This window comes from Gopherus flavomarginatus, chromosome 25 (genome assembly GCF_025201925.1).
Source record: "Gopherus flavomarginatus isolate rGopFla2 chromosome 25, rGopFla2.mat.asm, whole genome shotgun sequence".
In the NCBI taxonomy this organism is placed as follows: Eukaryota; Metazoa; Chordata; order Testudines; family Testudinidae; genus Gopherus; species Gopherus flavomarginatus.
In genome coordinates this window covers 8180892-8321516 of record NC_066641.1, presented here as the reverse complement: position 1 = coordinate 8321516, position 140625 = coordinate 8180892, and the positions used below count along the sequence as shown (strand labels likewise).

General features: G+C 58.0%; 3 protein-coding genes across 6 annotated transcripts in view; 1 reads left to right on the top strand and 2 right to left on the bottom strand.

Moving 5' to 3' along the window:
- Positions 1-33210: 33210 nt before the first annotated feature.
- MPP2 (MAGUK p55 scaffold protein 2) lies at positions 33211-76209 on the bottom strand. Of its 3 annotated transcripts, XM_050934713.1 has the most exons (13): positions 76124-76209; positions 69605-69712; positions 58003-58121; positions 55939-56091; positions 54356-54505; positions 53353-53580; positions 44827-44958; positions 44193-44298; positions 43779-43847; positions 43452-43613; positions 41537-41739; positions 40877-41005; positions 33211-39413 (listed from the first exon to the last, which is right to left on the bottom strand). In XM_050934713.1, exons 2-13 carry the CDS (start codon positions 69633-69635, stop codon positions 39237-39239), a joined length of 1659 nt encoding a protein of 552 aa, XP_050790670.1. In that variant the 5' UTR covers positions 69636-69712; positions 76124-76209; the 3' UTR covers positions 33211-39236. The 3 variants fall into 3 exon arrangements, with proteins under 3 accessions (XP_050790670.1, XP_050790668.1, XP_050790669.1); XM_050934711.1 differs by lacking the exons at positions 69605-69712; positions 76124-76209 and adding an exon at positions 64355-64684; XM_050934712.1 differs by lacking the exons at positions 69605-69712; positions 76124-76209 and adding an exon at positions 64355-64681 and having other exon boundaries at positions 58021-58121.
- A 12368-nt stretch (positions 76210-88577) lies between these two features.
- Positions 88578-93755, bottom strand: LOC127040510 (peptide YY-like). The gene is made up of 4 exons (XM_050934751.1): positions 93670-93755; positions 90380-90567; positions 89269-89349; positions 88578-88657 (listed from the first exon to the last, which is right to left on the bottom strand). Exons 2-4 carry the CDS (start codon positions 90565-90567, stop codon positions 88633-88635), a joined length of 294 nt encoding a protein of 97 aa, XP_050790708.1. The 5' UTR covers positions 93670-93755; the 3' UTR covers positions 88578-88632.
- Positions 93756-135901: 42146 nt separating this feature from the next.
- Positions 135902-140625, top strand: part of NAGS (N-acetylglutamate synthase) — a 7306-nt gene continuing 2582 nt past the window's right edge. The window contains exons 1-3 of one of the 2 annotated variants that reach the window (XM_050934744.1): positions 135902-135972; positions 139615-139889; positions 139968-140172. In XM_050934744.1, the coding sequence (XP_050790701.1) occupies positions 139687-139889; positions 139968-140172 (408 nt within the window). In that variant the 5' untranslated portion in view covers positions 135902-135972; positions 139615-139686. Of the gene's footprint in view, positions 135973-139614; positions 140173-140625 lie in introns of both variants that reach the window. The other variant, XM_050934743.1, reaches the window with a different exon arrangement.

Below are 140625 nucleotides of genomic sequence, written 5' to 3'. Positions count from 1 at the left end.
GCCAAACCTGTGCAGGGGGGAGGCAGGGCTGGGGCGCAGGACAGGCAAGGCTTGGGTGAGCAGTGTCGCCAGCCCCGTCCGGGGAGAAGGGACCAGGACTCGGTCGAGCGGCTTGGGCCAGCCACACACACTGTCTCGTTTTCCCTTTGGACCCAACCTATAAATAACACAGGGCCGGGCTCTGGAAGGCCTGGGGCCATTCACCTTCACCCCCCCACCCCACCCCTTGCTCTGGATCCCCCCGGCTCCGGCGAAGGGGCAGAGAGCCCAGCTCCCCTTAGCGAGGGGCCCCGCGGGGTGGGGTGAGGCAGCGGAGGGGACGTTACGCGTTTTCCCTTTAACTCCAGCCTGTCAGGAAGGGGCAGAGAAAGGAGCTCTTGGGGGCGGGGTGGGGGACGCTGGGAGATTTGCTTTCACCCTCCCTCTCTTCTTTCTCCTTCTCTCCATCCTCTGCCCTGTGTTTTGTTTTTTTCTTTTCTCTCTCTCTCTTCCCTTCCACCCCCCACTGAAATACTTAATGCTCCTCCCAGCTGGATGTGTCTGTCTCTCCCCTCCCACCTCTCCTCTCTCTGCCTAGGCCCTTCTCTCTCCTTGCCCCACATTCGCTCGCTCCCCAGGAAATTCCCCTCTTTCCCAGTCTCTCCTTTCCCCCTGCCCCCTCTCCCATCCTGGGTCTCTTCCTTCCCTGCCCCGTGTCGCTTTCCCCAGCTTTTCACTTTCCTCAAGCTCCATCTCCTGGCACAGCAGAGCCCTGGGTCGGCCAGCCCCAGCCCACAGGCCTTTGACGTGGTTCACCCCCCATGTGCCAAAGCAAACAGGCAAGACGCTCTGGCCCATCTGGAGGCCGGAGATGGAGTCACTGGGGCTGCGGGTCCCTGGCTCCCGCAAGAATAATCTGATACCTGGGGGGCATGATGCTCCTCTGGCTCCTTTCATTTCAGGGGGCCTCCACATTGCAGCTGCACGGGGGCAGCGCACATACTGAAGTGCAGCCACCTCTGGGGCGGAACACGTCAGTTCCCTAACAGCCCACAGCATGCCAGGGAAGGGAGGAGGTGAAGGTTTCTGCAGTGCAGGTCAGGGCTGGGTGGTGGGGGCCCCATTGGGTGGTGGGGGCGGGGACCTGGGGAGTATTTGGAGACTGGACATACAAGAGGGAAGGTTCCCTCTTTGGGGGCTTTCGGCAGAGCAGTGATGGGGGGATCCATTAGGGCTGGCTGGCTGGTGAGCCGTGGAAGGAAGTTTCCTCTAGCAGGATTGGGCACCCTGTTGCCCCAGCACAAATGACCCCTAGTGGTCCCTGGGGGGGCTAGGAAGGCTGGTCTTGTGGCAGGGGCACTGGGCTGGCATGCAGGAGATCTGCGTCTCCCAGCTCTGCCAGTTCTCCTAGGCAGCACTTTCTCAAAGGGGAGCCGAGTTCTTTGAAAAAATTTGGCCCATAACCTCTCTGGGCTTCAGTTCCCCATTGGTCAACCAAGATGACATCGGGCTCCTTCCCTGCTCCGTCTTGTCTAGCTGGGACCTCCAGCTGCTCCAGCTACTGACCAATGCCCCTTTCCCCCAGGAGCGGGTGGCCCACCCAGCATGAACCTGCAAGCAAACAAGAAGCCCCCAGCTTTGCCGTGTGTCCAGAGGAACCAGCCTCAAGCCCCGGCCGGCATTAAAGCGGCGTTTAAACCCTGAACTACAGAGTGGAGCAGGCAGCTGTCAGTGGCTCCCCCCATTTCAAATCCCCCATCCTTAAAGCGCAGCTTGCTTCTCATTGTTGTTCAGTTCCTGAACCAGTGCAGATTCCAGGCTGAGTCACCCAAACATCTGGAATCACTGAGGCACCGCGCCAGACCCCAAAGCCTCTCCGCATTCTTGCCTGCGTTCCTATTGGAGAGGCCCACGGGCCCCAGCTCCCCGCACTGCGCCCCCTCCCATCTGCATCATCCTACCCCATCCCTGGTTTGGTGCAATGGGTCCCTTGCTCCTCCCCTTTGGGCCTCGGCGTCGGCATTTCATTGGCCAGAGAGGTAGCCCCGCCTCCCCCCACACACACCCTGCACCACCACCACCAATGGCAAAAAAGCAGCAACGTAAGGCTAAAAACCATATATGGGCAAATGAAGGAAAGGTACCGGAGCCAGGCCTCTGCCAAGTGGCATCTTGGAGGCAAGTCTAGAACAGTTCTAGCAGGGTCCACTAGGATCCCACCGGCAATGGAGGAGGGTGAGTCACCCTTGATTTGGGAGCCTCTGGAGCTCCCGAAAACCAGCCTTGATCTGGATCAAAACCATCTGCCCCGTTTTGTTTTGGCTAAAACCCCCTCGGGATGGGAGGAGGGGGAGACTGTCCCCTTCCCCAAGGGAGCTGCAGCCGGGCATTTCTTTGCAAAGGAAACTCAGTTTTGCAGCTTGCTTCGATGTGCAAGAGCCCCGGACTTAGGGTGACCAGATTTCCTCCAGGGCAGATTGGCAGAGGCCCTGGAGGGGGTTTCACCTTCCTCTGCAGCATGGGGCACGGGTCACTTGCTGGAAAATTCTCTGCACCTTGAAGTCTTTAAACCATGATTTGAGGACTTCAGTGGCTCAGACACAGGTTTGATACAGGAGTGGGTGGGTGAGATTCTGTGGCCTGCGTTGTGCAGGAGGTCAGACTAGATGATCATAATGGTCCCTGCTGACCTTAAAGTCTGTGATTCTATGTCCCAATTTTATAGGGACAGTTCTGATTTTGGGGTCTTTTTCTTATATAGGCTCCTATTGCTCCCTACCCCTTCTCGATTTTTTCACATTTGCTGTCTGGTCACCCTAGCCCCGGTCTGGGAGCCCTCCGGATGCTCGGCAAGGCCCACTGGCTCCCTGAGGCTCCGGAGATGGCTGTACTGACAGCAATCCCCTTGGAGCTACTTGGAGATTTGAAATAAACCCATCAGTAAAATCAATCCTGCAAAAAGGCAAATGGAAAAACTAACGGCCCGCCCAGCCTCGCCTCCCCTCCCCTCCCTGGCATAAGCGTGTGCAGCTCCATGGTGGCAATACGTTTATACCACACTCACCGGGCCGGGCCAAGAAAAGTATGAGAGAAAATGTTTGCCCAGGTTGATTTAGCTGCTTAACAGCGAGTGCTGGCAATTTACCCTGGCCGCGATTCCACCTGGGCAGAGACGAAAAGGATCCTTTGCAGCATGTCGTGCTGCAGCAATAGGGAGGGAAAAGCACCCCTCTTTTGGAAACTTGAGAGAACCGGGGAGTTTTCCCACATCCTGGGGGGGTCACTGACCCTCCCCAGGCCACCCCTTGACCCAGAGGATCGGTTTGGATGAAATGTTTAGGGGGCATCTTGTCCACCACTCCCAAACAAAACTGTGAAAAAAGGAGGGGACAGAAAGGAGGGTGAGGGATCTAGGTAGAGCAGTTTGTTCTTAGGGACCGGACAGGTGCCTGGCACAACCACTTCTAGCAGCCCCTGTTGCAATTAGCGAGGACGAGGAGGTGAGGCGGGCGATGGGTGGAATCTAAGGTTGGAGGAGCTGGCAGGAGCCTGAAAAATCTGACAAAGCATCGGAAAACAAAAACTGGAATGAAAGAGGCTGCAGCGCTGCTGGGCCAGGAGCCATCTCGCCCTGCGACTCCTAGCGCGTGAAACGAGGGATCTGGGTGGCTATGAATAGGAGGTGGAAACGGCCCCTGGTGCTACCCTGGAGGGGAAGGTGCTGGGAATTTAGAGAAGGAGGTGGAGGGGGCAGAGAATCCATTTGAAGCTTGGAGCGACTAAAGGAAAATCAGAGCAGCGATCGCTAGAGGAGAGGGCTGGGGTTTCCAGCCTGGAATCGCTCTCACTGCCACATCAGCAGGAAGGGAGCCCAGCTCACAAAAATCACAGCAGGGGGAGAGGAGCCAAGGCCCCCGCAGCTGGGAGCCAGATGATGTGGAAAAAAAAACCCTGAAAAAGTCCAAAAGAAGAAGTTGATTTGTTGGGTTGTGGGGGGAGGGGGGCTCTTCCCTTCTGGTGGCGCATTTTCTCCTGGCCGTGGCAAGAGGTGCCCCACGCAATGGGGCTGGAGCTGGCTCTTCCCCATCATCGCTGGGAAAAGGCAAAATTCATTGGCCCAGTTGTTCTGTCTTGGGCTGCTGCCGTGCTCTGTCACCCAAAGCGAGCCCCCTCCCCAGCCCTGCCTGGGCCACGTGCTCTGCTCGGCTGTGAGAAGGGACTCAGCTTCCCCCGTTCCCGTCTGTCAATGCACCGCTAACCTGCCCTGGACGCATCACCCGCTCCTGTGCTCAGAGAGGAATGTGGGTTCTTCCGTCATCCCCTGCCCTGGAAGCACCCCCTTTTCCTCAGCCCCCAGAGGCTCCGTGGTCACTGAATCCAGGCCTTCCTCCAGCAGTGTCCCCCAGCTCCGTCCATGTGCCAACCCCCTGCCCTGGGCTAGCAGAGGGAAGTCCGGCTGCACTGCCTTGCCTCCCCTGCCCCCTTTTCCCGCTTGCTCAGTGGGTCTCTCTCCTGCCACTTCCCACCCAGCCCAAGGCCTGGGCACCACCGAAGGGCTACGTAGGCCTGTGGGACATCAGTGGCAGCTGCCCTTGTCCGGACCTTCTGCAAAGGAGCGGGTCCCTGGGCTGTGTTCCCAGCTGGGGGGGAAAGTCCCTTCACCTCTCAGCCTCCGTGTGTCTTGTCCATCTGCAGGGCAGTGACCGTCCCTGGGGGGGGTGGCTAAATTCTCTAGTGTGTGAGGCACTCGAATGCGACAGTGAGACGACGCAGGAGTCCTGATGCCCACGCATGACCAGCTTGCATGGGGAGTTTACTCTGCACACAGAAAGACCCTGGGGTTGATTTAAGGCCATAATCCCTCCCCTGGGACTTTCCCCAGAGAGGTCCAGCTGCAAGGCGGCCCACGCAATAGGACTGCGGACACTGGGCTAGCTGATGGCTGGCCCTCTCCTGCCCTGGTCGACTCATCACACCAGCAGAGGGGAGCCCAGGTCTCTTCTCAGCCACGTGTTCTGCGCCATTTGGTAGTGGGGCAGAAGAGTTCCTGGTGTGAGGCACGGAGAAGGGGAAAGCGGCTGACCTAAGGGTGCAGAGGAAGGACTAGACCCCAAGGCCGTGTGAGCAGCAAGGCAGTGGTCTGGCGGCTGCGCCCTTCAAGCTCTGCTGGAGAGCGCTCCTGTGTGAATCTTTCACTCATGTCCAGGCATACTCCAGACAAGCCCAAGGCCTGATTCGGAGCCAGCACAACGAGAGCCACAGAATCAGAACTCCCCCAAGCTGTGGGCTGCTGGGAGCTTTGGACACACCCCCCGCCTGTTTCCAGGTGGAAATTGGTGATGTTCAGTATCCGTCTGCAGGGTTTCAATGAACTCCATCCAGAGTCGGGTTTAGGGGCAGGTGAGTCTAGCACGCAAATGTAGCGTCTTCTAGGACAGGGCTAAATCATGCATGCAAATCGTTCCTCAAAGTCACAAAATGGCTACAAATGCAGTAAAAATTCAGGCATTCAAGTGTTTACCAATGGAGGCAGGGGCTGAAGGTGCTTCTGGCCTGGGGTGCCATTTGGCTTAGGACCAGCCCTGACTCCATCAAGGGGGGCTGACCCCAAACTGGGTCCCTAGTTGCTGCTCAGTGTCCCCCAACTCAGGGCTATGTAGAATCACAGGGTTGGAAGGGACCTCAGGAGATCATCTAGTCCAACCCCTGCTCAAAGCAGGGCCAATCCCCCATTAAATCATCCTACCAATTTTTGCCCCATATCCCTAAATGTCCCCTGTAAGGATTGAACTCACAACCCAGGGTTTAGCAGGCTAATGCTCAAACCACTGAGCTATCCCCCGAGAAAAGAAGAGGAGACCCCACACGCCTGCCTTCTGGAGACACCATAAGGTCCTGCTGTCAGGATGTCATAATCAGCTAGGCAGCAAAGCCGCTGCTGCTATTTCAAGGCACAAAAGTTCCCTGGGACAGGAGAGGTGGGTTGTGAGGGAGGAGTGGGGGATTCGTTCCTTTATCTGCCTCCAACAATTGCCGGGCCTGCCCCAGCCAGGCAGCCGCAAACCAGTTGTGGCCTTTTCCCTGAGGTGCTGATCACCGGAAAGCACTCGTCAGCAGCAGCTGGTTAATGGTACGTAGGGCTGGCTGTGAAGTTTAGAGCTGGGTTCCAGATACCCCGCGTTTCAGGGGAGTGGCTGAGCCTGGGGGGATTGGTGCCGGCTGAGATTTGGTATCATTTGAGTTATGGTCCAGGAGTGTCTAAAAGTCCTTCCCTGGCGGCAGGTGCTGTGTGCACCCCTAGAAAGGGGCAGTCCCACCCAAAAGGGGTCACAGTGTGAATAGGCAAGAGATGGGAAGGGTCATACAGCAAGACCGGACTCTCCTGATGGCCAGGCCAGGAAATGCTTTGGGATCACTCGAGGGTTCGGCTTGCCTGGCACCCTCGTCCATTCAGCGGGCTACAGCCGCGTTTGCTTTTGAGAGCTGACCAGCCCTCGCCCCAGGCTCCACAGAGCAAGGAAGGGTGCGGAATTCGAGGTCCCTCTTCGAGGTATCAGGAACCAGGCAGAAGGGTTGGGAAGTGGTGTCACGGGGCCATGACCCCCATGCTTATCCCATGTTGCCGAGTGGGAAGGGTTCTTGTCCAGGTGGGAGGAGGGTCCCACGCTGAGTAGAATGAGACCCACCAATGCCGGGAACAGGGCCAGATTAACCTTTTGTGGGCCTTTGTAGTTGGGTGGTCACCCCACTCATGCCCTGAAGGGCTGGGCTGGGGCAGAGCGAAAGCTGGGCTGATTGGGGGAAGCAGCCACAGATGGGGCCACGCCCCAATCAGGCCATGGTTGGCCCTATAAGAGGGCTGAGGGCCAGAGACTGGAAGACACACTATCTCTCTAGCTTTTTGGAGCAAGAAGGGCCTGGCTGCCTGGGAGCTGAGGCGGGTACCTAGGGTGGAGCAGCGCTGGGGAAGGGCAGAGGGAGCTGGGGAGCTCCAGTCTATCAAAGGCCCAGGCTGCAGGCCAAGTTAAAGGCCTACAAAAGGGTACTGGGGCTGCAGAGGGGCAGCCCAGAGAGAGGCAGAGGCAGCAGGTCCTAACCCCCTTGCCGATGATGAATGATTTACAGGCTGCAGTTTGCCCCGGGTGGGTGTGGGGAGGGTTAGATGACGACTGGCAGCAGCCACTGAGGCAAGGTGGGTTTAGAGGGTTGGGGGTTCCCCTGGGAGGGGAGACCCAGAGATGGTGGGTTGCTGCTGGGGGCAGAACCCTGAAGTAGACGGGCACCGGGCTCCAGGAGGGACACGGGGGCCAGTGGCAGGCGAGACACTGGCTTGCAGAGGGCATGCAGGGCTGGAAAGAGCTAATTCCCAAGGTGACCAGCAGGAGGCGCCACTGCAGTGAGTCTTCGCACCGCCACAGCCCCCATGGAGGCAATGGAGCATGGCGGGGGGAGGTCAGTCCCCAGAGTGAGGGGCTGGCCAGGGTGGGGCATGGCAGGGGCGGCCCTGCTCCACCCAGCCCAGTGCAAGGGCACTAGTTACACACCAGCAGCTGCCTGCCCAGCCCTGTGCTGCCAACCTGTCTCTTCCCCTCAGGGGTGGGCCCATGTCGCACCACACCCCACCACCCCCCACCCAACACAAAAATCCTTGGACCCCCTATGCCCAGCACCTAACCTGACCCCCTCCATAAATGCACAGCACCCTGCACACCACCACCCCTGCCCAGCGCTTGCTGTCTACAGCCCCACTGCAACTGCCCAGCATCCTATACACAACCCCCACTCCCTAGTGCCCCAACACAGAGATTTTCCTCACCCCTTTACAGCCCAGCACCCCCCACCCCTAGATGCTCCAGAGACCCACTTCCCCACACCCTGCCTCCTGTCCGCACTCACCGGCCCTCTGGGAGGTGACTGTCTGATGGGCTGAGCAGCCCGTGCAGTTAGGGCTGGTCCGGGGGTGGAAAATTGCTCCGGCCACTCAGGAGTGGTGCCATCAGCCAGGCCAGGGCTTGCCCCAGGCAGGCTCCTTGAGGCCCCACTTGCCTGGAGGGGCCCAGCCAAGCCCCCCTCACTATTCCGCCCCCGCAGTCCCAGGCGGCTCAGCTCCCGGGGGACAGGTGGGGCCCCGCAGGTGGTGGGAAGCAGAAATGACACAGAGCCAGAGGTGCACTGGGGTCCGGCCAGGGGGCAGAGAGGAGCCAGCAGGTGGGGCCAGGGGGTGGAGAGGAGCAGGGGGGTCTGGCCGGGGGGGCAGAGAGGAGCAGAGGGATGGGGCCAGGGGGTGGAGAGGAGCCCTCAGCCAGCAGTTGGGCAGGCCAAGAGGAGCAGGTGGTGTGCGGGGGTGGGGGGCAGCGGGCTGGTGGGGTCTCCGGGCACAATGCAAGCGGACCAGGCCAGGGCCCTTTATGAGCATGGGCCTGGCTCCACGGCGCCCTTGTAAACCCGGCACTGCCCGGGATCACCCCTGCAGCCCAGCCCAGGGGCCTCTCCTGGCCCATCTCTGGTTCCTTTGGCATGCGGGGCAGGGGGGCAGCTCCTAAATAGGGGAGCTGCCACCTTCCTGCCCTGCCCACCACCTGCCGTTTTTGGGAACTGGGAGAGCTGGGTGGTTTTCACGGCTCCCTGCTCCCCCTGCAGCCTCCCTGGGACAGCGGCAAGGAGCAGCCTGGACTAGGGCTGAGAAAAAAACCCTTTGGAGACTCCAGGGAAACACGGGGCAGCAAATGCTTTCTGCTCAAAGAGGGGAGGGCGAGAGTCGCTGGGGGATCCTGGCTTAGGGTCCTGGGCGCAGGTCAGCACCAGGCCCGGCCTCGGTGCTAGCTGGGGTGAAGGCCCTTACGTTAGTGATGAGCGGGATTTGAAAGGCTCAAAGGTGAGCGGCCGTAATGGGCTATGCTTCGAGGGGGCAGCAGAGCCCAGTGGCTAGCGCGCTGCCCCAGAGGACAGGGCTTCTGTTCTTGGCTCAGAGACTGGCCTGCTGGGTGACCATGGGCAAGTCACTTCCCCGTCCCATGCCTCAGTTTCCCTAGTGTAACAGGGGGCTTGTGATACTAACTGCCTGTATCAAGCGTGTGGAGATTTGCAGATGACAACTGCCACATAAGAGCAGGGCAATTTTAGCCACAGCTTAGATGCTGGGCTCCGAGTCCTCTCCTTTAAGGCTCTGTAGGAACTACCCCAGCCTGCACCTCTGGTCCCGCTCCCTCCTAGCGCACCTCGCAATCGCTCTCGGTTTCGTTACTATTTGCAGGAGAATAGCTCCTGGGAGGCCCAAGTGAGATGTGTGCCACACGGTGCTGGACAGCCCGGCTGGGAAAGCCGGACCCGCCCTGCAGAGAATAGCCACCAGAAGGACAAGGGAGGCAACAGACGAATCAGTAGCTCTATTTTACAGGTGAGAAATAGAGATGTGCCCAAGGCCAGGCAAGGAGACGGTAGCAGAGCCAACAATGGGACCAGCTGCTGAGTCCCAACCGAGCCCTTGACCCCCAGCCACCCCTTGGCAGAGCCCAGGCTGACAGAGGTGGTAGCAATGGCTGTATTAATTATCAGCTGGAGCTCTGGGCCTGCCCCACACAGACCCGCTCCATGCCCACTGAATCAATTTGCAGGGGACCAGGGAAAGCCCGTTCCCGGGTGGTCCCAACAAAATCCAGTTTGGGTTTTGCCCCCTTCTTCCAAGTGGATTCATCCCAATTCTACCTGCCCCACATCCCCGCGGAGAGACAGGAAAATCCTGGACTGGACTTCGATTCCTGACAGGCACGGATTCAAAGAGGCAGGAGTCTCCTGGCGTGGCCAAGGGCGGAGTCGCTAAAGGGAAGGGAGAGAGAAAGGCGTGACCATGGGCCGTGCCAAACTGGGATGTACCAGCCTAGGCACAATCTCTCCCCCTCCTCCTGCCCAGCCCCTCCGCCCAAAAAGTGCTGTGCTTCCTCCATGGGAGTGGGAGAGGGAAGACCTGTATTCGAATCCCGGCCCTGCCACTCACCTGTCTCATCACCTTGAGCACCCCGTTCCCTGAAGGTGGCATTAAAGGATACCCATTCCCCATGCCCCACAAGGGTGATCTCCTCGGGGCATGGGCTTGCTTTCTGCTCAGCGTTTGTGCAGCACCTTGCATGCTGGGAGGACCAGGCCGTGACTGGAGCTCCTAGGAGCTACCGCAAGGCACCTAACGACAAGGAACCGAAGGAAGCATCAGCCCGAGCCAGCAGGGCTGCTGAGCGGCTCTTACGCGGGTCTGCCCCGCTGGGAGGCTCTACCACGGCCGATGAAGCTTTAGGGTGCGTCTGTGCTGCAAGTTGAGATGTGATGGCAATAGGGGTGCTACCCGAGCAAGCTCCAGGACCCCTAATCAGGGTGCCCAGCATGCTGCTGCGCTTTGCCGCTGTGGAGTGAGTGAGATCAAAGCCGGCTCGGGTGTGTCTCAACCTGCTGCGCTTACCCCTCCCGTCGCAGCACAGACAGACCCTCCGGGCAGGATCTGGAGCAGGCGAGAGGCCTGGGAACCAGGCGGTCTCCTGCTGTTTCCTGTCCGCCTGCACCCTGAGAGAGACAGGCCAGGCTCGCTGCAGCTGGCCCACAGCTTCCCACCAGGGCAGATTTTGGTTACGTAAAACGACGAACTGTCTTTGTATGTTGCTGTTGTTTTGGATAAAGGGGAAAAAAACCTCAGCCTCGGGCGCTGAACCCATCTGACCTGCAGGAACCCTGGATCCCATTCCCAAAGGGACTGTCCCAGCCTCTCGCCTGCATTGCTTATCTCACTAGCCAGGGACGCCCAGCCACAGGGGACATGCAGGGTGCACTAAGGAGGTGGGGAGGAGGGTCTCTGTTGGCTTTGACAGAGACCATCCAAAACTCATTGCGCTGGTGGGCTGGGGCCAGCTGAGCCCTCCTCTCTGCATACTCTCTGGGGCCCCCGGTTTGACTTGTGGGGCATTAGCCCAGCAGCAGAGAGAGGTCCTAAGCCTGCCCGGTGCTGCCAACCCAGGGCCTGATCCAAACCCCCTAGTGACTGTGAGGCAGGTTTGGTGCAGGGAGCGGTCGCTTTCGCTGCCCCATGGAGGGGCTGCGGGGCCTGGGCCAGGCTCACATCAGGCTGGGGCTGCCCCACCTTGCACTCTTCCTTCATTGGCCCCTATGGGGCTTTGCATGGGTGCAGAAAAGCCAGGGTGCAGGTCCACCCTGGCCATGCTCTCTTTCCCTTGTGCTACCCACTCGGCCTCGGCTCCATCCTGGAACTTCCCAGAACCCAGGCCTGCTGGTACAGCCACTTGCCCTAGTACCCCTGGGTCCTAGCCTGGAGGGAGCAAAGGGGGCGCTGGGCAGTGAGGATCTGGCCTCTTTGCTGGGAGCAGAAAACGCTCAGCTTCTCCCCAGGATCGGGCCCCTGGAGATGCAGAGGGAGAACTCACTTTGCTTGGCAAACGGGCCGCAGGGCGGTGTCTCCAAGTGAGAGGGGCCCTGACCATGACTCTGGCCCCTCGGAGGACGGGTGTTAATGTTCAGCCTCAGGACATTTCCATAGTGCCAGGAAATTACTTCTTTTCCCCGATGCACACGAAATCCCTGTTGAAATGTCCGACTGCGGGGAGAGTAAGCCGGCTGGAGGGCGGCGGGGGCTTCACACCGAGAATGAGCCCTTCCCAGTCTCCCTGCATCCCTCGCCGCAGGCCAAGTTCAGAGCGTTCAGCTGCCCGGCTTCAGTTCAGGCTCACTGGCAGGTTTCAGGGATGAAACTGGAACCCCAAGTTTTCCAAACCGGTGAGTTGGGCCCTGCCCCCGCTAAAAATCACGAGATTGGCTTTAAAATCACGAGATTTTTCGACACTGGCCAATGTTGGGTTCTTTGTATTTGCTTCTGGGCTCTGGCCCTTTAGGGGCCTGTCACGTTTTTATGGCTTTTTGCCCCAGTTAGGAGGGCTAGAAACTTATTTTTCTATTTTAACGAACGCTGAGAGACGCGCGCCTCCGGGAGCTGGGGCTTTCAGCGCACCTCGTATCATGAGAGTCACCAACACCGTGTAACACGGGCAACGCACACTTCGTGCTCCTCTACTGGCTGGGCCTCTAGAGCAGGGGTGGGCAAACGTTTTGGCCCGAGGGCCACATCGGGGTTGTGAAACTGTGTGGAGGGGCGGGTAGGGAAGGCTGTGCCCCCTCCCACTTCCCACCCCCTGACTGCCCCTCTCAGAACTCCTGACCCATCCAACCCCTCCTGCTCCTTGTCCCCTGCCTGACCTCCTGGGACCCCACCCCTTATCTAACCCCCCTGCTCTCTGTCCCCTGACTGACCTCCCAGGACCCCACCCCCATCCAGCCCCCCTGCTCCCTGCCCCCTTACCATGCTGCTCAGAGCCGCTGCACTGCCCAGGAGGAGCAGCAGGCCAGAGCGCTGGCAGAGAGGCAAGAGGAGGCTGTGGGGGGGACAGCAGGGGAGGGGCCAGGGGCTAGCATCCCCGGCCGGGAGCTCTGGGGCCAGGCAGGACAGTCCCGTGGGCCATAGTTTGCCCACCTCGCCTCTAGAGGATAGCAGCCTATTGCTGCTGCACGCTGAGGGAGATGCCCTTTTAGGCACGTGGTAGAGCTTGAAGTTGTGGTACTGGAAATCCCGGGTTCTAATCCCGCTGCTGACCCTTGCCAGAGTTATTAGAAAAAGGTCATCTAGTGTCACCCCTTCAAACTGCCCCAACCACAGGGGCCTGGCTAGGGCAATACAAATCATTCACGAGTTGCTGCCTGTGAGCGCCGGATGGGCTCTTAGGTGGGGCTTCATTGGTACTTCAGTCTTGGATTAAAAAGGGGGCAATTGGCCACATTTCCGCTATCCCCATCCGCCCAAGGGGGTAAGGAGCCCGCCCGCCTTTGGCGACGCACTGCAGGAGAACCGGGGATTTGTTCCTTGATTCATTCTCCCCCCTGGTTTTCTACCCACTGGGCTCACTGCCCTTCAGCGTCGTCTTCCCACCATCCTCTGCCCCCCGCAACTCCTCACCCCCCAGGAGCTGGGCGGCGAGTGCCCGAGTGGTGAGCTGCACCAGAGGCACATTGCGATCCAAACACGACCAGGCCCGGAGCACCAATGCCCCCGGTGACTGAGCAGACACCTAGCCACCGTGAACAGGGCCCGGGGTGCAGACGGGGAGCTGGGATGGCAGGTTACAATGGCAGATCCTGAGCAGGCTGCCTGGGGGGGGGATGGCAGGGCGCCTAATCCCCCTACTCTTGGGAGTTTCCTTCCAACCACCACCCAAATAATAGGACTTTGGGAGCCCCCCAGCCAGCCTGGGGGTGGGTAAGGGAGCGAGGCCTGGAGCACCAGCCTCGGCTGACATTCTGGAGACCCCCGCCCCAGCCCCCGACTGAGGGCAGTCCCCACGCAGTGCGCAGCCTCCTCTGTCCCAGCCCAGCACATTCCGATCAGCTGAGTGATGGAACAGGAGAGTCACAGGCCCATAAATCAGGGGGGCTGCTGGCCAACGAAATGTGCCGGCTTCCTCCCCGGCCCCCTTCGCGCACACCCCTCTCCTTCCTTCCTCGCTCTAGCACTCGTTCAGCTTTCCGTCTTTTCCTGCCTCTCTCTCTCCCTCCTCCCCTCCCTTTCTGTGCCTCTCTCTTTCTCTCTAGCTAGGCATTTTCCCTATCACCCTGGTACCTTTCCTTCTTTCCTTTCCTTCCTCTCTCTTTGCTATTTTCCCCCCTCTCTCCCCCCACCAGAGAACTCCCAGCGGAGCCCCATCCCTTCCCCTGTCACTGACATCCCTTTGGAATCTGGGGTGAGTGACAGATTCCCACAGAGCACAAAAAAAACCCTAAGGCCACCACTAAGGAATCAGTTGCAAAAACCATCAGCCACCGCTGAGCCAGCCCCAGCGTTCGTTCACGTGGCAGTCGCAAATAATGATGTATAAGTAGAAGCGTTGCCAGCAGATCCAGGGAAGTGATGGTTCACCTCTATTTGGCACTGGTGAGGCCTCATCTGGAGGACTGTGGCCAGTTTTGGGCCACACACTACAAGAAGGATGTGGAAAAATTGGAGAGAGTCCAGCGGAGGGCAACAAAAATGATTAGGGGGCTGGAGCACATGACTTACGAGGAAAGGCTGAGGGAACTGGGATTATTTAGTCTGCAGAAGAGAAGAATGAGGGGGGATTTGATAGCTGCTTTCAACTACCCGAAAAGGAGGTTCCAAAGAGGATGGATCTAGACTGTTCTCAGTGGTGGCAGATGACAGAACAAGGAGCAATGGTCTCAAGTTGCAGTGGGGGAGGTCTAGGTTGGATATTAGGAAACATTATTTCTCTAGGAGGGTGGTGAAGCACTGGAATGGGTTCCCTAGGGAGGTGGTGGAATCTCCATCCTTAGAGGTTTTTAAGGCCCGGCTTGACAAAGCCCTGGCTGGGATGATTTAGTTGGGGTTGGGCCTGCTGTGAGCAGGGAGTTGGACTAGATGACCTCCTGAGGTCCCCTCCAACCCTGATATTCTATTATTTGATGCTATGATGTCTGCTAATGACAAGTCAACAGAGATTTGAGGATCTGCAGGATTTCAGGGAAGGGATATATTACTCAGCATGGGGTTAAGTGACGCAGAATGTGATTTTTTTCACTTTCACCCAAAGACAGAAAGAAATGATAGGTGCTCATCGAAAACAAAAGGGAAAGTTTCCTCTTAATGAGTCAGACATTGGCTGTGGCTGAAAACGGTATGAGGCGCTGAGCTTTTTCCTAACTGCAGAAATATTTTTGGTCTGGTATTTTGAAAAACACTGAAAATACATAGCAGAAGCTGTGCCACTTCTGCATTTTCTCCATATGTCACCAAAGGGCAACTCATCCAGCAAAACCAAAGAGCTGGTTGGAGATTGGTGAGGGTTTTTTTCCCCCAAAAGAAGAAAATTTGAAAATGTTTTCATGCGAAAATAGGTGGTCCAAATTTTGAATTTTGCAGAAAATTTCAACCAGTTCTAATGCCCGAAGGGTGGCTTGGGAGCCCATCAGGGGGAGGCGGGGTCATGGTAATCTAAATTGGGACTCACCACTAGGAACAAATTGAAAATTTAAACAAAAGTTTTGCACCAAAAAATCATGAAAAGGTTGCTTCATTTTTTTCCATTGAAATTCAAAATGTTCACCAAAAATGTCATCCGAATTTCAAATTTTGCAATTTTTTTTCACAAAGCTTGAAAAACTAAACCCAGCGTTTGCCAAAAATAAAAAATAAAACATCTGAGGGATTTGATTGACATTCAAAATTTCAGCAAAAAAATGTGAAATTTTCCAGCTCGATCTGCTCCCAACTCCCCTCTGTCTATAACTTCCAACTGCAAACAGAGCTATTCTTTTGAGGACTCACATTGCTGGTGATTTCTGGGCACTGAGCGACAAAGGCACAAATCTGAGCCAAAATTATCACTAGGCTGTTTATACTTGATTTTCTTGGTTGAAGAATGCATGTTTATCTAGTGGGATCCCGCAGTGGCTAGGCCTGTGTCTGATACGAGTCAATCCTTTCATTAATGACTTGGATAACAGAGTGGAGAGGATGCTTATAAAATTTGCAGATGACACCACACTGGGAGGGGGTGCTTGCTCTTTGGAGGGCAGGATTCAAATGCAAAAACCACCTGGACAAATTTGAGAATTGGTCTGAAAACAAGAAGATGCAAGTTAATGAAGACAAGTGCAAAGTACTTTGTTTACTGTCACGGACTCACAGATCGTGCCCACTCTTGGCCCTGTGCGGGCCATGGAGGGTGCCCCTTTCAGTGAGACAGCTCTTCTCGGGGGTCCACTCTCTCTCGGGGTTAGGCTCCGCACCTCTCTGAGCCTTAGCACGTCTGTTTCTCACCGTGGTCCCCCTCAGGGAGTCCCCTCGCTCTGGTCCCCCCGGGCCTCCTCACCCCTGAAGGGGTTGATGCCCCCTGTTCTCTAGACTGGAGTGACTCTCAGCCAGCATAAAACAGGAGGGTTTATTGAGAGTTGAACCCAGCACAGGAAACTCTCAGGGTCTCAGGCCTGGCCTCCCTCAGCCCAGCACATCCCAGTCCCCCTGCACCCAGGTGGGCTCTGTCTGCTCCCTCTCTCCTGCCCAGCGCTCCCCTGCTTTCCAGCTGGGCCTCGATATCCCCGGCCCCAAACCCTGCCTCTGTCCATTGTCTTCTCTCCAGGTAAACAGGGTTGTAAACAGGATGGCCTGGGTCTCCTCTCCTCTCTGCCCTCCTCTGGCCCCTCTGGCTGATCAGGTCACGGGGTCCTCTCTCTGCAGCCCTTTGTCCTCCCACTGGCCGGAACCGGCTGTGTCTCCTGAGCCGGGTCTCCAGGTCACCAGTAGCTGGGGTATCCGTCCTCCAGGCCATCAGCCGGGGTCCTGAGTCCCTCTCCGGTCCTGTGTACCAACAAACTCCCTCTCCCCTCACCTCGTTAAACCAGTAACACCCCGGGACACTGAGTCCCTCCCACCCCCTGTGCATGCAAACCAGGGGAAAACACAGAAAACCCCAAGAAACCCCCCCACTTTGTCACATCTACAAAGGAAAAAATCAAATGCACAACTACAAAATGGGGAATGATTAGCTCTGTGTAGCACTGCTGAAAAGGATCAAGGGGTTATAGTGGAGCACAAATTGAATACATGTCACCAATGTGCTGCAGTTGTGCAAAAGGCAAATATCGTTCCAGGCTGTATTAACAGCAGTGTCGTATGTAAGCCAGGGGAGGTAATTGTCCCACTCTCCTCGGCACTGGTGAGGTCTCAGATGGAGTATTGTGTCCAGTTCTGTAGGAAAGATGGGGACAAACTGGAGACAGTCCAGAGGAGAGCAACAAAAATGCTCGAAGGTTTAGAAAACTTGACCTGTGAGGAAAGGTTAAAAAAATACAGCACGTTTAGTCTTGAGAAAAAAAAGACTGACCAGGGACCTGAGCCGTCTTCACGTATGTTACGAAGAGGACTGTGATCGATTTATCTCGCTGTGCACTGGGATATTAGCAAAACCTTTCTAACTCTTGGGTAACTGAGCTCTAGGACTGGTAGTTTTTAAGAACAGGTTGGGCAGCCCCCTCTCGGGGGTGCTCTAGGATTATTTGGTCCTGCCTCAGCGCAGGTGGCTGGACAAAGTCCTTTGCAGTGCTGTGTTTCTGATTCTGCGTCGGGCCAGGTATTGACGAGTCAGTTCCCATACCAGCAGCAAACAGCTCCCCCTGGGAGCACTGGGTGAAAACGGGGGCAGGTTAAAAAAAATCTTCACTAGAAGAGATTTCCATTGAAAGATGCCATTGTGTGGAAACCAAAACAGTTCACGGGAATGTGTCAATGTCCATGGAAATGTCCACGGGATAGTGTCTCCAAATGGTTTGACTTTATCAAGTTGATCAACGCTGGGTTTCGACGTTGGCAGCCCGTTCCGATGGGAATGTGATGAGGATTATCTCACGTGCTGGGCTGGCTGTAACATGCCAGCTTCACGCCTGAGAGACAACAGGCCAAAGGAAAGGCATTGAAAGTGCTCGGTCGAAGTGAAACATGTCGATGGTCCCGGATCAAAACTTTTCAGACTTTTTGTTTTGTGGAAAATTTTTTGCTTTTTGTTCCGATGGGGAACGAACTTTTTTCTTCGAGACGTTGGAATTTCCCAGGGTGAGGAGTTCCGCTTCCTGACCAGCTCTGGCGAAGACGAACATTTCGGAGCTTCAACCGTGACTCATAAAGCATTTATGAACGTGCTCAACTTTCAACCCGGGGGCAGCCCCAGTCAATCCACTGCTGGGGCCTGGTGGGAGGTGGCCATGCTTCAGATTGCAGGATCGTGGCCTGTAAGCACTGCTGGGGACAGCTTAGTCCCCAGATGGCACTGCCATGTCTGGTGTTACTAAATCGCCAACTCCCACACCACCCTGAGTCAGAAGCGTGTGGGGCACTGGGGACCCAGCCCCGCGTGTAAGGAGAGCTGAGGAGTTCTGCATGTGGCCCCAGCACATCCCCCCACCTCCCCTTGTGGTGCTGCGCCTACTGGAGCCTGTGGGAGCTATGCCCCTGCTCGAGCAGGTGAGACCATTCGAGGGAGGCCCGGACCTGCTGCCCCTTTGGATGCCACGTGGTTTTCCTTTCTCGGCAATCTGGTTTCCCTCCTTGCTGGCCCAGACGCTCCTCAGAGCCCTTCTGGCATCTCCTGCCCATGCTTCCAGCTTCCCCGCCAGCCCAGGCTGGGGGCTGCAGCCGAAGTAGCAGCGTGAGCTTCCCCTCGGCAGTGCCCAGCCTGGGCCCCAGCAGCATGAGCTTCTCCCAGCTCCAACCCAGGAGTTCCCCCTCCCCATATCCTAGGCAGCCCCCAATAGGGAGATGCCGGGATACTGAGGCCTGTGGAGGGAGCCCACTCCATGCACCCAGGCTTCCAGGCCACCTCCAGCCCAGGCCCCTGCCCCTGCCACCCAGCTAACACGTGGGCGTCTGGAGATGCTCCAGTGTCCCTGCCTCTATGGGGCGCCACCAAAGCTGCTGCAGCCACAGACCCAGGAAGGGCAGAGCAAAGTACGGTTGGGGAAACCTTGGCACTTAAGGAGCAGCTGTGGGGGGCTAGACCCAGGCCCTCCATCTACCATGATCTTGTGGCATTTCCGGCCCAGCCAGAGGCACCAGGAATCTCACCTCGGGAGGGAGCTGATCCCTGGGAGATCTGCAGAGCCCAGCGGGGCCTGCAGCGTTGTGGCAGCTCTGTCGTCTCTGATTGTGATACCAGGGGGTGTGACCCACTGCTCTCTAGACTCCTAGAGTCTAGAGTCTAGGTTATCCCGGCCACGGAGATCTCAAGGTGTCACTCCACAGCAGCGCCTGGCCCGGGGAGAGGTGTTTTCACTCGGGCACCTAATGGATGAGGCAACACACTCAGGAGGGGCCGGCTGCATGCACGGCCTGGTGGGAGCGGTCACAGCAAAGGCTGGGCTGATGGCGCCACCGGTTCTTGGATTTCCAGGGCCCCTTGGGAACCGAGATGAGACCCCTGCCTGGCTCTCGCAGTGATCAGCGGGTGAAAGAAACAGCGGCTCCCCCCACACACACCCCACACCATGTGTGTGCAGTGAACTCCAGCTCCCTTGAGAGCAAAGGGCTGAGGACACCCACAACCCTCCTCCACCCCCGGCTAGTCCAGCTGTGGGATCCCTTCCACTCAGAACTCTGCCAATGCACCTCACTCCGGCCCCACAGCCCCCCGATATCCCAGTCCTGGGGCCTCACACACACTGAGCTCTGCCGATGCCGCTCAGTCTGGCCCCACAGCCCCCCGATATCCCAGTCCTAGGGGCTCACACACACTGATCTCTGCCGATGCCGCTCAGTCTGGCCCCACAGCCCCCCGATATCCCAGTCCTGGGGGCTCACACACACTGATCTCTGCTGATGCCCCTCAGTCCGGCCCCACAGCCCCCTGCTATCCCAGTCCTGGGGGCTCACACACACTGATCTCTGCTGATGCCCCTCAGTCCGGCCCCACAGCCCCCCGATATCCCAGTCCTGAGGGCTCACACACACTGATCTCTGCTGATGCCCCTCAGTCTGGCCCCACAGCCCCCCGATATCCCAGTCCTGGGGGCTCACACACACTGATCTCTGCTGATGCCTCTCAGTCCGGCCCCACAGCCCCCTGCTATCCCAGTCCTGGGGGCTCACACACACTGATCTGTGCTGATGCCCCTCAGTGCGGCCCCACAGCCCCCTGCTATCCCTGTCCTGGGGGCTCACGCACACTGATCTCTGCTGATGCCCCTCAGTCCGGCCCCACAGCCCCCCGATATCCCAGTCCTGGGGGCTCACGCACACTGATCTCTGCTGATGCCCCTCAGTCCGGTCCCACAGCCCCCTGCTATCCCAGTCCTGGGGGCTCACGCACACTGATCTCTGCTGATGCCCCTCAGTCCAGCCTCACAGCCCCCTGCTATCCCAGTCCCGGGGGCTCACTCTCACCCTTCAGACCCCCTGCTGTCACTCTATCCTGCCCAGACACTGCCCCCTTCCACACCCCCCGCTTGTGGATCCTTTCCCCCTTAGGCAGCCCTGCTGGACAGGCAGCCTGTGCCAGGCTAGGTCGCATGATCCCTGTATCGCTTTCTCTCCTTCAGAGCCCGGGAGCCCCCCAAAGTTCTGGCTCTGACTCCTGCAGGGGCAGCCCAGGGTCCCACTCACACCCCGGAATCAAGGCTTCCCAGCTGGCCCTGGCCCAGGCACCAGCTCAGCTCAGGCTTAGGGGAGTCCAGCTCCTTTGCCCTGAGGGTGAACCCCCCGTCCCAGCGTGGGCACAGGGACCCCGCCAGCCCTGCCTCCCACTGCCAGGCCAACGCTGACACCTTGTGGGGAGCCCCTGGAACTGCCACACATCTAGGGTCAGAGCGCAGCCTGCGGCACTGCTGGGGTGTTCCCAGCACCTAGAGGAGCCAGGGCTGGCTCTGCTCACAGATCCCTGCTGGGGGCGGGGCGTGGGGGGGGGTCTCTGACCCTTGGCTTGAACCCGAGCACTCAGCTTGAATTGTACAGGAACCCCCCACTCTGGATCCCCCACTCCAGATCCACGGTGAGAACAAACCGGGCTGGCGGAGGAAGCAGAGAGGCTGCACACTGGGGCAACCAAAGGGACCAGGGAGATAGACCATGCAAGGAAGAGGCCTTTTGCGTGTCTGGCAGAGCAAGATCAGCAGCTGGTTCATGCTGGAGGCCCCCACGCGCTCTGCCAAAGCGCCTCAGCCCTGCCCCGGACAGAGCCCCCGCCAGCAAAGAGGGCAGCTCTGCCCCCAAGACCCATCAGGCCTCAGCTGAGCCCACCTGAGAGGAGCTGCTTGCTCCCCGTGCCGCAGCGGCTGGTTGTTTTCCTTCACTGCCGTTCCTCCCCCGCTGCCGAGATGCCACGGGGAGTTTGGGAGCCGGGCCAGGCTGGGAGCCTTGCGAAATGTGTTTGTGTAAACACAGCTGGTCGGTCCGGGCTGTTTAATAACAAGGGATCAGTGAGCAGTGGTGGGGCTGGGGGATAAGGCACCGGGCCAGGACTCAGAAGAACTGCAGTCACTTCCCTGCTCTGCCACAGACTTGCTGTGTGACCTTGGTCAAGTCACTTACTTTCAATGGCAATTGGGTTTTGCTGCGCTCTTTGGCAAGCTCAGCCTTGATCTCCCCTGGTCCTTTTATTTGTATAACTAGAGCCCCCAGGAAGCCCCGTCCTGGCCCAGGCCTCTGTGATGTTAGGTGCTGTACAAAGGCAACACAAAAAGATGATCCCTGCTCTATCATAAGTTCTTTAGGCTCTTGGTCAGCTCCTGCTCCATTTATGGCCCCTGGTGCACCGGGGCCCTGGCCTCTAGGTGCAGGAGCTTGCCGGGGATGTTTCACTGAAACATGTTTTCAGTCAAAAAATTCTGATTCATTGCAACCAAAACAGGGTTGGTTCCACCCCAGAACCCTACTGGAAATAAAGCTTTGAAATGAAAAATAGGGGGTTCCTGGTTTGGCAGCGCGTTTCAGTTTGAATGTTTAGGCTAAGGAGGCCAAACACAGGTTTGAACCCAAAGGCCAACGCGAACAAAGTGGTTCAGTATGAGCCCAGCGAAGCCCTTCATCGGCCCAAACCGAAACAATCGGTTTGGTTTTCTCCAGTTTGCAAAAATTGTTGCAATTTGAACTTTTCGGCCTGATTCGCTGTGTCTCCCGGAACGTCCACCCAGTGCCCCGCGCGACAGAGCCGGATCTCACCCAGGCCTGCTAGGTGCTGCCGGCAGAGAAATGGGGACACTGCGGCTGAGCCTGCTGATGGGGTGGGGGCGGGGACAGCTTGAGAGCAGGCGATGGGCAGACACACTGCCCCAGGCCTTTGCTAGGACGTAGTAACCCCAACCCTCCTGCTGCCCCCACAGCCAGGGGCCTGGAAGGCTCTTGAGTCACTCCCAGCCCCCTTTTGGGGCCAGATTCTCTGCTGGTGGAAATGAAGCTGCTTCATGGACGTCAGTGGAGTTGCTCCTATTTACATCTGCAAGGAATTTGTCCCATTCACATCACGTGAGAGATTTTTTCATCACCTGTCTAAAAAATACCCCCAGGTGTCCCCAGCGCAGGAGACTCAGTTACCCAGTCCTCACCTGGCCCCCAGGCCAGCTAAGTTTGCCCAGTGCCTGGGTTACTGTGGCTTTAAGAGTATTGCTCTGCACCCAAGCACGGGGGGGGGGTGCGGTAGCAAACCCTGCCCGGCTGACGTATTGCCAGGGCCCTGAGCTTTGCTGGGTGTTGAATGAAGTGGGGATTCGACCCATCCCCAGAGCAAAGGTTGCAGAGGAGCGAACGCAGCGGCTGTGCCTGAGCGGGCTGGGTCCGGTCGCCTCACTTTGGGAAGGATGCCCCCGCCCTGGAGACCCCCAGCCCACCTGCTCCTGGTTTGCCTCTTTACCAGTTTCCAGCAGGTAAGAGGGCGGCAGGGGTGGCTGGCGAGAGATCGCAGCATGGGGTATCCTGCTCGCTTCTGCACCTGAGACTAGGGCATCTCCAGACGTAGCCTGGGGCTCGAGGGTTTAGTGCCGTCTTCACCCCAGCTTTGTTATAGCCTTGAGAAGGAGTGTTGTCTAGTGGTTAGAGTGAGGAGGGTTATGGGCATCAGGACTCCTGGGTTCTATTTCCAGCTCTGGGGAGGAAGTAGAGTGAGAGTGAGGGTGGGGGTGGGGGACAGGGGGGAGCTGGACTCCTGGGTTCTATGTCCCGCTCCAGTGAGGATGTCGTGTGGTGATTGGGGTGGGGGACAAGGGGAATCAGGGTTCTACTCTCGGTTCTGCCCCTGATTTGCTCTGGGATGTAGATCTGGTGACAGTTTCTCTGTGGCTCTGTTTCCTCCCCAGTGATTAGCAGCCCCCAAACTGCACAGGGCTTCCCAAATGCAGCCGGGCCCCAGAGATCTCCCTGCCCGTGGCCTGCTGGGAGCAGCCTCTGCCTGATTTCGATTCTGTCTCACAGTGTGGCACATGGTCAGAGAGATGACGGCTGAGCTGTCGCCGCCCCCCCCCCCACCTCTGCCCCCCAAGCGCCGGCCGCCCATCGCCAGCTCCTTGCTCACTCAGAGCGATCCAGGGGAAAGCCCAGAGCAGTTCCTGGAGCGTAGCTCTGCCGCCCCGGCTACTCCATGCTAGCTCCCCAAGGGAGCGCTCTTGTGCGTCTACACTGCCTCTGGGGCTGGGAAGGGCAATGGATGCAGACGGGCCCGCTCTAGCTGTGCTCGGCGAGCTTGCTATGGCCTGCTCCACACCAGAGTTAGGTCCTCGCTTGCTGCCTTAATAACACCATCACCCCCCGGTAGCGAGGTCACCACAGTGTCAGTGGAGACGCTGCGTTTCTGACCCTAACGGTCACCGGCTGTCACAAGCTGCCCCACGCTGACAGCACAATCGGTGAGGACGCGGCCTGCCACCCACAGAGCAAAGCGTGTCTGCGAACACATGCTAGCAAAGTCCTGCTCCTTGGGACAACGACATCAGCACGAGCAGGGCTTTGCCAGTCCACCTGCTAACCCAGTGCTAGCCCAAAGGCGCTGATCTGGGCCCTGTCAGGGGGTTCACAACATACAATGCAGTCAGCCTCCCAGCCAGTGCACTTATCCCCATTGTACATGAGGGGAAACTGAGGCACAGAGCGACTTGAGTGAGTTGCCCAAGGTCACCCAGGATAGCTGTGGCATAGCCTAGCTAATGCCCTAACCCCGGGCTACCCTCCCTCTGCCCAGGCATTTCCAGCACTTGGCAACTGAGCAGATGTGGCCTCAGTGAGGGGGACTCAACAGGGCCCCTTTATCCCCTGATTTCTGGGGGTGCCCTCCACCATTACAGGTTAGCAGTAGGGGGTCTGCAGCTGGTTCGTTGCCAGCCCATTTGCAGAGCAAATATCCTGCACCCCGTAGTGTCTCAGGCTCCGGGGCACGGGTAGCTTGAAGTCCATGGCTTGAGTCATCCTCCAGTCCAACCCCTGACACCCCCTGCTAATGCTCGGCGTGGGTCTGTTCCCAGTTCCAGCCTAGGCCCGCGGAGAGGCCAGGCGTCCATCACGGGATTCCTGCACCCCAGCACCCTGCGGTACGTGATGCGGGGAGGGGGATAAACTCTGCCACTCACCACCAGCCAAAGTGCAGGGACTCAGTCGAGGCCAGTGACTCATTTACGACGCTTCACGTTCTTCCGGGACAGCGCTCATGCCCTGATGGCGAAGCCCAGGGGCCATTTCAGCCCAAGAGCGCCCTCATCCCAGGACGGGCAGGGTCTTGGCAGAGAGAGGTTCGTGCTCTTCGCATCTGCTTCATCAGGAAGGGTTCCAGAGTGATGCACAAACCCTGTATCTGGGGATCGCTCCCAGCACTGAAATGCAGCCACTGCTGGGCTGGATCACAGCAACACTTTAACAACCTGCCGCTACACAGTTAAGGCCGGAAAAGCAAGGAGGACTTAGAGGCGCTAGAAGGGAATTACCCATGTTGGAATTTGGCCAAGACACCAGGATTTGTGCTCTTATTCACATGAGACGTGCTGGAGAGCTGTAATGGCCAGCAGCACTACAACCTCCACAGTACGGCTCATATCAAATTCGTCCGATCACATCAGGGTTATGTGGGGGCCAAATGGTAAAATTGGCTCCAAAATTAATAATAACCAAATAATCCAGCCTCAGTCTTTGTGACGAACTAGGAATGTTCTTAATGTTTCTCTGAATACTGTGTTGGTGCCTCAGTGTCCCCATGGCAGTTCTTAAGTATCTGGCAGAGCAAAGGGCCAGTGCACCTAAATGCCTGACACTCTGTCTCCTAGTAACTGATGGCCTGGGCCCCTCCTCTGCAAAGGTGCCAGCTGAAGGTGTTGGAGACAAAGAGATCAGGTGACCTCCTGGCCCGGGAAAGGGGCTGAGCAGAGAGGAGGGGCTGGGGGGGTTGTGAGTCTGGAGCTGGCTGGGGTCAAGGGTGGAGGGCAGACCTGGGGGTCTGGCTCACTGGCCCCCAGAATGGACCCGGCTGAGGGGTCCGGTTCGCTGTATCTACAAGCTCTGTTTTAGACCCTGTTCCTGTCATCGAATAAACCTCTGTTTTACTGGCTGGCTAAGAGTCACGTCTGACTGCAAAGTGGGGGTGCAGGACCCGGTGGCTTTCCCAGGACCCCGCTGGGGTGGACTCGCTGTGGGAAGCGCACGGAGGGGCAGAGGATGCTGAATGCTCCAAGGAGAGACCCAGGAGGTGAAGACGTGTGAGCTTCTTGCCCTGAACAAGTCTGCTCCAAGGGAGAGGAGGCTCCCCAAAGTCCTGCCTGGCTTGGTGGGGAGCAGTTCCAGAGCATCACCCGGTGATTCCATGACAACTGTCAGGCATTTAGGTGCACTGTCCCTTTGCTCTGCCAGATACTTAAGAACTGCCATAGGGACACTGAGGCACCAACACAGTATTCAGAGAAACATTAAGAACATTCCTAGTTCGTCACAGTCTTAACTTGGCCTCCTCCTCTGAGGCTCTCAAAGCATTTTCTAAGTGGAGGGGGGCCTTACTGCCATTGCACAGATGGGGAAACTGAGGCACAGAGGGCCTGCCTGGCCTGCGCTCACTGACACTTTCTCTCCCTCTGCAGGTCTCGGCAAAGACTTTTCTCCTCTGTGGGATTTCCTTGTAAGTGCTATGTGTCCTGGACCCGCCGCTCGGCCCCGTCCCCACCAGCTGGCACTGCCTCACCTCATTACTGCCCCCGCCTACTGGGCATTATCCTCCCCAGGCTGTATCACTGTGCCCAGCTCTCACACCACTCGCAGTTCTCCCCCCTACCCTCTCAGCCACCACGCCACAGTCACAGCCCTGCCCCCGTGGGGCCTCCAGAGCCATTAGCCATAGCCCGGGTGGCTAGCGATCCAGGCTGCTGAGTCCCCGTTCTACTCAGATGCAGGGAAGTGAAAGGGGGCAGAAATTCTCATCAGGATTTCCCCCTCCGCAGGCCCCTCCCAGGTGCGTGGTGCTGTTACCCACACAAAATTCCCTGTTACTCACACTCTAGCGACACTCACCCTTCCCCTGTTCCTAGGGCTCGGGGCGTACTCCTCTGCGGGTTTGCAGGGTCTTTTACCAGCGAAAGAGCCTTACACAGAAATAGCCGACTTAACCTCTATTGAGTAACAAGCACCAAAACCAGACTGCGCACGCTACACAGACAGGGCTCCCCACTCCCAGTAAGGCTTTTCTTGATGGCCAGTCAAGATCAGGTCCACCTGAGGGCCTCCAGTTTCTGCCTGGTGTTGTTGGCCGAGTGTTGGGATCTGGAGCTCTGGTCTTGGAGTTTGTTCCCAAAGAATTTCCTTTCAGACCCCAGTTTATACAGTGAAACTTGAGTCCGACTTAGCTCTACCTGAATCAGTCCTTTTACTACCCAATCCTAACCAAAGTCTCTACCCACTCCTACCCCACCTAGGGCCGGTGCAACCATTTTGGCAACCTAGGCAGTTGTCTAGGGTGCTAGGTTTTGGAGGACACCATTTTCTTCAGCAGCGACCGCAGCGGCCGGATCTTCGGCCGTCCCAGTCACCACCGGCATTTAGGCGGAGGGAGCTGGGGCAGGGGAGCACAGGGAGGGCCGCCTGCAGCAAGTAAAGCGGGGGTGGCACGCAGGGGAACTCCCTGCCCCAGCTCACTCCTGCCCCGCCTCCTCCCCGAGCACGTGGCTGCTTCACTTCTCCCACGTCCCAGGCTTGCGGCGCCAATCAGCTTAGGCGCCGCACGCCTGGGAGGCGGGAGAAGGGAAGCGGCGGCGGCGTGCTCGGGGTGGAGGCAGAGCAGGGGGGTGCTGCAGGGCGGAGGGCGGGGAGCTGCCACGAGGTGGGGGGCACCTCAGGGAGGGGAACGGGGGAGGGCACAAGGTGGAAGTTTCGCCTAGGGCGCGAATCATCCTTGCACCGGCCCTGACCCCACCACCTTAAATTATTTACGCCTCGCAAAATGAATTATGGACTAGGAACAATCAACGAACCAGCCAGATCATACAGACAAACAACAGGGAAGTGGGGACCCTAATGACAAAACAGTAAAGAAAGGAGGAGTTCACACCCACCGCTATAGCTAAGTGATTCCTTGCCAGACAGGACGTTATCAACCTGGGTGTTTTTTTAACCAGCTTAAACTCTGTTTTTTTTTCTGGTCATAGTGAGTGCCTTTAGGACCGGGGGGGTGGGGGGTCGCCTTCATAACAGCCCGATGTTACAGTGTTTTAATGTAATTTAGATGGAATGTGAGGCTGTCACTTCCTGCTTAATTGCTGCTGCTCATCTAATCTGGCTGCAGACAAAAGTCTTAGGTTTTAGGCCTTCCAATCTGGCTATGGGAAAAGGCCTTACCCTTACAGTGGGAGGGCGCTACATCCAGCCACTGGCGCATGTCGCTTCCCAGGCCAATGGGACAATGACCAGGAGTTACAGCAGCCTCGGGGCTGCTCTAAACTACACCTGGGACCGGACCGCACCTTGCTCGGCCCTAGAATAGGGAGAATGCAGAGTGGGCATAAAGCTAGTGCTTCCTCTGGCGCTGCCACTGGGAATCAGCCTTGGCCCCCTCTCTCTCTGCTAGGTGTTTGGGAGAGCGCTGCTGCGATGGTCAGTGCTGTAGCCTACGCCCAGGATTCCAGGAGGAGACGAATAACCCATTGGGGTAAGAGTTAGAGGAGACCACGTCCCTCAATCCGCATCGACTCCGGGCCCCCCAGCCCCAGGAACGGCAGGTGCGCGGGGCGGGCGGGGACGCTACCCCGCACAGGGGTGCTGTGAGCAGAGATGAGGCTGAGTGTATGGATGGCCTGGGGGAGGGCAGGGGCTGCTGGGTCACTTGGGCCTGGCGCTATGTCCAAGCAGGGCCTGAGGGGTGACTCTGTCCTCCAGAGGGGGGCGGGTTAGGGGCCAGAACCAAAGCTCCTGGATGCTAGTGACATCAGTGGCCATGGAAACACCAAGGGAGAGACTGGCCCACACGGCAGCGGAGGCCCAGCTGGGCAGGAATCTGGGTGCCCTTTGTGGGAGGGCACCTCTGGGCAGGAGGAAGGCTGTTGCTATGGCAATGTAGCGATGATGGCAGTGCCCGGTGGCCCTGATGAACCCTGTGTGAGAGAAAGACCCTGAAGTATGGTGGGGGGAGTGTTGTGGGGCATGACTAGGGACATGGAGTGGGGTACACGGCACTTGGTGACGGCGGCAGAGCCATGGCGGCGGCCGATGGGCCAGGATTCTGGAGCAACCAGCTCCCTCCAGGCGCCAGTGGCTGTCTCGCCCCCCACTCCCAGCACCATCCCCCCCAGCCCGTGACCGCACCTGGCCCTGTCCTCTGCAGTGTCTCTCCCCCCGCAGACTCTTCTTTGTCCTCATTGGCATGATGATCGGGCTCACGTGCCTCTTCGCCATATGCAAGTGCATCAAGGACAGTGCCACGCTGCATGAGACGGCGGGCGTCGAACCGACACAGCCCCAGGTCCCGCCTGCCCCCAGGACAGCGCCTCCCGGGTCCCCCTCCCAGCAGCCTCAGGAGGATCCCCCGCCCTACAGCGAGGTGGGTTCCATCTGTCTGCCCGTGGAGCAGAGGGCACAGTCCATTTGCCACACCCGTTGCCAGCCCCCTGCCAGCTGGTGCAGAGCTGAGTGCCTTAGGGCCCTGCCCTCTGCCCAGCCCGCCGTGCCCCAGCCAGGACTGGCATGGCTCCTCCTGGATCTCTATGGCTCGGAGCCCATCAGTGCCTGCTGGCCGGTGGGGGTGTGAGCCCAGGCTAGCGTCATGGGAGATGGGGGAGCAGAGCTCGGATGGCAGCGTTGGCCGCTAGCTGGTGCATTGCTGGCTCCCCTATGCAGCTCCGAGCAAGCCAGCTTGATTGGCTCTGTCTCCAAATTAGTTCGTTCTCCTCTAGCACCTTCCCTCACTGGATCCTGCTCTGCCCGGCCCCCTGCTCCGATCCCTGGCCCGAACTCCCCTTCCCGAGCTGGGGATGGAATCCAGGACTCCCAGTCCCCCCGCTCCGCTCTACCCACTAGACCACACTTCCTCCCCGGTGACCCCAAATGTCTCTTGGCTGAGGGCTCGACGGGTGCCTTGCAGAGCTGTCTGACACCCTTCCGTTCCTAGGTGGCGTCAAAGCCGTTCCTGTACCCGCTCCCTGCCATCCCGCCGCCCTGTTACAGCAACGTCGTCATGGCAGACCCTCCGGCAACAGGCATTAACCACCAGACTACGCTCTAGGGGGTACCACGGAGCTCGCCGCCTGCTGGCGTCACCTTGGGGCGGTGGCCATTAACAACCCCCACCGCCAATTGCTTTCCAACAGCTGCCATGATAAGCCACCCCCTGCCATGGGGGCACCAGCCAGGAAGGGGCAAGGGCACCCTGGCAGGAGATTCCCCCAGCAGAAACCACTCCCCACGGACTCCACCCTGTGCTGCGGACCCCAGTAGGGTGGGGGTGGGGATGAGGTTGGGGGCTGCCAGGGCTGGGCTGGGGGTAGTCCTTTGATGCAGTATTGCAGGGGACAGCGGTCAGGCTTCCCCCTCTGGTTGAAATACGGGCTCAAAGACGACGCTGGGCCTGCTTTGAGTGGCATTTTGAGCCCACGTGCCAGGGCCAAACACCATTCAAATATGGCCCGGCTGCCCCTCCGTCAGACACGCCCCTCAAATATGGCCCAGCCGCCTGTTTGATGAAGGGGCAGGCGGGCCAAATTTGAATGATGTTGCTGGAACCTGGCACATAGGGTAGCAACGCTGCTCAAATCTGACCCCCGGTGCCCCTCTGACATGCACAGCCATTTGTTTTTAAAGACAATGTTGGCAACCCTAGTTCAACCCCACAACTTGGCACCATCAATCATGTGTGGTTTGCGAGGGGGAGAGCAGGGCGGGCACTGTGAACTCACAAGTTCTTCTGAGCCCTACGCAATGGGTCTTTTGCATCGTGGAAGACCAGGGGCAGCAGAGCTCTGTGATCAGTGCTGAATGCTTCAGAGGGCTGAATGCCACCCCCAGTGTATTGTATTGTGCAGCAGGTGGGGAGATTCCTTCCTGACCCCCAGCAGGGGCTCAGCCTAGGCCTTGAAGCATGGGGATCACTGGTCCTCATCTTCACAAGAATCACTAGGGCGGTTGCGCGTCACAAGATTATCACCTGGTGATTCAAGAGAGGCGCCCCAAAATGGCCATCAGCATCTGCAACTTCAGCCAGTGAGAGGTCAGGGGTGAGGTTGGCGCTTCCCCAGGACTGCCTCCTGCGGGGGTCTTGCATCTTCCTCAGATGGTCCTGCACCCCCCACCCCCTCACCCCCATGGCCAGAAACAGGGGCCCGAGCCAACCTTACCTTGGCACTGGCTGACTTTTTTTTGCATGGCCCTCTTGACTCACCAGGCGATAATCTTGATACTCAAGCCGTGGGGTTGACCCTCATCGTCTTTCACTAATGTGGTCTGTGCATGACAGAGGGGCACCAGGGCCAGACATGAGCCACGCTGCAACCCTGCATGCCAGGTTGTAACATCCTTCAAATTGGGCCCGGCTGCATCAAAAGGGCAGAGGGGCCAAATTGGAGGGGTGCTGGGGCCTGGGCCACGGGGAGGTGTTCCGAATCCCGCTCACCTTGGGCCCCTCCCTGTATGTGAAATGGGCTGTTAGCCCTGGCGGCTGCTGCCTCAGGCTGTTGGCTTGTTCAGCTGCTTGCCCTGTGTCGTTAGCCAATGGGCCAAACCGAGCTGCTTTTATTTATACATCAAAAACCTGCCTGCATCTTGTTTGCTGTGTACGTGCGAGGGCCTGGTCCCACGAGGACTCAAATCAGTCCACGTGAACTGCTGGCCTGCATGGAGGCTGCAGAGGGCGCCAGCGAGCTGAGGCTTGGTTCCCCCACAGGAGTGGGGGGGGCTGTGAAGGGGCAATGGGGGGGGAGGTATAACTGGTCTTATTGGAAACCCAGGGGTGGGCGGGCACGAGCCTGCCCACTTCTAAAGGCCCCTCCCTCAGCCTAGCGAGAGGGACCACTGGACCCAGGGACCAAATGAACATGGGGAACAACAAATGAGAAAAACAGAACTTGAGGTGAAGGTCATAGGTTCAAAACGAGGGTAGCGGCTGGGGACACCGAGAGAGAACCCCAGACAGCACCCACTGCTCCTCAAAGGCATCAAGGGAGCCAGCGGACGCTGCCCAGTGGAGCTCTGCCCAGATGTGTCAAACTGGGGAGGAAGGGAAATAGGCCCCACAGTCGCAGAGCCCCTCATTCCAGCATCCTCCTCCTGGTAGTGTAGATGGAGCATTTGGCCAGGGTCGGGAGGAGGCTGACCAGGAGTCACGCGACTTCGTGGGGCCACGGATGGGGTGTGCAAAAAGGAACAGGTGCAGGGAAAAGTGCAGCCACACCCTCAACAAGAGGTTCTGGAGGAGCCGGAATAGGGGCTGCAAGCTGGTGCATTCAGGATAGGCGTGCGCCAGGTTCTCCCTCATGCGGTAAAAGGGGCAGGCCTCGGGCACGGGTGCGAAACGCACCAGCTACACGCCCGTGCTCACGGCTCCGTGAAGGAGCCGCCAACCAATGTCTCCGGTGGGCTGTGGGACCAAGGTGGAATAAAGGCTGGCCCACTGGGGCTCCTCACCCTCTGTAGGTGGAAGATAGTCCCGCCATTTGGTGTCGGGGCGGGACGCGAGGATGAGTGGGGCTGAACCTTCCCACAGGGGAGCTGGGCAGTGGAGGGGTGGGGAGTGGGAGGCAGCAGAGCTGGGGGCTGGAGGACAGATCAGAGGCTTGGGTAGGGGGAGATCAAGCTGGAGGAGAGAGCTCCCAGCTGAGCTGGCAGGGTGGGGTCAGTGGGGCAGGGAGCGGAGTGGGGACACTGGGAGAAGACAGGTGCCCACTGCGCCAATAGGAGACAAGGTGCCCGGGGAGGGGGCCGCTGTCCTTTGGCCCCAGCATTTGCCCCACCCCGGGCCGGTCCAGAGAGCAAGCAGGGGGGCAATAAAAGCGGCTCCCGCCCCAGGCAATCACGTGGCGAGTTGCTACACTCTGGACTTTGCTAAGTTCTGCAGGACTGGATATGCAGACAGGCACCGCCCCCTCCGATTCAGGCATCAAACCAAGCATTGCAGCATCCGGACCAACTGCCCGGCCCAAACAGGGCCGGCTTTAGGCCTATTCCACCAATTGACCCAAATCGGGCCCCGCGCCTAAGAGGGCCCCGCGCCCAGTGAGAATCCCTTCCCTGGCTAGAGGCGCCTTTATAATTTTAACTCACTTGGCGGCACTTTGAGTCTTCGGCGGCAGGTCCTTCACTGTCTCCGAGTGTTCAACGGCACTTCAGCGGCGGGTCCTTCGCTTACTCTGGGTCTTCGGCGACAATTCGGCAGCGGGTCCTTCAGTGCTGCTGAAGACCTGGAGCCAGTGAAGGATCCACCACCGAAGTGCCTCCAAAGACTCAGAGCACTGCCCGGTGAGTACAACCCCACGTGGTTTTTTACATGTGATTTTTTTTAAGACATCCCTGCCAGGGCACCATCGAAACTATTTGAATTAGGCTCCAAACTTCCTAAAGCCAGCTCTGCACTTAGAAACCCTAACCCTAGGGCACCAGGGTTCCCCACATCAGCCCGGGGGCAGTGGTTTGCACCTGTCTACAGGTGCCACTGGCTCTTGGCACCTGCTCAGCTCCATGCAGCTGACATGCGTCAGCATCAGGAATGAGACCAATGCCCTAGAGTGTAGCCAAGGCCACGTTCACACACACCCAGCTCCCTCCGCACCTACTGATTCACGCACACAGCAAGCCCATGTGCACCCCCCCACACACACACACACCCCTCACCTCCATTCATTCAATTCCATCCAATGGCACTCACTCTTCCACACGTATGCACAGTCATCAGGTACTCACTAGCAAATGGCTCTGCGCAATAACCTGCCCCTCTCCGGTGCCTTCCCACTGTAGCTCTTCAGGCCTTTTACAGACACAAATATCCATTCGAACCCTTTCCAGTCTCACCTCCCCAGGAGATCAGCCCGTATAATTAACACCTCTCATACCAATTTTACGGCAGTGTAACTCACTTGGCTTCCTTGGAGGATGCCCCTGAAATGGCTGTGCCAAGGAGGACAAGATGAAAACAACACAGCCATCACACGTGAGGGTTTTCTGTTTGTTTTTTTTTTAATTTAATAAAAGTAACTGAAAAGTAACAAAAGGAGTTGCTCACTGACAGGTACATTGGATCAGCTCACATGACCGTAAAAGAAATGTGCAGCTTCCGGGCTCTGAGCATCTAGCAACACAGCTCAGAAAGTAACTAGGAATAGAAAAGTCAGTACAAAAGTCGTTGTCATTCATTCAATCGGACAAGAAGGGGCAGACAGATAGGGGAGGCCGTGGGGACATAACATTTTAAATTAGGGGCCAGCTCCTCCCCTGGTGTAAAACGCCATTGCTGGGAAAGCCCATCACAGCCCACGGCTACAGGGAACAAGTGGTGCCCGGCCTTTCCACGAGGCGCAGCCTGGCAGAAAGCTCCATGGGGCCATGCCCGCCCCGGAGAGAAACATATTTCCACGAAGGCATCCATACCCAAGACAGGGCCCTCGGCCGGCCTGGGCTGGAGGCATTGGGGCGGAGGGGCACCTGTGTAACTTCCCCTCCTGCCCTCACCCCATAGCCCTGAAAATGGTCCTTTGGGGCAGCAATCAGGCCTGATGTCATATGCCTCATGGACGGGTCGCCCCCCTCTCATACCAAACCAGCCACCCTGGCATGGCACCCCCACCAGAAGGGACATTTCAGACCAATGACCCCTCCCTGTGCCAGGGACCAAAGCTGCCAGAGGCTAAGCCCCTCTCGCCAGCCCCCCTCAACCCCATGGAGAGGAAAGCGCCTCCCACCCGCAGCTCCCAGGATCGGGCCCTTTGACCTGCCGGGTGGGAGAGTTTGTGGGTCCTGCTGCAAAAGGAGGCTGCCTGGCCAAGCGCAGGTCCAGAATCGTCACACGCCCCTTGGGTCAGGGTCACAGAGGGGACCAGGCCGCAGGGAGGGATGGCAGGGACCCCCACAGGTTCAGAGATTCCACCCTAAAACACGACGTGGTGTAAACACGGCACGAACCATCCAAATTCGCCGGCTTCTAACACACATGCATGAACAGCAATGCCGACCCGACACGGACATCACACCGCTGAGCTCTCTAACAAACACGAGTCTAAGAAATGGACAATTCCAGGGAGGCGAAGGGTAATTACCACCACTCACCAAAAACAAAGAGAAGAGGGAAAAAATCTTCCCACCTTGCCACTGCTCAGTGTTTACATCGAATCATTATGAACGCGCATGTGTTTCAAGGAGTCTAATGGAGACGCTCAGAGCCAGGAGCAGACTAGGAAATTGGAGATCGAACACATCCATTTCTCTTGTGGGTGGGGGCAGCGCAGGATCATTCACTATAGTGGATTTTAGTGACACATCCATATTATACATCGTCTTAAAATCCAGTTACTCCCACCCTTCAATAGGAAACAGAGCTTGGGACAGAAAAGGGGTTAGGGTAAAAACTGTTATTCGCCATCCCTGGCAGAGCAAATGTAAAATTAACACGGAGTGAGTCATCATCAGAAGTGACATTCACATGCATTAGTGCCCATTTGCCTGCACATGTACTCATGCATGAGCACATACGGAGGGGGAGGAGAGGGTCTCAGTGTCGACAACCTCAACTATTCAAAAATCATCAGTCCAGCCCCTCCCCAAAAAAATCAGGAGATTGGCTTTAAAGTCATGAGATTTTAACAACAATCGTTTTTAGTTGCCAAAAGAGGTCGGGGCCTTTCAGGGTTGTGTTTCCCCACAAACATGAGGGATAGACACTTACTTGAAAAAAAGCTAAGAGTCTTGTAGAATCACCTGACTCCGGGAGCTGGGGATTTGATTAATAAACAGTGTGAAAAGTGATAAAATGGTGAGAATTGGCAATTGTTTGACAGACACACATGCACATACACAACCACATCCCCGTGGGTACAGAGACAGAGACACAAACTCACAGGGACAGACACACACACACAGGGAAAGAAACTTATCCCCCACAGCCCCATTCTCTCATATAACCCCCAAGTCACCTACAGATGCAAAACAGTCCCTGGGGCAAAAAGTCCCACTGATTCACCCCAAACAAACCAGAACTTTCTGGACCAAATCAACCGAATTGCCAGGTTTCTGCTGGGTGCTGAGTCCTTTGGATAATCTAACAACCAGGCTGTAAAGCCTTCAAGCAAAACATTAAAAACCAACCAAAAATAACCCCAAAACGCTCCGATTTCAGAGCCTGGTGTTTTCTTTTCTTTACATAGATGGCGGTTTTTTAAACACGGGACATAAATCCTCTCCTCCGTGTTATCGCTACTATCTTACAACGGAAATGCACCCTGTGGACCGGGTTCTTGGCAAGAGACCTGGGGATCACTCCCCCAATGGAGGTGGGAACAGAAAGGGGGGGTACCGCTCAGAGGGGCATTTTAATAGCAAGGAAGCACGGTCCATTGAGCTGGAGTAGGGACAGTTTGGAGAGCACCCTCCCAAAGGCGGTCTGCATTGGAATTTGGGGGGGTAATCACCCCTTCCCAATAGGTGTCTCTCCCTGGCTCCCTCGGCCCCCCCACACCATGATGGCCAGCCGGGGAGACCCTAGCCACAGCTGCTTTTAAAGGGGAACTCCAGCCATTTGAGAAACAAGAACTTAAGGCCCAAATTTTTACAAGGGGCCCCACATTTGAGATGCCTGACTTGCAATCAATACACTAAGTCTGGGGAACCAGAGTAATGGGGGCCACGGACAGATCAGGGGGAGGGGAGGTCAGTGAATGCACCACACCCGTGGAAACCAGGCTCCAGTCATCCCAAGTCGGGCACCCAAAACTGGAGGCATCCCAGCTCCATGGGCGGCCATGGGGCCTGTGCATGGACTCCCCTGGTCTGGGTTGCCAGGGGCACACTGCAGCCAGGCCGGTTAGAAACAGTTTTGCCTTAAGATAAAACACTCAGCACATAAAGCCGTTTGGGAACAACCGCAAACAGCCCCTTCTTCGTTTAGGTGCCCGAGACTAGGCCAGGGCTCCCTTTGCCCTGCTGCAGCTGAGGCATGAGGTAGTTGTGGAGACCCAGAAACCTGCACTCCAGAGCAGAGGGAAGGACTTGTGGGCAGGGGCCGCGGGGATGGGAGTCAGAAGGCCCAGCCGCCACTGAAGCCAAGAGGAGACAGCATGGCCCACTGGACCAGGGATCCAGAGATTCTACCCCCAGCACTCCCTGAGTCACTTCCTCGCCCCTTTGTGCCTCAGTTTCCCCTCCTGCCACTTGTATATTGAGAGCGGAAGCCCTTCAGGGCAGGAACTCTCTGTGTATATACAGCAACTCGCACAACGGGGCCCTGATCTCACTCGAGGCCTCTAACGGCTTCAGAAATAATAACGATGTTGTGAGATTCCCAGGGACTGCGGAGATGTACTAGCCAGCTGTTAGCTGGCTCTTTGCACCGGTCAATCTCAAAGCGCTTGACCAAGGAGGGCAACATTGTCACCATTATCGCAAGAGGAAACTGAGGCCAGGGGCTAAAATCGCCTGTGGCAGGTAAGTCAAAGGAGGGCGGGACCAGCTAGCTTTAACATTTGATGAAGTCAGTTAAGTCTGTGTGGGGATTCGGCTAAAGAAATATGCAAGACCAAAGTCATTACCAAGAAAATAAATAAATAACTTCCCACCCCTCGCCGGGTTACTAACAAACCCGTCTGGTGATCAGATCAGCCCTTCCCGCCTCGGCTCTCACACCCATGCAGGCAGACAAGGCTGTGCACTGTCCACGCACAACCCCTGCCCTCCTCCTGGTTTTACTGATCTTTTTTCTAAGGCTGTTTGAGCAACAAACCCGATCCTAAACCGCAGAGCCAGCTGGCCCCCCGTTTTCAGGATTATCACCTCCCCTCCCCCTGCATTTTGCTGACTGTCTCGGTGGCACCATTTCAGAAAAATCCCAGGAGCAGGGCAAAGCTGCACTAGCATATAGAACCTCAGATGTGATCATTTCTCTCCGGCAAAGCTGGGACAAGGGGCAAAAAGTGGAGCCTATGGACCTATGAAAAGTTGGGGTGGGCAAACCAAGGTCATGGGGTGGCAATTACTCCCCTTACCCGCTAGCTTGTGATGCCCCCGGCTGGCTCCGCCTATCCAGTCATCATGGTCTTTATTTAATGCCATAAGTATTTTGCTGTCACTTTATAAATCCTAAAACCTACAGCTGGGGGTCTATGGTCCAGAATCTGAAAAGTATTTATGTTACTTACCTCTCTAGGTTCCACCACATCCCCAAAGTATCTGAGAGCCTCACCTACATTAACAGCTGTATTCTCAGCCCGCTCGCGTGGGGGAGTATTAACTTTAGCTCATTGGACAGGTGGGGAAACTGAGGCACTGAGGAATTAAGTGACTTGCCCAGGAGGCTGGAGCAGAGCCAGGAATCAAACCCAGACATCCTGTGTCCTACATCAGGGATGTAACAAGAAGATGCTCCTCAAGGGTTCCTCCTTCAACCATTTGGACCTTAAAGCTATTGATTTTCAGAGATGCTGCAATTCCCCTTCAATAGCCCCACAATCACATCCTCTAAGCTGGGGGCAGGAGGGAGAGACAGGGCGGCATTTCGGACCGTCGCTGGGACATTTGCAAACGTTCAGATTGGGAGGGGGGATAGTCCATCCGGCTCGGAGCCAGGAGCCGGGGGCTTGGTCTGTAAAGTGAGCTGAATTGTTGGCAGTGATTTAGCTGTGCAGTTGTTTGGTGCAGATCTCCCCAGAAGATTCCTTCTGCGCTTCTGCCCCGGGGCTCTGGGTCCCATTTCGGACAAATCCATCACGAGTTTTCTGCAGGAGCAGGTGAGGCAGGGCATGTGGTGGCTTCGTCTCTTTCAGATAGGGCATCGGAGCCCTGCTGATTTTTGTACCGTGCTCCGGCTGTCCTGGAATGGGACTGCTCCCCCGCGGCACCAAACTGGTCAGTCTTTTCCTCAGAAATTCTCCCCACCCCGGCCAGCCAGCCCCGAAGTAACAAGTCAGTCTTTGCTGGGGAGTAGCTGCGGATTCACGGCGGGGAATTAGTGAGTTAGCCTCTAAGGTTTATCCAAGAAGCCTATTGCGCCCACCAAGCTCATTTCCCTGGTGGACACGCCTCCTGCCCCGAACTCCCGAGATGGGTTAAGGGAGAATCTGATGCTCTAGCCCAGGGAGGTGATGGGCTCCAAACCCCCCCACACCCTCTCCACTGCATCCTCATCCCCACCCCGCTGGCCCAGTGGGGAACGATGAAGAAAGATGGCCAGGAATGCCTCTTTCCTGAGCTGGTTGGTCCATATTGAGATTTCCCCTGGCCTTGGCCAGTGCAGAGAGACGCCCTGAGCTGCCTCCAAGCTGCAAAGGGGTCTTGCAGGGGGCAGCTGGAGGTGGTGGCAGGCACCTCTCAGCTCAGGCTGGACCAGGAAGGTGGATGCAGCCAGGGCATGGAGCGGGCGGCTGGGTGAGGAAGAGAGAAACGCGCAGGGATGGAGGGAAATGCCAGCTGGCATCCCCAGATCTGTGCACCTCCTGCAGCATGCTTCACGCTGCCCTCCTCATACCTACCTCCCTCTGCTGGCTGCCAGGATCTGGCCCCAGGCACAGCCCTGGGGCTGGCTTGAAGGGGGACCCGGTGCCCACTCTGAGCACTAAAGTGGCTGTACTTGGTATCCTGGGCACTGCCCTGCCTTAGGCTGCTCTCTCAACCCTCCCCATGGCCACCCTAACCCTTCCTGGGAGGAAATGGGGGGTCACTGCCCCCCAGCCATGTGTCCAGGGCAGAGAAGCATCCTTCACTAGGGGTGCCCCTTGGGAATGCCCACAAGAAACTCTCTAACTCTGGCAAAGTTGGTTAAAACTCTGGGGGAGGGGATATTCAACAAGCACCCAGTCTCCTGCCTCGCTGCCCCTTACTGGCAGCTGCAGCTAGCGCCTGCCCTTGGAGGGACAAGACCTGTCTCGGGCCGCAGCTCCCCCAAAGACAGGCCTGGGACGCAGGCAGGGGATCTGGGTTCCTTGGCTTTGAGACGTCGTGGTTTGTGCAAGAGGGAAGGCCAAGGGGAGGTGGGTTGGCAGTGCCCTCTGCGTGGGGGAAGGGTGGGGAGGCCTTCGCTCCCAGCATGCCATCCCCCGTCATCCTAGTAAACCCAGCTGACCGGGACCCACTGGGGCTCTGCCCGCAGCCTCTCCAGGGCCTCCTGCAGCTGCTGGAATGTCCACTCCAGGTTGTCGTTGACCAGGCTGAGGTCGAAGTAGTGGCCGTAGCCACGCTGGATGCGGCAGCTCTCATCCACCGTCCGCTTCAGATCCACCTCCTGCCCAGACACAAGCCAGGATGCCGCCCGTTAGCCTTGCCCCAGAGCTCTGGGCATAGGGGAGGCTGGGTAATGAGCACCCGGCTCCATGGAGCTCGGGGTCCCAAAAGAGCTTTGCAAAGGTAAGCAGAGGTGCAAACGAGGCAGGGATCCCAGCAGAAAGAGGCATCTACCTCTGAGGTGGAGCGTGGCAGCCTTTTATACAGAAATTCTAGAGCTGAAATGCAGCTGCCTGTGGGAAGGGGTATGGCAGCCTTTTGAACGGCCACCCAGAAATGCTACGCAGCCCTTTGGGACAGGACGTGAAGACGGATCCTGTACTCAACCGAAGACAGATGGGGGACTGAGGGAGGCCGAATATGATGAATTATAAGCCAGGAAATATTCTTGGGGCAGGGACAGCGCCAGGCACACATGCAGAAAGCATCCATGGCAGGGGTCCCCAACGCAGTGCCCACGGGCGCCATGGTGCCCACGGGGGCATCTAAATGTGCCCGCATCCTGATCGGCGGTCGAGCATCCACCGAAATGCCACCAAAATATGGCAGCATTTTGGTGGTGACGCCTCTCTATGACGCCGCTTGCTGCTGACAAGCGGTGTCATCGAGAGGCGTCACTACCAAAATTCGGCAGCATTTCGGTGGATGCTCAACCGCCGCCACGGCAGCCTTTTAAACGGGAAGCGCTGAGCACCTGCCTCTAAAGGGGCCATGAGGGTCACCAGGAAGAACCAGCGGGGAGGAGCAAGCCCCGATCCCAGTGCATGTCGCACACGTGCTTGTGGACAGAGCCACCTGAATACCTGGGCACGCCCCGTGGAACTCAAGCCTGCCCCAGCTCAGCCATCCTGGGTCATGTGGGCCAAGGACAGAGGCGAAAGTAAGCTGGTCCGGTCCAGTGCAGCGTACCAGCAAGAATCAGTACACAGCCGACCATACCGGCAGGGGGCAGCTTCCTCAGGCCAGCGAGTTAAAGGGCCCGGGGCTCCCAGGAGCAGCCTTTAAATCATGGCCAGAGCCCTGCTGCCAGAGCCCAGGGGTAACAGCGAGGGCCGGGAGCCCCAGGCCCTTTCAATCCCCGCCCGAGCCCCGGGGCTCCCGGGCACCGCTGCAACTACTGCTACCATGGGGCCCCGGCAGTGATTTAAAGGGCCCAGGGCTCCCAGCCACCACTACCCCAGCCAGAGCCCCGGGCCCTTTAAAGCTCGATTTAAAGGGCCCAGGATTTAAAGGCCCCGCCTCTTCTGGTTGAGGCCCCACCCCCTTCTGATTGAGGCCCCGGCCCCCTGCTCAGGGGCATACCGGGGAGTCCTTTAAGTTACTTTCACCCCTGGCCAAGGACATGGCGTGGGCCAGGTGATCAGGGAAGGCCCTGCGATTCCAATGTCTCATGGCACCACGTGAGGGAAGGGGAGCTGGACCCCCTGCTCTCATGGCACCGTGTGGGGGCTGGCGTGGCCTCACCGTGAGCTGCTTTGTGGCCACGCCGCTCTCCAGCGCTGCCTTGTTCATGGCTCGGAGCGTCTCGTAGTCCGGGGCTTCGATGAAGACCACGTAGGGGACGAATTCGGCCGTTCTCAGCACCTTCACCGCCTGGATAAGACAGAGCCAGGCTGTCAGTGCAGATCTAGGACCAGGGGACGGGCGTGAAGGGGGACCGTGCAGCGGAAGGGGGCCGGGAATGGGACCCAGAGCATTTTCCCACTGCTCAGAGCCCTGGTGGGTAGCAACCCAATAGCTATTCCAGCTATGGCCACGGGGAGACAGTGTTTCCTGATGGTTACGGCACTAGGCTGGGAATCAGGAGACCTGGGTTCTACCCCTGGATCTATCACTGACCTGCTCTCTGCCTCAGTTTCCCCACCCACCGTTTGTCTTGCTAGCTGCATTTTAGGGCAGGGACCCTTCCCCTGCTGGTGGGCACCGCCCACTAGGTGTGTGACCAGGCTCAGCAGAGAGGCCGGGTACTCAGTGGGTCCCGGACCGCGCTCCCCTCCCAGTCAGGCCTGGGACAGGTGGCTGGGATGGGTACAGGGGAAGCCTGCCTCGCCTTAGCCCGAGCCCTAACTTCCCCTCCAGTATAACGAGGGGCTTCCCAGCGGGGCCTGTCCCCGCAGCGCAAACCTGCGGGTTCACATCCAGGATGCACATCTTGCCGGACTCCACCACCTCGTGGATGGAGTCGATCTTGGTGCCGTAGAGGTTCCCCTCATACTCCCCGTGCTCCAGGTAGCGGCCAGCCTTGATGTCCGCTTCCATCTCCCCCCGCGACACGAAGCAGTAGACCTGGCCGTTCCTCTCGTGGTCCTTGGGCTTCCGCGAAGTGTCTGCCAAGGAGCACGGGAATAACATGGCACGTCCGCTGTAAGCGCGAGTTACTGAATGACCGGAGAGGGGACCGCACTGGAACTTCCGACCCAAACACCCCCCAACTCCGGGAACCCAGAGAGCCAGTGCCATGCTCTGGGACCTTCCCTGTAATGAGCAGAACCAGAAGCCCAGGTCCAGACACCCCCCAACTCTGGGATCAAGCTGGGGGATCAGCTTGAATCAAAACTTTGGGAACCAGTCCCCAGCCCTCGCCGTGCGGCTGGCCCGTCTCCCTACACTGGGCTGAGCCAGAACCTCAAGCCCAAACACTCACAACCTTTGGGAAACAGCAGCTCTAGCTGTCACCTGGCTGAATGGCGTGTCGGTGTCGGAAGCCACTAAGTCCTGCCTTGCGAGCTCAGGGACAGCTCGCTTGATTTCAAAGCGCTTACAGGGAGATTGGAGCGGCCCGTCCCACTGCACCCCTCTGGGGGTTCTTTGTTGGCTGCAGCCCATCTGGCAGCAGCAGGATCCTGAAATTCAAGGGGCGACGCACCCCACATTCCACAAGTGGAGGATTCATGGCAAAGGGGCCTGCTTGCAACGGGGGAAGTATCATGCCTCCAGCCCTACAATGACACAACAGGCAAGGGGTTTGGAGATCGGGTGAGCAGCCTGCTGAGTATCTGGCTGCTTCCTGGATCCCCCTGAGCCTCTTGGATCTGGCAAAGCTGGCCAGCCTCATTTGCAGAGTCTCAGCACAGGCTGCTTCCCTTGTTCAGCCTGGGACTGGCACCAGAGCCGGCCCACTCAGAGACTCCGTTCCAGGGGCCACATGGGGGCTGGGAGGACACGGTGGGGGGGTAATTAACCAACCAGATCTCTCAACAGTTCAGTGTTCGGGATCAGATTCGATCTGACTCTGGATCCATCCTTATTTATCACCCACACACCCTGGCTCAATTACATCTCCCCTCACAAAGCCCCCTAGCACAGACCCCCTCCCCTCCCTCCTGCCACTGCCGCAGGAACGTGGATGGAAGGCAGACGAGCTGCAGGGTGGACTTTTCCTCACCAGAGAGTGCTGCTCCATTACAAACAGGCCTACCTGTGCCCTCACCTCCCCGTCAATTACAGTCCCAAGCGACTCCCCATAGGACCCCCATGCGCCATGAGGCCTCTGGGTCCCCCCATGCTCATCACACCCATAAGCAGCAGCACAGCGGCCAGCCAGTTCCGATGAGCCTGGAGGGCTGGAAAGACCTTGCTGTGCAGGACATGCTGCCCTGGCTCCTAGCCAGACCCCGGGCCAGCGTCAGTCTGCCTGGCTGGCTCTCCAGACCCTGTGCTGAAGGACAGGGCAGGGGCTTTTCCTCCCCAGGATCTGACAGCTGCCCTGCCCGGTGCTCCAGGCACCTTCATTCCAAACCTCTGAGTGCGTTCCCCAAGGGCCAGCCGTGCGTGAGGCAGGGATGCCCACGCCAGCCAGCCGCAGGACACGCTAGAGGGGACCCAGCGCCATCCAGAGGCACAAGTCACATGAGGCCAGGCCATGTGTCACAGTCAGCACCACACCAGCCCCCTTCGGAGCAGGGGGCAGATTAGGGAAAAGAGATCAGGGTGCAGATTGGGCTTAGCACTGGCCCCAGGAGGCAGCGCACCCCCTCTGGAGCCCCTCCCCTGCTCCCAGAAGGGCTGGGCAGGGGTGGGGGAGGCAGTCTTTACTCACATGGGATGGTGGTCCCGTAGCGCGCCTGGTCCGACATGATGAGTTTGTTCTTGAGGCTGCGCCGCCCGACGCCCTGGGCCCCGATCAGCACCAGGGTTTTCCTGCGGAACGGAGGCATGCGGGCCACCTCCTCGTAGATCAGCAGCTCGTGCCGGTCAAACTCTGGGCAGGATGGAGAGGGGACAACAGTCAGCGCCGGTCGGGGAACGGGGCAGCACGCAGTGGAAGGGGGAAGGATAATTTTGGGATTCGGGACAAGATCCGGACTAGGAGGCAGGAGGAGGAGAGGGATGCCCACCCAGGGCGTGGGCAGCCTGGGGCACTCACCTGCATTTTTCGTGGTCAGGTACATCATCCTCTTCTTCCTCTTCCCGCTGAGGCTGCCGCACAGGGCACCTGCCGAGAGCAGAACGGACTCATTCAGCCGTGGGCAAGCCGAGCGGGAATCTGATGCTGCCACAGGCAACCCCAGCAGGGATCGGGGTGCTGGCCTGGCTGGAGATATTCCTCAGGGTGTGGGGTGTTAGGGCAGTGCCACTGCAAACCCCTAGGACACAGCCAGGGTTTGTGGGGGCCCATCACCCCCTTGTGGGCACTGGCCACCAGGCGGGGCGCTGGCCTGGCTTGCCGTAGGGGGCAGGGGGGGTTGGGCAGCAGGGCTCCCCTGCTGTGCTTTGGGGATGGGGAGCAGGGCCCTGCATGCACTGGGGCCGGCCTGGGGCATCCGTGGGCGCCTCCTACCAGATGTGGGGGGGACTTCCAGGTCACGCTTCACAAACGCCTTCCGCTTCTCCTCCAGCAGCTGGCTCGGGATGAGGCCGGCGCTGCCGCCCTCCACGTGGCAGGCCTGAAACAGCACCCGGGCACGGTGAGCCAGCCAGGGTCCCCACAGCCACTGCCTGTCTTACAGGGGCCCTTACGGCCCCCACTCCCAGAGCCCCACACCTGGGGCCCACCAGAGCCTCCACCCTCTGGAGCACCCCTCACAGCCCCATTTTCAACCCTCTCCAAGGGCGACCCACAACCCCATCACTACAGCCCCCTTCCCCCACCCTGGGGACACCCACAGCGCCCCCACCCTGGGGCCACCCACAGCTCCCTTCCAGGGAGCCCCCTCCACCCACAGCCCCCATCCCCAGACCCTCACCCCACAGCCAGCTGCCGTTGAGCTCCATGGCTGCCGTCAGCGCCATCCCTCGATCCCACCAGCAGTGACCATGGGATCCCCTCGCCAGCCCCTTCATGCCTTGGGGGTGGGGGGTGTTCCATGTGGCATGACCCTCCCACCTCGGTAACCCATCCCTCCCATCCAAGCCATCCCAGGCCTGGGTCATGCCAAGCGGTGGGGGATTTGGGACCACCCAGCTGTCCTCACCTGCCACCAGTTGGGGTCGTCCTGGTTGACGATCTGCAGCAGGTCCCCGGCCGTGAATTTTAACCCTGCCTCCTTGCAGGGGATGAGGTTATCGCTGGCCGGGTCGTAGTCAAAGTGGGACTTCACGAACACCTACGGGGAGAGCGGGGGGGTCAGCCCCAGGCAGGGAGAGCAGAGGGGCCAAGCTCTTTGGAAAATCCAGGCCCCGCTGGGCAGTGCCGAGCACCTGGAAATCCAACCATGCTTGTGAAAAGCCAGGGAAAGCGTGTGACAGAGACCAGCGGGTCTCAGACAGTGGGTTGGTGCCCCATTGTAATGAGGTCACCAGGGCTGCTGTTAAACTTGCTGGGGGGCCGGGGCTGAAGCCAACATCCAAGCCCCATCGCCCAGGGCTGAAGCCATAGACTCCGGCTTTCCATCTGCCGGGTGGGTGCTTGTGCTCGACACCCCCTGCCCCTGGCCCTGCCTCTTCCCGCCCCACCCCCATTCCACTCCTTCCCCAAAGTCCTCTCCCCACCCCGCTCCACCCCCTTCCACCAAGTTCCCGCCCCGCCCTGCCTCTTCTCCGCCTCCTCCCCTGAGCGCGCCACGTCCCTTCTCCTCCCCCTCCCTCCCGGAAAGTCCTAAGCGCTGCTAAACAGCTGTTGGGCAGCGGGGGGGCAGGAAGCGCTGGGAGGGAGGGGCAGGGCTGCCCAGAGGATTCAGGGGGCCTGGGGCAAAGTGGGGAGCTGCGGCGTTTGTACTCACCCGGCAGCGGTCCGGGTCTTTGGCAGTATTTCGGCAGCACGGGGCCCCTCAGTCGCTCCACGTCTTCGGCAGCACTGAAGGGCCCCCCGCTGCCGAAAGGCCGCCGAAGACCTGGACCGCTGCCAGGCCAGGGCTTGTGGGGCCTCTGCAGGGCCTGGGGCAAATTGCCCCACTTGCCCCCTCTGGGCAGCCCTGGGAAGAGGGAGAAGGAGGCGGCAAGGCGGTGGGGGGAGCTTGGCTGCTGGTGGATGCAGAGCACCTGCTAATTTTTCCCCCCAGGTGCTCCAGCCTCAGAGCACCCATGGAGTTGGCGCCTATGGCTGAAACCCTCAAGCTTTGGGGGCCCCCCAAGGCAGGAGGCTCAGGCTTCAGTCCCCCTTCCTGGAGTCTTGTAGTAATATTGGTTGTCAGGAGGGGGCCTGCGGTGCAATGAAGTTTGAGAACCCTCCCCCAGCCCAAGGAACAGAGCTGGGAGAGACACACTGACTTAGGTTGGATGAAACAGCCTCCGGCTCTCACTCAACGACGGGGTCATAGTTATGCCTGGTACACAAGAGGAGCCGAGGACCAGAAATCAATGAACCAAAATCGGGGTGTCGGATATTAGGCCTAATTGGTGGACCCAATAATGAGGGGGTGAGATAGTCCACCCACCGCTCCCTCTCTCATAAGAGATTGGTTTGCTGGCCAAGACTGATCAGAGAGACGCCATGAAAAGCAATGCCCTGAACAGCCCCATATTGCTACAAGCGTGCCAGACCTCTGAGCGCCTGACCAGGCCTCACGCTGGACCCGTTCTTCTCCGGTCACGAGGTTGCAAGTGAAGTTGACACCACAGAGAGAAGCTGCATTTTCCAGCTTTGCTGTGCTTTCCTCTCTCTGTTTGTGTTTGTCTTGTGAGAAAGGGGAGCGGATTGTATCCAGCCCATCCCCGCCAACTTCTCCCATTGGCCCCGGACGGGACAGTCATCACCATCCTGAACACCATCCAGGAGACTGTCCGACCGGGGCCTTGGCCTCTGGAAACTGCCCCCAGCTCAAGGGAACGCGGGAGGTTGTAACAATGAAAGCCTGACTTCAAACCTTACTCTTCAAATGCTTCTTTTCTGTACCTTTACCAAAGGGCGCCCAGGGTTTCCAGTGGGGGGTTGCCCTGGGACTAGCCAGCTGACGTCTCGGGACACCAAACCCTGACCTGAGTCGGACGCTGTTTAATATTGGGCAGTGACTGGGTTACAGAAACACCTTGGGCCCACAGAGTCCATCTAGATAACTAGGACAGACCTCAGGGCAAAGCCTCCGTCAACTCCCCATGTGCAGGCCATGGGGTGCTTGCTGGGGGGCACAGCCAGGACCCTCCATCGCTCCCCAGACTCTCAGCTATTAATAACAAAGAGTCTGAGTCTAGCTGTTATGGCTGCAAAGAAAACCTTGGATGGGAGAGAGCCGAGCATAACTGATGCCTGGGCTTGCCCCGCCGGGAGCAGGGGCCAAGGGGGGGCCCCCACAGGGAGCAAATGTGAAGGGGGATCGGGGGACCCCCATCAGGAGTAGGTGTGGAGGGGCAGGCATGGGTGAAGAGAGTGGCTGGGGGGCCCCTGCTTGGATTAGGGTGAGGGGGGCCGGGGGAGCCTCTCTGGGATCAGGGGTGAAGCGGAGAACCCCACAGGGAGCAAATGTGAAGGGGGACTGGGGGAGCCCCATCAGGAGTAGGGGTGGAGGGCATGGCTGGGGGGTGCCCTGCCTTGATCAGGGGTGAAGGGGGGGGCCCCACAGGGAGATGTAAAGGGGGACCGGGGGAGTCCCATTGGGAGTAGGGGTGGAGGGAGTGGCTGGGGGGGGCCCACTGGGATCAGGAGTCAAGGGGTGGCCGGAGGAGCCCCGCCAGATCAGGGGTGAAAGGAGGCCCCCACAGGGAGATGTGGAGGGGGACCGGGGGAGTCCCATTGGGAGTAGGGGTGGAGGTGATGGTTGGGAAGGCCCCGCCTGGAGCAGGGCTGGAGTGGGTGGCTGCGGGGGGCCCTGCTGGAGTCAGGACGGGCTGGGGAAGATGCAGGGGGACTCTGCCTGCTCCCCGCTCTGAGGTAACAAGCCGAGACAAGCTCCAAATAGCACATGGAGACACAGGGGCCAGAGCTCAGCCTATCTCCTGCTTGCCTCTCGCTGCCAGGCGCCTTTCAGTGCCCGGGCCCTGCGGCGCATGATGCTGAGGGAGCAGATGCCAGGGCCGGCTGACAGGTCCCGCTTTGTGCTCAGCCGGGGTGGAGGGGAGGAGGGGAGAAACGTGTCCAGAGAGTCAAAGGCAGGTGTCGTGTGCTCCTGTCTGCATCGAGCAGCTCTGCCCTCATGCCCTCCACCCCAGCTCCGTTCCTGCCAGGCATCGGCTGGCAGGAGCCAGGCGAACAGGCTGGAGCAGGGTGGGGCAGGCAGTGCTGGGACAACGTCTTGGATACAGGCTAGAAGGGAAGATGAGTTGCCTGGAGGAACAGGCCCTGATCCCCCTAAATTTCTCCCCCCCCCATATTGTGCCTTCCCCAGCCAACCCCAAATTCAACCCCCTGCCATGCCCGCTCTGCCCACCCCTTAAATGTATTGCCTCCCACCACGCCTTCCTCAGCAACCCCTTAAATTCCTCCCCTGCTGTGCCGATAACAGCTGGGCTCTATTCCCAGGCCTGCCATCGACTCCTGGTGTGACTCTAAGCAAGTATCACACACACATGCATGTGCCTCAGTTTCCCCCACCTGGAGAGCACTTCCTGCAGCCACCACCTAGGCAAGGCCAGTCAGCCTGTGCAATGGGAGCAGGGGGTGCTCAGCGCCTCTGAAGCCCTTTCAGTGACACGTTGGGTCCAGCCCTGCCCAGACATATGCCACCGGTCTGCCCGAGCTGGGGATCGCCCCTCCCAGCTGCTGGGTAGACAGACCCTCAGCAACTGCTCCAGTTTACCCCTGCCAGGGCTGCAACACTCCTCCTGGAAGCTGAGAGCCAAGCTGGCTTTTTTCGGGGTCATGCGTCAACAGCAGCGATTATTACAATAGCATCTATCCATGACCAGGCTCCCAGGCACAATGGTAATACAAACCATTAATAATAATAACCCAGCTTGACTCCCAGATCCCAAGGAGTGTTTGCAGGGTGAGGGGGCACGGGGGCTGCTTTATTTGTAAATAGAGTCAATAACATTAACCCCATTACGCCCCTTAGAAGCCCTTTGCAGAGCAGAATCACATTTCAAGTAACCCTTGACAGACACCCCTGCATTAATAATCTCCAGGGGCCCAACCTGCCACCTCTGGATCTAAAAAACACATGTTTCTGCAGCTTCAGCTAAAGCACCAGCTGTGGTACCTTGGAGCCAGGCATCGACTCCACCCTCTAAATCCAGCCCAGCTACTAGAAGGGAGAAAAAGTCGCATTTGGCCAGCTTGATTCGTCAACCACAATGGCTAAAAAAAATTGTTTTGTTTTTTTTTAAACAAAAGCCAAGATCCTCACATAATCCCCTGACTCCAGGAGCTGGAGCTTTGAGGAAATAAAACACCAAATACTGCAGCTGGCAATACTGCTGCTGATCTCAGCTGGGATCCCTAAGTGCTGCTGTCAGAGAAATAATATTTTTTGAGTCGTGTGTGCAGCCCAAAATCCCAGCGGGTATGCAATGGGCACCTCAATGCCAATGAATGCTTATCCTGGTGCAGCAGAGAACTCGGGCTCAGCTCCACAACTGGCTGCCAGTGTCAGCCACAAGCCCCTGCCCGGCTATGTTTCATGCACCTCCCTCCCTGTTTCTATTTACTGGACATCCTTTTTAATATTTATTGCTGAGAGATAATCCTCTTTCATTCCACAAAGGGAATGCTTATCCATCCCTTTTCCCCCACCTCCCAGCCAGCAATCGCCGTACCAGCCCATCAGAAGTGCCCTCTTTCTCTTCACACACTTGTCCACCCACTAACTTCCTGTCTATCTATTTTGTTAAGATTTTGGTTGCACTTTTCCCTTCACCTCCTTATCTATGCAGTCCCTATCCATGGCCCCACAAGGTCACGGGACCTCCTGGTCAACCTCCTCCTGGATCCTGGCTAAAATGGTGATCTATAAACCAGGGAGAAGAGGTTGGCCGATGGGGTCTCCTGTGACTGTGGGCAGGGCCGGCTTTAGGCCAATTCCACCAATTCCCCCGAATGGGGCCCCGCGCCTAAGAGGGCCCCATGCCAGTGAGAATCCCTTCCCTGGCTAGAGGCGCCTGTTTAATTTTTACTCACCTGGCGGCGCTCTGGATCTTCAGTGGCACTTCGGTGGTGGGTCTTTCGCTTGCTCTGGGTCTTCGGCAGCGGGTCCTTCAGTGCTGCCGAGGATCTGGAGCGAGTGAAGGACCTGTTGCCGAAGTGCCGCCGAAGACTCGGAGCACTCTCCAGTGAGTACAAGCCCCACATGTTTTTTTACATGTTTTTTTTTTAAGTCATCCCTGCCGGGGGCCCGTCGAAACTGTTTGAATTGGGCCCCGCACTTCCTAAAGCCGGCCATGATTGCGGGACCCATTTCTGATCCTCCATCCGCTCACGCATCCGGGCAGAGTTCCTCTGGACGGCGTCCACTGGCTCCCTTGACACCTTCGAGGAGCAGCGAGTGCCGACCGGGGTTCTCCGCTCGGTGTCCCCGTCAGGTTCCCTTTTTTTGACCCTTTGATCTCACTCCCGCCCCTGTTATCTCATTAGTTGTCCCCGAGAATTATCTGGTTTCCAGGCCCTGTGGCTCCGCCCCTTAGGCTGGGGGGAGGGTCCTTTAGCAGTAGGCAGGACTTCCTGGTTCCCAATAGGCACTTCCTGTCTGTCTGTCTGAGCTTTTATCACAACCCCAGTCCCTGCAGTGTCCCCAGCACCTCCCAGATCCAGCAGCCCGGCCCACACTAAGAAAATGGGGGGTTAGCGCCTCTGGGAGCTCAACGGTGTTAACTGTTAAATCGAACCAGTGCAGAGAGGGGTTTAAAACTCATCTTGGCTGGTCATGGTTAACCCCAAGAGCTTGTCCACACTGGGAAAAGGGGGGGCTTGCTAATATGCTGCACTTTGTCTTGGGATGGGAAAACCGACAGAGCCGACCCTGAAGTCGCCCCCTAGCCTACGCTGATGGGAGATTTTCTGTTCACCTCTCTGAACGTCAGCTGAGCGGAGAGAACCACTCTGTGTTTTGTCTACACTAGGGATTTCTGCCAGCACAATGGTACCGGTCAGGGATCACACTTCTTCCTGCCTCTGAGTGACACTGCTATGCCAGCAGAAGCCTGAAGTGTAGACAGGGCCCTGGTGCTGAGTGAAGGCAGCTGTAGTTTGAACAGGTGTGAGCTGGCCTACGTCAGTGGTTCTCACTGTCATCCGTGGAGTTTGATCCCAGCACCAGCCAAACCCCGCCCCGGGCCCTGTGGCTGCCACAAGGGCAAAGCCCACAGCCCACCTTGGCAGGAGCATGGCCAGGAAGGGAGGGGTTATCGAAACTGCTGAGACAAGGAAATTCTCCTGGGGGTGTGGGGAGAGCTGGGGGATTAGAGAGGTAAACACGCACCCCACCCTCGCCACTGATGGGATTATCTGCCACCGAATCCAGCACAGACAGACGGGGAACGGCAACAACCAGCAAGGAAACAGGCGCCTTCATATATACTCCACAGCTACACACAAAACCACGTACAGGCCTGCATATTACACTCACATACACACCTTCATATATACTACACAGCTACACACACAGGCCTGCGTATAACACACACCCACAGAGCTCACATATATACCACACAGCTGCACACATGGCCCCCTATACATACACAGATACACACACACGCACCTGCATATGTACTACACAACTACACACATGCACACACACAGGCCCACATCTACACTACACACACAGGCCTATCTATATACCACACACACACACACCTGCACATGCATCGTCATCTCCCTGTTACACATGGTGAAACTGAGGCACACAGTGGGGGAGGGGCTGTCCCAGGTCACATAGCCAGCATGTACCTAGACTTGTGAGCCAACAGGCAAACACACGTGCCGGGGGAGCACACCCCAAACACACTAGCAATCACACCCCTGCACACCTATCCACCCCACCTCCCGGAGGCAGAGATAAGCCCACAGCACCTGAGAGGCCTGGGATGGAGGGAGCAGGTGATGGGAAGACTTGGCTCAGACAGGCCAGTACACTGGGGCCGGAGCTGTCACTGAGGTGTCACCGAGCACCCCCATTCCCTGAAAGAGAGCCCAGCCCCCACCCCAAAGAGAATCCAGACGGCTGTTGGACCCTCCCCTGGGTTTATTCAGAGGCCCCTGCAGCTGGGGAAGGCAGGAGAGGCCGGTGCCGGGGCCACACTTGGTTCAGTTCTATTACGCCGCTGAGCACATTTGAGCTGACAGCTGCTTATTAAATTCTTCCAGTTCCCTGCCCAAGGCATCCCCACACAAATTCCCTGCTGGCCTTCTGACGGAACACTCCCCGACTGGGGGCAGACCGGGGTGAGGAGGGTAAGCACATGGAGATTTATAATGAGGTGCAGCAGCACATGTTTCTCAGCAGCCTGAGGAGGGGTAATAAACAGGGGATGCCATGCATGTGCCCCATGTTCCCAGGGGTGGTATAAAGAGGGGGTGCAGTGTACATATACCTGAAGGGTGGTATAAAGAGGGGGTACAATGCATAAACCCCGTTACAGCCTGCATCCCATGTTCACCCCTTTCATAGGACTATGCTAAATGTTGTACGAAGTATACTTTGTCATTTGAAAACTCATAATCCGCTGAACATTATTGCGCTGGTAAACTGTGTGAATCAACATTGCAGGCAAAGTTATAAGATTCTACTGTATAACATTACTCTGACATGCTCTAAGTTAAAGGAAAGCAGATTCAGACCAGTTTTTCAGAGACAAAAGCCCCTCGCTATTACCTACTCAAGCAGCCATTCTCCAGCGGGGTGGAGAGGTAAACAAGAAATTCACATTCAATCATAGGGACGGTTTAAACATCACGTCCACAACAGACTGCACGTCACCATGAGTCAGCCAGGATGTTTCTAGCACATGAAATTGAATTATAGAAAAGGGAGGAAAACACCTGACTTAATTCCTCTTCTTACCATCTCTCTGCTGATGCCATCAAGAATATGCTGAACTAAGTGGGCAGAGTCCCGCCAGCACAGGCTCCTGTAAGCGTTGGGTGAGAAAAACCCTTTTGCTTTTAAGCTCATTTCACTTGCTAAGCTTAGACGTTAGGTGGCATTGTTCTCTCTTTATTTTGCTTTGTAACCGATTCTGACTTTTAAGCCTCATGACTTGCAATCACTTAAAATCTTTCTTTCTATAGTTAATCGATTCGTTTCACTGTTTTATCGAAACCAGCATCTTAAGGGGGATGATAACAAGATGTGTGGATATTGTTTTCCTTTGACAAAATGATGGACTTTATCTGAGCTTGTTCTGCACAGCGAGCGGACCGGGCAGTAGAGAACGCACATTTCTCAGGGCAAGGCTGGGGCTGGGACTCTGCTGGTGTTCTGCAGTGCAATGCATGCGTGGCTGGCTGATAGCACTCTGTACTGTTTAGCAGGGAGCAGGTCACATACTGGAGGCCGTGTGGTCACGAGCCAGGAGTGGCTGCTCACCAGCCAAGCAGCGTAAAAGGCATCGCAGTTCGGAGAACCACTACTCTGCAGCCCAGATCGCACCCTGGGGAACGTCACACCCCCACATACCCGAGCGGGGGGCCCTACCTGCCGGGGCGGGGGAGGCTCCTGATAACTGGGTAGGATCTTGAGGACCACGCTGCCGGTGGCGCTCTTCAGCATCTCCTGCAGCACCTTGGGGTCATTGCCCACTTCCTTGCCGTTCACCTCCTTGATGACGTCGCCCACGTGCAGCAGGCCCTGCTGGTCGATCATGCCACCGTGCAGGATTCGGGCGACCACCAGCTCGCCCCGCTCCACCCGGAAGGTCACGCCCTGCAGGCAGAGGGGGGGCACACACCTCAGCACCTGGCCCTGTGATGGCCAGACCCCCGGAGAATCATCCCCACACACCCCTATCCTCACACCTCCTCCCCTCAGACTCAGCTTCCCCACACATCTCCTCCCCTCACACTCACACACCCACATCCCATCCTCACACTCACAGCCCCCACCCAGCTTTCCCCACACATCTCCTCCCCTCACACTCACACACCCCATGCTCCCACATATCCCATCCCTCCACTTGCACATCTCCCCTCACACAAGCAGCCCAACACCTCCGTCCCCACACAATCCCTCCCCCACACACACTCCCATCCTCGCACACCTCCTCCCCCTCACTCCCATCTCTACACCCCATTTCCCCTACTCAGACACACACACCCTCCTTCACATACACACACACACACACACACACACACCCTGCAGCCTCCTCCCCCCTAAACAAACACACCCTCCCCTTCCCCTCCCTGCAGCGATGCTGAGCTCCGGTGCCTCGCCAAGCATGGGACAGACTGATTAATAGAGCAGCACTGATGCCCTGCTGGGTGTGGGGAGCTCTGGATGGCAGCCAGCGCTGTGGGGGAAGGGACTGTGGCTGGACCCTGGAGGGACCTCCCCAGCCTGCTGTACAGACAGAGCTGGGGGGAACGGGGTACTAGAGAGCTGGTAATGCTCAGGACCAGCCTTCCTGTGGGACGTGCACGCCCCTGCCAGGCTCCCCGTGGGCACCCGGCTGGCTGACGGGAGCCCCCCACTCCAGGCTCACCAGGTGCTCTGCGGCCGTCTTGCGGATCCCCACCATGCGCACGGCATCCGGTGGCACCGGCTGGTTGTTGAACATGGGGTCCAGGAGGGGGCTGGGTGGGGGCGTCTCGTAGCTCTTGGAGGCCACTGAATCGTGGGTTTCCAGGAGAGACTGAGACCCCAGTGCAAGGGGGGACAAAGGGAGGGATGTTAGCAGGGGAGAAGGGGCTTTGTCCACTGCAAACAGAGTGCAGACAAGAAACAGACTGGATCTCTCCCGGATCCCAACCCACCCGGCACGGACCAGCTCCCAGCCTGTGTGATAAAGACCAGATCCCAGCCTGCGAAGCACAGACCAGATCCCAGCTGGATCCAAGCCTCTGTGGCACAGACCAGATCCCAGCTGGATCCAAGCCTCTGTGGCACAGACCAGACCCCAGCCAGCTCCCAGCCTGTGTGGCACAGACCAGATCCCAGCCAGTGTGGCACAGACCAGATCCCAGATGGATCCAAGCCCACATAACACAGACCAGATCCCAGCCTGACCCCAGCCTGCATGGCACAGACCAGATCACAGCCTGTGTGGCACAGACCAGATCCCTGACAGATCTCAGCCAAACTCTAGCTGATGAGGCTGGAACCAGCTCCCTGCCAGATCCGATCTCCACCCTGCGGCTGCTTTGCTCTCACTGTCTGTGCTGTTCACTCCCCACCTTCTCTGTGTATCCAGCTGCGGACTAGTGTCTAAATCCCAGACCAGGAGCTCCCAGGGGCAGGGGCAGGGGCAGGGGCAGGGGCGGGGGCTGGTTCTGGGGAGCTATTTGCCCAATTGGCCCCTGAGCCCAGGAGCGGGTCCACCTTCCAGAGGATAAAGCACTGAAAGCAACATCGTCTGGACTATGGCATGACCCAGATCCCAGCTAGAGCCCCCCCCCCCGTACACAGCCAGAGAGGCGTGACCCTGACCAGCCCCCACCCCCACCCCCACCCCCAAGATCCCAGCTAGAGCCCCCACCACTCCACCCTGTACACAGCCAGAGCGGCGTGACCCTGACCAGCCCCCACCCCAACCCCCCCAGATCCCAGCTAGAGCCCCCCCCCCCCATCCCACCCTGTACACAGCCAGAGCGGCGTGATCCTGACCAGCCCCCACCCCCACAGGTCCCAGCCGGACCCCCCGCCCCACACATGCAGCCAGAGGGGCGTGATCCTGGCCAGCCCACACACCCCCAGGTCCCAGCCGGACCCCCCTGCCCCACACATGCAGCCAGAGGGGCGTGACCCTGGCCAGCCCTCCCACCCCCTAGATCCCAGCCGGGCCTCCACCACACACACACAGCCAGAGAAGCGTGAACCTGGCCAGCCCTCCCACCCCCCAGATCCCCACCAGATCCCCGTCACACACATACAGCCAGAAGGGCATGACCCTGACCAGCCCCCACCCCCCAGGTCCCAGCCAGACCCCTCTGCCCCACATATACAGCCAGAGGGGCATGACCCTGGCCAGCCCCCCCGCCCCTCAGATTCCAGCCAGACCCCCCTGCCCCCACACACACGCAGCCAGAGGGGAATGCTCAGCCCCCCCCCAGCGCCCCACAGCAGCACCTGGAAGTGGGGCTCCTGCAGGATGCGTGCCAGCTCGGCGGCCGCGCTGTTGCTCCCAGAGACGTGGGCGATGTCCTGCAGGATCTCCTGCACCAGCTCCACGTTATTGTCCCTCACGGCCTCCAGCTTGGTCTCCTCCAGGCGCTCGTGAGCCTGCGAAGGGGAATGAGAGAGCACAAACAAACCCCCATTAACCTTGGCTGCCTGGAGCCCCCGGCCGGTGAGACCTAGACGCCAAGCCCTGCGCGAAAAGAAGGAGACAGGGGGGCTTGTGAGGCCGAACCAGGCCCCCCGCTCCGCCCTGTGACACAGACATCCGATCACATGGTGCTTAATACCCCAGCATCTGCTCCCAGGCAACAACAGGATGGTAGGGGGCAAGGGGCCCGTCCGGCTGCACGGTAGGTGCCCGTCTGTGAGGCCAGCCCCACCCAGCCCAGCAAAATGGGGCCGGGGGGTGGGAATCCCCCGAGACTCAGCCAGGCCAGCTGTCACAGCAGCTGATCAGGTCTCCTGGTATCTTGCATGCACCACCCCTCCCCCCGTATTCCTTCCTCGCCCTATAGTGCTGGGTATGCGCGCACACACACACACACACACACACACACACACACACACACACACACACAGTGCTGGTATGCACACACAGTGCTGGCAAGCACACGTACACACACACAGTGCTGGTATGCGTGCGCACACACACACACAGAATGCTGGTATGCGCACGCACACACAGTGCTGGTATGCGTGCACGCGCACACACACACACAAGCCATCATCCAGGCTGGCACACGTGGACACACACACACACACACACACACAGAGTGCTGGTATGCACACACACACACACACACACAAGCAAGCATCCAGGCAGGTACACACACCTCCTCCAGCCACTACTCCTCCGGGAGAGGCAGGGGGTGGTCTAGGCAGAGGAGTGGTGAGAAGAGTGGAGGCGTTTCTAGGGAGCAGAAATCTCCCTCTCCTGAGTGCCCCCAACCCCTTGGCGTGTGCCTCCAGCACTGCGTCGCCAGCCCCCTGCCACACTCAGCATCCAGCCCCCAGCAGGACCCCGGCAGCCCAAGCCCGGGAGCAGCCCAGCAATCTTTAGCCTGCTTGAATGGGTGCCTATCCTCTCCCGCTCTGTCGGTGCATGTGACGGGGGCTGGCAGGGTGGGAGGTTGCTGCCTGGGCACCCAGGGGAGCGATGCACAGATGGGTACTAAAAATAATATTGTCACACATAGACTCACACCCACACACTGGAGCCAGCACACGGGCGCGTGCACAAACACACACACTGGAGCCAGCACACAGGCGGGCACCCGTCTGCATACACACACATGCACACACACACACACACAGGGGCCAATGTAGAGGCAGGTGCAAGTGCACACCCACCCACGTAACTAGTATGCACCAAAGCGTAAGCAGTCGGCACGCACACACACACACACACACACACAGGGGCCAACATAGAGACAGGTGCGAGTGCACACTCACCCACCCACGTAACTAGTATGCACCAAAGTGTAACCAGTCGGCGCACACACACACACACACCTCCTCCCAGAGTCTCCCAACCACCTCCTCCCAGTTACACACACGTCACCCCACACGATCAACTTGTATGCTGACACGCTACATGTTCGCACACGCCTTGCACACGCATCCACGCTCATGACCCCCGGCTCCAGACCTGTGCACTTTGGAGCTGGATGAGATTGGCCAAGGGGCCTGGGGGAGCCCAGCTGCAGTCCAAGGACACAGGAGGTGGTGACCCTCTATACCAGTGCAGGGGCGGTAATACTACAGCTGGGGCCAGGCGAGACATCAGCTGCTCCCGTATTCCCAGGCACACTCATCAGAGCCTGGCCTGGTAGCAGCTAGGCTACCATGGAAATGGGGGTGCCAGGCAGGGAACACCAGGGAGAGCCAGGGACGACTTTATAACACAGGCACCTGCAGCAGGAAGCTGTGGGACAGGGGACGCTGCTCTTGATCCGGAAAAGCAGGTTTAAACTCAGCCGCCGCCCCTTCCCCGGCCACCCCGTGCGACTGTACCTTAGCCAAGGATCTTACTATTGGACTCTCCATGATGCCTCGGAGGAAGATGAGATCCAGGTCAGCCGCCCCAGTGGAGTTGGGCAGGTCACTCAGGTTGTCCAGGACCTGCTGCATGGCTGGGGGAAGAAAGGGGGGTGGGGGGAGAAGAGGGCAGGGTGAAAGCAAGAGAATCCCAGCACAAGGAAGAGGGGCAGAGATGGAGGGAGGAGGAGAAGAAAAAGAGGCCGTAACCAGCGTTCAAACGGACAGGTGACCTCTGTTGCCCCTGACCCGATCCCATCACATAAACCCCCCCAGGGTCCGCTCTTCCCCCAGCCCACAGAATCCCTCCCTGCGGACGAGATTAGGAATGGATCCTCCCCTACCCCTGCCTCTGCCAGGGCACAGAGTTGACCCAGACCCTACCAGCAGGATTCACTCATCCACAGCCTGGCACACTCCATCCCAAACTGTGACCACCTTTAGAGAAGAATCAGCCACATAGCTGCCCAGAATCAGCTGCTGGGGCAGGGCGCTGGCAAACGGACGGGGGATAGGGAGGTCTCAGTGGCAGTCCCCCACACAAACTCCCTCTCCCCCACCACCCCGGGTCCCTGTCCTTCTGAGACACCCTCGGGCCAATGAGGAGTATGTCGTTTCAGGCCAGAAAGGATCATTAGCTCATCTTGTCCGACCTCCTGTAAGGTACAGGCCATTGTCACCCAGATAGATGTCCTGAGCCCAATGACTTGAGGCAGACTAAACTGTTGTGAGCCCCAGGCACAGAACGGGAGAGACCGCAGGGCCACCGGAGCCCGAGCCCCCTGCAACCGCAGGGAATTGACTAGGTGAGAGACGCCCAGATGAACCTAGCAAGCGACCCACTCCCCAGTCTGAAGGCAAAAAACTCCGAGGTCCCAGCCAATCTGCCTGTGGGGAAAATTCCTTCCTCACACCAAATCTGGCAATCAGTGTGACCCCGAGATCGGTCAGAGTAAAGTCATTCTGCTTTTGGACCCCTGGGAGAAAGGCCCCTTTCTAACCCCCTAAAATGCGGCCACTTCATCACCACTGCCCCCTGCCCTGCCCCCTCTCTAGGCAAATGGCTGATCACCCAGTCAGCCATGAGATCCCCCGACTCTTCCACCACCACCCTAACTGGTAACTGGCGACGGTGCATTTTCCCCTTAAAGAAACAAACACCCGAGAATGTCCCAGCACCACCCAAGAGGACGGGAGGCGGATGTAGCTGTAGGAACGGGTTAGGGTGGAGACTCCGGATGGGGAGGGCGAGCAAGCCGCAGGCTCTGCCATCTGCAACTCAGCTGGCCTCCTGCCCTGTCCCACTTGCTCGGCTCACTCCCGGGTTGCTGAGAAGTGACCCTAATCGAGGAACAGATGCTGCCACCCCCAGGATCCTGTCCCTTTAAGGGTATTGACACTGGTTCCAGGGCTCTGAAAGGGGCAGGCGGTCTCAGATTGGAGCAGAAAGGAGGCAGGTCCAGGGGGATTCGAGTGAGGCCCATCTCCACTGATGGCCCAGTGGTTAAGGCGCTGGCTTGGGTACTTGCTCTGACACAAACTCCCTGCATGACCTTGGGGAGGTCAACTAGGGTGCGTCTACACTGCAATTACTCACCCGCCGCTGGCCCATGCCAGCCGACTCGGGCTCGCACGGTTCGTGCTAAGGGATTGCGGTGTGGGTGTTCCAGCTCAGACTGAAGCCCAAGCGATCTCCCAGCTGAACAGCCCCTTACCCTGGCCCCCACGAGCCCAAGTCGGCCAGCACGAGCCAGCCGCGACGTCTAATGACAGCGTAGACGTCCCCTTGGTCTCTCTGGGCCTCGGTTCTCCATCCGTAACCCAGGGATCACAGCACTGCCCTGGTTCATAGGGACGTGATGAGGGTAAATATACTGAAGATTGGGAGGAACTTGATGCCAGGGTAATGTAGGAAGCTGCACGGCCCCTGATGGACCAGGGCAGGACTCACCCTTGACTCCAAGCACACGTCACCCACCCTCCTGGGGTGAGCTCCCCGCCCTAGGTGATAGCCCCACTGGGGAAGGAGCAGCCCCAACAATCTACTTGGACTCTGCCCAGCAACGATCTCCTTCGGGGGAGCCGGGGAGTTAAATATTAAACACACTGGAATATTTATAGCAACTTTTTTGTGAAGAGCGGGGGTAGGGGGGAAATCAGTGGCTCAGGAGGTGGTCGGGAAAGGAAATATGATGCTTGGGCAGAACCTAGGAGGGGTACAAGTGAGCGGGTGGGGTGAGGGGCAATCCTGGATTTGGGGGGACCCCATTAGGAGTTGGGGGTGCTCTGAGGAGAAAGCCCAGATTTGGTAGATCCCTTTACGGGGTGAGGTGGGGAATCCAGGGTTCAGGTGGATCCACCTCAGGGGTTGGAATGGGAGGTATTATGGGAGAAACCCTGGATTTGGGGATCACTGGTAGGACCGCAGCCTGGACCAGCCAGCTCACTGGAAAACGCCTCGCAATGCCCCTCGACTGCTCAGGAACAAATCAGCCCTCCCCCTCCACCACCAAAAAAAGACATGTGCCCAAACCACAAACAAGCCACCGAGGCAGCAAGTGACGAGTGTCTGTCCCCAAATGCCCCATCCACCGAGCTCATTAATAAGTGAACCGACGCAGAGATTTGGCTCCGAGCCACCAAGCGCAGCAGTCGATCATCGTTGGGTGGGAGGGAGCAGCCAGGCTGGAGGCTGTCTACTGCTCTGTGCTGCCCACATTCCAGGGGGGTGATGCTTAGCAGATCAGACCCTTGTCCTGGGCTCCTGCTGTGGGGGGTGGCCGAGTCAGGGTGGCAGCACGAGCCAGCTCCTCTTTACAGACCCTGCAGGGGCCAGGGGAACGGAGCTGCTGGCAGAGGCAAGCTGTGCCCGGGCCCAGGAGACAGGGCGTGCAGAAAAAGGAGAGAGGGCACCAGCCACCGCACCTGCAGCCAAGGGCTGTAGTGGAGACAGGGAGCAGGGGTAAGGGGAAGATTTGCATGAGGATGGAGCAGGACACTCAGAGCATCCCATGAACATTCCCTCTGTGGATGATTGTATTCATCATGGCAACCCCACTCTGGTTAGCAGAGCCTGGGGGCAGACAGACGGCTGTGAACAGAAGCAGCGTTGTTCAGCAGGTAGAGCACCGGACTGCCTTCTATTCCCGGCGAGCTTGGGCGAGTCACATTCCCTTGCTGTGCCTCAGTTTCCCCTTGACACTGTAAGCTCTTTGGGGGAGGGACATCACCCCACTGGGCCTGCCCATCTCAGTTGCTATGGTAATCTGAATAAAAATAATGTTTTTGGAGGCTGGGGGGAAATAAACACATCTGTGTGTAAGCCAATGCGGTGACGGAACACACGCGGCATCAGAGATGGACAGTACAGGTCTGTGAGTCGAAGCATGTGCGAAGGCATACACATGCACCAAGTGCCTTGGAGCAGGTAGTGACTTTGTTCTGGGTTAGTATAGCACCTTGCACAATGGGGTGCTGGTGCACGACCAGGGTCTCAAGGTGCCAATGAGCGGATGTAGGTGTGCGAGTGCACACACACGTAGCTGCACATGCAAATGTGCTTTTGAGTCTGGGCAGAGATGTGCCTAAGCCAGCGCCGGGGTATCTGCATGCAGGTGTCTGAACATACAGGCCAGAGTGTGAGGTCGAGACGTGCACTAGCTCTGCCTCCACATGTATATGTGGGAGATAAGTGCAAGTGGGTGACAACGTGTGCACTACGGAGCCTGGGTAGAAATGTGGGCACGGGTGTGGGCCCCTCATAGAATGTTAGGATTGGAAGGGACCTCAGGAGGTCATCTAGTCCAACCCCCTGCTCATAGCAGGACCAATCCCCACACAGATTTTTGCCCCAGATCCCTAAATGGCCCCCTCAAGGACTGAACTGACAACCCCGGGTTTAGCAGGCCAGAGCTAAAACCACTGAGCTATCCCTCCTGCCCCCATGCCAAACTCTGTGGCAGGGCCGCAATTTGCCCCAAGCCCTAGGCCCCACAGGGGCCCTGCGAGCCACTCTGGGTTTTCGGCAGCGGGCCCTTCACTCACTCCAGGTCTTCGGCGTCGGGTCCTTCAGTGCAGGGAAGACTCGGAGCGAGTGAAGGACCCGCGGCTGAAGTGCTGCCGAAGCCTCAGAGCGCCGCCCGGTGAGTACAAGTGCCACAAGCAGCGGGGAAAAATAAAAAAAAAAGCCGCGACCGGCTGCTCTACCGCCGCCGCATCATTCTTCAGCGGCAATTCGGTGGCGGGTCCTTCTCTCCGAGAGGGACCCGCTGCTGAACTGCGGCCAAAGACCCAGCCCTGCCCCAAGCCCCCTGAATCCTCTGGGCGGCCCTGCTCTCTGGAGCCGGATTTCCACATACAGGAAGAGCAGAGACGTTTCAACGAACACAGGCTGAGAAGCAAGACCCTGCGGCTCAGCACAATGGCGTTGTGACAGTCCTGCCATTACACGGTTAACCCAGAGGCAGTTCTGAAACAAGCAGCAGCTCTAATCTGCAGGGGTCACCAGTCAGCTAAGGGGTCACACCCTCCCAGAAGTCAGTCCCCATTGCATCTCTGGCCTGGGGAGCACAGGAGCCGCCGTCTTCCAGAAACCGAACTCAGGCCAGCGTGCAACCGGCGCAGTAACGACATGGCTTGTGCATGTCAACACGGCGCTGCTCGTGTCAGCGGCACGTCTCCTCACCAGGAGTGCTTGCTTCAATTGTACTGGCCGCATGGGGCATTGTGGGACGGCTCCCGAAAGCCAGTAACAGTCCTGACGTGAGCAAGGCAGCGTCCACCCTGTGCAGCAGCCGTCCAAAAAGCCAACACAATTAGGAAAGAGATAGATAATGAAAGAGAAAATATCATTACGCAGCGTCAATACTGACACTGCATTGACCTAGAACAGGGTTTCTCAAACAGGGGTCGCCACTTGTGTAGGGAAAGCCCCTGGCCGGCTGGGCTGGTGTGTTTACCTGCCCCATCCGCAGGTCTGGCAGATCCCAGCTCTCACTGGCCGCGGATTGCTGCTCCAGGGCAATGGGAGTCACTGGAAGCAGTGGCCAGCACATCCCTCGGCCTGCGTCGCTTCCCCCTGTGTCCATCAGTGCGGTGGGTGCCAAGGCCACCCAGGCCCCAGGCTTTCAGTGCCAGACACCTTGATGCAGGGATCCTTGGTGGATGCCAAGCCCAGAGTCCCAGAGGTGAAAGGCCAAGGAGAGAAACATCCCACAGCACCCTCCTCTCTGAGGCTGTTGTAGGTACCATTCTCCAGTCGGGGACGCCAGCCCCCCTCTGTCACCACCTCAGGGACCCCCTGAGGCAGCTGCTCCCAGCACTGCATCTGCCCGTTCATAAACCACTGTCTAAACACAAGGGAAATCATATATTTCCAGCCTGCCCCACAGAGAAACCCCTTTAGTCCAGTGCATTTCAGTGGAGATAAGAGATGTGGACCCAATTTTCCTTCCCCCAAACGCCCGTATTAATAACTACAGGCCAACTCCCACCCACAGGGATACCCCACCAGAGCCAATGGTGGCACCCTAGTGTGCACAGAGCCACCCACAGGGCGAGCGATGCCCTGGTCAGCAAAGTAAAGGGCCCCTGCTGGCACCCAGCTCCTGCACTGTATACACCGAACCCCTTCCCCAATACAGACCCCGGGGTAAGCCAGGGGCACAGGGAGACCCCAAAACCCTGGTCCCAGCCCCTAAGGCCCCAGTTAGCAACAGTGCCTTCATGTGCCAATACAGATGTGGGGGGAGCTGAACTGATGTGTCCCACACCCCCAGAGATCAGCTGTTGTGTAGCAGGGGGAGGGAATACCTCCCCCCATTCATCTCTTTGGAAGGGATGGGAAAAGCATGACAGATGGGGACCAACCCCCCCCAGAGACCCACCTTCTCCCTGCCCCCCAAATTCCAGGCAGAGCTGCCATCTGGGCAAAGATCCCAGCCTGCAGCAACCCACCCGCCCAGTGCCCATTCCCGGTGGGCAGAACCGAGATTTCCACCCCTAGGGGAAAGGGGCAGTGGGGGAAATGAGGGAGCAGCAGTGGTTCCCCTGGGGGCAGGGTTGGCTCATGCACAGCCCCTGCTCCCCACTCAGCTCGGTGACCCTTTTCCTTCCTTTGCTGGGGGATTAGCTGCTCCATCGCTGGCCTCTTGTCTCTCCCCCACCCCACCCACTCAACATCTCTGACATCTCACTCGCAGCTCAGTTCAGACCACAGCCCCGGAGGCAGAAGGGAAGGCTTGGGGCGGGGGAGCCAATTCCCCTCATGATGCCAGAAGCAGCCTCTCCCTGCCCTCGCCATGCATCTGCTGGGGTGGAGAATCCCTACCTTCCCTGCGGAGCTCGGACTCCTCCGAGGAATCCAGCGAGATCCCCTCTAAGGAGACGCCACTGGCGGGGCTGCTGCTCATGGCCGCGGTCAGGGATGCTCAGAGACAGGCTTTTCCGCACTGCTGCTCAGAGACGCGGGTACCCGAGCAGGCTGCCACGGCGACCGTCTCCAGATCCCACTGCCCTGACAGCTCACCCGCCCAGGCGATGGATGGGGCTGAGCCCGACGCTTTCGCAGCGCGGGGAAGGGCGGAGGAGGCAGAAGCCACTGGCTGGAGAGAAGACCAGGCATCTCCCCAAAATGCCAGCCAATCAGTCAGCTCGGCTGCTGACAGTGTGATTGGCACTGGCACTGCTGGCAACAGATGGCAAAGGTGGGCGAGAGCAGACGCCTATGGGGGAGAGGCCAGCCGGCCAATGCAAAGCCCGCCAGTGAGTGGATCGGCACCGGGAACTGGGCTCCTGGTTTCTATTCTCAGCACCATGTGTTGCCTAATGGATACAGCAGAGTACTGGGCGGGCTCCTGGACTCTATTCTGAGCCCGTGGGAGCATGGCCTAGTAGTTACAGAAGGCACCTGGGTTCTACTGCCAGTTATCTCCCCCAGGTTCCAGCAGGGAGACTGGGAGCCAGGGCTCCTGGGTCCTCTTGCTAGCTCCAGGAACCTAAGAACAGCCAGACTGGGTCAGACCAAAGGTCCATCAAGCCCAATACACACACACACACACACACACACAATGTTCACATGGTGCACAAAACTCACACAGAACCCCATGCAACACACACACAGGATCACACTAGCCCCCACAGCGTCACATGGTGCACAAACATACAGCTACACAAAACACACACAGAGCCCCATGCAACACACACACACACCTGATCACACTGGCCCCCACAGCATCACATGGTGCACAAACATACAGCTACACAAAACACACGCAGAGCCCCATGCAACACACACACACCTGATCACACTGGCCCCTACAGCTTCACATGCCACACAAATACACACACACAAGAGCCCCACCCAGCATACACACACAACTGATCATACTGACAACCACAGCTCCACACGGTGCACAAACACACAGCTACACAAAACACACACAAAGAGCCCCACCCAACACACACCCCCACAGGGTCACACATCCAGCCCCCATATCCCCCATGCCCGGCTCAGCCCTGGACCAGCCCAGCTCAGCCTGTCCGCAGAGCTCTGCTCCCCCTGCCCCTTCCCTGCCCTTGCCCCCTTCTCAGTGGGGCAGGGGGTAAGCCTCGGGCACCCCCTGAATTATTAACCCCTTCCTGCCAGAAGGGGTGTAAGAGCAGCGGGGGATGAGCAGGACCACAGGGGAGGGGGGAGGGGATGGTGCACCAGGCACCCGGCAGGTGGGAGAGGCCGTGGTCCCGAGTCCCTCGCCAGGGGCAGGGGGCATCGGTGCCTTAACCTCTTTAAGGCAGGCACTGGCATTGGTGCTATTATACCCTCGTTGCCATGGCAGCAGGAAGGGATTACATCCAAGGACGTTAAGCCAGGACGGATACAAATTTAAAGGGACAGCGTCGACCCGCCCCACTCCTAGCCTGAGCCCTTCCCACCCCAAACCACCTGCTCCCCCTCACAGTCCCTGCCCCCTTCCCACCTCACCCCACCCGGACCCCACCCCACCCCCCACAGCCTGATCACCAACTCCCCACTCCAGATCCCACTCTAACCCCAATCCCCCCAACCCAACCCCCTTCTGACCCCATCCAGCCTGACCCCATCTCACCCCCTGCCTGACCATCAACTTCCCCACCCTCGATCCCACTCTAACCCCATCCCCCCCAACCCAACCCCCTTCCCACCCCATCCAGCCTGACCCCATCCCACCCCCACCCAGACTTTTCCCACCCCCCTATATCTGATCCCACTCTGACCCCATCCCCCACCCCAACCTCCTTCCCACCCCACCTAGCTTGACCCCATCCCACTCCCCCACCGGACCCTTTTCCCACCCCACCTTGCCTGCTCAAGGGTCCCAGCCATTCTAACCCCAGCAACTCCTGCCCCCAGGCTGACAATCTCATTCTCACTCACTCCTGCTCCTCCCACCCGAACCCCACCCAGTCCCTCCAGTTTTCAGCCTTCCAGCCATGAATGGCCTGGGAGGTGAGAGGGGTCAATGGAGAGAAACAGAATCTGCCTGAGACTGGGATTAACCCTTAGAAAGCCTGGTGGACTCAGAGCCGTTAACACCCAAGGACTGGCCTTTCATGTGGTTACTGGGGGGAGTGCGGGGAGGAGCCTGGGATCTGGCTTGTCTGGCCATTGTCAGAAATGTACCTGGTCTCTATGCAAACCAGCACCCCCACTACTGCTGTTCCTGAACCCCCTGGGCTCTGCTCATCCTATTACGGGGGGGAAGGGGGGAACAGAGGCACAGAGAGATCAAGTGACTCACACTGAGAGTCTGTGGCAGAGGAGGTCTCCCCAAAGTCCCAGGGCCGTGCCTGACCCACAGGCTGTCCTGCCTCATTTTACACAGAGGCCCTGAGACCCCACTCAACCCTCTCTGTGTTTCTCCAGCTGTTTCACCCCAAGGGACCCCCCTGTGCACAATACAACCATTACTAAGCTGCAGCCAGTGCTGGGGTGGAACAAGCTCCTGCTTAGCAGCTCCCTGCAGCGCCACACAGCAGCGCCCTGCTGAAACCACAGGGGGCAGAATGGAGGCACCTGCCTTAGGAAACAGCCTAGATTTTAGATGGAGCAGCCACATGCACAGGGGTCAACACTGGCTCTGAGGGCAGAGCGCCCCCTACTGAGCCCCCTACCGCATTCCCTGCAGTGTCTGGGCTGCTCCTGAGAGGTCTCCCATTCAAATGCTGCCCTGGCTCTACCCTCCACCCACACTCTGGTGCACAGCCGTGCGCTCACACCCACACTCTGGTGCACGGGCATGCACATGCCCACACTCTGGTGCACAGCCGTGCGCTCACACCCACGCTCAGGTGCACGGGCATGCACATGCCCACACTCTGGTGCACAGCCGTGCGCTCACACCCACACTCTGGTGCACGGGCATGCACATGCCCACACTCTGGTGCACATGCTTGGGTGCACAGGCACACGCCCCCACAGGCGCACACCCCATGCCAGACACACGCAGGCATGTGCCCACCTGTTGTTCCCCAAGCCACACGCTCCCAGTGCCCTCCTCTGGCCTTGGGGGTCTGGCCCAGCCCCATGGCCCGGGTGTGCCATTAACTGGCTTAGAGCGCAGCCCCAGGATTCCTGAATGGCCTACAATGTAATCACCAGCTAAAGAGAAGAGGTTTAATTAAATGTAAGAGGGTTAGAGGCGGGCAGGTAGGGAGCAGAAGCTGTGCATACACACGCACACACATACACACCCCTATCCCTTTGCATTTACTAGCAACAAAGGATATGCAGCCAGCCCGAGAGACAGAGAAGATGCAGCCCAGAGCGAGGGGTGCAGCCAGCAGAACCAATCAAGAGCAGGGGGACTGTCCCCAGGTCCCCATCCCCACACTCCGAGGGGAGCAGCGCAAGCGCCTGTCCCTGGGGTGGAGCACTGGGGTTTTTAGAGATGCGGGCCCCGGATTGGACTCCCGATGCCCCCATGGGGCAGCCCCACATGCACATCCTCCCTCCCAACTCCCCACCCACCTTGAACCCCCCTTACTCACCCAAAGCCCTTCCCCTCATCCCATGGCACCCCCCCCCATTCTCCCTGCATTGCTCCTCTCCCACTGCCCCCTCCCGATCTCATTCCCCCCCTTCAGGCCCCATTCTGTCCCATCCCCCCTGCCCCAGCCTGGGGGGGTAACCCACTCTAATGGGGGCAGATGCTTTCGTACTGCCCAGCCCAGAATCTCTGGGCGGCCTCTTTAATTTCTGCAGCTGCGTTTCCATAGACACCAACGAGCAGGCGATGCAGTCGGTCAGTACCAGCATCCCAGCAAGCGGGTGGAGGGGAAGTGACCTTTGCAGCAGCAGCCAGCCGTACTGATGGCAGAGAAGCCAAGGCACCTACTGATCCAGCCTCCATCTCGTCTCAGCCAAAACCTGCTGTGCCAGCCCCTGACCATGGCATCACCTCCACCCCTTCCAGGGGAGGCAGAGGGGATCAGACGGGGAGACCGCAGGAGATCGGGCTCGCAGCCACTCGTCCCCTACAATGAAGCTGACCCACATCACCTCACAGGGGGCGAGCGTTCAGAACAGCCTGGTGCCCTGCATGCCCCAGTCCCCCCAAGTCAGAATAATCAGGGCACCTCTGTTTGAATGACCGAGCTTTGCAGCCCCAAAAACGCAGCTCCCGGCATGGAAGTCAGGTCGTTCATTTCACATACGCCTATAACCCCCATTCCCGTGGCTTCTGAGTGCCTCACCATCTTTAGTGTATTTATCCTCCTAGACCCCTGTTACAGAGGGGGAACTGAGGCCCAGACAGGCCCAGACTCTTAAAGGTACTTGGGCACCTAACTCTCATCGGTTTCAATAGGAGTTAGGCATCTCCATACCTTTAAAAATCTGGCCTTAAGTGACTTGCCCAACGTCACACATGCAGAATGTGGCAGAGCTGGGGATTGAACCTGAGACCCAAGCCAGTGCTCTAACCATTTAGCCATCCTTCTTCTTACTTGGGCACTTATCCCCTCCATTCCCCGAGAGCAGACAGCTGCTCCCGCAGCACAGGGAACGAACAGCGAGCTCTCTGGGGCACGGATGGCCCCATCCAGTGGGTTTAGAAAGCTCCTGGGGTGCTCTCCCGTAACCCCGCTAACAAACCATCCTCCTGACAAGAGAGAAGAAGCAGGCACTTCTAAAATCCAGATAGACAATCCGAGGGACCTGGCGAGAGAGAAGCAGGAGCAGCAGCGCGGGGAGGGAACCGGCGTTCCGTTACGGGGCAGTCTCCTCTCCCAGCTCAGAGCAGGGTCCAGATCTCACAGCTGAGGAGGCTGTAGAGATGGAGTCGGTCAACCTGCCCCTTTTGGGCCAAGCCTCACCACCCCAAGAGCTTGTCATGAGGAGCTCTTAAATCTGAGTCCAAACTTGGCAGCTTGGGCCCATCTCCAGTGTCCACCTATGCCGGGCGTTCGCTGGGGAGCTGCCCAAGCCCCATGGGAGTTCGGGGGTGGTGAGGGGCACAGACCAAGGGTGCCCTACGCCCACAACGGAACGCAGGGCCTGGGCGATGTTTCACAATGCCAGCCCAGAGAGGGGGTGTCTTACCCAAGTCGGAGTTGGTAGCAGCCACAGGCATCTCAGCAGCTGGCGCGGTTCGGGCAGGGCTGGGGCGTCAGGTGGCGAGCGCAGCTCTGAACGGGCACACACAGGGCTCTGCGGAGAGAGGAAAAGGTGAAAGGCAGTCATTCGAAGGGGGGAGAGGCGGGGGCTAGCGGGAGGGGGCACAGGACACAGAGGAAAGGAGCTATAGGGGGGAAGCCTATAGCCCCAGGATGCTGTCAATCTAGCAACCCCATGGCTGTGCTACCCCTACTGTGGGCATACAAGTCCCGTCCAGATTCCTGGCAGGGCCCAGTGGGGAATGCCACCCGACTGCCAGGGGGGAGGGAGGGAGAGGGAGAAGGAGACACAGCACATAGTGACCAGCCCCCCGCCTTCAGAGCCACTCTCAGCCCTTTCCCACCGGGGGTCACTGCAGCATCATCTCCACGCGCAGGAGCCGAGGAGACGCCAAGTTAACGGGCACCATGTGCAGAAGGAGGGACGTTTGCGGGGTGAGTCTGAGAAAGGAGCAGCAGGGAGCTCCTCCTGCACCACAGCCAGCACTCCTGCTCCATCCCCCATAGCGCCCCTGCTGGGAGGGTCTGGGACTCAAGTACCTGGGAACCCCCCACCCCCACAGCCAGCACTCCTGCTTCATCCCCCACAGTGCCCCCTGCTGGGAGGGTCTGGGACTGGAGTACCTGGGAACCCCCCCACCCCCACAACCAGCACTCCTGCTTCATCCCCCACAGTGCCCCCTGCTGAGAGGGTCTGGGACTGGAGTACCTGGGAACCCCCCCACCCCCACAACCAGCACTCCTGCTCTGTCGCCCACAGCGCCCCCTGCTGGGAGGGTCTGGGACTCAAGTACCTGGGAACCCCCCACCCCCACAGCCAGCACTCCTGCTCCATCCCCCACAGTGCCCCCTGCTGGGAGGGTCTGGGACTGGAGTACCTAGGAACCCCCCACCCCCACAGCCAGCACTCCTGCTCCATCCCCCACAGTGCCCCCTGCTGGGAGGGTCTGGGACTCGAGTACCTGGGAAACCCCCCCACCCCCACAACCAGCACTCCTGCTCCATCCCCCACAGCGCCCCCTGCTGGGAGGGTCTGGGTCTTGAGTACCTGGGAAACCCCCACCCCCACAGCCAGCACTCCTGCTCCATCCCCCACGGCACCCCCTGCTGGGAGACAACAGGAACCTTGTCTGCAGTTTCCCTAAAATCCTCCCGGGAAGCGGATTGCTACTGGAATGGCATTCACCCTTTCAGCGCCACGTTCCCATCCGTCCATGGCAGCTCTAGTCTCCCAGGGCCAGTGAACTCAAGGGGGTTAAAAAAATAAATCTAGTCGGCTCAGGACCCCGGAGCAACAGCAGGCTGCCCTGGATGGGGCCCCGCCCGTCTAGCGCCCCTTGTGGCAGGGAAGAGCCAGTGCCAGTCTATGATGCTTGCAAAGCGGGGGCACATCTGTCCAGGCTGCCGGACACAGCCAGACCCTGTGGTTCTCTCTGCCTCTCCCAGCTCCAAATCCCAGCCTGGAGCCAGCAGCCGAAGAAGGGGCGGCTGAGCACACAGCAGCCCCAGGAGTAGGGAGCAAGCCCAGGCCTGCGTCCTGAGGACGGGGCTGCCCAGAGGAAACAGGGCCATGGACAAGCTGCCAGCACACAGAGGAGATGCTAATACCCTGGTTGCCATAGCAACACTGGAGCAGGAGAACAGATATGGAAGCAGCGGGAGCCGCCCCAGAGCCCACCCCTCACGGTTACAGCCGGCTGTCACCTTTGGAGATGCTACCAGGGAGCAGGCTAGGGATCCAAGCTGGTGGGGGAGGATGGGGGAGGGCAGGTCACGAGGGGAGGGCCCGTGGGCCCTTCTCCCAGTCCAGGACAGGGCCGGTCCCTATTATGCTAAGTGACGCTGCTCCCAAAGCCACGTGGGCTGCAGGACATCACTCAGATGCCTCTGCACCTGCCAGGCCATCAGGGTTGCAGCTAGAGAGGCCCCTGGGGCTGCTGCTGCAGGTGATCCAGATCCACCGGAGCACAGTGTGAACCGGTCACTCCACTTCCCTTCCACCCAGGGGCAATGCAGGCCCATCTAACAGCCCTGTGCTGCTGGGGGAGATTCCAAGAAGGCTGGTTTGCCCGGCTTCGTAGCCCCCGTGTGCCAGGAGCTGGCCTCCAGGGGCCGCAGGTCTCTGCACCCTCCCATCCATGAACTGTTTGTGAACTCCTCAGGGCAGAGACTCAGCATTGAATTCCTCCCTGATTCGGGGATATGCCACTCCCAGTCACAGAAGGTGACATCCAAGTCAGCTTCTCCTCCAACCCCAGCCCCCACCCCGAGCTTTGAAAGGCCCCATGGCTGAAACAACCTCTCCACAAAGCCGGGATGGGCACCACCTTCCCCAGGCTGCTCCCATGAAGGCTCTGTCCCCAGCCAGCCTCTTTGCTCCACTCTTGCTGTCAAACTCCAGGCCTCTCCCCCCACCCCACACCCACACACACACTTGGGAATGCAGCCAGCTCCACGTGAAATGAACACGCCCGGTCTCAGCTTAGCAGCTGCCAGAGCATCAATTCCATTCTTTCTGGGCAAAGCAACAAACACGTCACATTTCAGGGCATGGGGGAGGAGGAGGAATCGGGCCCTCCAGGCTAGGGCACAAGAACTGAAACAGTGACTCAGTTGCTTTCCCTGCTCTGTGCTTTAAGGGTTAACAATCTCTCTCGCCCCACCCACCAGATCACAAATCCAGACACCTGAGCACCTGGGCAGGTGCCTTTGGAATGTTCCCAGGCAAGAAGCCACATGCACATTGGTCTGGGGGCGGGCGGGGCTCAGGAGAGTGAATGGGGCAGATACCAGTTTCAGCCTGAATGTCATGTGGTGCCGGTGGCACTGTGCCCCCGGCCGATCTGGATTCTGCACCGGATCAGGCTCGTGCCAGTCCGGCATTGCACACCAGCCAACTCCGCTGCTGGACCCAGCTGGCCCTAACAAAGAAAACCAGGAAGGAGGGACGAATAGAAACAATATCATTGGCTTCGATGGGGTGCTCTGGACTCAGAAGGCAGCATGGGAGGAGGATGGCGGATGCTCCCATAGGAGTGTGAAGAGCATCCCGGATAGTCCGTATGAGCCATTCACTGTTGGACTGGAGGTGGCTGGTATGAGATAGCACAGCCATCACGCAGCTGCCCAGGTTAGCACCTATCTCAGCCATAGCTGGAGTGAGCTTAGATCTGTCCCATTCTGCCCCATCCCTGGTACTGAGGGGCGCAGCCTGGGAGAATCCCGAGTGACAGGCAGAGGGAATCTCCATGGGAAGGATGGAATCGCAGGTCGTTTCATGGAGAGGGTTGCACACTCCAAACCCGGGAACAAGCTAGGAGGAGAGATTAAAGAGGCTAGGACTCTTCAGCTTGGAAAAGAGGAGACTAAGGGGGGATATGATAGAGGTCTATAAAATCATGAGTGATGTGGAGAAAGTGGATAAGGAAAAGTTATTTACTTATTCCCATAATACAAGAACTAGGGGTCACCAAATGAAATTAATGGGCAGCAGGTTTAAAACAAATAAAAGGAAGGTCTTCTTCACGCAGTGCACAGTCAACTTGTGGAACTCCTTATCTGAGGAGGTTGTGAAGGCTGGGCCTATAACAGTGTTTAAAGAGAACTGGATAAATTAATGGTGGTGAAGTCCATTAATGGCTATTAGCCAGGGTGGGTAAGGAATGGTGTCCCTAGCCTCTGTTTGTCAGAGGATGGAGATGGATGGCAGGAGAGAGATCACTTGATCATTGCCTGTTAGGTTCAGTCCCTCTGGGGCACCTGGCATTGGCCGCTGTCGGTAGACAGGACATTGGGCTAGATGGACCTTTGGTCTGACCCGGTATGGCTGTTCTTATGTTCTTAGGCCTGCCTGAGGAAACAGGACAGCTATCCTGTTTCCAGCAAAGGCTCCCATGTGGCAGCTTGATTGAAGTAGGCTGAGCCCACAACCCGGACTGCAGCATCTTCATGCATGGGGCCATGAGGAGTTGCGATAGTTCCTGGATCTGGCTGAGCCCAGAGGCTGGGAGCATGAATCCTGGTGTGGCAGCACCAGGAAGGGGATGGTTCCATGTAGCTTCCTCCTACCACCCTGGGATGTGCCACCTGCCCCCCGGATGTGGCTGGGAATGAGCCCTGCCACGAGCACCCCACTGCGGTTAGGAGTGGGAATCCTGGTACTAGGCCTGGTGGGCAGATCCTGGAGCAGATTGTGAGTCTTGGCACACTTAGCTGCTGGCTAATGCAGCACCTGGCCCTGGGACCCCGGATTCTGCTGTGCTTCCTTCGAGGCTCGGAGTGGGAGTCCCAGCTTAGAGCACTGGTGTGTGAATCTGGCTGCAGCCGCATCAGAAAGCCATCCGCATTCCTGGGGTGCAGACGTGCATTCATTGCTCCGGGAGGGATGCCGACACGACCTCACCAGGCGGGATACGTCCCAACCAGGCATCAGAATTAGGAGAACGCGCATCCCACACGCCCACTAAGGGCAGTTCAGTGGGCGCAGAGTCAGCAACAGACTGGGGGGCGGAGGAGATCTACAAGGCCACCTAATGTTTGCTGGCTCCACCCGTGAGAATGGAAATCAGGGTTCTGTCCTAGGTCCTATTCCTAGAGCGAGGAAGGAGTGTGGTCTAGTGGTTAGACAGGGTACAGGGAGCCAGGACACACTCGTCTCTGTTTCTAATGTATGAATCGCTGATTGTTTCTATTGTCTGTCACTAATTTGCACTGGTTGCACGGCATCCACCTTCATTACAAGTTCCCTTTGATCTCTCACACACACACACACGAGTGCTCCCCTCACACACATACACACCGCTCCCCTGACAGACGCCAACCCTGATCTAAGAGGCACCTGGTGGTGACAGGCGGATCCTGCCTCCTAGCTCAGCACTCCCTGAACCGACAACACAGTCTGGGGAGAAACTGCAGGTTCCCACTGCATTCTCCTCAGCCAGATCTCAGGGCCATGCTGCCTGTGGCAGCAGCTGGGCTCCAAGGGCCCAGTTCTTCATTGCTCTGCACCTTGTCGCAGCACGGGAGCAAAACACTGCCCCATGATATTCTTTGCACAGGCAGTGGGGAATCAGGCCTGGTGGCTTTCCGCTGCCCATTGCTCATTGCGTTTCGTTTCTTCCACGCTGCCTCTCCGCCACCCCACAGCCTTGCCTCTAACCACAGGACGGGGGCAGACGTTCCTGACTGGCAGATGTCGGCATAGCAGTCCCAGGATCCGAGACAAGCTGAGCGAGGGAATGTCTTCCTCGGCCCCACTTGGAAAGTACCCGCTTGCGAGCAACGCAGGCCTGTTCTGTGGGGCGGACGCACAGCGAGGTGAACAAAGCTCCCGATTGAGCTGTGCCCAGATGGGCAGCCCTGCTGAATCCAGCCATTCTTCAGTGCCAGCGGGGCCCAGAGACTGAAGTGGTGGTGATAGGCAGCGTGAGTCTGCGTCCATTCAGAAAGCAGCTACTTTTATTATTACGTGACAACATGTTGCTCTTCGACATGCCCGAAGCGACACACAGCCGGAAGCTGAAATTAGCATCTTTAACCAGGGAGGGATGCAGCTGGGGGAGTGAAACCCACCAGCGGAGAAAATAAATTCCATTACCCCTCCCTCACCCCCCAAAGGACATCAGTGCCAACAAATCAAAGAGATGATTCCCGCAATAGTAGGAACACTGCAGCCCGCCCAAAGCCAGAGGCAGGGCTCAATTTGTGTCAGGGCCACTCTGGGCCTGGCAGTTCATAGCCCCAGCACCTCTGGACTGGGCACTTCAGGGCCCGGGTCCCTCTGGGCCTGGCAGGGCTGAGCCCTGGGGCCCCTCTGGGCCTGGCAGGGCTGAGCCCCGGGGCCCCTCTGGGCCAGGCACTTCAGGGCCCAGGCAACTCTGGACCTCGCAGGGCTGAGCCCTGGGGCCCCTCTGGGCTTGGCAGTTCACAGCCCCAGCACCTCTGGGCCAGGCACTTCAGGGCCCGGGCACCTCTGGTCCTGCTGCATCAGTTATGAATGTAAAAAAAATTTGCTTGAGCCCCTGGGTGGCTCTTTCATTACAAAATAAGCCCTGGCCAGAGGGGAGGAGAAGCCAAGGGGATCCCGGGAGCAGGGGCTGGGGAGGGGGAAAGGGAAGCCGGCTGCCCCAGGGGGAAGGCGACGACTCGCTGGGCACCTATTGAAATCACCCCGCCTCGCCCAGCGCCCGCCTGGCAAAGCAAGGAGGCTTTTCTCCTGGCAGGGCTCCAGGCGTGGAAACAGGGGAGAGGTTTGAAACTGACCAGCTCGGGGGGGTGAAACTGGATGATTCAGTTGGGGTTGGTCCTGCTTTGTGCAGGGGGCTGGACTAGGCACCTCCTGGGGTCCCTCCAGCCTGAGAGCCTATGCACATCAAAGGGGGCCCTGGGGGGGCGGGGGAGAGGTCAGGTTAGCAGCTGCCCGCAGGGGCGGGGGAGGGGCTCTTACCTGCCCCAGCGGCGCAGCTCCAAAGGCCCCGGGCTCGCTAGGATGCGCGGCGGGGCGGGTCGAGGCGGTGCTGGGCTCGCTTCGCTCCAGCCGCTGCCGCCGCCGCTTGCCAATCTCCCCGCGGCCGCTGGGCTCTTAAAGCAGCAACGCCTTTGGAAGGGGTTGGCTGGGTCCCACCAGCGAGCCGGGGACCGGGCTGGTGGCTGGGCCGTTTCAACCCAATGGGTTTCAACTGGGGCTCCAAGGACCCCCAGGCTACGTCTGAGATCTCCTGCCTCTGCAGCCGGCTGTGTGAATAACCCCATCTGCCCCCGCCCCCTCCTTGCAGATCTGAATTGAGCCAGGCAGGGACTGTGGGGGGCATCAGTTATCTCCAGCAAATTTGGGGGGGGGGAGCAGGGTGCAAGGGGGGTGTTTCCAAAAGACCACTTTGAAAGAGCACCAGGGTCATTTTGTAGGGGACGAGGCAGAAGGCAGAGCCAAGGCCGGGCTAAGGCTCTGGGATCGGGCCCGAAGGCGTGGTGGGGTCAGAGTGAAGGGGATGAGTGAATGGGGGTTTAGGAGAGCAGAGGGTCCATCGAGGGACGGGTGAATGGGGGAACAGGACCGTGAAGGAGTGAACGGGAGGGGATCGGCTCATTTACATCCCAGAATTGGCAGGGAAGCGCTGATCATTCCTGTCCGCAAAGTGCTTTGCGATCTCAATGAGGGTATCTCCCCCCCACACACAGAGTTTATGTGGACAGGCCCGGGCCCCAGGACTGGCTCGAGTGGGGAGGATATTCCCAGAGGTTCCCCACAATCAGCCCTACCCAATTCCTTGCCCCTCTGCCTGCCCCTGCACTGGGGTGGGGGGACCACCAGGAGCCTGCTCAGCCACTCGGATGCCTCACAGGCGCCGGGGGGAGGCACAGGGCTGTGGGTCCAGACAAAGGCCGGGGAAGGGATTTCCTCATGGGGAGGCTCTAGGGTCTGGATTCCATTCCCCCCCCACACACACACACACCCCAGGGTCCATGTGCCAGTGTAATGGGGCCAGACCTTCCAGGCACTGAGCGTGGGGGGGATTCCCACCTACCCCAGGGAAGTACAGGCGCATGCTCCCATGGAGGTCACCCTGCTGTGGGACCATTCACCAGCCCGTTCATCCCCCTCTCAGACAGCTGCCCTGGGCCTCAGTGATACCCCTCTTGCCCCCTGGCCATTCACCCCTGCCAAGTGGATGCTGGCTCCCCGCTCCCTCTCCCCAGGGTAAACAGCAACCCCCATCTCTGGTGATTCGAACTCAGCAGGCCCCCTGCGATACCCCACTGTGAATGCACAAATACACACACAGACGCACGCACGCCTCAGCCACCAGGATGTCCCAGCCCCTGACACTCCACAGCTGTGCTGTCCCCTCCCTGCCCCCACCTACACAACTGGGTGTCTGCACTCCTCTCACTTCAGATCAAAGAGCAGCAAATTGATGCAACTTACACCCAGATTTATTGTGCTATCATTATTCACATTAGTCTACCTAGGAACCGAGGGACAGAGAGAGAAGCTGGCAGTTGCAATGTTGGTTGTCTTTGAAGCAGGCGGCCCCGGGAGGCACAGGAGGGGGAAGAGAGGAGAATCACAGAGGGATCAGCACCGGGGCTGGGTTTTTCCACCCTGAGGCCTTTTCCTGTTCGCCCCAAGGTGGCTTCCGCTCAGGATCACACCCTGAAATGACCAAAAAGACTCAGTTAGGATCCAAGGGACCCAGTCGGCACCGCAGCCTAGGGCTGCTATGACCCCCATGCCCGCATCTCTTGCCCCCTGGTCTCCCCCCATCCCTCACATCTGTCCTGTCCTCCAAGCCTGCTGCCCCCAAACTTTGCAAGGGTATCCTGGGCCGAGTCCCTCTCTGTGGGGCTGAACCAGAGGGGTTTGGAGCTAAAAGCAGCAGCTTCCACTGTCCAGGGTAAAGAGCTGCCTGTTAGCTATGGAGCAGTCACAGCCCCAGAACTCTCCAGCCAAGAGCCCCACGGCACTAGCCTGGGTTAGAGATCCATACTTCCCCTGCCCCCAAATCGTCTCCTCCCAGCCTTGCTCCCACGCCTGCTTCTCTCTCCTCTGCTCCTCCCCCCACTCATGTCCCAGCACCCCCGGAGCAATCTCGGAGGACGGTGCCTAGCTGTATCCAGGACCCTGCAGAGCTGGCAGGTCTCCTGATTCATGCGGGGCAGGAGGTCCCCCCACCCTGCTTGTGTAAATGTCTTTCCAGGCTTCCGTGCCCCTTGCAGGAGGCTGATTGGCCTTGCGTACCCCAAGTTTCACCTCACTTAAAAACTACTCGCTTACAAAAATCAGACCTCAAACTACAAAAATGTCCCAGCCCCACTAGTACTAGGAAATTGCTGCCTGTCTCATGTTTACCATATAATCATCAGATAAATCCATTGGAATATAAATCTTGTCCTTACATTTCAGTGTACAGGCTAGAGAGCCATATAAACAAGTCACTATATGAAATTGTAGTTTGTACTGACTTCGCTAGTGCTTTTTATGTAGCCTGTTGTAAAACTAGGCAAGTATCTAGCTGAGCTGATGTACCCCCGGAAGACCTCTGCGTACCCCCAGGGGTACACATGCCCCTGGTTGAGAACCATGGTCTAGAGGACCACGGGTTTGGGGTGTATGAGTCCAGCACTTGGTCCAAGCCTGGGGATACAAATCATACATTTTAGGGAGTGGGATTTGGATTCCTCATGCCCTACGACCTCTCTGCCCTGCCGCTTCCAACATCCACCGCCACAACCAACCGCGATGGGGAAACCCATCTGCCTGACGGGTCTGCTGAGTCGATCAGCTGTCTCTAGCTGGGTCTGTACAGAGCCTTGCACCCCAGAACTCAGTCCTGGGTGGAAGCATCTAGGCACGGCCATAAAACGAACAGTAAAGCAGCAGCGTCAGGGCTGAAATAGATCAAGCTGCCACAGAAAGGATCCTCCCAGGTCAGAGTCAACACCCAGCTCAGCAGCGTGGGTGAGGTAGGGAGGGGTGGGTGGATATAGGACAGAGAGAGGATATTCCCCTGCATCTGATGCAACCCAAACAGGACACGCTTGTGCTAGTTTATGAGACTCAGACAATGACACTGCCTAGACAGCCTGACACTGACCACCCAGGCAGCTGGGAGAAGTGCCCGGGAGAGGGAACAGGCTCCCTGGGGGAAAGCCAGCACTGCTAGTCAAACCCTCCCAGTTGCAGGGGTTGCTCCATGATGCTGCTGAGGAGCTGTGTCCTTTTCAACGCTCTGATTTTAGCCCTGCGTCCCTTTCGCTTCACGGTTCATTCCCGGGGGAAAGCCCAACACCTGGGCCCATGAGGCTGAACAGGGAGCAGGGTTTGTTCAGCAGCTGGGGCCTGGTCTCCCTCCTCTGCAGTCCCTTCAGCTCCCTCCTTTCACAGAGAGCTTGACGCCACCCCTGGGGACATGGGCTGTCAGTGCCATCTAGCGGGCACAGTGGGAGCGCTGAATGCCAGGGCCCCCGCCCCGTCCATGTTCCTGTGCCCTTGGGCATAACAGCACTGTCTTTATGCAGCACTTTTTCCGGGGGCTCTCCGGGCGCTTCGCAAACAGGTATCGACGCAGCCTCACAATGATCCTGGAGGCTCAACAGTATTGATATCCCCACTGTAGAGATGGGGAAACTGAGGCCCCGAGAAGGGAAGTGACTCGCCAAGGTCACACAGCAGCCCAGTGGTATGGCTGGGAATAGAACCCAGGAGTCCTGACTCCCACTCCCCTCTTTTACCTCCTAAAAATACTCTCTTCCCAGAGCCAAAATGGGATTCCTGGCGCCAAATCCCTCCTTGGCTCCTTTAGAGACATCTGAGGAAAGAACAGCCTCCTGCTACAAACAAGAGCCCAATCTCCTTCCAGAGCTGGGAAATAGAACCCAGGCGTCCTGAGACTCCCAGCCCCCTTCTCTCACCATGCTGCCGCCCATTCTAACACACCCCAAACCTCTCCATGATATTTCCTGCAACTGCAAAGCTCTGAGACCCACCCCCCCCAACCCCAACCTCTCCTGTGCATCCGCTGCCCGCACTGCACCTTCTCCTGCAGGCATCTGGTGCATAGTGAGTAGCATATCCCTCTGACTCGCCAACACCAAATATCGGATATGTCCTTAGTTTGAGGACTGTATTGAATTGATGTTTGAAACAGGGGGATGAAAGAGGAGCTTGCTCTGTCCACCCCATGCATTGACCTGGTATTACAGTGTCTCAAAAAACACCACAGAACGCGGCTCCAGCTGACTCCCTGCTGTGGGATGGGGCTGGTGGGTAGGGCGTCCCTGACTGGTCTGCCAGTAACCGGACAGTAACAGATGAACAAGTAGGACGCACGCCCATTCCTGAGTCCCTTCCCAGAACAGATCTTACCTGTTGGGTTTAGCATCCAGAGGGGTCATAGGGGTCTCCGCAGAGCATCCGGCTGCTGGATCTCTTGCCGTATCTAGGGGGGTGGGAGAGAAAAACATGCAGCCAGTCATTGCTTCGGAGACGGATAAGCCAGGCTTTAGGGAAGACAGGACCGTAGGACGGGACTGGGAAATCCGTCCGTCCGGGAGACCGGCCAGAGGTATGTAGCCGACTACCCCCAGCTTAGCCGAGCCACTTACCTGGGCCGCGTGACCATGTTGAGATACTGCTGCAGCTCATTGTAGAACTGGACCAGGTCTTCCACAGGGGCATTGTCCCCAGGGTACTTGGGGTGCATGGGGGCAGCGCTGCCCAGGTGCCCCAGGAGCAGGGCCACGCAGCAGGTGAGGGAGAAGAGGGAAGCCCAACGCCTGCAGGGGGCAACCATCTGGGGGGAGGAGAGAAGGGAGAGTGCGCACCGGTGAGACGAGGCGACAGCCCCCCGAAGCAGCCCCCGAGTGCACTGGGACTGGAAGGGAGGCCAGCGTGGGGCTGGGGAGAGAGAACCGGGGCATGGACACCACCCAGGGGGAGGAGAGAGACAGGCTGAATGGCACCAGCGTGGAGAGTGCCGGGCTGGCAGTGCCAGTGTGGGGAAGGGCAAAGGCAGGTGGAGAGGAGCGGGGTGAGCTCATGCCATGCTGAGCGTGAGCTGGACGGGTGGGTGCTCAAGGGGTCTTTGGCGATGGGGGAGAGGGGGATCCAGCCGTGTTGCCATAGAAATGGCTGTGGCGGATGCCATGGGTGCAGGGAGGAGAGGGCAGGCCCAAGGAGAGAAGCCAGTAGGACTCCCGGACAAACAGGGGGTGGGAGGTGGGAGAGTCACTGAGAAGGGGGCTCTTGGGTTTCTCGACTACTCCAGAGACGGCAGCCAGCCCCAGGGGAAGCAGCAAGGCTCAGGGAGCGCACGGCCCATCTGTCTACTGGGAGGTGGTGGGGCTGGAGGACGTGCCAGCCAGCCCTGGAGGAGGAGAGCACCAGAGGGTGCCTGATTTGTAAGGAGATGGTACTGGCTTGTGTGGGAATTGCACACGCATACCCTGTACTCGTGAGCGCATGCAGAAACATTCACGTGCACCCTGTGCTCGTGACTGCACTCACTTGCCCTGTGCTCACCACTACACGTGCACACAAACACCCAGCCGTCCGTGTATGTGCATGCACTCACACGGACACTTGCACGTACACACGGGAATACTTGCAGTCGCTGGCATACACAGAGCTATCTGCCCCTGCTCACGTCTGTGCTCACATACCCACTCACAGACATGACTCCCCTTGTGCTCGCACGCTGGGGTGCGCACACCGACACCCGTACATGCGTACGTTCAGACGTGCCGACACACACATCCATTCACACAGACCTGGACAGACACCCAGCACCACAAGCACAGACATTTCCATCCCCCCAGCTCCAGATCCCAAGCCCCTGATGCTTCCTCCATCTGTCCAGGGGGAAACGTCACGTTTTATGTCCAAAGGCAGCCAACCCTCCCGCCAGGACCCACCAGCTACTGGCTACTCTGCCAAGCAACACCCCCAGCCCTGCTGCCCCAGATCCGCCCTCTGCTCTTCCTGCATTGGTACTGAGAGAGGTGTGGGAACCCCCTTGAGCCAGCCCTCCACCTCCCAGCCCCAGGAATCCCAGAGCACTCTCCAGAACTACAGGGCATCTGTGCCGCAGATGTGCATGGTGCTGTGCAGCACGAATGCAGATACGCCCCCCCCTGCCCTAGGCAGAGGACACCAACGCTGGGTGCCAGCAGGCTTGCCCACTGCATGTCAGGAAGGAGGGGGCAGGGACCCATTCCCCCCTCCCACAGAATCCCCCCGCGCCCCAAGTCCCAGCCCCGTGTGCTTACCCTGATCCAGTCGGGTGCGGTGCAGAGGCACAGTGCGACACAGGGGTGTGGTGGCCTGGCCGAGTCCTTCCACACTCTGCACTGCCGGAGCCAGCTCCAGAGGTTTATATCTCCCCTTACACCCCCCACCTCCCGCCTGTCCCTGCGTCATCACTTCCCCGCTCTGGGCAGGTGCTCTGATGTCACCCTCTGCTCGCGCCGCCCACCCCTGCCGGGCAGTGGGTCGAGGTCCCCCCTCCCCAAGCGGTCTCCCTAGCACAGGGGCTGTCTCTTCCCTTTGCTTAACTCTGGGAGGAACCAGGAGCTATGAAGAGGACACCCCAAAGACAGACACAGGGTGAGCCAGGATCCCCATGCCCTTGCCCCCAAGGGGTGAGGCCTGGGCTCTGCAGGGGTCTCCATCTGGGAGAGGATCTCAGCTCTCCAGGAGATGCCCATTGGGATGATGTGCTACGGGTGGACTTACCCTGACATCTCCCTGGGGGAGAGGCCACTGGAGACACCTCAATGTGCCCCCTCTCCTCCCCCAGCCCAGCTCTGGGACCTCACTCACCTGGGAAGGGCAAGCTCCCATGCAGAGGCTGGGAGGCCCCCATGACAGGCTCCTGTGTAGGAACAGGTGCGCATTGTTCAGCACCAGGGGAGGTGGGGTTAATATTTCACCAGGTCAGTCCACCGCTGAGCCCCTCCGAACCCCCTGCAGAGAGCTGCCCCCTCCCACTGACCTCTGAGAGCCAAGGAGGACGAGGGGTCCAAGTCTTTCACCGGGGAGAAGGAGACTGACAAAACGCCCAGGATGGGCCAGAAGGTGTCTGGCCCAAGACCACATGGTGCGTCAGTGGCAGAGCTGAGCCTAGAACCCAGAAGTCCTGATATCCCATCCCCTGCTCCCACCACCAGCCCCCTCATTCAGCTGCTTCATTGACCCAAGGGGCCTCATGTTTGCAGAGGGGTCTCTCCCTATAGTGCTTTCAGCCCCACATGGGAGCTTCCCTGCATGTGCATGGAGAGACCGGTCAATTAAGGGTCGGGCTGGGGGATGGGTGGGGGTAATGGGGCCATAGATTACGTTACCTTAGAATAAAACAAAAGCCCCAGGGGAAGCCGCCCTGGTCTCCATCAGAGACAGCCTGGCAGATGGGACTCTGCAGCCATCCCCAGTGCAGGAGGAGAGAAGAACGTAAGAACAGCCACACTGGGTCAGACCAAAGGTCCATCTGACCCAGTATCCTGTCTTCCAACAGTGGCCAGTGCCAGGTGCAGGAGAGGGAATGAACAGAACAGGGAATCACCGAGTGACCCATCCCCTGTTGCTCATTCCGTTTCTGGCAAACAGATGCTAGGGATACCATCCCTGCCCACCCTGGCTAAGAGCCACTGATGGACCTACCCTCCAGGAACTTATCTAGATCTTTTTTTGAACCCTGTTATAGTTTTGGCCTTCAAAACATCCTCTGGCGAGGAGTTCCACAGGTTGATTGTACGTTGTGTGAAGAAATACTTCCTTTTGTTTTCAACCTGCTGCCTATCAATTTCATGTAGTGCCCCCTGGTTCTTCTGCTATGAGAAGGAGTAAATAACACTTCCTTGTTTATTTTCTCCACACCAGTCATGATTTTCTAGACCTCAGTCATAGTTGTCTTTTTTCCAAGCTGAAAAGTCCCAGTCTCATTCAGCTCTCCTCATACAGAAGCCGTTCCGCACCCCTCATCATTTCTATTGCCCTTTTCTGAACCTTTTCCACGTCCAACAGATCTTTTTTGAGATGGAGCGACCACATCTGCACGCAGTATTCAAGAGCTAGCAGTTGCAGAAGAAACCTGGCATCCGTCAGTGGGCACTTTCCTCCAGCAGGTGGCATCCCAGGCTCATCAGAGCCCAGGCAGTCCTGGGAGCCCACAGCCAGGCCAGGGTCATAGTAACCGATCCCAGGGGCTGCCTGGGGAAAACTGGCCCCGGCAAAGTCAGACCCGGCAGGCCCAGATTGGGGTGTTGGAGACCAAGGGCTGTGGAAATGCTGGATTTGGAGCTGGTGCAACCGCGGGTGCTGGAATCCTGTTTGCAGTGCTGGGCCCACAATTCAAAGATGCTGGCAAACTAGAGGGGAGTCCAAGATGAAAGAAAAGACGAAACTAGACCAATTCAGCCTGGCAATAAGTTATTACCAGTGAGGGTAACTGACCATTGGAACAACATCCCCAGGGCTGTAGTGGATTCTTCATCACTGGCAGTTTACGAGTCCCGCGTGGACGTTGTTCAGGAAGATCTGCTCTGGTCCAGCCGGGAATTAATCCAGGGCCGCTCTGGGGCCTGTACGATGCAGGAGGTCCCGCTCCATCACAGCATGGTCCCTCCAAGCTATGAAAAGTGGGGTCGGTGCCTGTAATGGTGCGTTACTCACCCCTGCGGTGCCTCCTGCTGGTTCCTGGGAATTAGCTCTGTTTCTAGCTCTGGAGCAACCTGTGCAGGCCAATGTCCCGCTTGCCGCTGGGCCCCCTCCCATGTCCCTCCCAGGACCCTGATGCCCTTTTACCTAGGATGCTGCCCCTCCAGGCAATACCCCACAGAGCTGGGTCTCCCCTCCCCACGGAACCCCCACCCTGCCTCAGCCTATGGGCTACTGTCAGTCACCATCCAGCCCCCTTTCACTGGGTCCGACTGCAGTCTGCATAAGCCAGTCATCATAGGCAAGGGAGGTTTTGACCTGCTGCCTTTCTCTGCAACCCAGGACCCCCAGGGGCCTTGTACCAGGCCCTGTAGCCTGGGGAATCACTGGCCCAGAGCTCCTCAGCTCCTCTGGCCTTTCCCCAGCCCCGCATCACTCCAGTACCCTTTCTGCAGGCAGCTGGGTCCATCTCCCTCCTCAGCCAGAGGGATCCTGCCTGCTCCTGGCCCACTGCCCTCTCGGCTTTCACAGTACCAAAAGAGGCAGGTTTTAGACCTTACAGTTAAGAGAAAGCCACGAAAATGTGACATGAGTGTGCCCTGCGGGCTCAGCAAGCGAATCAACTGAGCCCCCAGCTCGTGTTTTTGTTAAAATTCTCATGATTTTTTGAGACAGTCCTGGGATTTCAGGGGCCTGACTGGTGATTGTTGAGCGCTCGGCGTCGGGGATGCTGGCAGACAGTGCCTGGGTCACAGCTGACAATGGCAAAGTTGGGGACATGGAGAGCAGGTGGTCAGATCAGTGTCTCCAACTCTCATGCTTTCACTGCAGATCTCACAAGTGCTGATACCTCTCTCTTAAAGCCCCAGCTGCTGGAGTCATGTGATGGAACACAGCTATTATTAACATTAAGTATGTTTCTAGTGCTTGTGATTGCAGAGAAAAACATGAACACATGACACGAGCTCAACCGCAGGGCTCAGAACTCAGAGGGGCACGTACAGAGAACACACCGTTTACTGGGGGCTTATGGTGGGCAGCCCATCCAGGAGGCAGTCCCAATCAAAGGCCCAGTCCTGCCCAATCCATGTCCAGCGCTGGGGGTCAGCCCAGCTCCCCAGAAAACACCACCTGAGACCTGACCCAATAACTAACTGGAGCAGTCCTAGCTCAAGCCCCTCTCCAGGACGGAGGCCGTGTCCCAGTGATGCCTGGGGAGGACACTCTGGTGTCCAGCGGCTACGAGGAGCTCAGGGGTATGGGAGGCCACCTCAGTTTAAGAGGCTGGAACAACAGGAGCTGCAGCCATATGGCCCAGAGTGGAGCATCCATTCGCCCTTGGCACTGCAGGGGGATGAGGCTCGGGGAGGGCTCAGTACAGAGAGCGATTCCCACCCTCAGCTGAGTTCACTTCTCCTGCCAGAGCTGGGCCTTGCTGGGACACCAGGGCAGGGCACAGCACGGAGCCTGCTGCTGCTCAGGGTAGGGGACCAGAGGCCAGGACAGCTGGAACAAATGGGAAGAAAGACAGGATCTGCCCGGCAATGAATCAGCCATTGCTATCACTAGCCAGCTCCAGCCATGGCCCCACCGGCACCCCATGACCGAGGGGCTTCAGGCTTAGCCAAGTGACATCCCTCCCCAGAACTGAGACTCCAGCTCTAGCCAGCCCCATGCTCACCCCTATCTGGGCGGCCAGCTCCACGCTAGCCTCCCAGCCCGATGCCGGCCCAGCCCCCCAGCCTGCCTCAGCACAGGCCAAGGAGAAGGAAACCAAGAGTTAAACGCCCCTCCACTCACCCTCCAGGCCCCCCAGTCAGAGCTCTGCCCTAGTTCATGTATTGCTGGAGGATGCAGGCAGCAGGCTGGCTCCTTTCCCTTCGGCAGCTGGGCAGGGCAGGGCAGGGCAGGAGCAGCTTCACCCCATTCCTAAGGCCCCAATCTCAGAGCCTGGAGTGAGAGCAACCAACCATACAATCCAAAAATAACCCCTGCCAGGCCCCCTGCAGCCAACAGAGCCCAGGCCCCATCCCTTCCTCAGCTGCTCTCCCATTTATATCCAGCACCCGCACCCGGGCAGGGCAAGGGCTCTCTGAGTGCACCCAGCTGCTTTTGGCCATTAGCTCCAAATTGTCCCTTAAAGGAGCAGCACCCCCTGCCACACATTCCCCACATGCCCATCGCATCTATCTAGATACTCCCCTGTCCAGCCCCAGATCCATTGATCCTCCCATACGCCATCTACCTACCCAGCCCCAGATCCATCGATCCCCTACACACCCACCTATCTACCCAGCCCCAGATCCATCTATCCCCTACACACCCATCTACTACCCAGCCCCAGATCCATCTATCCCCTACACGCCCATCTACCTACCCAGCCCCAGATCCATCTATCCCCTACACACCCATCTACCTACCCAGCCCCAGATCCATCTATCCCCCTACACACCCACCTACCTACCCAGCCCCAGATCCATCAATCCCCCTACACACCCACCTATCTACCCAGCCCCAGATCCATCTATCCCGCTACACACCCATCTCTCTACCCAGCCCCAGATCCATCTATCCCCCTACACATCCACCTATCTATCCAGCCCCAGATCCATCTATCCCGCTACACACCCATCTCTCTACCCAGCCCCAGATCCATCAATCCCCTACACACCCACCTATCTACCCAGCCGCAGATCCATCGATCCCTACACACCCATCTCTCTACCCAGCTCCAGATCCATTGATGCCCTACAAGCCCATCCAGGGGCGGCTCTAGGCATTTTGCCACCCCAAGCACGGCAGGCAGGCTGCCTTCGGCGGCTTGCCTGCGGGAGGTCCCTGGTCCCGCGGATTTGGCAGCATGCCTGCGGGAGGTCCGCCGAAGCCGCAGGCCCAGCGGACCCTCCACGGGCAAGCCACCGAAGGCAACTTGCCTGCCGCCCTCGCAGCGACCGGCAGAGCGCCTCCCCATGGCTTGCCATCCCAGGCACGTGCTTGGTGTGCTGGGCCTGGAGCTGTCCCTGAGCTCATCTAATCTATCTAGCCAGCCCCACATTTGTCTGTCTATCCGCATCCATCCATCTCTGTAAGCACCTATCTAATCTCTCTATCTACCCATCCCTTCCCATACACACCCATCTCTCTCTCTCTCCGTTAATAGGTTGGTGCTGTGGGGCATGACAACCTCCATCCAGCCCTTCCACCCATCCGACCTTTCTTCTACCCCCAGGTTCCCGGCCCTGTGGCTTTTGCTCGGGAGGGACAGAAACACTCCAGGCATCGGTGGTTTCCGTTCAACTTGCTCTTTATTATGGAGGCAGAGACCAGAGACTCCACTGGAAATATATGTATATAAATGACGTACAAAATAAAATCAACCCGATTCGGGGGGGGGACAGTGAGGGGTCGGGATCCAGTCGCTCAGACTGGCCACGGCACAGAGACATCATTACAACGACAATCCGGAGAGCCCCCTCTTCGCCCCGCCCCACCCCCCAGGGCCCACATCTGTCCCTGTGACCCCCACCGTGGGGGGAGGGGCGGTCCTCAGCACCGGGCTGTCCTCAGGCACTGTGGTGCAGCCGTTCCAGGTGCTGTACAGGGGTGGGGGGCGCGGGGGGAGGTCTCAGTGCCTCGGAGGGGGCTGGAGAGGGGGTGGGGAAATGGGGCCGGGGGGGGAGGAGGGAAGACCTTCTTCGCAGAGAGGTTTCCAGCTCCTCAGGACTCAATTAAAAACGCAAATGACACCAAAAGACTTGGAACATTTAAAAATAGGCTGTGGGGGGCGGGGAGGGGGGAGCCCGTCACCATAGGTAGGAGTCCTCGTACCTGCCAGAGAGAGTGGAGAGTTAGACACTGGGGCAACATCAGGAAGAGCCCCCCCTCCCTCCCCACCAGCCCCCTTCTCAAGCTCGGCCCCCTCAGTCTTATCCCCGTCTCTCCCTCCGCCCCACAGAGCAGCCGGTCGCTGACCCCCACGAGCAGGGGGGAGGCAGCCCCCTGCTCACGGCAGCCCCCAGCCCCAGTTCCACCACTGGGATACACTTTCCCCTTCCTCCAGCCTACGGAAAGGGCAGAACCAGCCTAGGGGTTGGGGCATATGGGAGCCTAGCCTCCCCCCAAAACCTGTACCACCCATGTAGGACCTGAGCCATGGAGTTTGGATCCGGATTCCAAGTCCCCTCACTGGGAGGGGGTCCAGTCTGGGAAAGGGGCAGGGGTTGATCCAGCCCCCAAGGGCCATCGGCTCCAGATCTCTGCTCAGATCTAGGGTCCCACAAGCGGTCGGTTCCCAGGGTAGTGTAGGACAATGGGGGACACTTGTACGACAGCGTGGACAGGGCCCCAGTGCATTCCCTGCCACCCTGGAGTGTGTGTGTGTGCAGGGGGAGTGCCGACTTTGGAGTGAAGGGGACCCCAGAGGCCGGGGTCGCGCTCACCGCGATCTGCCGGTGTGGTCGCTGCTGTCCCCGAAGAGCAGCTCGGACATCAAGGCCTCAGGGCTGGATCTCTTCCCGTACCTGGGGGCAGTTAAACAGAGCCCTGGGTTCACTGACGCTGCCTGCTGGAGGCAGAAAGTGGCACAGATGGGAGGCAGACGGCATCAATGAGAGTGGAGTGTGCCAGGATGCAGGGAGGGCGGGCACAAGGCATGGGGGGGTGAGTGTGTGAGGGGGGGGTGAGTGTGTGAAGAGGGCAGTGGGAGAGTGTCTTAGTGTGTAGAAGGGGCTGGGTGGGGGAATGTGTAAGTGAGGGGCCTGGCAGAGGAGGGTTGCAAGCAGCCCCCTCTCGTTTGCAATTAGCGTGTATTAGCCCCTGGCTAACAGGCTCCCAAGGGGCAAGCTGTGTTGATGGAACTGGTGTCTAATGTGCCGTTTCATGGCTGCCATCTTCACTGTGCTCCCTCAAGGACCCCCCAGGGGCCGGGGGACCCGGCAGCCTGCCTCTTCCACGGGCTACGCTGGGAGATTATCCAGGGCAGAGGGAGAATGAAACTCACGATTCTCGCCGGAGTGAGAACACAGAGCTGGGAATGACGCCACAGACCCAGATCTGGTGCAAATCTGGCTGGGACCAGGGGCTCGGGGAATAAACACCTGTCCCATTCAGACACACACCCACACAGGGGGAAAAAACAGGCAAAGTCGTGCACAAATTCCCACCTTTGTGCATAACTGCCCGTGCCCAAAAAGACACTCACGCACAACCACCCCCAGAGTGCAGACTTGTGCACAGAGAGGTGCAGAGATACCTGTGCTTGTGCACAAACATGCCCCGCCCGGGCACCCGACAAGGCAACACCTGGGTACAAACGCAGACTCTCCTGCACAAAACCCAGGGAGATTCCTGCCTAGCAAAAACACACCCATGTGCAGAGCACAACACAGACACACATGCCCAAACACACACACGTACAGACACCCGCACCGGACCAAACGCACAGACTCGGGCACAACCCGGACACTGGTGTCCAGACACACACGCCCAGGGCATGCACTAGCACGTGCACAACCCACAAATGCGCGCACGGCCCAACCCGCACACACGCACCGCTGCCTCGTCACTAGGTTGATGTAATGGCGCAGGGCAGAGAAGTATTTGGCCATTTCTTCCGGGGAGGCGTTGTCTCCGGGGTTCTCTGGTTTCGGGGGGTAGGCTTCCACCAGCGTCCCCAAGCAGGACAGCACGCAGAGGGTCACGGCAACCAGCATGGGCCAGAGCTTCGCAGAGGCGACCATCTGAGAGCGGGGCAGAAAAGGGGGTGAACACGCCACGCGAATATATACTTCGCCCCTTCCACCCTCTCCACTGCCCCTTGTTGCGCAATGGGGGGAACATCACGGCAGCTGCGTTTTGATTGGGAAGGGGTTGCTGCTGGTGCAAGGATGCAATAAAAGTGGTCCCAAACTTCCCGAATCTCCAAGGTTCCGATTGGGAGCAAAGGGTCACCTTGGACTGGAACCAGATCTGCCTGCCCCTCACCCTAAGGCCAACACGCCCCATTGGCTTGGCGGAGACTCCAGGGGCACAAGGGGCAATCGGTCAACTCCTGCCCACGTGGAATCAGGAGAGCTGGGTGCTGGTCCTGGCACTGCCACCGATCTGCTGGGTGGCCTTGGGTAGTCACTTCCCTTCTGGATGCCTCTTGCCCCTCCCACCCTTTGGGTGTCTACTTCGATTGGAAGTCCTGCCTCTCGGGAGCCTGCCCTGCTTGCTCGGTGTGACGCAGTAGGGAGCGGGGCAGGTTGACCTGGGAATGTCAGCATGCAGGATGGGAGAGCAGGGGGTGACATTAGGTGAGGGAAGGTACCCAAGCCTGTAAGCTGAGCTAGGAAGGGGGATGGGGGGAGTCGACACCTTTGCCCGGGAACCTGGCCAAAGGGAGGAGGGGGAGAGAAGGAGGGGGAGAGAGCCTGCTGGGGAGGAGGGGTTGGTTTCAGTTTTGGGGGCTGGCTGGGAGGAGGAAGGGAGCCCCAAGTCTGGAGTCTGGGATCCTTGCGCCCCAGCTGGGGGGGCCTGGTTGCACCTGCGGGCCCTGCTTGGGACCGTGTTGCTGTTGTCTAATAAACCTTCTGTTTTACTGTCTGGCTGGGAGCTAAGGTGGATAGCGGGGTGCGTGCAGGCCCCTGACTCCCCTCACTCTGTGACACTGGTCCTCTGAGACTTCCAGCCCAGGGCACATTTCCATGTACCAAGAAAAGGGACAACCCATTGGTCCTGTTCTTCTCTTGGAAATGCACAGGGCCGTGAGTTACTGAGCATCCTGGTCCCCGTTTGTTCCCCCTTCCGATTCCTGACCTGCAAGTCCACACAGGGCCTGAGGTGGGTTTGCACGTCGGAAGTCTCCTCTCGTTCATGCTGGGGCAGCCCCTCCAGGGCCACATGGTTGTAACCAAGAGGTGAATTGGGCCTGCTGTATCACCGCACGGAAAGCTGAGGCTTTCAAAGGAGCCTGAATGAAGTGCCCGGCTCCCTCTGGCATCCCGTAAACAAGTCACTTCTCCACCACCCCAAAGCAGCCAGCTCTGGGGTGGAACACAGCAGTTGTTCAACACTAACAACCTGATTCTGCTGTCCCTATGCCGCTGTCACAGCATTAACTTCCGCGGTATTACCGCTGACTTACACCAGTGCAGCGAAGATCAGCCTCAATTTCCTGTCTGGGGGATGAATACCAATACACTGCTTTTTGGCATAGTGCTTTGAAGCTAGACTCCAGAGCACCGTACGCCGTCATTTGTGAGCCCAGGCTTATAGAGACAAACGCCGCATTGAGGACCAGCCTCTGAGCTCAGGGCCGCCGCTGCAAATCAGCCACAGAGGAGAATGAGTTACACTGGCATAAATACACCCCTATTATTCTGTGTTATTTCTGTCATGCTCTTTGCACGCCTGGCACTGTACAGATAAAAGAGATGGGGCCCTTTTGAGTCTGTGCCTGTTACACATGTATCCAGGAGTGCGGGCTCTTCTTTAGCTGTGCAGTGCAATTGGATGTGCGTGTGATGTACATTCGGAGCGGGTCTCTCTGTGTCGTGGTTCTCAGCTGCATACATACTGTAAAAGGGGCCGGGGTGGGGGTCCACTCCATGCTCGGTCAGAGGCAGCCTCTGCATGTCCATAACCAGAATTGCTTTGCATCCTAGCCGGACGCTGCACTAGAATGCACCTGCTGTGACAATGTCCTATGGAACCACTCGCCCATTATGTTACATCGGCCGGGCGCTGGGCTACGAGGGCTGTTTCCAAGCCCTCCCCCTGCCCCCCGTGGTTCTAGACGATGCACTGAAATCAAGTGTTTAAAAGAAACTTGACAGAGGCAGGCATTCCCCCCCACTGATTCTAAGGGCCTTACGTCAGGGCTGAGGTCAGCCCTGCCACATTTGCTTCCCTTTAGTAAGCACGAGATCCCTCTAGATGTTCCCCTGACCCACTTTCCTGGAAAAGTGAAGAGACGGATACTCACTACCGCTACCCGAGAGGCTGTGTCACCCTCCGCTAACAGCCCCCTCGCTCATCAGACACCGCTCCCCAGGGAATAACAAACTGAGACCCAAAGCAGGAGAGATTTCGGGGTGGGGAGGGGGAGGGAAAGCAAGATGCCCCTCAAACCCTCCTCTTTAGGAGTCACCCCCGTTTGCTCTGCCCCAGGATTTCCTGATTATTATGATTTGTATTCTGCTAGCCCTGAGCACAGCCCAACACCCCTGTTGTGCCAAGTGGTGTACATTATTTGGTGCATTATGGTAGCATCTAGGAGCCCTAGCCATGGCCCAGGACTCAGAGTGCCAGGTGCTGTGCATTATTATGTTAATTACGGCAGCACCTAGGAGGCCCAGGACCCCAGAGTGCCAGGCGCTGCACATTATTAGGTGTATTACGGTCGCACCTAGACAACCCAATGACCTCAGAGTGCCAGGCACTGCACATTATTAGGTGTATTACAGTAGCACCTAGGCAGCCCAGGACCCCAGAGTGCCAGGTGCTGCACATTATTAAGTGTATTACGGTAGCACCTAGACGGCCCAGGACTCCAGAGTGCCAGGTGCTGCACATTCCCACACTGCTTGGCCAGTAACTCCCATAGCCGTCCCCGCCCCGGAAGCTGATGGGAGTGAGAGACGTGGGGCCAACCCCACCCCCTGTTGCCCAGTCGAATTGGGATGGCCCCAAGCAATGGGAGTCTCTCTGCTTCCCTTGGGGAGGCCATGCCACCACCCACAACCTCCCTCTTTGCTCAGCTTAGCCCTGACAGGGGGCAACCTGCCTCCTCCCACCCGGCTTCCCACCTCCAGGGGAAGCGCCTGGCCCCAAGCTAAGCCCCTGGCCGAGCTACTCACCGTGGGCAGGCGTAGGGGTGCAGGAGGTAGAGAGAGCTGCGGGCGTCAGCTGGATGCGATGGGAGAACCGGGAGCTTCCAGTCCCTCCTGCTGCTCTTACAGTTCTGCCTGCGCTGGCTGCTCACCACCCAGGGGCTTTATAGCCCTGCTGGCTTGGGGACACAAAGAAGGAGGAAGGCTCCTCCCTCACCCTCTCCCCCCCCACCAGCATTCGCTGATCCATGTGCTGCCATGAGCCACTCCTCATGCCTCCCCAAGGAGAGCAGAGTCTGTGCCAAGGGACAGGGCATTGGGATAAGTCCCAGGGAGACTGGCTGATAAGCTTCCCTTTGTGAAGGACATGGGGTGGGGGAAGAGAGATGGTTGGAGTCTGCGGTGGGACGGCTGGGTGCTGCGGGTGAGCACAGAATGGAACAGGAGAGGGTGGGGGTGCTACAGTATTTGGAATCAGGAATCCAGGGGGGGTGTAGCACCGAGATTCATTCGGGGTCCCCTGGCAGAGTCAGGGGCCTAGCCCCAGAGTCCTGGCCAAAACCCCCACATCTTCTCTGCATCAGATTCCCACCGTCATCCCAGCTGGATCCTCACACCCTGTCCCAAACTGTTATGTAGCGTTGATAAACAGCTGCTGTGTTCCAGCCCAGAGGTGGCTGCACTTCAGTGGTGGGTGAAGCGATTCTGGTGGGGCGAAGGCGTGGGCAGAGTGTGAAAGGCCCGATATGTAAGGGGGTTCAACCAAGCAACAACATCTGTAGAGAGAGAGATAGGAGACAATGGAAGGAAGGAGTTGGGATGGCGGATGGACAGAAAGATAAATGAACAGAGACAGACAGCAGTCAAAGCAGATTCTCTGTTGACCAATATATAGCTCGGGGGTGGGCAAACTTTTGGCCCTAGGGCCACATCTGGATATGGAAACTGTATGGCAGGCCATGAATGCTCACAAAATTGGGGGTTGAGGTGCGGTGGGCAGGGGTGAGGACTCTGGGGTGGGGCCACAAATGAGGAGTTCAGGGTGCAGGAGGAGGATCCGGGCTGGGACCAAGGGATTCGGAGGGTAGGAGGGGGATCAAGGCTGGGGCAGGGGAATTGGGGCAAGGGAGGATGTCAGGGGTGCAGGCTCCGGGCGGCACTTACCTCAAGCAGCTCCCAGAAGCAGCGGCATGTCCCCCCCGGTCCCCAGCAAGGGCCGAATTAAAACATCTGGAGGGCTGGATGCAGCCCTTGGGCCGCAGTTTGCCCACCTCGATATAGCTGATGATCTATTTCAAATTCTATCCATGTCTGTTCATCTCAATCCTTTCTTTCTTTTCTTTCTTTCCAATAATCTATTTCAACTCCAATTTGCCTCGCAGTCCATCTCAATCTTTCTTCTTCTTCCTGCCATAGACAGACAGACAGACAGACAGCTGCTCAATCAGCTCCTCCAACGTTCGTTCTTACCCCCTTCGCCAGGACCAGCCAGAAACTCAACCCTTGTGTTCCCAGAATGCCAGGACTGGAGGGTGTTTCCATGTGACCCTACAAGCTTAGGAGAGCTCCAGAGCATGGAGTGGGGTAGGACAAAGGTTTTGTTGCTAGGATATTTCGACTGCAAGCTCTTTCGAGCAAGGGCTTTTCGTTGTGGGTCTCTGCAGCACCTAGCACCACAGGGGCCCGATCTCTATTTGGGGATCTCGCGGGGCTAGAATAATATATAATGACATCTGGTGGGCGCTTTATTCGCCTGGCATGAAACCGCGGGGGAGCTACGCCTGAGTCCCAGGCGAACGCCACTAGCCCCTCGGCCCTGCGCCGCACCAGCGCGTATTCTGTGACTGTCTTCAAGGCATGTGACCAGTGCTGTTTTCCAACCCCTTCGCCTGGCAAGCCAAGGTTGCCACAATAACCCAAATCCAACCAGCCTGGCCTGGAGGGAGGAAAAAAAAACGAATTCCCCTTTTCTACATCAAACCCTTCCATGGCTGGAAAAATCTTATTCTTCTTGCCCTGCTGTGTGCTGCTCCTAAGGGGAAATTCCCCCTCCCCGCTGCGATGAGGCATCAATTTGGCTCATGATTTATGGCCCCTTGATCTTGTCCATGAGCCCAGACTGCCCGTTGCCCGCTCCTGCATGTTGGAGCAGCGTCCCCTGCAGGATGGGTGGATTCGACATTTCAGGGCCAAAGGGGAAAATTTGGGGGAAGGGGAGCGGTTTGCAGCTGCTTGGGACTCGCAGTGTTAGCCTAGGCCCGCAGTGCAGTTAGACAGCCGGGTACGTCTACATCGGCTGCAATCGCACCTCCTCGTGGCAGTACAGACACCCCTGTGCTGTAGCTAGGGTGACGAGACAGCATGTATGAAAAATGGGGACAGGGAGTGGGGGGAGTAGGAACCTATAGAAGAAAAAGCCCCCAAAATCAGGACTGTCCCTAAAAAATTGGGACATCTGGTCACCCTATAGCCCAGACCGGGCTGCAGCAGTGGGCAGAGTGCAGGTGATACGGGCAGAGGTGAATGCCAAGCACCACGTGGCTCAGTCGTTTGTTTCCACCCCGATCCACACAGGTCGGGAGCTGATCCCGTCTCACTCCGCACAAGGCTGTTTGGGGGACAGTACCAGCGGAGGGGGTGGGCGGGAGGGGAGGCATGGACGGCTAGAAATAAACAGCCGTGCGGACATAATGACTCAGCGGTGGAGGAGAAAGAAGGACAGGAACAAACTCTCCTCACCGGCTTGCGTAATGCAAATAGTTATGACACTGGAGCCAATTTCTGGCTTTGGGTGACCTTGAGCAAGTCACTTAGACCCAGAGCTGCAAAGGGATTTAGGTGAGAATCTGGGCCTCAGTGTCTCTCTTGGCCTCAGGTTCCTACCTGTACAATAGGGATAAAACCATTGCCTTTCTTTGGGGTGGGGAGTCAGGATAAACCCTTTGATGCTGAGGGATATGCTCGGAGTCATATCATCAACATGGAAGAAAGGGTCCGGGGTGGAGACATTAGACAGTGAGCAGCCTCCGGGCTCAGCCGTGCTGTAAGCTATTCAAACACCTAGCAAGAGACAGCCCCTGCCCCCAAACAGCTTCCAGCTGAAATAGATGAGACAGGCACAAGCTCAGACAGGGAAACTGAGTCACAGAATAAGGGACTTGCCCAAGGCCATATGCTCAATGAGTGGCAGAGGTGAGACGAGAACCCAGGTCTCACTACACTGCCCTAGCCACTGGACCACACTGCCACTTGGGAAATTCACTGGGGATCTGCCCTGGGTATTGACCCAACCGGCCACTACACGGGAACAGAGCTGGCCTGCTCACCTAGCCAGCCCCAGGAAATATTTCCAAGACACACAGCGCAGCTGCCGGACTCCTGCAGCCGGAGAGCTGGCATCTGACATGCAGGGGAGCACACAGTCGGGGGCATGAACTCTCCATCCTTGGGTGGAAGAGAATGGGCAGTGGCTCCGTGAGCTTTCCCAAATCCCAGCCACGGAAGGGCTGCAGCAGCCAGAGTGTGGGTCACCTCCCTAGCCCTAGAGCCTGGCTGAGTGACCCCTCCAGTAACCCAACACCAGGACAGTTGTCTCAGGATGGCCAGTTCGGCAGAGTCAGCTGTGCCCTGGGGGAGAGGCCTCAGGGGGTTACTGGGACGGCAGGGGAGGGGGATCAGCCCCCGATATACCATCCATGAGATGCGCTCTGCAGGCCAAGACCACGCCCCTTGATGGATTCATTCTGTGAGTCCTGGTGCGGGCCCAGCACAAGCTGTGCATTCCAGCAGGCTCCGCGCTCTCAATCTGCTAGCAGAGCCGCTCTCCCAGTCCCCTTGGCATGGCTTACGCAGAGCAGGAGCCTAGGAGAGCCAGGGACTGTGCAATCTGCCTCCAAGCCCAGACACCTGCAGCATCCCCCGGGCCAGCCTGTACTGCAGGGGGCTTAGCCAAGGAACCGCAGCACCCAGATACCCCGCTGTGCCAGAGCTCTGTGCAACGCAAGGGAAGACAGGGCTGCTCCCCTAATCCTCGGGGCTGCTTTAGTTAGAGCCACCTCCGGGCTGCTCTAGCCTATGTCAGCTTCCAGTGACCCCGCACAGACCATTCCTCTTGCCACAGACCCTGCACCGTCTCACACACCAGAGAAATCCCCGTCCCCAGCTACCCAGCTGGTGGTAGCTTTATGGGCTCTGGACTGGGACTCAGGAGAGGTGGATTCTAGTCCTGTCTCGGCTGCTCAGTGAGCTTGACTGAGTCACTGCCCTGTGCCTTGCCTCAGTTTCTCCATCTGTGAAATGGGGAATCGCGATCCTGTTCTCCTTTGTAAAGTGCTCTGGGCTCTAGGGATGGAAAGGGATGTGTGGGGTGATTATAACTGGAGGCGAGGAGCTGGCCCTCGGTATCCTGAAGGCTGCTCCGTTACAGTTCAAATGTCTCACCCCTTGGGGAGCTGCTATCACCACGACTGGTGACAGCCGAACATCTCTTCCTGCCCCGGCAGCCAGTTTAGGATAACCCCAGCCCATTATTAGCAATCGTTATTACAGCAGTGCCTGGAGACCAGCCCAGCTGGGACCTCCTTGTGCTATGGGCTGTACAAACAGAGTCCCTACCCAGCACAGCTAACAACTGGGGCAGGGGAGAGAGACAGAACAAGAACCCCCAAGCTCTTCCATAGCTCAGCAGTAGACCTCAAAGCATTTTACAAAGGAGACCGGTGTCATTATTCCTGTTTTTACAGATGGGGAAACTGAGGCAGAAGGATGCCATGACTTGTCCAAGGCCACCCACGAGGCCAGTAGCAGAGCTAGGAATAGAACGCAGGTCTTCTGAGACTCAGTTCCCATGGGGTGGGACCTTGCCCTAACACCACGTTTGCTGGCACTTCGCTATGGGCCTGGCACTCCCACTTCTTCCAAGCGTTTGATAAAAGTTCACTTAAAAAAAAAAAGAACTGACATAAAACAAGCTCCAAATGATTTACACACACACACACACGTGTGTAATCACACACATGGCCAACCAGCTCAGCCCCATGATTAGAAAGGTGAGTAATTAGTTAATTAATCACCGCTCCGCGATCAGCTCTCTCATTAAGACTCTGATTATTTTCCAGGAAAGTTTCCTGGTCCAATCAATAGTCATCAAAGCCCTTTTATGGACTGATGAGTTGCCCTTTGCAGCTCAGTTTCATTAAAACCCAGCTCTGCGTGGGGAAACTAATTCTTTATGGATTTGGCATTAAGAACAAGGGGCTGGATTCCAAGAGATTTGCCTCCTTCCCTCTCAGGCAAAATTCTCATTGAAGTCCCAGGGGTGTTTTCCCAGAATATGGACCAGCTAATACATTGGCACTTTTAGAACAGAATCTCAAGGCGACTTACAATCATTCCCTTGTTATGATTTATTTGTATTTAATGAGTTCCAAGGAGCCCCCATCAAGGATCCGGCTGCCCCAGACAGAGAGCATCAAGGTAGCTCCTCTCCATCCCCTTGAGACTGGTCAATATCATTCCCCCGCGCCTGGCTGCAAATGGGTAAACAGAGGCACGGAGAGGCTAAGCTGGGCATTTTTCAGATGTAACCCCTGGTTTGGGGAGCCAATTGGAGCTGGCTGGTCCCTGATTTTCAGAGGGTGCTGAGTACCCACAAGTCCAGGTGGGAGCTGTGGATGCTTGATGCCTCTGAGGCGCAGGCTAATCTGTGTACTGAAAAGCACTCAAAGCTGACACCACTTCTCAATTCGTGCCTCGTGAGGCTGGGGCTGTGCCTGGATCGCTGTCTCCTCCAAGGTGCCGCTTGGCCACTTAGCTCACGCAATAGCTGCTCGGTGTGTTTGAGCCAATGGTCCTGCCTTCAGTCCCTGCAGACCAGCACCCGACTCCTCTGGGAAATCTCCCACCTCCACCAATGCTACCCCACTCAGAGTCTGTCTTTACTGCGGCATTAGCCCAGGCTCTTACCGGGGTGCTGCCCCTGAACCCCGCTCCTGTCCACACACAAACCCCTCCCACCGGAGTGTGGTGGTGCTTTCAACCCAGACTAGCTGGCCCGGCTGGGGGGATAGAGTAGATCCCTGGGGCTGCTTTCACTAGGGCCGGTAACCTGCCCTCTTTACAGCCAGGATGCTGGCTAAGCCGCTCGAATGCTGATAGTCCTCCAATGCCTTCCCACAATTCCCCCCATGTGCCCAGAGAGGCAGACAAATTCATCCACAACTTTCACTGGGAAAGAACGACAAAGCGGCTCAGCTTCCAGTGCAGCACAAAGCACCATGGGATACATCCTCCCCCGAACGTCTAGCAGCACACATGGGGGCGTGCGGCATGGGTGAGGACGCACGTCCTCGGGCAAGGCTTTGCAGTGTGGTTGGTTACACCCCTGGGCACGGCTCAGACCCCAGGGCTGATCATCCAGACTGCCTGGAGCAACAACGCACCCTGGCTGTAGCAACAGTCGGAGCATTGGCCAAGCTCTCTACCACTACGTTGTTTAACCCAAGGCCGGTGAGGCACCACCTGCTCCCACCAGAGTTGTACCTCGCTGGCTAGATGATGGACACTAGGAAGTTTAGACTTGAAATTAGACGAAGGTTTCTAACCATTTGTGACGATGCGGTTCTGACGGGACCCAACGGAGAGTGCCAATTCAGGACAAATCACTTAAAACAGGGCAGTTACAGCCCAAGGCCAGGGTTTTTCCACCTCTGCGCAAACCAAACCAGCCAGACAAAGTGGACTTTGGTCTCACCCCACAGGCTAACCACAAGTCACACAAGCAATTCCCTTAGACACTCCAGTTTCCCAGTATCACCATCAGTGCCACTCGTCCTGGGGATGAATGGTTATGAAAACCAACACCCCAATAAAAGAAAAAGGTTCTCTCAATCTCAAAGAATCAAGCCCCAGACCCAGGTCAATATATAAAATCAGATCTTACCCACAAATCACACTGTTGCCAATCCTTTAGAATCTAAAATCTAAAGGTTTATTCATAAAAGGAAAAAGATAGAGAGGAGAGCTAGAATTGGTTAAATGGAATCAATTACATGCAGTAATGGCAAAGTTCTTAGTTCAGGCTTGTAGCAGTGATGGAGTAAACTGCAGGTTCAAATCAAGTCTCTGGAACATCCCCAGCTGGGATGGATCAATCAGTCCTTTGTTCAGAGCTTCAGTTTGTAGCAATGTCCCTGTAGAGGTAAGAAGCAGGATTAAAGACAAGATGGAGATGAGGCATCAGCCTTTTATAGTCTTTTTCCAGGTGTAAGAACACTTCTTTGTTCTTACTGTAGAAAATTACAGCAAAATGGAGGAGTCGAGTCACAGGGGCAAGTCCCTGCATACTTTGCTGAGTTCAAGGTGTATTTGCCTTCTCTCAATGGGTCAATTGTGTAGCTGATGGTCCTTAATGGGCCATCAAGCAGGCTAGGCAGAGCTAACACCAACTTGTCTGGGGTGTCACCCAGAAGCATAGCACAAGTTTGAAATAAAGACAGTACAGAACCAATATTCATAACTTCAACTAAAAAATGACACAAGCATACAGACAGCATAATCATAACCAGCAACCTATAACCTGGTCTTAGACACCTTATATGACCCCTTTTACATAAGATTTGGTGCCACTACAGGACCTTGGTTGCAACCATATTCTATATGGTCCCAGATTATATCAATAACATCACACCGTTAGAGGAGTGAAGTTCTGGAACAGCCTTCCAAGGGGAGTAGTGGGGGCAAAAGACATATCTGGCTTCAAGACTAAGCTTGATAAGTTTGTGGAGGGGATGGTGTGATGGGATAGCCTAATTTTGGCAATTAATAGATTTTTGATTATTAGCAGGTAAATACGCCCAGTGGTCTGTGATGGGATGTTAGATGGGGGGGATCTGAGTTACTACAGAGAATTCTTTCTTGGGTGTCTGGCTGGTGAGTCTCGTCCACATGCTCAGGGTTTAGCTGATCGCCATATTTGGGGTTGGGAAGGAATTTTCCTCCAGAGCAGATTGGCAGAGGCCCTGGAGGTTTTTCGCCTTCCTCTGCAGCATGGGGCACGGGTCACTTGCTGGAGGATTCTCTGCACCTTGAGGTCTTTAAACCACGATTTGAGGACTTCAATAACTCAGACATAGGTTAGGGGTTTGTTACAGGAGTGGGTGGGTGAGATTCTGTGGCCTGCATTGTGCAGGAGGTGAGACTAGATGATCATAATGGTCCCTTCTGACCTTAAAGTCTATGAGTCCAGCCTTTGCCTTCGCAGACCCGAGTCCGGCTGCAAGAAAGTTGTGAGGTTTTGATTCAGTGGCTGCTGTGGCTTTGGTGCGGTCAGACACCAGCATGTCAACATAGCACTTGACAGATGCTCCCTGCGGGGCGTAATCTCAGGTTTCCCTTCACCTTGTTTCCCGAGGAATGCCAGTCCCCACCGACAGAGCCACCCCTGCGCGCACACCCACACACAAGCCCCAGCACCTTCTTTCAAGGTACGCCGGCGACCTTCTAACACAGGGCAACAGCCCAGAGGAGACACCATGCACCAAAGGCAAACACAACCCAGGAGAGGCCGGGCCGCAGCTGAGTGGCGTCGCAACCCCGGGCGCCAGATTGCAACACCACACAAATCTGCGGCAGCGGCGCTAGGAAGTTGCATGTGTTAAAAGTTGCAGTTTCCACCCAAAAACCCACATCCCATCATGTTCTTACAGCCCTGTCAATGATGGGGACTCCATGACCTCCCTAGGCTGCCTGCTCCAGTGCTTACCTGGCCTTATCCTCAGGAAGTTTTCCCCAATATCTAACCTAAATCTCTCTTGCTGCAAAGTCAATTGATTCTTGTCCTACTCTGGGTGGCCACGGAGAGCAATCGATCATCATCCTCTTTATCACACCCTCTTACCCATTTGAAGACTGTTATCTTGTCCCCGCTCGGCCTTCTCCTCTCTAAACTAAATGCTCCTCTTCCTTTCAACCTTTCTTCACAGGTCGCGCTTGCTAACTCTCTTATAATGTTTGTTGATTTTGTGTCAATCCAAATGACTCCCTCTGGGCTGAGTTGGAAGTGGGAAAAGAGCTAGACACAGGGCCCGCGCTTCCATTTAGGCGACTTAGGCAGTTGTCTAGGGCACCAGGATTTGTAGGGGTGGCAATTCGGCTGCGGGGGGTCCTTCCACGTTCCGGGTCTTCGGCAGCAATTCTGCGGCGGGTCCTTCACTCGCTCCGGGACCTGCCGCCGAAGTGCCCCGAAGGCCGGGAGTGTGGAAGGACCCCCCCCCCCGCAGCAGAATTGCCAACGACCGGGAGGGCAGAAGGACCCCCGCCTAGGGCGCCAAAAACCCTAGCGACGCTCCTGGCTAGACAAACCAGAGAAAAGAAAAGAAAACGAAAAAGAAAAAGAGAAGAGAAAAAAGAGGGAGAGACACAGAGAGAAACAACGGCAGGAACTATTCCAGTGGGAATCCTGAGGTGTATAAAGATGTATCAGTTTGCGGGCGTACCCAACGGCACTCAGTTACCATTGTTTGAGCCACACCACGCAGATTACGCACCAAGCTGCGCCTGGCCTTCTGTCTGAGCTCCATCGAGAGGCGGGCCTCCTGGCAGCGTGGCAGATGCCCCTTCCCTGCCCTTGGTGGATTATCTACCCAGCCCCTGGCAAACTCCAGGCTCAAACTTGAGCCAATGCAATCACCAGGATGAGCGGTGGTAAAAGCAAAGGGCTCCTGGGTTCTCTGACCAGCTCTGGATGGGAGTGAGGGCCAGTGTTCAGAGCAGGCAAACAGAAGCCAGAACTGCTGAGGTCTATTCCCAGTGCAGCGTGGTCTAGTGGCTACAGCGGGACACCTGGGTTAGAACCTGAGCTCCACATGGGAGTGATGTCTAGTGGTTAAAGCAGGGTCAGGATTCCTGAGGTCTAGTCTCAGCTCAGCCCTTTTTGTGCCTCAGTTTCCCCTTCTACAAAACAGAGGTAATGATACCCCCCCTGCCTCCCAAGTGGGGTTGTGAGGTTTAATGAATTAATGTTAGTAAGAAGCTTTGAGACCCCTGGACAGGAGGGCAGAGAATTATCACTCAAGTTATTTCTTTATTTCCTATCCCATCATTTTAAGTAGACAGAAGCAAATATTCATTGCCCTCTTCAAAGGCCCTGAGGGGGTTTCTAAGGGTCGAGGCAGCCTGAGCCACTGATACATCAGGACCCAGATCAGGACGCAAGACACATGATACCGAGAGCTGATGCAAGAGCCTGACAAATCGCATCATAGATATCAATTACCAGCCAGCAGCTCAGACAAAGAGACGTTAAAACCCCCACCAAATAAATAACACAGCCGCTTTGCCACAGCGGTAACCCGGAGGTGAACGCTTTTCCCATTTGCTCTGATGGCCCCAGGCGGGGAGCGGAGATTTAAGACATTATATCTCCTCCTGAAATCAGCGAGTCCGGGAGCTGGGGCTATGCGGAGCGCAGCTGGAAATAGACCGAGAGGCAGAGGCCCTGTGGAGGGGGGTTCAACAGATACCGCCGCTTTCCCCCCCCACATACACACACAGTGATAGCCGGGCGTGTTGGTGTGAGCGCACGTGGGAGCAGTGTCTGTACACATGTGGGTGCGAACGGGGAGGTGAACAATTGCAAATCTCTCCCCCACACACCTGAACACAGACACGCACATCCGTTCTCCCAGGCCCATCCGCTCAAACGCCCTCAGGGACGCCTGTGCTGTGACACATTTATACACGCCCTTATGCATCCTCACCCTCCGCTCTCAGTCATTCGTACCCATCCACTCACACCCGCTCACGGCCAGGCATGCTGACACGCACACTCCCAAGCCTGGACACTAACACACTCAACTCCCGATCTCTGACCTCGCACACGTCCCGATGTGCTCACTCTGACGCTCACAATCTCGCTCTCACCATTACACCCACTCAGGCACCGTCTCGCACACGCGCTCGCGCACTCTGTCAGGGGTGAAACCGCTTTGCACGAGCCTCTTCCTCCATCACACTCAGCAAGGAGGCCTGGGGGAGCCGAGATATTGAAGAGACCAGAAGGACTGGGTCACTTGCCCGCTAGAGCGGAAGGAGCGGGGCCTGGCCTCGGAGTTGTTCTCTGGCTCGGAGGAAACAGGGCCACAGACTCAGGAGGGGTCAGCGATGCATCCTTGCCTAGATGCCGGAGCCAGCCAATGGCATCCACAACACTCACCTGGAAGGTGATTGAGCCCTGACCAACTCATCAGGGAAGCAGCAAAGGGATTGGGCCCGGCCCCAGGAGCAGGCAATAAGTAAGTTCAGGGCCCATCCAGGTCAGAATCAGGTCTCCGGTTCTGATGCGCCATTTCCAAGTGGGGCAGCTGGTGCCTCGCTTCCCCAACCAGACCTCGGCTGCCCATCCACACTGCTTAGCGTCCCAGCACCCCTCCGCCTGCCTCTGCCGCTCGGGGGGACAGGGCATCATTCCTTGCACACGCCGGGCTGTCCCTCGGAGGCACAGTCCTGCTACATGTCAGCCGCCCTTCGCCTCAGCTGACCGGCGCGTCGCTGCCCCCCGACCCTCTGTCAGGAAGGATTTGCAGGCCCGGAGCTGGGCTGTCAGAGCAACTCGGAGAAGGGAGCAGGCGGGGGGCATGTGGCAGAAGCAGAGCGGGGGGATGGAGAGATGTGTGGATGGCAGAGGAGGGATTTGGCGAGGACCGTAAAGGCTGGTTGGTGAGAGTCAAGGAGTCAGAGCAGGAGCAGTGGGTCACCTGGAGAACCTGCTCCGAAGCTCAGCTCAGGGCTGGGAATCATACAGCACATGCCTGTGTAAAGCCCAAGGTCCCGCTGACCTCCAGTGCAGAGAGATTAATGCTGGGGTCCTGGTCACGTCCACTCACCCTGCCAGAACCCCGTCCTAATCTCTGATTTCAACTCTCCTGAATTCTCTGCTCCCTGTCCTAACCTAGTGCGCAGTGTTCCTGTGAGCTTTTAAACAGCTGCCTAGTCCCATCCCAGAGGCAGTTGCCCGGGCCATCTGGCTGGCACAGTCCCCCCAGTCCGTCAGTGGGTGCTTAGATGGGATCACCCCCAGGCCACCCCAGCTTGGCCACCCGGGCTAATCGGCAGAGGGTAGGGCTGCTCCCACCGGTGTGCCGTCTGCCTTTCCCACACTCAACATCGCACGCCTGTCATCTGGTGCTAGCGCAGCCCCTGCCATCCCTCATATTTCCCAGCCCTGGTATTTACGCTCCTCTGACTCGGAGCCAGAACCGTGCACCTCGGAAAGGTCAGGAGCAGAGAGGGCAGCTGCCTGGTGGGGAATGACCCTCCCCTTACCCCAGAGGAGCTCCAGTGCACGGCGGGATCTCACACCAACTTACAGCTTGCGGCTGCCGAGATGGGGCTGAAACCTGGCCAGCCCTGGGAATCCAGAGCTCCCGGCACCCCCCGGCACACTCACCCACACAGCTAGGCTCACACATATTCATTCATGCACACACCTGTGCTCACCGTCACACCCTGGCGGTCGCCTGTACTTTCCCACCACCCTGCACCAACACAGTCTCCCACACACACACATTCACACACACCTGCTCTCAGACCCACACACACACACACTTCTGATGCCTTCACACACCCAGACACACAGCCCCGTACACCCCACTGCAGTGCAGGGTGTGGTGTATCTGACTGTCTCCCACAAATCAAAACAGACGCACGCACCCCTTATAGAATCTCACACACCTCCCTTAGTGCACCAACAGCCATGCCCACACCCGCACACTGCACAGGTGGCCCCGGTCACACCCCTGCCCCCGGAGGCTCGGACTGGCCATAGGGTCTGTGCGTCGGAGAGCGGAGTTCGGTGCCCGCTGCAGGATTTCGCTGTGTGATGCAGGCGCCTGCAGCCCGGTGAGCAGGCACAGCAGCTGGGAAAGTCAAATCCCCCCCGCCCCACCCCGCTCAGGCGGGTGCTGGGCAGGGAACCTGGGCTCTCCGCCTCACACCCGGGGCGGAAGGGGAGGTTTTACACCTTGTCCCAGCAGCTCCAGGGTGGGGGGGAATCAGGCCCCCGCAGCCAAGGGTCTCTAAAGCCAAGGTCAAGGTGTTGGAGCCCAGCCTGAGACCCCTGACAGGGATCTGGATTCCAGGAGGTGCTGAGCACCACCAGGCCCTTTGCAGGCCCTGAAAGTCCCTGTTCAATGCCGTGGGACCGGGTGGAAACCTGGATCCCACGCCTAGAATCTGGGATCCTTTGCTGGATCATGGCCCCGCTTGGGCCCTGTGGCCTCTTTGACCGAAGGGACACTGAGACAGGAGGGTCTCCTACAGCAGGACCCTTGGGGCTGGGGGGTCTCTGGCAGCAGGATCTGGAGTTGGAAGCTTCGGTTTGAGGGGCCTCCTGGATGGGGCCTCTCAGATTAGAGGGTCCCCAGGCTCAGGGCTCTCAGAGTGGGGCTTCCCCAGACAAGGGACCTCTCCGCCAGCCCACACTGGTGGATACGGCCGGTGGGGAGCAGGCTGGATAGCTCCCCGTTCTCTGTTGTGTGGGGGAGCAGAGCTCCCGGCTCCCAGCCCGAGAGGGGGATGGAGACAGATAGGGAGGAAGGAGAGAGGACGGCCCACACAGGCAGAGAAATGGGGCCGGAGGGGAGATACACAGGGAGCACTGGGGTGTCAGGACAAGTGCCTGGAGCTGCTCCGCGCTCCAGCCCTTCACGCACCCCCCGCCAGGGAACATGCCTCATTTCCTCTCTTTGATCAGTGCACTGTTGTAATTAGCCACACGTCTGAGCCAACGGCTCCCCCCAGTTACCCAGCAAGCCTCCCACCAGGGGAACTAGCCACAGTGGGGCAATGGCAACACGTGGGGCCTGGTCCGCAGCTGGGGGTCTTGCAATAATAAATAATCATCAGGCCACAATGATACCACAGGTTCGATTCAGCCCCCAAAGCCGTGATGCGATTGCCTGCATGGGAGAAGCGCTGGTGCCTTTCCACTGCAGCACGTGCCAGGCTGTTCTCCAGAGTCTCTCCGGGCATCCGCTGTGTCCTTTGCTGGGAGGCAGAGAAAGGACTTCCAGTTCCCCCCTCAAGCTCTCTTCCACCTCCCTCGCCTGGTGCCAGGGGACCGAGCTGGCTCACTGCAGCCGGCTGGAGCTGGTGACTGCCTGGGGGCTGCCAGCTCTGGGAAGCGGACACAATCCCCGGCTGGTTTCTCATGCGTGCTGGGGTCGGTTTGTTTTTTGGAAGAGCCTCTGAGAAGCGGGAAGGACACAGCGTCCCCAAAGCAGGGAAGAGAACAGCGGCGGAGACCGCGGGAGACGTCCTGGCGGGCAGTGCTGAGAAGATAGGCAGTGAAAAAGGGCAGTGTGCATTCCGAGGGCTTCCCGCTCTGTCCAGGGGTGAACAGAAACCCAGGGGCCCAGATCCGCAGCTGGTACAAATCCACAGAGCTCCACTGAGTCCATTGTTATTCACTGAGGCCAGGTGCTGGCCCCCGACAAAGAGATAAGACACAAGGGGAAGCTGAGGAAAGCAACGTGACCAAGGTCACCCAGCAGGTCAGTGGCAGAGCTGGGACTAGACCACGCCCAGTGCACTAGCCCATGATGTCTCCTACAGCCAATGGTGCCACACAAGCTAGCATAGGGGCAGACTTGGCCCCCAGCTACCCTCGGATTCGAGCACCTCCCAGTCGTTACTGTACTCCTCCTTCCAGGCCCTGTGGAGGGCAGGGCAGGGCTGTTCGTCCAGAGAGGTGAAGGGCCAGATTTCCAAAGGGCCCGGTGCCTAGTGGGACTTTCCAAACTCCCTAAGCAGATCAGTTTCCTCCGTTCCATTGAGACTGATGGGAGTTTGGTGCCTAACCTCCTTAGGTGCCTGGAAAATCCACTAAGTGCCTAAATACCTTGGAACATCTGGCCCTGTGGGACTTGTCCAAAATCACCCAGGAACCCTGCAGTGGAATTGAACCCAGGTGTCTGGTTAGCGCCCCTCCCCCTCCCCACAGGACGAGGCTCCTTCTCTGCTGATTGACACCAGCTGGCTCAGCCCACGAGCAATTAGCCATTCACAGGTCAAGAAGGAAACAGGCCCCCAAGGAACCCCCAGCCCATAGAGCTGGGCTTTCAATGGGGCAGCCCATAAGTCAGAATGCCCTTTAAGCCCACCCCAAGGACAATCTGTCCCCTCCTCAGCTGGGCTGACCTGGCATCGGCAGAAGCAGCAGGGCCTCTGGGAACTGGACAGACCCTCCCTTTTCTGGGGGTGCCACCCCACATCCTCTCTGCAGGGAACTTCATGGGAAAGTTGGCTGGCAAGGCCAACACCTCCTGCCACTGGACCCCACCTCCTCCCGCATTGGCTGAGCAAGAGAGAACTCAACCCAGAGGTGGCGGGGGGCACCTCTTTCCATCCCATGCAGAGGCAGGGAAGGAAGCCCCGGCCCACGGGCAGAGCTCTCTCCATTTGAGGAAGGTCTGACACTGGATGCCAGCTCGAATATTTCCAATCCATCAGGGCCGCTGGCTCGAGAGCAGCAGGGGGGACAGGCCGGGGTCGGACGTAGGAGGGAGAGGCGGGTGTGCGGTCGGATCACTGCACATGGCGTCACGCTGCTCTGATAAGCCGACGGGCTCCTCGCCTGCCGCCTGCCCAGCAGGGGATTGATCTGCTGGCAAGGAACAGCTTCCCGTGCCCTTTGCGAGGGCCCTGCCTCTCCGCACACCCGCCTGCCTCCCGCCCTAGGGACCTGGCTCCCAGTCTCGCCCGTCGCCAGGCGTGGAGTTTATGTGAAATCACCTGCTTCTTTGGGTCACCTTCAACTCCCAGGAAATGTCCCCCAACAATTCAGGCCAGGATGCGGGAAAGCCAAAAGAAGCCCCACGCTCCCCCCACCCCCACGCTTCCCCCCACACCAGGCATAGCACAGGATGCAGCACACAGCAGGGTGGGACGGGGGGGGGAGTTTTAACGAGGAGGCGACTGGCGATGCCGGGACCTGCATGTTCTTTCCACGGAGTCTCAGGTTGTTCTGCTCTGCGGCTGCACCCAAGGCCTGACCAGCTGCTGTCCCAGTCCGACAATCGCCCCCTGCAGATTCGGTGATGCACCCCCACCCTGAGCTGCAGCCGCCCTTCCCCACCCCCATTTCTGTCCTGGGACCTGCCAGGGCCCCTCTATCCCAACTCCCAGCTCTGCTAGGGCCCCTCTATCCTGACTCTCAGCCCCCCCAACTCTGCCAGGGCCCCTCTATCCCAACTCCTAGTCCTCCCCAGCTCTGCCAGGGCCCCTCTATCCCGACTCCCAGCCTCCCCCAGCTCTGCCAGGGCCCCTCTATCCCAACTACCAGCCCCCCATCCAGCTCTGCCAGGGCCCTCCTATCCCGACTCCCAGCCCCCCATCCAGCTCTGCCAGGGCCCCTCTATCCCAACTCCCAGCCTCCCTCAGCTCTGCCAGCCTCCTAAGGATCCAGGACCCAACCAAAGCAGGCACTGACACCCTAACCCTGGAAATGAGCAGCTCTAACCAGAAACAAGGTAAGAAACAGCATGCGCTGCTACGTGCCACCCGGGAGTCCTTGGTCTGCTCCGCCATCGGACTCCCTGCAACCCAGACAGACACTATTCCCAACCCAAGTCATTGCACCCGGGGCCCACGAATCGCCCGAGAGCGCACCTGAGCTGGGGGACTAGAGCTGAAGGATCCCCTGGCCCACCCGAGCCCCCACTTTTCATCCCAGGGACCTTCCAGAGGCACTCCGAAAAATGAGGCAAAGTTATTTCCACGACCAGACAAAATCAATGATCTTTTCTCCCCTTCTGCTAAGTCATTAAGTACTAATCTGAGGCAGCAGCTCAAATCAATAGGAGGAAGAAAACGCACTCCACGAGAGAGAGGAGAGCGTGATTCCGAGTGGCCAGAGGAAGCAGGAGCTGTGAGGCAGCACCAAAAGGACGGAGGCAGATTCATGCTGCAATATGTAAGCCTGGTCTACACTTGAAAATTTGATCGATCTAGCCACGTCGCACCGGGTTGTGAACAAATCCCCGCCCTGAGCGCTAGGGTTAGATGCAGCCAAGTTGATGGAATATTTCTTCCGTCAACCAGCTACCGTCTCTCAGAGAGGTGAATTAATTGCACGGATGTTGTGAAGGCCAAGACCATAACAGGGTTCAGAAAAGAACTAGATAAGTTCCTGGAGGTTAGGTCCCTCAGTGGCTATTAACCAGGATGGGCAGGGATGGTGTCCCTAGCCTGTTTGCCAGAAGCTGGGACTGAGTGACAGAGAATGGATCACTTGATGATTCCCTGTTCTGTTCATTCCCTCTCCGGCACCTGGCATTGGCCACTGTCGGAAGACAGGATACTGGGCCAGATGGACCTTTGGTCTGACCCACTGTGGCCGTTCTTATGTTCTTATAATGGAAAAACCTTCCATGAATGTTGGAAGAGTCTACGCTACGGCAGTACTGCAGCTGACATGTAGCTAGGCCCTTCGCTCTTCCACTGGGCTTTTCAGCCATAGATCTCAATGCTCTTTAGAAAGGAAGCTCTCTACTGCTGACCCCATTTGGCTGATGGGGAAACTGAGGCACAGAGCGAGTGGGCATTATTTGCCCGAGGTCACACGGACAGCTGGTCAAGGGGGGAAGTCAACCGAAAAGCTTTTTCATGGAACACATTTCTTCAAAATTCTCCCCAGAAAATTTTGACGTTGGAGTGAAAAATGGAAAACCCAAGAAATTTCGGTGAAAAAAAAAAAAAGAAGAAATTAAGATTTCGATCTGGAAATGTCACTGTGGTGCCTCACGGGTTCATTGCCTTGGCTGTCCTCTCTCCTTTCACTTCCCGATCAGAGCGGTTGGGAATAGTCCGGGGGTACATTGAAAGTGAAAGGCTGGTAACGGAGCAGTGAGGAGAGGAGGGGAGGTTGGGCCGTGCAGGGGTGTGCTCTGCAAATGGCACCACAGCTCTGCTGATGCCCCTACTTTCCCCTTCCCCCCGCTCTTCCAGGCCTGACCCCCACACTGCAACCTCCATCCCACTCCGGGCAAGCCCCCTGCTCCTCTGTCTCTGCTCCCCCTCCGTCCTGCCCTGCAGACCCTCCCCCCCCCACCCTGAGCCCCACACTGCACCTCCATCCCACTCTGGGCAAGCCCCCTTGTCCTCTATCTCTGCTCCCCCTCCCACCCCGCCCTGAGTCCCACACTGCACCTCCCTCCCACTCCAGGCAAGCCCCTTGCTCCTCCATCTCTGCTCCTCCTCTGTCCTGCCCTGCAGCCCCCCCTGCCCTGAGTCCCACACTGCACCTCCGTCTCACTCCAGGCAAGCCCCCTGCTCCTCCATCTCTGCTCCCCCTCCGTCCTGCCCTGCAGCCCCCCTTGCCCTGAGTCCCACACTGCACCTCTGTCCCACTCTGGGCAAGCCCCCTTCTATCTCTGCTCACTCCCCATCACACGCTCACAGAGCTCTACAGGGCTGCCCAGAGGATTCAGGGGGGCCAGGGCAAAGCAATTTCAGGGGCCCCTTCCATAAAAAAAATTGTAATACTATAGAATACTATATTCTCATGGGGGCTCCTGCGGGGCCTGGGGCAAATTGCCCCACTTGCCCCACCCACTGGGCAGCCCTGGAGCTCTAGCAACACATCTAAGTCCTGACACACCCCCACACCCAGCCCTCCAGCACCGACGTCTCAGGCTGAGCCTGTCTGGAAAGCCACCAGTATTGCCAAACCAGGGAGTGGCAGGACGGGACTGTCAGAACTCATCTGGCCTCCCAGGACTCAATGCAACCAAGGTCTCTGGAAAGGACAGGCTGGTGCATGGCTTATACCAGTGGGTCACTTTCAATGGCTACCTTTTAAAAAAAAACCCACTAAAGCCTGAAATCCAGTGCATCTGACCAACACCACAGCATCCGAGCCCCTCACTATCTTTAATGCATTTAGCCTCAGAACCTCGCAAGGGACAGGAGACTGAGGGGAAACTGAGGCACAGAAAGGCTAAGCCACTTGCCTCCGGTCACACATGAAGTTCGTGGTGGAGCTGGAAATTGAAGCCCGGCCTCTCAAGCCGTAGGCAAGTGCCCTAACCACCAGGCATCACTGCCAGTGCGGGTTCAGTGGGAGCCATAAGATGTAACCCCGGCAATTTCCATCCCAAGCAGGCAGAGCAGCTCAGTGTGCGACAGAGAGATAAATCCATTTCCTGGCTCATGTCCCCTGCTACCACCCCCGATGCCCAGCGGAAGGGCTAATGCACCTTGCGAGACCAATAAAAAGGTTTGTGCCCTATGAAGCGGCATCTGTTTAAACTAAATTTGGGCTGCCGTGTACACAGCGGCAGGGGGGGTCTGGCTAATTCACTCCCTTATCTTGTTTAAACACGGGCCTGGCCCCAAATTGATCGGTTAAGGAGGTTCCGGGACAAGGGTATTTTTCACACGGATTGAACTGATTGCTATTGATGTCCATCAGCCGCAGAGAACACGTGTGCCATCTTCCCCAGGTGGGTTTATCTTATCGCTGCATCAGAGTTAGGGTGGGGGTCACACTCCCAGGCAGGTGGAGCTGCATTTTGAAGGGTTCAACACACCACAATGGAGGACCCTATTTTCCGAAGCACTCGGTTCTTAATGAAGCCTGTTGGTCAGGAGCGGATGCTTTAAATCGCTCAGCACGTTGAGGACCGCGCGGGGCTGCTCAGAAAACACCCATCAGCTACCACAGCGCTTTGGGAAAGCTGCCCTTTCTTTCCCCTTGAAATCGCCCGAGAACGTTGTTCAATTTGGCACGAAAAAGCAGCCACTGGGGGAGGGTGACTCGGTTTTGGGTCAAAGATATTTGGTAAAAAAAATTTCAGTCTGTGATGGTTTTATGGGGCGGCGGGGGGGGGGGGAGGAATCAGAACATTTAGAAGGAAACAAAAATGTAGCTGAAAAAGAACCATGCCGGCCTCTTTCACAAAACCTGATCCCTTATTCTAGTGAGAGATGAGTCTGGGCATAATTGTAGCTCCAGTCGGGGGAACCGGGGGCCGAGCGCTTGGAAATCTGTCCTGCAGAACAGCCAGGATGGAGTGAATGAAACAGGGAGAAGTATTTGGAATATCAAGGAGGACGCTCAGACCTGCCATCCTCAGACACCCAAAACCTACTGGCCCAGAAAGACACTCAAAGCAGCTTGGCCTCCTGAGGGTGCCTGATGCCTTCCCCATCACGCGCTCCCCGATCACTGGGTTCCCAAGTGAATCTGGTTTCCATTGGGATGGAAGCTACAAAAGAGTCCATGGATCCACTCTCGCTTACACCTGCAGAGGATCCGATCCCTGTTCTCACGATGGGAGCTGGTCAGAAAACAGATTTTACATCCTGGGAAACATTTGACGATCAGGGGGTGGAGATTCGCCTGGTATTGGGCCAAAAAAAGCCAAAATTTCAGCACTTTTCATGAAACAAAATTCCAAACCGAAGCCAACCTTGTTTCTGGGTGTGACGAACTGGGAATGTTCTTAATGTTTTCTATCAAGACTGTGTTGGTGCCTCAGTGTCCCCATGGCAGTTCTTAAGTATCTGGCAGAGCAAAGGGCCAGTGCACCTAAATGTCTGACCCTCTGTCTCCTAGCAACTGATGGCCTGGGCCCCTTCTCTGCAAAGGTGCCAGCTGAAGGTGTTGGAGACAAAGGGATCAGGTGACCTCCTGGCCCGGGAAAGGAGCTGAGCAGAGAGGAGGGGCTGGGGAGGGTTGTTAGTCTGGAGCTGGCTGGGGTCAAGGAGTGAAGTGCAGACGTGGGGGGTCTGGTTCACTGCCCCCCAGAATGGACCCAGCCGAGGGGTCCGGTTCGCTGTATCTACAAGCTCTGTTTTAGACCCTGTTCCTGTCATCGAATAAACCTCTGTTTTACTGGCTGGCTGAGAGTCACGTCTGACTGCAAAGTGGGGGTGCAGGACCCGGTGGCTTCCCCAGAACCCCACTGAGGCGGGCTCGCTGTGGGAAGCGCACGGAGGGGCAGAGGATGCTGAATGCTCCAAGGAGAGACCCAGGAGGTGAAGCCGTGTGAGCTTCTTGCCCTGAGCAAGTCTGCTCCAAGGGCGAGGAGGCTCCCCAGAGTCCTAACTGGCTTGGTGGGGAGCAGTTCCAGAGCATCGCCCGGGGACTCCGTGACACCGGGCAATTGAAATGTTTCGTTCCGATTTCGACTCCTAGGGGCGCCCAAGCAGCGAATATGTTTCAAAATGAAAAGCCGAACTTTTTTCATTCCATAAACCTTTTGCCATTCTCTAAACTTACATCCCCATGAACTGACATCAGAATCAACACGATTCTGCAACAAACCAGAAAATCCAGTTTAATCAAACGAGCATTTTCCAGGGCAAAACTGCTGAGATGAACATTTTCGGACGAACCTTGGGCCCGGCTTTGGAGACCTGCTCAAGACACACAACAAACTTCCAGGGAAGCTGTCAGATCCTGAAGCAAACCCCTGGGGAATCTCCAGGCCATACGCAGAGGGTGAATCTTGCTGTGCCAGTGACTTCCATAGAAGTTTGGCTTGATTAAGAATTGAGCAAGAAGAATCCGCTACTGGGAAAGACCAGCGAGGTCACTTGTCTCCTACAGGGCCGTTCCCTGCAGCATATTCTCCAGAGCCAGCGATGGCAGGGTCCCACCAGCCCCTCTGCACCAGTGTGAAATGTCCAGGGATGCCAGGAATCACGGCCTGCAGCTGAGCCTGGGCTGGCTGATTGCTCCTGGGACCCGCCTGGTTTCCAGCCTTTCTTCAGCCCAGCCTGACTCCTGCTCTGACCTTTGGCATGTTCCTGGCTTCTGACCACCACTGCTCCGACCACTAGGCATGACCACCCATGCCTCGGTCCGGGACAGGGATTAAGTGGGCTGGGCTACTGCCTCCACTGCCATGTGAATCTGGAGGCAGGGGACAGGGGAAGGTCCCCATTCCAACCTACGCCTGTGATGCGTCACCACAACCCTGGGACACCAGGTGGCAAGAGATGGGGCGTGCTGGCTCAGCCAGCAGGGCAGGCACCCCCCAAGCATACCACTGAGCATCAGGACTTGGGACCTTCCCGACCCCAAATCTCTCCCACTGAGGGCGGGGGCTGCACTGAGGAGCTGGGATGGAGGGAGCTCCTGGCTACTAGAGAGAGGCTGCGGTGGAAAACAAAGGCCATGAGCCAGAGGCCACAGTGTGAGCTGCTCCATCCAGGACCCCAGCCCTGGACCTAGGGCACTGTCCCCTCCCCGATGGCAGGAAGATGGTGCTTGAGCGGGTGGCGATCCTCCCTCCGAGTCAGCAATGACCCAGGATCCCTTGCTGTCCTCCTGCAGTCAGCTGCTTATGACACCTGTCACTTCCTGTCCCAAGCGGGCTGCTGCCCAGCTGTTAAAAAAGCCCCTCTGCTCCACTCCAGCAGCAGCTGCATTCCAGCAGCGGGCGAGGCCATGAGGCGCTGCGGGACGCACGACGCTCTGGAAGGGGAGTGCGGGGGGGCTGCTCAGCCTTGTAAGGGCTTCCCCGGATCCAGAACCCGTGAAATGAAGCTATTAGCAGCCTTTCATTAACAGTCAGTCCATTAGTCTTTATGGCCTCATTAAACAGCTTCCCCTGAACGGTAGGTTCAAATCGTACCCAGTGACACTGCCTATGCTCACAGCACCCACGTGTCCCTCCGAGCCTCAGACACCCCCTTGATAAGGGGGTTCTCTTGGGCCCCCTAATGCCACTCCGGACATGGACACGCCGGTGGGGCAGCGCCAGCCCACGGTTTGTGTCGTGCTGATAACTGCTGACGGGACCATCAGGAAAGCTAATTAGAGAGAGATGCAAAGGCAGAGAAAAAGGATTGTGTTCCCTCACTGCAGTGCCCCCCCCCCACGCACACCCCAGCATGGGAAAGCGGCTCAGGGAGCTTTGCAATTAGCCCCTTTTGTTCACGGCATGTGATGAGCCCCAGTGACTGCATCTTGGGGATACCCCCCAGCCTGCCCCACCCCAACAGTGCCCCCTGCTGGGAGATGCTGGAATCACCCAGAGCCCCCCTACAATCAGCATTCCTAGCCCACCCTACAGCGCCCCCTGCTAGGAGAGGCTAGAGTCGCTCGGAGCCCCCCTACAACCAGCATTCCTACCCCACCTCTACAGCGCCCCCTGCTGGGAGAGGCTGGAGTCGCCCGGAGCCCCTCTACAACCAGCATTCCTAGCCCACCCCTACAGCGCCTCCTGCTGGGAGAGGCTGGAATCGCCCAGAGCCCCCCTACAATCAGCATTCCTAGCCCACCCTACAGTGCCCCCTGCTGGGAGAGGCTGGAATCGCCCAGAGCCCCCCTACAATCAGCATTCCTAGCCCACCCTACAGTGCCCCCTGCTGGGAGAGGCTGGAATCGCCCAGAGCCCCCCTACAATCAGCATTCCTAGCCCACCCTACAGCGCCCCCTGCTAGGAGAGGCTGGAATCGCCTGGAGCCCCTCTACAACCAGCATTCCTACCCCACCTCTACAGCGCCCCCTGCTGAGAGAGGCTGGAATCGCCCGGAGCCCCTCTACAACCAGCATTCCTACCCCACCTCTACAGCGCCCCCTGCTGGGAGAGGCTGGAGTCGCCCGGAGCCCCCCTACAACAAGCATTCCTACTCCACCTCTACAGCGCCCCCTGCTGGGAAGAGATTAGCAAGCCACCACTTCCCAGGCTAACACGAGAAGACAACAGAGAGATCCAGCTCCCCCCAGCCCTCCCCGAGGTGCTTCCTGACGCTGCATGATCTTTACCAGCATCTCCATCAAAGCAGGCACCTTCCTCCCCCAGATCAAACTCCGCTGGGGCTTTCCGTGCCAGAGAGAGATGGGAGCTCTCACGTTCTGGCGGCCTTGGCCCTGTCTCAGCCTGACCTCCTTAATCCGAACTGATGGCAACCGTTCAGCCACTCACACCGTCCCCCCCACCCGCTGGCTTCGCATGCCCACTGAGCGCTGCCAGCCCGAGGTGAGCCGCTCCCTCTTCGCCCAGTGACTCAAGACGGCCTCCCTGGGGTGGGCTTCGCTTCCAGGGCTCCGGGTTGGCTGGGAGGGGGTCCCAGCTGCCAAGCGTGTCTCACCCCCAGCGGCTCGGGGGACAGAGAGGGGAGCCCAAGTGCAGAGGGAAAGGAGCCATGTGGGAGTACCTGGAGTCCCTCCCCCCCTAACCCCCCACACTAATCTGCCCGGCGTGGCAAACACATGGGCTGTAACATTCAGATAGAGCCTGGGGCCAAGCTGGGATCAAACCCACATCTCCGGTGCCAGGGCCACACTCCCTCCCAGATCCCAGCATGATACGAGAGATGGACCGGCACCAGAGCCCCAGGTCCGTGCAGCCCTGAGCTGGGATCTGCAAGGTGTGCGTCTGGTGCCGGGCCCCGCCTGCGGCTCTGGGGAGATTTCCCATCCCTGCCCCAGACACCGGAAGGAGGCTCACGCTTGTGTCCCCCACATCTCCGGAGCCGCCAGCACATTTCCAGAAGGAGGTGATTTCACAGCGGGACAGGCTCGCTGCTTAACAAGCCCCTGATGGGATTAGCTGACGGTGACTCAGGCGCTGAAGGAGGCGAACGAGACGGCGCGCCAGGGAACGGGTAAATCAAGCAGCCGCTGGCCCCGCCGGGCTGGGTGCTTGGAAACAGATCCAAACCCAGGTGGGGTTAACAAAGATGGAGTGTCACAGCCTGGGTACCTCGCCCTGAGCATCGCCCCATCCCCGTGCCCTCAGCTCCTTCTGGGGCCCCAATCCTGAGGCTGTCAAAGCCAACAGGCCAGATCCAGAGAGGCGCCGGGTGGCTGTAGCTCCCACTGAACTCCATGGCAATCAGACGGGGCCATTAAAGCCTAACCCAGAGGAAGCGCTAACCTTCTAACCCTAACCCGTAGCAGTAACCCCCTCGGGCAGGTGAGCTGTGTCACGGAGTCCCCGGGCGACGCTCTGGAACTGCTCCCTACGAAGCCAGGCAGGACTCTGGTGACGTCTCCTCTCTGCGAGCAGACTGGCTACAGGGCAAGAAGCTCACACGGCTTCACCTTCCTGGGCCTGACCTTGGAGCATTCAGCATCCTCTGCCCCTCCGTGCACTTCCCACAGTGAGTCCGCCCAGGCGGGGTCCTGGGGAAGCCACAGGGTCCTGCCCCCCTACTTCACAGTCCGACGTGACTCTCAGCCAGCAAGTAAAACAGGTTTATTAGATGACAGGAACACGGTCTAAAACGGAGCTTGCAGGTACACAGAACAGGAACCCTTAGCTGGGTTCATTTTGTGGGGCCGTGATCCAGACAACCATGTCTGCACCTCACTTCCCATCCCCAGCCAGCTCCAAACTGACTCACCCTCCAGCCCCCCCTCTCTGGGCTTTGTTCCTTTCCCGGGCCAGGAGGTCGCTTGATCTTTGTTCTCCCCCACCTTCAGCATCCCCTTGCAGAGGGGAAGGGCCCCGGCCATCAGCTGCCAGCAGACAGCGTGCGGACACTGGCCCTTTGCTCTGCAACAATCTCACCCTCTAGAGACTTAAGAAATGCATAGGGGAAACTGAGGCACCCACACAATATTCAGAGGAAACATTAAGAACAGCCCCACTTCGTCACAAGCTGTCACAGTGCCGGGCGAGTACAGGGCTCGAGGGGACACACAGCTTTCCTGCCTTCCCACCTGTGTGGGCCTAGCCAGCACCCACAGAGGGCTCTAACCCTAGGCTGACCTGCCCGGAGGGCCCTTGAGACTCCAATCAGCACCTGACAAACAAGCTGGGGATGGAGAGACAGAAAGATGATGAGGGGCCCATAGCCACTTGCCCAAATCAAACCACACTAAGATTCCATCTGAGTGACACCCGGCCCCCGGCCCCTCTCCCTGCCTGCCGGACTCGGCCCCGAGACAGCAGCGTGGCCGGACAGAGGCACACGAGGTTGGTTCGCAGCTCGGCCTCGCTCCGGACGAGAGGAAAGCGCCGCCTTAGCCAGATCGGTGGCGAGAGGACAGGCCGGCCCTCAGCGATGGGAAAGTGAACGTCCTGCCGCTTGGCTGAGCTAACAGCTGGCTGCAAAACCGAGGCGGGATTGATTTTTCGATCCCATCCTGGCCGCGTCTTTCCTGAGAGCCCCAGCAGTGTAAATAGCACGGCCCGTGGCCCTGCCCCTGGGTCATGTTGACACAGATACAGGCCTAATCCTCTCGAATGACTTACAAATGTCAGACAAGCCGTCTTAATGCCGCCGGGCGACAGGAGGGGGGTGAAGCTGCCTAACCAGAGGCAGAGCACTCAGCCACCCCAGCTCACGCGCTCGGCTCCGGAGCCAGGGCTGTTGACATGAGCTGGCGCTGCGGTGATGGGACCGGGCAAAGGCGGCTTCCGCACCATTTACCTGAGAGGCTGTAAAAAGCAATTTTCCAAAGGTCACCGAGCGGGATGGAAAAGCTTCTCTGGAGGGTGCCCAAGGAGGGCACAGGGGGCAGGGCGGAGGTGCTATCCTGGAACTGGGCAGCCTTGGCGCCAGGTGTAACAGGGTTCACTGGCCTGTCTTCCCTACTGCTCAGGGATGGAGTAGCCTGCCCCGGGGAAGTCCCCTCCTGACCCCTGCCGGGGAGCGGCTAGCTCGTGCCCTGAAGCAGGGGCATTGATAGCTCTGCTGAGCACATAGCTGAAAGTCAAGTTGACCACGTCCCTCGCTCTCTCCAAGTCATCGCCCTGAGCAGGGGGATGGTTTGCAGCACCTGATCCCTGGCCCCGTCAGCTCTCTGGGCCCCGCTGGTGGGCACCGCCCTCAGCCTGTGCTCCGTGTCACCTGCGGCTGGAGCACTCAACACAGGCTCTGCTTTCCAGCCTGGGGCCCTGCTGCGCGTCACCCTGATTGGAAATAATTTCAAACAGCACTTCAAGAATACAAGTCAGCTCGTTCCTATCCCCCACCCCCACCCCATCCCCATCCTTCCTTCTCTCTGGCCCCACCCAGAACATTGGCCCAGCTAGCCGCGGCAGTGCACGCAGGGAGAGTCAGCCCTGGGGGGCAGGGGAGACGTGGGTAACCCCACCTTGCCCTGGGGGTTTGCTGGTGGAGGGTGCTGCGTCCTTTCCTCTTTACACAGCAATAAGCAGCAGCCGCAGGGACCTGCTCCGGCCACGTCTAAACCAGAACACAGTGAGCCCCACTTGGACCCACAACCTACATATACAGGACCCGGCTCCTGTATGAGACAGAGGGGGTCACTGATAATCCCACAGGAGCAGAGGCGGAAGGGGACACCCTGAATCAGCTGGCGATGCTCTGGCTACACCCCCATGCCGCACCATCCTCTGCCACCCACTTTGGGCACGACACTGGCCCTCAGCAGCCCCCTGGTCGAGAGGAGGGTTTCGGTTAAGTCCCTTGCGGAGAGGAGGGCCAGGCAGGAAGCTCTGACCTGGACCAGGAAGGTCTGAACCACCCCAGGTTCTGAATCCAAGGTTGAGCTCAGGTCCTATCTCTAATCCCAGCCCCACGGCCAGCAGCTGCGAAGCAAATTTACAAGGTTGAGCTCCCTACCTCACCCAGCCGCTGCTCTCTGAACCGGCGCCGGTCAAGGCTCTGTCACCACCGAGATCCATTTCTCTTTGCTGCGGCCACAGATGTTTTCACAGCTGCACAGAGTTTAGGGTGACCAGATGTCCTGATTTTTAGGGACAGTCCTGATTTTGGAGTCCTTCTCTTATATAGGCTCCTATTACGCCCCACCCCGTCCCAATTTTTCACATTTGCTGCCTGGTCAACCTAACAGAGTTTCAGGCTAGAAGGGACCGTTAGCTCATCCTGCACAGGACAGGCCATTGCAGGTCACTCCGTTACTCCTGCTCTGCCACTAGCCTGCTGTGCAACCCGAGGTGAGTCCCTTCCCCATGGGGTGCCTCAGTTTCCCCATCTGTACAACACAGATAAGGGGCATTGGGAGGGTCATTTCATGGTTTGCAAAGTGCGTGGAGATTCTTGGGAAGGCGGCGCTCACCCGGGAGAGCTGCCAGGTGTCGAGGACAGCCGGGATTGGAGGAGGAGGCAACCACCCTCTAACTGAGTCCCAACACTGTGCTTCCCGGTGTGAAAGGGGCAGGCAGGGAGCCTTGCCCAGCAATGGACCAGTTGTGTCTCGATGTTGGTGCTAAAAGCCAGAGGGTGGCTTGTGCCTCCCCTACACTAGGGCTGCCCTAACTCGTACTTCTGTTCCACCAACCTTGCCAGCAAGGGTGGCTCTGGGTCACTCGGCTGCTCCCAGCCAGCCCTTCCCGCTGCCCCGGGGAGACAGACGTGGAGCCTCTGTGCAAACAAGAAGCCACTGAGTTTTATGGCCCAACACTTCCGAGAGCGCAGCGCTAAAACCCTTCTCCCCAGCCCCCTTATCAGCGCCGCAGGCCGACGTGCAGCCACTTAGCGGCCGTGCGCCATCCTGGTGTTTGTTCCCCCACTGTAATGGCTTCAGATGCATCACAGCTTCCTTTGGGAGGGGGGAGCCTGGCCAGAGAGGGGACCCGGGGAGCACGGACAGTGTTTGGAGCCAGGTGCACCAGGACCCAGAAGGAAGCAAGCGACATGCCGGCCTAGTTCTGTGAATGGACAACCAGGCTTGTGTCATGTCTCCTCGGCTAAGCAGGGTGCCCAGAGCCAGCCCTTGGAGGGGAGACTTTGAGCGACAGGCCTCATCCGCCGGGACAGAGCTGGCTGGACACGGGGCTCGCCCCAGCAGAGATCAGGAGAAAGGGCTGATGGCCCTTTATCTCCCAATCCCTCAGATCTTCTAAGGGCGTCCTGGGTGGGAAATGACCCAGGATGCCACGTGCAGGGTACGAACCCAAGACAGCCTGGGGAGGTATCCCAGATTCTTGCCATGTGCCCCATGCAGTGCAGCTGGGCCCCGTGCCTCAAACACGGGGCAGGTGATGCCGGAGTGAACATGCCCGACTGGCATAAGGGGCCTCAGTGAATCCCGATCCACCCGCAGCCTGTGTGTAGACATGGATACAGAGTGCTTAGAAAGGGGGTGGAGGGGTTGGTAGCTAACAGTCTCCCTTCAGAGTCCAGTCCCACTTGTGGGCTAGAGGTATCATCCTTCAGAGACACCCTGAAACACGAGCTCCTGACCCTGGAAGATCTCGGGGGGCTTCCCCCAGGAGCCAGGCTCCTCGCTCTGAGATCAGGGGCTAAGTCCAGTCCGGGCGGTTCATTTACTGGCCCCGGCACCGCACGTGGTTTCAATTCCCAATCACGCTTCACTCTTACCTAGTGGTTTCCATCCCTCGCTCTCATCAGGATGTCCATGGCAGGAACTGAACCGAGGTCTCCAGCCCTGCTCTGCTGGCTTGTGGTTAACACACCGAGCTGGGACCCAGGGGACATACGGCCGCCCCTGCCCCAGATTCTTTGTCCGGCCTTGGACAAGTCCCTTCATCCTCCAGCACTTGGGTTCCTGGCCAGCCAGCAAGGTGCCTTCTGCAAGGAAAAGATACCGTTCCTCCCCAATTCCGACCCCGAATCTCAGCTCTCCTGCCGGAGGGAGGTTCAAGGACATGCATCCCTCGGGCAGGCTGGGGGTGATGGGAGCCCACTAATCATGTTAATTACAGAGCAGCAAGGCCTATCAGGCCCCTCAGCTGTTGCTCGCCATCAGCTGAGATGCAGGTGGACAATTAACCTTCTCATATATCCCAGCCCTGCCCCCCATACCGATCCCTACTTTCCTCCAGCCCTGAGCCCATATCCCTTCCTCCCCTCCCCCAGCCCTGCCCCCCATACCGATCCCTCCTTTCCTCCAGCCCTGAGCCCATATCCCTTCCTCCCCTCCCCCAGCCCTGCACCCCATACCGATCCCTCCTTTCCTCCAGCCCTGAGCCCATATCCCTTCCTCCCCTCCCCCAGCCCTGCCCCCCATACCGATCCCTCCTTTCCTCCAGCCCTGAGCCCATATCCCTTCCTCCCCTCCCCCAGCCCTGCACCCCATACCGATCCCTCCTTTCCTCCAGCTCTGATCCCATACCCCTTCCTCCCCTCCCCCAGCCCTGCACCCCATACCGATCCCTCCTTTCCTCCAGCCCTGAGCCCATATCCCTTCCTCCCCTCCCCCAGCCCTGCCCCCCATACCGATCCCTCCTTTCCTCCAGCTCTGATCCCATACCCCTTCTTCCCCTCCCCCAGCCCCCATTCAGCCACAGCATCTAATTAGCAGCAGAGCAATGCCACCTGTGCTCCTGCTGCTTTCCAACGGGCCATTCGCTGGGCCAGGAAGGGCCCCTTGTTCCCCTCAGACACATGCCAGTCTCCAGCAGCCGAGGTGAGCCCGTTTCTGGGGCAACGGGCAGGCAGCGCACCTGGCACCACGGCGGAGATGGAAATTGGATTTGAAGTGGCTGCAGGTCGCAGCCCTGGGACTCGCCAGGAAGAGACCAAGAGTGTCTCACGCTTCCAGCTGAGGTGCCTTGGGGGGGAAGTGGCATCCATCCACCCGTCCCCTTTAAATCGGAGCCAAGCCTTTTGGTTTGGGGGTTTAAAACTAGAGGGCCTGTGCTCATCATCCCCCTGAACGGAGGGGGAAACTGAGGCCCACAAAGAGGCGGTGACTTTACCCAAGGTTACCCAGCAAGCTAGTGGCAGATCTGGGGTCAGAACCCAGTGCTGAGGAGTCAGAGACGGGAACAGGAGCTGATGGTCTTGGGGATCTGAGCCACTCTGGCAAGTCCCATGTTCCTCCAGCCACGAGCCTCAGCAATGCATCAATCCCTGTTCAGTCATTCCTCAATGTCTGTAAGGAGCTGTGCGATCCCGGGTGGAAGGTGTTGCAGCCGTGAGCCATTCATCACCAGCACAGCGGCGCTCATGGACCAGCGACATGACACGCGAGCTATGGAGGAGCTGTTCGTTGTGGGATAGACAGGGAAGAAATGAACCGAACCATAAAACTCAAGTTACTCACTGGCCTGGTGGAAGGCCGCTGGCGCCGGGGACGGGTCCAGCGCTGAAGAGAACACGCTATCACATCAGCGTGCTGAGCATGAATCAAAGGTTCCCTCTTGGCCCCCGGTCCACTCGCCCTGGCTGAGAAGTTCAGTGAGACACGCCAATGTCTCAGGACTGCTCATGACGAGACAGCTAAGCCCCCCCTTAATTTCTGGGGAAGAGAAGCTGATGCCTGAGACTGGTTATAAATAAAATGACAGCCCTGGCGAGATTGACATGTTTATTCACAGAGGCCCCCTTACTGTCAGAGCTGGGAGATTTGGGAATCAAGTGCGATGCCAAGCCCTGTGGTTAGCCACAGAGCAGGGATGGCGTGAGCCACTGTAGACACACACGGACCCCCAACCCCCTGCCCCCGTGGCCTCTGCTCTCACCTGCATGGGACACTATTGGGGAGAAGTTCCAGACTCTGTGGCCTTGGCCGGCTAGGAAAACTAGGGGCCTTCATTCTCCCTTGGTGGTAGCAGCATCAGGGACGTGGCTCTGGGTTGTCTGATCCTGCTCAGAGCCAGAGTAGCTAACATAGTGGTAAAAAACCGCTGAGTCCATTCTATTGCAGAGCCCTGGGCAGCTACTGCTGGAGAATGACAGGGTCAAATAATAATAATCCTCCCTAGCTCTTCTGTAGTGCTTCCACCCCTAATGCTCAACACGCTTTACCAAGGAGGGCAGTATCATTATCCCCATTTCACAGATGGGGAAACTAAGGCACAGAGAGAGGAAGTGACTTGCCCAAGGCCAAGCAGCAGGAACACAACCCAGGTCTCCTGAGTCCCAGTCCAGTGTTCTGTCCACTAGGCAATACTGCCTCCCATCCTGTTCCCAGATCCCCCTTGAGAGCATGCACCTCCACTGTGCCTGCGGGGAGAGTGAGTTGGCAAAGGATGCAGCAGGGGCTCTCTCCAGCTGGAGCTCCACTGTTCACTCTGGCTAAGAATCTGGCTGCCTTCTCCCCGAAAAGTCAGTCAACCAGCTGTAGCAACTTAATCCAAAGGTCCTGGTGGGGTGGCACCAACTAGGCCAGGTGGAGGAGGACACAGCCCCGGAAGGCAGGGCAGGGAAGCGAGACTCCCAATAGGCACCGTCCCAGCAACATCTGCCTCCAGCCACTTCGTCTCCAACAGATCCTAGCTCAAGATCCAACCTGGGCGTCGGGCAGACCAGGAATGAGCTACCTGTGCCCAGGCCATTCTGCAGAGCATGAATCGGGCACTCAGATGGTTCAGAGATAACCACTAGGCCAGGCTGGGAGCAAATCCCTGCATGGCAATGCACAGCGCCTCCCTGAGGCCACCAACCTATCCCTTATAGGATTTCTGTGTCCGCTTCCCATTAACTGTTTGCCAGCGGCTTTTTATTCTGCCGTATCGAACAACCAGCTTGAGGAAAGGGCAAGGTCCCTTTTCCATCTCTCTTGCTTTGTAGCCAATGGAGGTTTACCCAGCTAAACTCATGGCATCAGTGCAAGGGACGCCAGCTAACCCACTGAGCAGAACGTGTGGCGAGCTGCGAGCGATGTGATAATGGTGCCCTCTAGTGCCAATATCCATGACCTGATGTCACAGAGCCTTGTGATGTGCCACCCCTCTGCCAGGCAGCACAGCTCCTGTCTGTCAGGTCAAGCAAGAATCTGATCCCGACTATGACCAAGTGGCAGTCAGCCCAGATGCATCCCTTAAAAGCCCCCAAAGGGGAGCGCTGGTGTACACCCGGCTGGACCAGCTCGCTCAAGAACAGAACCACAGCCATGGCGCGTGGCAGCTGGAGTCACACTCACTGCTAACGTGGGGATCACTCCAATGCCTAGAAGGCACTCAGCCCCTGGGAGGGCTGCTCAGCACCTGGGACAATCACCCCAGGGCACCGGGAAGCGCAGCCCTGAGCTAGGTCATAGACACTGGCTCCATCCACCAAGGCATTCAGGACCTGGGAACCTAGAATGTAACAACCCTACTGGGTCAGACCAAAGGTCCATCTAGCCCAGTATCCGGTCTTCCAACAGCAGCCAATGCCAGGTGCCCCAGAGGGAATGACGAGAACAGACAACCATGGAGTGATCCATCCCCAGCTTCTGGCAAACAGAGGCTAGAGACGCGCAGAGCATGTGGCTGCACCCCTGACCAACTTGGTTAACAGCCATGAATTTATCTAGTTTCTTTTTTGAACTTGGTTATACTCGTGACCTCAACGACGTCCCCTGGCAACAAGTTCCCCAGGTTGACCGTGCACGGTGTGAAGAAATACTTCCTGTTTGTTTTAAACCTGCAGCCTGTTCACTTCATTGGGTGAGCCGTAGTTTGTTACGTGACGGGGTAAATAACAAGTCCTTATTTACTTTCTCCACATCAGTCATGATTTTATAGACCTCAATCATATCCCCCCTTAGTCGTCACTTTTCCAAGCTGAACAGCCCCAGTCTTTTTAACCTCTCCTCAGACGGAAGTTGTTCCATCACCTTGATCATTTTTGTTGCCCGTCTCTGTACCTTTTCCAATTCCAATGTCTCCTTTTTGAGAGGGGGCGACCAGACCTGCAGGCAGGATTCAAGGTGTGGGCGTACCATGGATTGATAGATCTCTTTATTTATCTAGCTAGGCCTTTCCTAGTGGTTCCTAACCTTCTGTTCGCTTTTTTTTTTGACGGCCGCTGCACATTGAGTGGATGTTTTCAGAGAACTACCCACAATGATTCCAAGATCCTGAACCCAGCCCGGTGGGTCCTGGCTAACCCAGACACTCTGCAGCAGGGAGGCAAACCGCCTGCAGTTTTGCCTGGCCTGGTGTTTCATTTTTCCCTTGCAAATGTTCCAGCCTGATGAAGGCTGCAGCCAGGACGGATGAGGTGGTGATGAAGACACTAGACTGGGATTGCAAAGATGTTGGTTCAGCTCCCCGACAGACTCCCCCGTGTGACCTTTCAGTTCTGCGTCTGGTTTATGGGGATAACAATCCTGTCTTGGGCTGATGAACCTGGAAGCTCTTTGGCACAGGGTATGTACAGCACTGAGCACAATAGTGTTGAAGTGCAGCGCCTCAGTAACACAGAAACCATCAGTAGACTGAGCACTCTGGAGACCTCTGAACATTGGCGTAGAGGGCCAGGAGGGCTTCCCCCACTGACCTGGCGATGGGGCCAAGATCCGAACTTTGGTCCCCTTGCAGGCAGAGGCATGGCCCCCCACCCACCAATGGAGCGACACTGGAGCTGAGCGCAGCCCTGAGAGCTGCAGTACAGTGCACCCCACGCACCCGATTGCCTGCGAGCTCCATTACCCCCTCGAGCTGCACTACAGCCACATTTCTTCCAGGAGATCAGTGTTCTAGCACCACCTGCAGGCAGTGCTTGCTGGGCCTTCGACTCACCAAGGAAGAGCATCGTCACCTAGGGAGGTGGTGGAATCTCCTTAGAGGTTTTTAAGGCCCGGCTTGACAAAGCCCTGGCTGGGATGATTTAGCTGGGGTTGGTCCTGCTTTGAGCAGGGGGTCGGACTAGACGACCTCCTGAGGTCCCTTCCAATCTTGATATTCTATGGTTCTATGATCAGCTTCGCCCTTGGTCTCTTTGGAGGAGTTCTGTGTTTTTGAAGATCAGGGCCCCTGGCTGAGCACCCTGAAGGCTCAAGCCCTCCTTTATCTGCCTAACAAAGGCAGAGGCTTCCCCCCCATACACACACTTCTTGCTACCATAACCCAGCCTTAATCAGGAGGGGGCAAGGGAGGGTCGCTTGGAAGAGCCGGCTCGGTTCCGAACACTCAGTTCACACCTTGCAAGCATCACAGAGGTCAGTGCTACGGGGAGACTTAACAGCAGAGAAGGGGGAAGCTGGCCAAGAGGGACCAGGAGGGCGAAGGGCTTGGCATGAGAGGAGATGGATCATTGGTGGAGCAGCGGGAGTACCAGGGGCACGGTTCACGTCAGGAACAGCAGTCTAGGAAGAAGCGGAGGTTATAAAGACAAGCAGCTTCTCCTCTGTGTGGGACAGAACAGGAAACCAGCGCAGGGCGACACAGGCAATTTGCCATAAGGAATCATTGTAGCACCAGTGTTTTAATGGCATGGAATAAACCTCATGACATGAGCATGGGGGACAGCAGAGCCCTGACAGAGGTCATCCAGCTCCACAGGGGGTGAAAGGAGGAGAACAGCTTTAAAGCTAATCAGTGGGGTCCTGGGTCCAGTACTATTCAATATTTTCATTAATGACATGGATAAGGGAGTGGAGAGGATGCTGACAGAATTTGCAGATGACAGCAAGCCAGGAGGGGTTGCCAGCACTCTAGAGGACAGGATTCGAATGCAAAACCACCCGGACAAATCGGAGAATCGGTCTGAATTCCAGCAAGACACAATGTAATAAAGACAAGTGCAAAGTACTTCACTTCGGAAGGAAAAAACCAGACGTGCAACTACAAGACGGGGACTAACCGGCGAGGTGGTAATACCGCTGACAAGGATCGGGGCTGATAGTGGATCACAAACTGAACATGAAGCAACAATATGCTGCAGTTGCGAAAAAGGCAAATATTGTTCCGGGCTGCAGTGTCATGTGGAAGCCAGGGGAGGTACCTGTCCCGCTCTGCCCAGTGCTAGCAAGGCCTCAGTTGGGCACTACTCTCTGCAGAAGCTGTGAACAAACTAGAGAGAGTCCAGAGGAGAGCCACAAAAGCGATAAAAGGTTTTGAATACCTGACCTATAAGGACAGGGTAAAAAAAAGGGGCATGTTTAGTTTTCAGAAAAAAAGACTGCAAATAATCTGCAAATATGTTAAGGGCTGTGACAAAGAGGACTGAAGGTAGGACAAGAGGAAATGGGCTTGACCTGCAGCCAGGGAGAGTTTGGTTCACTGTTAGGGAAAACTTTCTAACTCTCAGGGTAGTGAAGCTCCGAAATAGGCTTCCAAGAGAGGTTGTGGAATCCCCATTTCTGGAGGTCTGGAAGAACAGGTTGGACAAACCCCTGCCAGGGGTGGTCTGGGTTTACTTGGTCCTGCCTCAGCACAGCGCAAGGCTGCACAGAGGATTCAGGGGGCCTGGGGTCTTCAGCGGCAGGGGGCCCCCGCTGTCAAATTGCCACCGAAGATCCCGCACTTCAGCAGTGGCTCCCAGGACGGAAGGACCCCCTGCCGCCAAAGACCCAGAGTGGAAGAAACTCCGGGGGCCCAGGCTCCACGAGAGTTTTCCGGGGCCCCCAGAGCAAGTGAAGGACCCCACTCCAGGGGCCCCAAAAACTCTCGTGGGGGCCCCTGTGGAGCCCAGGGCAAATTGCCCCACTTGCCCCCCCCCAGGCAGTTCTGGCACAGCAGTCAGACTAGATGACCCCTCAAGGTCCATTCCAGCCCCACATGTCTCTGATTCTGTGATCATTTGATTATAATCCCTCCACTCCCTGGCTGCACTCTGGCTTCCTCTAATGGAGGTGATCCCCCTGCACGTGATGGCGGATGGAGATAAAGGGGGCAGAGGCCGCACACAGGCCAAAAGTGACCCTGGCGATTAGAGCTGAGCAGGATGTTTCCATCTGAACATCATTTCGATGCAAAACATCAGAACCAAACCTTGCCCCAGGGACCTTGCATTGTCAATCAACGTTGTCAGCTTTTCAACGGGGGAGAAACCCCCCGACACTGAACAATTGTTGCCGAAAACTGACTAGTTTTATTTCTGAAAATGGTTTCCAGAAAAAAAAGAGGGGTTCTTCTGTAGGGACCCCAGAAACCTCCAGATAGCTAAGGGATCCCCATCAGCTGATCTTCCACCCTCAACGCAGATTTCTCAGCCTGACAGCTGGGCCTCCCGTTATTACAGAACTAGACTGCCTCACTGATTCCTTGTGTCCCTTGTCTGAATCCATTTGTCTCTTGTCAGCACGGTGTGTCACTCGGTCCCTCTCTGGCAGTGGCTGAGCCCCACAGAGATTGAAGAGCCTGCTACAGCCATATCTCAATCCCCACTGCTGACAACCCACCTGGGGGTATAGTGTTACACTTCAATTGGAAACCCCCCTGGGATAGGCACCATCTTTTCATTCTGTTTGTACAGCTCCTAGCGCCAGCAGGTCCTGGATCCAGGAGGGGGCTCCTAGCCATCAGGAAAAAAACACGATGAGGTAAAAAAGTCACCTCCCCAACCAACCTAGTTACACTCCTATAGAAAAGGCACAGAGCAGGCCTGAATCTCTGCAGGAAGGTGGCTGCTAAGGGAATGGGATGTTAGAGCATTGATCCATTTCCCCCCACCCTCTGATGGCCTTGACTGCTTGCTTTCTCCTATTTATTGACAGCCGCTCTCTATATGGAGCAGATCTCTTTGAAGCTCTCCATTCACTCCAGGGCACAATCCTCTGCCTTGTTGCTCTTAGGTTTTTATCAGCTCTTGAGAAATGATAGTAGAACACACCCACCACATCCCTCTCCCAGCTACGCAAGTGCCAACCCTGGGAAGTCAACAGAAAGCTGGCCCGGGCTCCGACATGCTGTTCCAGGTACACAAAGTTGACCCCAACTCACGGCTTTTGGGAACGACGACGTCATCACATGGCTAAAAGGCCTTAGCACGTCATTCTGATAAGACACAAAGTGAGAACATATCAGGAGCTGCGTCCCACACAGGGCTTCTGGTTTAGTCTATGGCTTCTCACCCTAGGGGCCCATCGACGGTCTGGTGAGCCCCTTTGGGTGCTCCAGAGAGTGAAATACAGGCATAGACTCCAAGGCTGGATGGGACTCCTGAATACCAAGTCAGAGACCATTCTCACACAGAAGTCCCTGCATTCAGCCCAGAACTTCTGGCTGGGCTACAGCATGGAGACTGGCAATAGAGATCTAACAGATCGGGGATTAGAAAAGTTGGGAGGGGAGGTGGATTCAAGGGGACAACACAGGACTTGGCTTCAGGACTCCTGGGTTCTGTTCCTGACTTTGCTACCAGGACACCCTGAGAACACTGCTTTGTACCTCAGTTTCCCATAATGAGTGAAGTAGATGAGCTCTGCTGAAAAGCATCCAGAGTATTGGCAGGGTGGAATCTCTCTCTTACAACATGGACAGTCGGCAAAGCTCTGTAAAACGGCTGTGACCTTTTATTTTTTCCTTTAATGGTTTGCTGCCCATTCCTACAGCCCCAGCCCTTTCGGGGTGGAAGAAATACAGATGGACAGACCCAAAACTCCAGCCCGCTCGTCTCTCAGCAATACAGCACGTTCGCTTTCTCGCAACTACGCTTCACCATGGAACAACTGCAGAAAGGCAGCAGAGATGGAAGTGATTTCGATCCTTTTCAATGTATATAACTAACGGCTTGACTTACCCAGGTTCACTTGGACAGACTCCAATTATCACTAATTACTAGCCATGATTGTTGTAAGACCATTTATCAAAGCTTCCAGGAACAAGTGCATGAGAATCAGTCTCATGCATCCATGTCTACTGCTGTCTCTAGGACAAAGCGCTACCATTCATAACTCCCACCCCCCGCACCGACAGTAACTGGCACGTTCCTCCCTACAATGGTCTTTGCTGCTGCTCATGTTCCTGACCTATTCACCAGTTCGGTCACAGCAAAGTGCTGGTCCTGACTCCCAGTCACGCTCTAACCACTGGACCCTATTCCAAGGTCTGGGGAAAGAGAGGATCCAATATTTAAAGCAGGACTGGGAATAACACCTGCTAAGTGGGAGAGAACAGGGTCTAGTGGTTAGAGCAGGCGGACTGGGAGCAGGACTCCTGGGTTCTGTTCCTAGCTGTGGGAGTGTCACGGAGTGTGGGGGAGTCCGGCCCTGCACCCCTCTTCCTGGGACCCACAGTGACTCTCAGCCAGTCAGTAAAACAGAAGGTTTATTGGACAACAGGAACACAGGTTACAGCAGAGCTTGCAGGCACAGTCAGGACCCCTCCACCGAGTCCTTCTGGGCTTTCAGGGTGCTTGGATCCTAGCTAGGATCCCCTGAATTCCGCCCACACAGCCCCAAGCCCAAACTCCAACTGCTTCCCTCCTGCCACTCCCTTCCTTTGTCCCCTTCCCGGGCAAAGGTGTTGACCTTTCCCCTCCCTTACCTAGCTCAGGTTACAGGCTCTGACATCGTCCATCTCCTAAAGTCCTCCCCTGCTCTCCCACTCCCCACACAGACAGTCCCTACTGCATCACATCTCTCCCCCCTTCGAGACTGAACTGAGCGGGGTCACTCTGCCCAGTGACCTGGGGAAGTTCAGGGTCCCCTCTCCGGGACAACGCATCCGCTGTCAGGTTGGCACTTCCCTTCACATGGACCACGTCCATGTCATAGTCCTGCAGGAGCAGGCTCCACCTCAGGAGCTTGGCGTTGGCTCCTTTCATCTGGTGCAGCCAGGTCAGGGGAGAGTGGTCGGTGTACACGGTGAAGTGTCGCCCAAAGAGATATGGCTCTAGCTTCTTAAGGGCCCACACCATGGCCAGGCATTCCTTCTCGATGGCCGCGTAGCTTTGTTTCCGGGGTAGCAGCTTCTTACTCAGGTACACGATAGGGGGCCTTTTCATCCTCCTGCATTAACACCGCCCCCAGTCCCGTGTCTGAGGCATCGGTGAACACCATAAAGGGTTTGTCAAAATCTGGGTTTGCCAGAACTGGGTCGCTAACCAGAGCCTCCTTCAGCGCCCGGAAAGCCTCCTGGCACTGCTCAGTCCAGATCACCTTGTCTGGCTTCCCCTTTTTGCACAGTTCAGTGATGGGGCCGACTATGGCACTGAAGTGGGGCACGAACCTTCGATAGTACCCCGCCATTCCAATAAAGGCCTGGACCTGCTTTTTGGTTTGGGGAGCAGGCCAGTTTCTGATCACCTCCACCTTGGCTGGTTCCGGCTTCAGGCAGCCGCTCCCCACCCGATGGCCCAGGTAAGATACTTCAGCCATCCCCACCTTGCACTTCTCAGCCTTTACTGTTAACCCAGCCTTTCGGAGTCGGTCCAGGACTTGTTTAACCTGGGACACGTGGTCCTCCCAGGTCTGGCTGAAGACGCAGATGTCGTCAATATACGCCACGGCAAAACTCTCCATCCCCCTCAGTAGCTGATCCACCAGGCGCTGGAAGGTGGCCGGCGCTCCCTTGAGGCCGAAGGGCAGGGTCAAAAACTCATAGAGCCCCAGAGGGGTGATAAAGGCCGATTTCAGCCTGGCATCTGCGTCCAGCGGCACTTGCCAGTAGCCTTTGGTAAGATCCATAGTGGTGAGGTACCGTGCACCTCCCAGCTTGTCTAGGAGCTCGTCAGGCCTGGGCATAGGGTAGGCATCAGATACGGTGATGGCATTGAGCTTTCGATAGTCCACACAGAACCGGATTGACCCATCCTTCTTGGGAACCAGCACTACTGGCGAGGCCCAAGGGCTGGAAGACGGCTGGATCACCCCCAAAGCCAGCATGTCCCTGACCTCTCTTTTAAGATCCTGGGCAGTTTTACCAGTGACCCGAAAAGGGGAGCATCTTATAGGGGGGTGTGACCCCGTCTCCACCCGGTGGACAGTCAAATTAGTGCGTCCAGGCTGGTTGGAAAACAGCTGTCGGTACAGATGCAGCACCCCTCTGATCTCAGCGTGCTGGCCCGGGGTCAGTTGCTCGGAGAGGGGAATCGCCTCCAAGGGGGAACCAGCTTTTGTCCCAGGGAATAGATCCACTAAGGGGTCATCTCCCTGCCCCTCCCAATGTCCACACACAGCCAACACCACATTCCCCCTGTTATAGTATGGTTTCATCATGTTCACATGGTACACCCGACGGTGATGTGCCCGGTTTGACAGCTCCACCACATAGTTTACCTCATTCAGTTGCTTGATAACCTTGAAGGGCCCTTCCCAGGCGGCCTGGAGTTTGTTTCTCCTCACGGGGATAAGAACCATCACCTGATCCCCGGTGGCGAAGGCACGGGCTCGTGCTGTGCGGTCATACCAGACCTTCTGCCTCCTCTGGGCTCGGGCCAGATTCTCCCTGGCCAGGCCCATGAGCTCGGCCAGTCTTTCCCGGAAGGTCAGGACATATCCCACCACTGGGAGCGAACAGGGTCTAGTGGTTAGAGCAGGCGGACTGGGAGCAGGACTCCTGGGTTCTGTTCCTAGCTGTGGAAGCGAAAAGGGTCTAGTGGTTAGAGCAGGCGGACTGGGAGCAGGACTCCTGGGTTCTGTTCCTAGCTGTGGGAGCGAAAAGGGTCTAGTGGTTAGAGCAGGCGGACTGGGAGCAGGACTCCTGGGTTCTGTTCCTAGCTGTGGGAGCAAACAGGGTCTAGTGGTTGGAGCAGGACTCCTGGGTTCTGTTCCCAGCCATGAGAGAGAACAGGGTCTAGTGGTTAGAGCAGGCAGACTGGGAGCAGGACTCCTGGGTTCTATTCCCTCTTCTGCTACTTACTCCCTGTACAACCTTGAGCAGGTTAGGGATTCCAGCCCAGATCCACAAAGGTATTTTGGTGCCGAACTCTCACCCAATTATGGCCTTAAACTATAATTTTCACCAGCAGCCACTGATTTTGGGGGTCCCAACTGGAGAGGCCTGCGGCCTGGCATCCCTCGCAGCTCTCGGCAGCTCTCATTGCAGCCAGCAGGGCAGGCCCCCTCTGCCAAGCTGGCCCCAGGATTCTCAGGTCAGGCCTGGGAGAGGATTGCCCAGCAGCCCAGCGGGGGGGGGGGTAGTGGAAAGAGAGCCCCCCCCCCCGCCAGCCTCAGCAGGTGGGAGCTGGCACAATCCCCCATCCCAGGAGGGGTGGGCCCGGCTCTGATCTGTGCAGGGAGCAGGATGTCCCCACGCCCGGAGCACCTTGCTCAGGCCCCTGGCCCGGCACCCGCAGCACGCGCTGGGGTTGCTCAAGCCGCTGTTTGCACAGCCCCGGGCCGGGCGGGGGCCAGCGCCAGGCGGGGCGGCACGTCGGGAGCTGGCCGCTGATTTGCTTGCAGGGGCCCGGAGGAAGGGGGCGGGAACCGGGACCTGCCCCGGCCCCAGGGTGTCGCGCTCGCCCCACTGCAGCGCCCGCAGCATCGCCATGGGCTCGCTCAGCGCCGGCTCCGCGGCGGCCTCGGCCGGCCGCCTGCTCTGCGCGCCCGTCCCGCGGGTGCTGAGCGGCCGCGGCCCCGGCCCCCCGCGCCCCGGCGCCGCCGAGCCCCGCAGGGGCGGCCGGCGGCGGGAGGGCCCGGGCGGGCTGGCGGGCGCCCGGCTGCAGCTGGCCGGGGCCGGAGCGGTGCCTGCGCCCGTGGTGCGCCGGGACATCCAGGCCTTTCTCCGGGAGTGCGGCGGCAGCCCGGGCGAGGCGCGGCACTGGCTGGCGCAGTTCCAGGCGCTCGGCCACGCCGGCGGCCGCCCCTTCGCCGTCATCGAGGTGAGAGGCGCCGGACCCACAGCTGGGGGGTAACGGCCCCCGGGGACACCGGACCCACAGGTGGGGGGGTCACGGCCCCAGGAGGCACCGGACCCACAACTAGGGGGGTCGATCACAGCCCTGGGGGAACCAGACCCACAGCTGGAGGGTAACGGCCCCAGGGGGCGCCGGACCCACAGCTGGGGGGTAATGGCCCCAGGGGGCACCGGACCCACGGCGGGGGGGCTACTGGACCCACAGCTGGGGGGTGTCACGGCCCGAGGGGCACCGGACCCACAGCCCTGGGGGAACCAGACCCACAGCTGTGGGGGTCACGGCCCCGAGGAGCACCAGACCCACAGCTGCGATGGGGCAGCCATGGGGGGGGAGCAGGCACCCTGAGGGGTCACCAGACCCACAGCTGGAGGAGGTCACAGGCCCAGGGGGCACCGGACCCACAACTGGGTAGGGAGCAGGCACTCCTGGGGGCACCAGACCCACAGCTGGGCAGGGAGCAGGCACGGCTGGGGGAACCAGACCCACAGCTGGGGGGGGTCACAGCCCTGGGGTCACTGGACCTACAAATGGGAGGGGTCACAGCCCCCTGGAGCATTGCACCCACAGCTGGGGGTCCACAGCCCCCTAGGGCAGTGGACCCACAGCCGGGGGGCAGGTACAGCCAGGGGCACTGTACTCACAGCTGGGGGGGGTCACAGCACCCTGTGGGCACCGGACCCATAGCTGCGATGGGGCAGCCATCAGGGGGGCAGGCACAGCTGGGGACACTAGACCCACAGCTGAGTGGGGTGGACACAGCCAGGGGGCACAAGACTCAGAGGGTTTGTGGATGGGATGGGCAAGCGGGGGCCAAGTACAGCCCCAAAGTCCGGGGGGCTGCAGAGTGGAGGCAGCAGGGGTGGAAGGCTGGGAGATGCTGGGGATGGCGCTGCCAAGACTGTAAAAATCTGAATCAGGGCTGTCTCTCCATCACATTTCTGAACCATCCAAGCACTTCACACACTGTTTTACAAGACACATCAGAATTAAGATTCTCTCCCCTGCCCCATATCCCTGCAAAATGAATATGATACTTTAGGATGAAAAAAAAATGTGCTTCACAAGTAGCCGGCTGGAAGAGCAGGTTATAAACCAGTTAATAACTAAAAGGGAAACCAGAATTAAAAAGGCAGCCAAGTCAAACGAGAGGAAAGGAAATAGAATTGGAAGCAACGTGGGATTATCCTGTGGAACTCACTGCCTCAGGATGTTATCAAGCAGGGGTGGGCAAACTATGGCCCGCAGGCCACTTCCAGCCCATCAGACCATTTAATCCGGCCCTTAGCTTCCACCGGGGAGCGGAGTCGGGGGTTTTCCCCATTCCACACGGCTCCCAGGAAGTCTCCGGCTCCTACATAGTATGTGGAGGCATGGCCAGGCAGTTCTGTATGCTGCCCCGTCTGCAGCTTCCATTAGCTGCGGTTCCTGGCCAATGGGGGCTGTAAGGGTGGTGCCTGTGGATGGGGCAGTACGCAGACCCGCCTGGCCGCGCCTTGGAGCTGGAGGGGGGACATGCTTCCAGGAACTGCTTGCAGTAAGCGCCACCCAGAGCCTGCACCCCTGAGCCAGCCTGCACCCCAATGCCCTGCCACAGTCCTGATCCCCCTCCTGCCCTTTGAACCCCTCAATCCCAGCCCAGCCCCTCTTGTACCCCAAGCCCCCCATCCCCATCCCACCCCAGAACCCGCATCTCCAGCTGGAGCCCTCGCACCCTTCCCCCATACCCCAACCCCCTGCCCCATCCCTGATTCCCCTCCCACCCTCTGAACCCCTCGGTCCCAGCCTGGAGCCTCCTTCTGCACCCCAAACCCCTCATCCTGAGCCCCACCTCAGAGCCCTCACACACACACCCGCACCCCAACCCAGAGCCCCCTCCTGCCCCCAAACTCCTAATTTCTGGCCCCACCCCTTGCCCCAATTTCATGAGCATTCATGGCCCATCATACAACTTCCATACCCCGATGTGGCCCTCGGGCCAAAATGATTGCCCACTCGTTACAGAGGCAACCACCACAAGATGGGGTATTGAACTAGATTGTCCTGATACAGGCAGGTTACCACCCTAGATAGACTAGTGGGCTGGGGAAGGGTGACCCCTGCCTAGGACTGTAGCCTAGGACTTGGGAGATCTACAGTCAATTATCTGCTCTGCCACAGACTTCCTGTGTGACCTGGGGCATGTCACTTAGACACCTAAAAAGCTTTGAGGATCTGAGCTTAACTTCTGCTGCTTTCAATGGGAGATAGGTCCCGAAAAACCTTTGAGAAGCTGGATTTAGCCCCACTGGGCCTTGGCTCCCTGCTAGGGTGACTGGACAGCAAGTGTGAAAAATTGAGACAAGGGGTGGGGGGTAGTAGCAGCCGACAGAAGAAAAAGACTCAAAAATCAGGACTGTCCCTATAAAATTGGGACATCTGGTCACCCTATTCCCTGCCTGTGCTGTGGGATCACAGCCCTGCCTGACAGGTGCTGGGAGGAGAAATACTGTCAAAACCAGGATTGGGCCAGAGCAGTCCTGTGGAGAGATTTCACTGGGTCCCATGGCTAGGGCCCATTTAAGGCTCCTAACTTCGACTGACATCTATGGGAGTTAGGAGCCTCTGGGTCCGGATGACCCCATGGGTCTCCTCTGTGACACTGGATTCGAGGGACCCAGTAGCCTGGCGGGCCCATTTCTCTGCTCCCGTCTCACAGGGGGGAGAAGATTGGGCTGTAGGGACTGGCATGCAGGGTCAGAGGGGCTCCTGGCCCAGCCAGTCCAGCAGTGCCCAGAGCGCTACCTCTGCTGGTTCTCCCACCACTTCCTCCCTTCCGGCGCCACACACACTTGGGGGGCAGGGAGCTGTTTTTAGCCAAGCATTGGCCACAAGTGCTCGGAAACATTCCTGCAGTGAATAGGGCTGCATCAGCCCAGCTGTGCCTGATAGCAAGGGTCCAGATAAGGGCCCCTGATAGCAGCCTTTGCTAGGGACAAAGGGCACCAAGCATTACAGGGACTGGGGTGGGGATGGGTTGATGGGGGAAGGGAGGAAATGGGTTGATAAGAGAGGAGAGGAGGTGATAGTTGTAGTGGGGAGGGGACGGGAGGAGACGGGCTGGGTGGCATGAAGGGAGGGGGGATAGCCCTAGTGGGGCGGGGCTGGGAGGAGGGGAAGGGCGATAACTGTAGTGGGGAGAGGCTGGGAGGTGGGGAAGGGCGATAGCTGTAGTGTGGTGGGGAGGGGAAGGGTGAGGAGTGATAGTTGTAGTGGGGAGGGGTTGGTAGGGAAGGGCGATAGCTGTAGTGGGGGAGGGGAGAGAAGAGTCTATTAGGGGAAGCAGGGAGGGGAATTTTTGGCTGCAGCAGGGCCCCAGTCTCCCAGCCACATCCCCATCCCCATCCCCCACCCCAGGGCTCTGCACGGCTCTGCCAGGCCCCGAGCTCACAGCCACCCAGTGCCCGCAGGTGCTCGCAGTGCAATAGGAGCGGCTCTGCCGCAGGCTAACGCGGAGCCAGGGCTGCCCACCTGTCAGCGTCCACCCCCTAGGCGCTCGGTGCCCAGGGCGGCGCCTGCCCAGCCTCCCCGGGGCCCTGACCCGTGGCTCCCTTGTTCTCCCCTGGGCAGGTGGACGAGGCTGTCTCCCGCTGCAAGGAGACCGTGACCAGCCTGGCCTTCAGCGTGGCCTTCCTGCAGCGCATGGACATGAAGCCCGTGCTGGTGCTGGGGCTGCCGTCCCGGAGCTCCCTGAGCGACACCCTCACCTTCCAGGATACCAAGGCGCTGCTGACCCAGAACTGCAAGGCCCTGACGGACGCCCTGCGCCAGAACTCCGCTGCCACCATGCCCTTCTTCGGGGCCGGCGCTGTGCTAGGAGCGGAGAAGTCGGCCGCCAACTCCAGGTCAGCCGCTGAGCCTGCAGGCCCGGCTCTCCTCACCCTGCCGACGGCTCCCGTTAACACCCCTCTCTCTGCTCCCAGCGGGATCTCCGTGGATAGCGACCTACTGCGGTGGTGCCTGGAATCCGGGAACGTCCCCATCATCTGCCCCGTCGGGGAGACCCGCAGCCGCCAGTCCCTGCTACTGGACTCCGTCGAGGTCACCGCCGCCGTCTCCAGGGCACTGCTGCCCACCAAGATCATCTTCCTCAACATGACCGGGGGGATCAGGAACTCCGGGCAGAAGGTGGGTAAGGGCAGCGCAGGGTCTGGCACAGCCGACACCGACTCGCACAGCCTCTGCTGGGCTAGACACGTGCCTCCCGCTCCGAGTGCCCCTTCCAGTGCCCTGCTTCCAAGACACACTCCCACACCCCGCCTGCCTGCTCGGGCCCCCCACCCTTCCCTTCACCCCTCCCTAGCTCCTGGTAACCCCCTCCCATGCATGGACCAGGGAGCCAGGGGACGGAGCTGAGGAGCCTTGTACGCTAGTGGAGAGAGGCTGGAGGGCAGGTACGTACATGTGGGGAGGGGCCGCAGAGGCCTAAGGCTGCTGTTGGGGTTTGCCCATCAGCTGGGAGAAGGTCAGAGCAGCCCCCTGCACTGCACCCTTCTACCAGGGCTGACCGCGGCCACAAAAGAGCCAGCCTGCCCCACCATGCCCCATGCTGCATTCAGCAGCTGGCCTGGGCCCATTCCA

Bases quoted from the DNA above. Each gene is read 5' to 3' on its own strand.
- LOC127040510 (XM_050934751.1), bottom strand. From the start codon at position 90,567: ATGGTCGCCTCTGCGAAGCTCTGGCCCATGCTGGTTGCCGTGACCCTC. The intron at 89,350-90,379 runs GTGCGTGTGTGC...AACTGCCCCCAG, and splicing joins AACCTAGTGACGAGGCAGCG to GTACGGGAAGAGATCCAGCC. The intron at 88,658-89,268 runs GTGAGCGCGACC...TCTCTCTGGCAG, and splicing joins GACCACACCGGCAGATCGCG to GTACGAGGACTCCTACCTAT.
- MPP2 (XM_050934711.1), bottom strand. From the start codon at position 64,436: ATGAGCAGCAGCCCCGCCAGTGGCGTCTCCTTAGAGGGGATCTCGCTG. The intron at 54,506-55,938 runs GTGCTGCTGTGG...CTGGGGTCTCAG, and splicing joins TGCAGGAGCCCCACTTCCAG to TCTCTCCTGGAAACCCACGA. The intron at 43,614-43,778 runs GTGAGTGCCCCA...CATCCTGCCCAG, and splicing joins CCTGACCACGAAAAATGCAG to AGTTTGACCGGCACGAGCTG.